This window comes from Ovis aries, chromosome 22, assembly GCF_016772045.2.
Source record: "Ovis aries strain OAR_USU_Benz2616 breed Rambouillet chromosome 22, ARS-UI_Ramb_v3.0, whole genome shotgun sequence".
In the NCBI taxonomy this organism is placed as follows: Eukaryota; Metazoa; Chordata; class Mammalia; order Artiodactyla; family Bovidae; genus Ovis; species Ovis aries.
Window position 1 is genome coordinate 18,647,578 of NC_056075.1, and position 139,914 is coordinate 18,787,491.

The following is a 139,914-nucleotide window of genomic DNA, read 5'->3' on the forward strand; positions in this document are numbered from 1 at the left end:
CTACACGTGGACATCACCAGATGGTCAACACTGAAATCAGATAATTTTCTTTGCAGCCAAAGATGGAGACGCTCTATACAGTCAGCAAAAACAAGACCAGGGGCTGACTGTGGCTCAGATCATGAACTCCTTATTGCCAAATTCAGACTTAAATTTAAGAAACTGGGGAAAACCACTAGACCATTCAGGTATGACCTAAATCAAATCCCTAAGGACTGTTCAGGTAGGATCCTTTATTTGTTCGCTGCCAATTAAGAGCCAGCAGTGGTAAGCTAAGGGCGCTGCTGGGCTGGAAGAGAAAGGGGGCGTGTCTGACCCGGGAGCTTGCTCCTGGAGCATGCGCAATCTTCAGAGAAGGTGACGGGCATAAAATGCGGAGGACGGGATTGCGTAGGCGTTGTTTCTGATTGGATACAGTCTGCGCGCAAGGGGTCGTGCCTACTCGTCGCCAAGTAAACAGGGAAGGTAGGGGCGGGGCCAAGGAAGCACCGGGACCTGGTTGGCCGAGAGAGAGTTGAGAGTTTCGCGGATTGGTCCCGGGCAGGAACTCAGCTGTGTGGAGCGCACCGGGTCCCGGAGCCCGCGGCCTGAGGGATGGACGAGACGAGCCCACTCGTGTCCCCCGAGCGGGCGCAACCTCCGGACTATACCTTCCCGTCCGGCTCGAGCGCTCACTTTCCGCAGGTGCCGGGGGGCGCGGTCCGCGTGGCGGCGGCGGCCGGCCCGGTCCCCTCTCCGCCGGGCTCGCCTGGCCACGACCGGGAGCGGCAGCCACTGCTGGATCGGGCCCGGGGCGCGGCGGCCCAGGGTCAGACGCAAACCGTGGCGGCGCAGGCCCAAGCCCTGGCGGCCCAGGCCGCGGTAGCGGCGCACGCCGCGCAGGCCCACCGCGAGCGGAACGAGTTTCCGGAGGACCCGGAGTTCGAGGCGGTGGTTCGGCAGGCCGAGTTGGCGATCGAGCGTGGCATCTTCCCCGAGCGCATCTATCAGGGCTCCAGCGGAAGCTACTTCGTCAAGGACCCTCAGGGGGTGAGATCGGGCTGGGGACTGCGGCCGCCTGCTTCGGGGAGGGTGAACCTGTCCGGGGGAGTTTGAGGCTTCGCACAATCAGAGGGAGAAAGGGGTTTTGAAAGGCTGCGAAAGGGGAAAACTACAGTGCGGAGCTTCGTGGGCAGGATTTTGGAATGCCCCTGAGAACTGGAGATGGAGAAGCTTGGCGGAATGAAGAAATAAATCAGAACTTATTTGGTAGGGGAGGAGTAAGCGGAAAATGAAAAGAGGAAATTGACCAGATAGAAGCGAGGAGCCCTGCGGTGTGGTGGGGCAGTTGGCCTCTGGACAGAGACGTGCAGGGAGATGCTGCTTTCTAGTAGGTTCCTTAGCTTTAAACTACAGACGTTTGTTCAGCTACTTACTTACTGATTTGAGCTTTGAGCCCGTCCTTTCTTTTTGGACCGAATCAGTGTCGTCACTGTTCATCCAGGAGGACCGGTGACCTATCAGGGGCTCTGATGGTTCCCTTCCAGCCTTCTCTGTTGTGGGGATGTCTTCTGCACCGACCCAGGTCTCCTATTGACAGACGTTGCTGATTGAGTGGACTCATCAGTTTCATCTGTCCTGGTTATTGCTCACTTCTGAGATATTGTTCAAATCCTTTTTTATTGTTCCTCAGTTTAGAGTGTAAAGTTTGAGAAACATGGGACTGTCAGTTACCTTTACTTTCACTTCTCATCCAGAACTAGTGTTTATCTCACCTTTATTTTGTCCCTTGTATGTGTTTAAAGGGGGATGAGGATGGGATGGGACATGGAGTGAGGAAGGCAGCTGAAAAGTGACATTTATTCGTTTGATTAGGGTTTCCGTGGTGGCTCAGTGGTAGAGAATCTGCCTGTCAATGCAGGGGACTCAGGTTCCATCCCTGACTTCCAGGAAGATTCCCTGGAGAAGGAAATGGCAAGCTACTTCAGTATTCTTGCCTGGAGAGTCCGGTGGACAGAGGAGCCTGATGGGCTACAGTCCATAGAGTTGCAAAAGAATCAGACACAACTTAGCGACTAAACAGCCCACCAACAGATCAAACTAGAGGTGTCTTTGAAATATCAGTGAGTCAAAAAAATTTTCAAGTCTTCTATGTTAATGTTCTCAGGTGGACCAGAATGACTTACTAGAAAAATATGCTTTTGTTATTAAAATGATGGAGATCAGAGTTCCCTCACATTTTCCCTGCGTCTGTCTTACGTGAACTCTTGAGATTGGTGGTGTGCTCTTTTGACAGGAGTGCTGAATGGCCAGGACGCACTGTGACTTGTAGCTCTTGGTTAGGTTCCTGTTGGATCCAGTTGTTCTCCTAGATGTTATCCTGGAATTAGCACCAAGAACCAGAGAGCATTCCCACCATCAACTCAGTTAACATAAACGAGATGGGAAAAAAGCTTGAGAGTAAAGTTTTTCCAAATCTCTCAGATAAGGGAGTAATGAGTTAAATCGAAAGCTCAAACAGGAACCATCACTTCTAGAAGAAAAAACAGATAAGGTGTCCTTGGGTTTAAATATTAGGGAGATGTTCATCATTTTTTATTTAGGAACCAGACTGAAATCTAAGATATGAATGGTTTTTACTTTGTTGCTAGCTTGTTGGCTGAAGGGGCTAAGATTATCTTTGTTAGGTACAACAGCAGGTGGAAGATTTTTGTTTTTCTTTCGTGACACTGTTACAGCTGCACTGTAACACTGGAAATGTGTTGGGTAAGCAGAGAAGTGATCTGATACTCTGACAGGTGGGAGTAATGTGATCTCTCAGTTCTACCTGGCAGGTAAAGTACTATCAGCTTAGTACATAGGCCGTGGAGAATAGCAGACTATTGATGTGTTTCTTGGTGATTTGCAGGATCTCAGTCTCCCAAATTTCCTGGCCACTGTCCTTTCTTAGAGGGGAAGTCAAAATACATACGACCAAGCAAAACTTATTAGTGTAACCATTCTGTTCCACTGAGGAAAATGTGGTTCAGAGCAGAGGATCGCTTCCTAAATGCTGTGGTGGGTTATACTAGACCACAAACTAACTATAGTTAGTTTTGTCATCTTTAGCCCTGCTCCAAATGTGTTTATTTATTTTATTTAGAAATACTTAGATAGTATTTACTGTATGCCAGATACTCTTAATGTGCTTTACAGGGCTTCCCGGATGGCTCAGCGGTAGAGAATCAGCCTGCAATGCAGGAGACTCGGGTTTGATCCCTGGGCCGGGAAGATCCCCTAGAGAAGGAAATGGCAACCCACTCCAGTATTCTTGCCTGCAGTGTCCCATGGACAGAGAAGCTTGACAGGCTGCCGTCCATGTTGTCGCAAAGAGTCAGACACTGCTGAGTGACTGAGCACACACACAGATAAAAATAATACATTAAAAGAATAAAGTGCTTTACAAATAATAATTCACTTAATACTCGTAACACCTTCTGAGGTAGGTACTATCATTGTCCCCACAGATGATGACACTGAGACACACAGTACAGCTAATTTGCCCAGAGTCTCAAAGCTATTAAATGGAAGGCAGGTTTCAGACCCAGGCAAACTGGCGCCAGAGTTCACACTTCTAACTACCATGTCCTGCTACCTCAGAGTTAGTCATCTGAATCTCTGGTTTCTCTTTTCAGCTACCGTATTGGTTAGGACTAAATTTGGCTGTGTGTGACAGAAATTTTTAAATAATAATAACTTGAATTAAAGTACATTTGACTCTCATGAAAGAAGTCTCGAGACTGCTTGGAGCTGGCATGGCATTTTCCTTTATCGGGGAGATGGTATGAACAGTATGCATCCATTCGTCCAGCTGGTCAGCCATCCCTAGCACGTGGCCTCCACTTCGTGAGCCGAGATGGATGCTCAGACTACAGACATCTTGTCTGCTTTTCAGCCAGTTGGAAGAAGGAGAGGAGGAGAAAGAGAATGTCCTCTTCCTGTAAGACATTTCCTAGAAGTTGGCACTAGACTGCTCTCCTTACATTCCGTTGTCCAGAACTGAGCTTCAGTAGTGACTGGGAACTGTAGTCTTTATTTTGTCCAGCTAAAAATTAGGGACCTGTGCCCAAGGAAGAAGAGGGAACAGAGATTGGGGGAACCAGCAGTTTCTGCCACAGGTACTTTTGGAGCTGGACAATCTGAAAGGTTCTTGAAGATAACAGCCCTGATTTCATTTCCCGGTTGAGAGTGGTTTCTTCTCAGAATGAGCAAGTACGGACCTGAAATAGTAAGATGGAAAATGCTGGATCAGAAGTCATGGCAGAATGCTCAGGTTACCCTCCTCACCTACATCCTTGTGTGCCAGGTCTCAGGCTGCTCACGGAAGTATTTTTTGAGCATTTTCTGTTTTGAGTGGCTAGTAATACTAAGCATTCGTATTGCCAAATCATAGAACAGCATAGGACTGACTAGTTTATTAGGGCAAATAAATGAGATTCCACATATGAAAGCTCCTGGCCTAATTCCTGGTGCTTAGCAGGAGTTCAGAGTGTTTTGCTGCTTTTTTAAGTTACATGCTGACTGACCCCTGGATTAGGCTTTCTTGGATACATGGCATTGAATAAAACAAAAAGTAGTGTAATTCTAAAAGGATCCATTCCTATTTAGGATAGTAATTCATTAGACAATTCTAAGTGGTATTTGCAAAACAGTTTCATAGATACTTCTCACATGTTCTAGGAGCTTGGCCTTATATCAGTAATTTTCAGCCTTTTAAAAATACTTTCTTCACCAAGAGTTAGTCTTGAAAATATTACAGTGTGATTTTCCATTTTTCAAGTATAAATTTATATTGTAATATTGAATGTGTTTCTTCCAACCACCTGTGTCTTCCAGGAAATTTTGATGTCCTTACATTTGGTTGAGAACGATACTAATAGCCAAATAAAGAATAAGGATCTCAGAGTAACTTGTTTTTTTAATGAGTTATTTATTTCTTTGGCTGTGCTAGGTCTTTGCTGCTGCACAGGCTTGTCTCTAGTTGTGGGGAGTGGGGGCTGCTCTTCACTGCAGTGCACAGGCTTCTCATCGTGATGGCTTCTCTTGGTGCAGAGCTCGGGTTCTAGGGCTAGGGTTCTGTAGTTGTAGCACGTGGGGTCCAGAGCACAGGCTTGGTGCTTGTAGAGCATGGGCTTAGTTGCTCTGAAGCATGTGGAATCTTCCCAGACCAGGGATCGAATCCATTGTTTCCTGCATTGGCAGGCAGGTTCTTTACCACTGAGCTACCAGGGAAGCCCCCAAGAGTAACTTTTTTATTACTAAAATGTTAAGATGCAGTCATGTTTATATATCATACATAGATGTAGTTTGGAGATTTTTAAGCATCATCAGCACACCATCTGTTTTAGGGAGCTGTCCCAAGCCACAAGTTATAATCGATGCAGCAGGTTGGGTTGATAGCAGTGAACAGGAAAATAAATACAGGCTGAATCTCCTTTATTACATTCCATTTGGATCCCATCTTCTTTCAGGGTGTCACATATTTGGAGTAGTCCATCCCTCTCTTTTGTAAGAGTTAACATGTAAATCAGGCTTCTCTACCTCAATAGTTAAGTCAAAAAGTACTGTTTCCATCCAGCCTCCAGAGAGTATAGACTTACCTTTTTCACTCTCATTTCCTTATGAGTGTATAGCAGAGATTTCAAGGGGTTGCATGATGTGTGATATTGAAACAGACTGAATATTAAAGATGTGAGAATACAGTTTTCTTCTACTGAGCTAAACATTAGAGATTTGCAAAAATGTAAAACAACCACCAGTCTTCTCACTAAAATTGTTTTTTAAAATATAGTTATTTTTCAAAAAAAACATGTCACATATGTTAACATGTAATTGGCCCGTTTTTATGATTGAGTGAGTGAAGTCGCTCAGTTGTGTCCAACTCTTTGCGACCCCATGGACTATAGCCTATCAGGCTTCTCTGTCCATGGGATTTTCCAGGCAAGAGTGCTGGAGTGGATTGCCATTTCCTTCTCCAGGGGATCTTCCCAACCGAGGGATCAAACCCAGGTCTCCCGCTTTGCAGGCAGACGCTTTACCGTCTGAGCCACCAGGGAAGCCTGTTTTTATGATTAGGTGAATTAAATAAATAGTTTTGACATTTTAGTTTTAAGTTCTGATAACAGCAAATATAGATTTTACCCATGTAAACAAAAGCTTTGGGGGTCTTTAATAGTTTTTAAAAGTTTAAAGGAATCCTGAAACCAGAAAGTTTGAGAACCATCCACTTTGTATTTACCAAACTTAAAAAAAAAAAACTTTTATGTTATTTCTGCATATTTCACTGTATAATATGAGTGATGTGCTTGAGTTGTCTTAGGTTTTAGTATAGCCTAGTATGCTGCTTCTTGGAGCTGCTGGATAGATACAGAAAACCCTTTGGGTTTCAGGTTTCAGTAATGGTGTGTGGGTCTGGCCCAAGCCAAGCCCCCTTGCCTCCTTGTGCATTGCTGTTTTTACCCTGAACTTCATGCATTACTGCTACTCAAGATACCTGCACGCTAACCCCTTCGTTAAAAGGAAGAGGTTAAGGGAGAGTGTTTTTTAAAATACTGACATCAAACTGAAGCTTTCTCCTACATGTAAAAAGAAATTGAAAGCTTATTAAAGAAGAGAGAGAATATGGGGAAATGAATTAGGCAGTATTTTTTTCTTTCTCAACCAAATAATAGTGGGTGGTTTTAGAGTTTGTTTTCTATGAATTAGGAGAATATTCTTGAGTCTTCAGTAACGTAGTTGATTATGTGAAGTTAACATTAGCTTTGGAAATTAGGCCAGACGCTGCTTTGTATGTCTCTCTAGGAAACCCACAGAGTGCCGATATGCTGTATTTCGCCAACTAGGTGAACTGAAGCAACGCTTAGTCCTCAAAGGGACTTGTCCCCCTTCTGTCTGAATGACCTTCTGTTCCTCCATCCTTCCCGCCCCCACTATCCCCCTATTTGTGCATGCCAGACATTATTATTTAATGAAACCCTTGTTACACTGAGAGAATCATGATGACTAATGCTTTTAGAGTCGGTGGAATGCTTTCTGATTGTCCTTATGCTGGAAGGAAATTGAGAAGTTTGAGAGGTTGGCCTATAAATGATGCTTGGCTGCAATCTTGGCCTTCAAGTTCTGCTCTTGTTTTGGCTGAGGGATCATGCGGCTTGAGGGATCTTAGGAACAGGAATCAAACCGGTGCTTCCTACAGTGGAAGTTTGGAGTCCTAACCACTGGACCATTAGGGAATTCCCAAGTTCTGCTTTCTTTAAGTGGAAGTATTTAAGCCTCAGTCCTGGTATTTTTCAGCCCCACTAATAGTCTTGGTTTCCCTTTCACTGGGGACCAGCTTGCTGAACTCCACATTGTACTTCAGTGAACCGACTGGTGGGTTCTGGGATGGGCCTCAAGTTGTCCTGTGGTTTCACTGCCCAGGTTCCAGAGAGTTCCAGTGGAGTCAAAGTCATTCTCTGCGAGCTGAGCCAGTCACTGCTGCTGCTGCTGTGTGTGATTCAGAGCCCAGGGTTCCAGGGGTGTGGAGACAGAAAGGGAGACTGCCAAAACAGGCCTCTTCCTAGCCACGTTGGATAATAATGTAATTCTGAATGAACATATGCATTTGACTTTTCCCGGTGAATAAGTTTACCTTTAAGAATCAATTGATTTCTTTTGTACTTCTTTTCTCTTGCCTTCTTGCAAGGCTTCTTGATGGGACTGGCCTCAAGATTGACCAGTTATTGTTTCAGACATATGCCTAGCCAGTTCCTAATATGAGTACTTACTTAATGCAGGCAGATGGATGTATGGTTTTTGCTGTGACTGGCCATTCAGGAAATGACACCCACAGGAGAATGTCTTATGACCCAGACTAGCTTGAGTTGGCTGTGGGCTGAGGGGAGAGGGAGAGTCATATGATATTAAGATGAATCACTTGAATAGCATATTTACTTTACTTTTCTTCCTTTGAAAGTACCAGTTTGGGGACTGGAGAGAATGAGATAAATATAAAACAACCTAAGGGGGCTGACTGGCTTGTGGAAGAAAGCCTTCAGGAGGGAAGGCCTTCGTTTCTAGATTGCAGCAGCATCCCATATGTCTGAGGATCTTTGAGAATTAAGTTATTGTCTGCTAGAGAAGGTGGATCTTAATCTTTGTGGCCTCGCATGTCCTGGTCTCTTGCCTATGAGAATTGCTTAGAAGAACCCATGCCAATCAGGTAGCAGACTCTTTTTCCTGCTGTGATCTTTCTCTTCCATTGCTACTTAATTTGTCATTCCTAAACTTGTTATTTTAAGATGGGTGGGGGTAGTAAGGCTGACAGAGGAAGTCAGCCATTGATAAAAGAATTTTCTTAACCTCATTCCATGATACCTTACTGATTTCCTTTCAGTTGATACTTTGCTTAACTAATGCGGAGCAACAGTGAGTACTAATGCACCTTAGAAGTTGGGGTTTGATGGTGTTAAAATCTGTTGTGCCATCGGTACCAGATTGGCATCTCCTCTGGCCACAGCCCTTTCTGGCAGCGTTATTCTCAGCTGCGCACGTGCAGTGGTGTCTTCCCTTCAAGGGAACTGTCTAACTGTACATAGGGATTGTCTGCCTGTGCCCTCTCATTTCCTTCTAGAGTCTTGCTGACCTGGTCTGTGAGCCACGGGCATGGACTTGCCTTTAACACCCTGTTCCTTTTGTCTCTGTAGAAGATCATCGCTGTTTTCAAACCCAAGAATGAAGAGCCGTATGGGCAACTTAATCCTAAGTGGACCAAGTGGCTGCAGAAGCTGTGCTGCCCCTGCTGCTTTGGCCGTGACTGCCTTGTCCTCAACCAGGGCTACCTCTCAGAGGCGGGGGCCAGCCTGGTGGACCAAAAACTGGAGCTCAACATTGTACCCCGCACAAAGGTCAGTGGCCTGTCTTCCGGATGCCTTTCTGCCTGGCCAGAGTTTTCCTGGGCCTAAGCCCATGTTAGTGGGACTGCTAGATCCAGTGAAGGGCTATTTGTACCCTGAGTCTAGGGTTCTTGGCCTTTTTTTTTTTGGTGGGGAGTGGTATGTGCAGGCTTATGGTTTGATCATCTGATGAAAGCTGTCCTGAGAAGGATACACATAAATTTTTTGCATACAATTTCAGGAGGTTCCCTTCTGATACACATGTATGGGCTCCCTGGGACTTTGGATCCCAGGTAACCCCAAGCTGGTTAGAAACCTACCTACTTTTGTAGCTCACTCTGAGATTTCTGAGCCAGGATTTAAACACAGTCTACAATGGACTAGCTGATTGTCAGCTAAGCACTAATGCAAGGTCTGGCAAGTAGGACTCTAGGGTTGGCTGAGGGTTAGTGTAAAGGTCTGGCCTGAACACCTACAGGAAACTGACAAGGAATTCTCCTCACCCATCTTTATGCTATGGAATTCTGGTGCTTGTCTGAACATTACAAAATTGGGTTCCCAGATCTAGGCAAATCCACACTTAGAATGGATTTGTACATACCTTGAATGTGTTACAGACTTAGCCAAAGTTCTAATGCAGGATCTGGACCATACCTCCCACCCCCTATCAAAAACGTGTTTAAATATAGAATTGATTGTAACAGTTTCAGAAAGTTTACTGATACTGGGTTAAGAACCACTCTGCTACAGGATGTCTCTTGAAACCTTCCACGGGTTCTGAGGTGGGGAAACCTTCTGGTTAGCATATGAACATCTAAGGACACGTCATCACCCATTTAGTATAGGACTCCCTGAGATGTAGTAACAGCTTAAGGCAGAACTCTGGTCTGATGCCCTATGGCTACAGGGCCATCTTTGTATCTCTCTCTGGGTCTTAATCTTCTTTGAAAATTGGATAAAAGCTATACGTTTTGTTCCCACAAAAAATATACATATTTGCAATTACTGTATATAATTTCAAGAGGATGGTTCCTGGACCAGTTGAAGTCTACCCTTTGACCCATAGGAACTAGATTAAAAACCCGTGTTTGAGGTTTTCTTTGCAGGTTTAGATAGCGGACTGTGGGCAAAGAGCCTTATCAGCAGACAGAAGCTTCCCTTCAAATCTTTTTTTTCCTGTTTTCCCAGGGTATGTTACAAGAAAATGTGATAGTTGTGGATGTTTAGCTATGTTTGCTCCTTTGCCAAAAAACTTCAAATAAGCCAACTAGTTTGTAAGGAAGTAGAAATCAGGGAAAACTTCTTGAAATTTCCTTCTCTCATTCTCGGCACCTAGCAAAATACTATACTTCTAGTAAGTGTTCCTTAAGTACCAGCTGAATCAGTGAATAGATATCAAACCGTGAAAAAAAACAGTAACAGAGACCCCCCAACCTCAGGCCAGTGGAGTGAATGTTTGATATATTTGATTGTAGTTCCCGGCTCGTAGCTCCCATCTGACATCTAAGTCACGGCCTGGCCTTGTGTAGTGCACTCCTTCCCTTCGAGCTTTCATTCTGTCTGTGTACATAGAGTGAAGCAGCACACTGAACATCTTATATGATGATGAATGCTCCTAAGATCTCCTGCCTAACCTGAAATCCTCCCACCAGGCCCCTCCTAGACTCTAGAAATCCTAAGTACTCGTTGCTCATCACTCTGTAATCTCCTTGCTTTGGTGGATAAGTAGCAGACCACCCAGGCCTCATGCCTGTCTATTCTGCCTATGCTTCTCAGTTGCAGTGCCTAAGAATCAGGGATCAAGTTCAAATTCTGGTGCTACAGCTCTTTATTGAGTAATCCTTGGGCAAGTGAGTCAAGACACTCCCGCAGTCTCTCCCTTTCAGCTTCCTCACTATAAAAATAGGGATATAAAGAGTTCCTCCTTGGACTTCCGTGGTGGCGCAGTGGATGGGAATCCACCTGCCAGTGCAGGGGACATGGGTTTAATCCTTGGTCTGGGAAGACTCCACATACTGCGGAGCAGTTAAGCCCGTGTGCCACGACTTCTGAGCCTGCATTCTAAAGCCTGTAAGCCACCGCTCCTGAACCTGTATGCCACAGCTGCTGAAGCCCATGCACCCTAGAGCCTGTGCTTTGCAACAGGAGAAGCCACTGCGATAAGAAGCCCCAGCACTGCGAGGAAGAGTCGTCCTTACTCACTACAACTGGCTACTTGATAGGGTGGCCATTAATATTACATAAGATAATCCGCGTGGCGTATGTAGCCCAGCACCTGGCACTGTGTAAGCACTCCATACATTTTAGCCTGTGGTATTTTTATGACTATTCTAATCATTAATGCCACGCCCCACAATCCTGTTCTTCCCCATCTCTAGTCTTCTTCTTTCCCTATTAGAGAACCTTAATGAGGCCTGAAGATCTTTTGCATCAAAAAGTCAGCAACAAAAAATCATGTTTTCCATGAGACTGAGATGAGATAGAACTTTGCAAGCTTAACATACATTTGCAAGCTTAACATAACAGCTGCTGGATAATAGTAAGAAGTGATCTCTCTCTTTCCTGCCTCCCCACCCTTGTGACAGGATTCTATCCAGTTGATCACAGTATCTGTCACTATGGAGACAGGGCTTACAGTTGTGCCAGAGCTTCAAATAATAAGGCTCTAATTCTCACTTGATCACTATCTCTGCTGTCTCTTCCTACAAGGTTTCAGGTTATTAGTCTTAGGGAAAGAATGGTTCGCTACAAAAATTGATCAAAAATAAATCTGATGAGGGAAAGTGTGGTATATATCTTGAGAACAGGGTTTTCATCATAGAAACTGGCAAGATAGTCTTAAGAAAGCCTTTTTTCCCATTTGTTCTCGTGCCGATGTTTCCAGATTTGTAACGTAGAAAGTGCTAACCTATAATACATCTTGGCACATCTGTTTTAGGTACCCTATTAAAACTGGATGGATGGATGGATGAGAGGAAGGGAATTACTTTATGCTATCTCTAAGGTTCAAGGGCAAAATTAGTTACTTGTAATGAATTTTACAAGGCTTAGGAAAAGAAAGAATTTTCTTACAAATTTTATTTTTGGTATTTATATACTAAAACTCAGTGCTATCTGAAAGAAACTTGTAACTCATTCATTCATTCACTTAATAAAGAGGCATATGCCAGGCACTGTTTTGTACTTGGGATGCTAATGTAAATAAGGTGGTTCTCATCCACCCCACATTTCATTAGTTTTAAAAAATAAGTTAGATATGGATAATCATGAGACAATGTGGTTAAGTGTTATAATGGATGTCCAAATGGATTATGGATTATACTGGTATCTCTGCAAGTGTAATATTGGTGGCCCATTAAAAAATTTTTTTTAAAGGTAATGCATGCATCTAGTGTAAAAATTAGAAGGCACAAGAGATTAAACAAACCCCCCACTCTCAGGGCTCAGCAGTTAGGCGTTTGCCTGCAGTGCAGGAGACGCAGGAGACTTGGTTTGATCGCTGGGTCAGGAAGGTCCCCTGGAGAAGGAAATGGCAACTCACTCCAGTAATCTTGCCTGGGAAATCCCGTAGACAGAAGAGCCTGGTGGGCTACAGTCCATGGAGTCACAAAGAGTTGGACACGGCTGAGCACACCCACATACCTAAACAAAGAAGAGTAATCCAGCTTCTCTCCCACCCCGTCTTCTAGCCCCTTGATTTCCTTCCTCAGAGGCAGATGTTATTACTAGTTTCTTGCTTAGTATTCCAGATATAGTCTATATAAATACATAGCAATGCACTAAAAATTAAAACAAATTTTAATGTTTGTTTAATTTTTAAATGTAAATTATTGTACACAGTATAAAATTCAACAGGAAATAAAAAGGTATGGAATAAAGTGCAATTAATTTTTATTTGGAGAGAAAATAGATCCTGGACCATCTTCTCCTAACCTAGGAGCTAGCTGTAGTGTCAGCGTAATTCATTCTAGATGCTATAACAACCCCTGAATTGCAGTGGTTAACACGATAGTTTATTTCTTGCTCGAATCAAGATCCATGCCAGTTAGGCAGCTCTCCTAGATCCACGTCACTTTATGTAGCCGCAAGAGATCTTGGCTCCTTCCGTGATGTGGTTTTACCATCTCTGAGCCCTTCATTTCTTCCAGCTGCACAGATTGGGAAATGTGAACTAAGGATCATGGGAAGTTTTAGGGGCCAGGCCTGAAAGTAATGTGCATACGTCACTTTGTCAGAATTGCATTGGCCTGAGCTAGTCACATACCGTCTGCTCCCAGTTAGAAGTGCATCCTTTCCATACACAGAAGAGGAGCAGTGCTGGTGAGCATCTAGCTGTTATTCTTCGCCATACTGGGATAGTTCCTTAAACTTCATTCTAACCTTGGTATCTCTTCTGTTTCCATTGTAGGTGGTGTACCTGGCCAGTGAGACCTTCAACTATAGTGCCATCGACCGAGTGAAGTCCAGGGGCAAGCGGCTTGCGTTGGAGAAAGTGCCAAAAGTTGGACAGCGGTTTAACCGCATTGGGCTACCACCGAAGGTATAGACTGCCCCCAGGTGGCTCATCAGAGGTGGTGATTATAATGGCATAACCATCCAAGTGGTGAAATAAGGTGTTTGCAGGCCCACCTTTGGACACTTGAATAGCCTACCCTGAGGCACCAGTCTTATTCATGTCTGTCAAGGGCCTAAGGTTTGAGGAGTAATTCTCCAGAGAATAGAGAATAACTTCCTTACTTTACTCCTCTGGACCATTTAACTGCGCCTTTTGAATTTGGATGAGCAATTACTGTCACAACCCTTTTCTAAGATAAACTCTATAGGGCCTTCGTGGGTACTTGGCTTACTCCTGGGATCTTTGGACTTGGGCTGTAGGGAAATACTTCCTCTAGTCTTCCTTTTTGGTTGCAGGTTGGTTCATTCCAGCTCTTTGTTGAAAGTTACAAAGATGCAGACTACTGGCTACGGCGTTTTGAAGCGGAACCCCTTCCTGAGAACACTAACAGGCAGCTGCTCCTGCAGTTTGAGCGGTTGGTGGTCCTGGACTACATCATCCGCAACACTGGTGAGCAGCTGTGGGTGGTCCTGTGCCCTGGTGCCTGGCTGTAAGGAGCCACCAGGCAGACATGGAGGCTTGCTTGCAGAGCTTGGTATCAGAGTACCTTGTCAGGATGAGTTTTTAATAAGACAGAAGGGTTATACACATTGGAGAGGGTGCTGAAAATACTTTTTCTAGACCAGCTTTGTCTAGGCACATCGTGTGTAATTATCAGAGGCGGTGAGTACTTATGTTTCACCTTCGCCTCTCTCCCAGTCTCCTGCAGAAGACACTTTGGCTCTTCCAAAGCAGCACAGAGCGCTCTCATCCTTGATCCCTAGTCATTCGTGGTAGCCTGGCCTAGTACAGGACAGTTTTGTCTTTAAACACCACATCTAAGTAGACTCATATCTTCCCAGGTGGCGCTAGTGGTAAAGAGCCTAAGAGGCCCTAGTTAGATCCCTGGGTCAGGAAGATCCCCTGGAGGAAAGCATGGCAACCTACTCCAGTGCCCTTGCCTGGAGAATCCCATGGACAGAGAAGCCTGTCAGGCTACAGTCCACGGGGTCTCAAAAAGTCGAACACGACTGAAGCAACCTAGCATGCATGCATTCAAGTGGACTCATATAGTATTTTCATTCTGCGACTGGCTTGGTCACTTAGCATAATATCCTCAGAGTTCTTTCATATTGTAGGATGTGTCAGAATTTCTTTCCTTTTTAAAGTTGAATAATAGTCTATTGTGTGTAGATGCCTCATTTCACTCATCCATTCATCTGTAGACAGACACTTGGGTTGCTTCCACGTTTTAGCTATTGTGAATAATTCTGCTGTGAACATGGGTGTACAAATATCTTTGAAACCCTGCTTTCAGTTCTTTTGAGTGTGTACCTGGAGGTAGAATTGCTATATCATATGGTAATTCTGTGTTTAGAATTTTTTGAGGAACCGCTATACTGTTTAAATGGCAACCCACTCCAGTAGTCTTGCCTGGAAAATTCCATGGATGGAGGAGCGTGGTAGGCTACAGTCCACGGCATAGCAAAGAGTCGGACACGACTGAGCGACTTCACTTTCACTATACTGTTTTCCATAGTATGGAGAACATTTTACAGCTGCATCGTTTTACATTCCCAAGAGCAGTGCACGAGAGTTCCTGTTTTTCCACATTTTCACCATCATTTATTATTTTCTGAGTCTATATATATAAACATATATATATATAGTAGCCATCCTAATACTAATAGGTATGAGGTAGTATCTCATTGTAGTTTTGATTTGCATTTCACTAATGACTAGTGCAAGATCCAGCCAGTCCATCCTAAAGGAGATCAGTCCTAGGTCTTCATTGGAAGGACTGATGTTGAAGCTGAAACTCTAATACTTTGGCCACCTGATGAGAAGAGCTGACTCATTGGAAAAGGCCCTGATGCTGGGAAGGACTGAGGGCAGGAGGAGAAGGGGATGACAGAGGATGAGATGGCTGGATGGCATCACCGACTCGATGGACATGGGTTTGAGTGGACTCTAGGAGTTGGTAATGGACAGGGAGGCCTAGCATGCTGCGGTTCATGGGGTCATAAAGAGTCGAACACGACTGAGCGACTGAACTGAACTGAATGACTAGTGATGTTGAACATCTTTCCGTGTGCTTTTCCCATTCGTGCTAAGTCGCTTCACTTGTGTCCAACTCTCTGAGACTGTATGGACTGTAGCCTGCTGATGGTGGTCCCATCCTTGTCAAACTGTGCTTGATTATATATGCAAGGGTTTATTTCTGAACTCTGTAGTCTAGTCCATTGGTCTGTCTCTGTGTCAGTACTACACTGTTTGATTACTATAGTTTTGTAGTAAGTTTTGTAATAAGTTTGTAAGTTTTGGAGGAAATGTGATTCCTCCAGCTTTACTCTTTTTTCTGGATTGTTTTGGCTCTTTGGCAGTCCCTTGAGATTTCATATGAATTTTAGGATAGGTTTTTCTGTTTCTGCAAAAAACATCATTGGGATTTTTATATAACTGCATTTAATCTCTAGATAAGTTCGCCTTCAGCAGTACTGCTGTCTTAACAGTATTAAATCTTCCAATCTGTGAACATGGGGCATCTTACCATTTATTTATGTCTCTATAATTTCTTTTAGCAATATTGTGTAGTGTTCTTTATACAAGTCTTTTACCTCCTTAGTAAACTAATTCCTAAGCGTTTTATTCTTTTTGATGATATTATAAATGGGTTTGTTTCTTAATTTCCATTTTGAATTGTTCATTGTTATTGAATAGAAATGCAGCTGATTTCTGTGGTTGACTTGGTATCCTGATCCTGACTTTTGCTGAGTTTATTTATTAGATCTAACAGTTTTTTGTAGAATCTTTAGGGTTTTCTGCATAAGAACATATCATCTATAGAGATAATTTTACCTTTTCATTTCTAAATGTGGATGCTTTTTATTTCTTTTCTTGCATAATTGCTCTGTTCTTTCAGTACTATGTTGAATAGAAGTGGTAATATTGGGCATTTTTCCTTTGCACTAGATCTTAGAGGAACAACTTTTAGTCTTTCACTATTGAGTATGATGTTTGGTCTGGATTTTTCTTATATGACTTATATTATTTTGAGGTACTAGTCTGGTGGTGACAAATTTTCTGTTTTGTTTGTCTGAAGTTGTCTTTACTTCAGCTTCATTTTTGAAGGATATTTTTACTGTACATAGAATTTGAGATTGGCAATTATTTTCTCTCATCAGTATTTAAAAAACATTTCATTAATCTTCTTGCTCCCATGGCTTCTGTGGAGAAGGAAGTTGTCCATATGGTAACTGTATTTTTCGTTTCCTGAATTTCTATTTGATTCTTTTTTGTAGATGATTGTTTTCTGCTGATACTCTTATTTCTTAAGCGTATTAAGGATTTTATCTTGAACACTTCAGAGCTTATATCTTTTTTGAGGCCCCTGTAGATTTACTTGAATTTTCTGTTGTTTTCGTGTCATCTCGTCTCTGTGTAGACCTTGTTATTTTTAAGTGTCAGATATTGTATATCAAAAACTGTAGAATTATTTGGAGGTCAAGGATGTTGATATCAATCCTGTCTGGAAGAAGATGTTTGCCTCTGGCAAGCTGCTGGGGTCATCAGAAGCCTAGGATCACATTAAGTTTAGGTATTGAGAAGAAATACCTTACCTTCTGCTTACTTCCAAGGTGTTAGCCCTTTAGGTTTCAATGCAGAGCATGGATGATCTACCAGGGTTTCCTCCTCCTTGCCAGTCACCAGGCCGTAGCTTTGTCTCCCTAGCTCCCTGGGGCTGTTAGCACACTGTTCTACCTCTCAGCATCGTAACCACCTCTTCCCAAATCAGCAGCAGGTGCTGTAAGAAAAAAGAAGCCACAACGGGTGGACTCCCCTCTCTGGAGTCTTCTTCTCCCAGATCATGACAGTCTAATTCTTAAGGGTCTTATAAAATCTCCAATCCCTTCAAGAAATTTTAAAACATTTTGTCCCTTTTTTATAGTTGTTCTTAATAGTATGAGTGGTTTCCATGTGTCAGAATGTCTAATTCACCACTACTGAATGTGAAAATCACCCCAGTTTTGTCTACTAACTTCATATTTCTGTTCACAGATCGAGGCAATGACAACTGGCTGATCAAATACGATTGTCCAATGGATAGTTCTAACTCTCGGGTAAGTGGTTAATCTGTATTTTTTTAAGGAGAGGATGAGGTGGGGTATACGCACAATACGGAAGCACATAATAGTGTGATATTTAGGTCACATAAGTTCAGAGGAATCAGGATAGCACACGCCTTTAAAATTGAGGTTAATATTTGGTAGTCGTTGTTCAGTTGCTAAGTCATGTCTGACTCTGCAACCCTGTGGACTGTAGCCAACCAGGCTTCCCTGCCCTTCACTGTCTCCTGTAGTTGGCTCAAACTCATGTCCATTGAGTCCATGATGGCATCCAACCATCTCATCCTCTGTCACCTCAATATGTTTTTATAAGGAATATCCTGCTGATTGATGTTAATAGAGATAGAATGAAGAAAAGTTCAAATAAATTTGGAATCTGTTGCATACTTTGTGCCTTCTTTGAAGATTCACATTGTATGGAAGCATAGTAAAGGTCTGAGAAATAATGCATCAGTGCACCTGTGTGATTTCATTTGGCCTGGTGATTTCTAAACCTTTGACCATGGAATACTTTTCTCACAAGACTACAGTTCCACAGAATGTGAGTTTAGAAAAAGCTGCTTCCTACAACTTTCTTTACGCTCTCATTGCTTTTCTATTCCACCACACTTCCCCTGTGCATTTTAAAAAATTAGCAGGAAGGCCACCTGGAGAAGGAGAGTAAGATTGGCTTTTTTCTTTTTAGTGTTTTCTCCCCCTTCCAGTTTTATTGAGATATAATTGATATATAACACTTTGCAAGTTTAAGATGCGCATTGTGATGACCTGAGGCACATATATACTGCAAAATGCTTCCCACAGTCAGGCCAGTGGTTCAGAAATTCTGTACATCAGAACCATCTTACGAGCTTATTAAAAACAGCATGGATTCTACAAGCCTCTCCTCCATTAGATCTCGGGTAACACTGAGGATCTCACACTTCTAGTAAGGTATCCCAGAGGATTCTGGTACAGGCATCCTGAGCCCACCTGCCCTGTTCTGTGGTGGCACTGGTTAACCTGAGCACGGAGCCAAATACACAGTCCTGGGAGGGTCTGACACGCGCTGTCCCAGGCAGCCTCTTCCACTGTCTCTGCACTCAGCTCTCGTCCTTTTCCTCTTAATGCCTCAGTGAAGCCGAGGAACAGATTCCGTTGTGCAAATGCAACCAGCTGTTTTCATCCACAGTTCTCGTATCTTGCTGGAAAATGTCACCACCAGTGAAGTGGCTGCTGATTCAAGATCCACATTAAAGGACCTTGACTGACTTATAACTGATTTTTCTTCCCTTTTTTTAATGGGCTTCCTAGGTAGCTCAGCTGGTAAAGAATCCACCTGCAATGCAGGAGACCCCACTTTAATTCCTGGGTTGGGAAGTTCCCTTGGAGAAGGGATGGGCTACCCACTCCAGTATTTTTGGTTTTCTCTGGAGGCTCAGACAGTAAAGAATCCACCTGCAATGTGGAAGACCTGGGTTCAATCCCTGGGTTGGGAAGATTCCCTGGAGGAGGGCATGGCAACCCACTCCAGTATTCTTGCCTAGAGGATCCCATGGACAGAGGAGCCTGGCGGACTACAGTCCATAGGGTCGCAAAGAGTCAGACGCAACTTTTTGTCCCTTTTTTAGACTCTTAGGGTTCTCATTGCCTTTCCCTGTGAGGAATGGCTCATAGTTCTCTTTTGTTACTGTCATTTCCTGTGTTACCAAGGACTGTGACAACTTTTGAGGAAGTGTACTTTTTCTAAGAAGAGAAAGGGACTCTGAGAACCTTGAATTAGCCAAATCAAAGTGCCATAAATATATTAAGTCCAGGTAACAATTTGGAAACCGGTTCAGAGATTGAGTAAGGACTGGTGCCTGAGCTGGTTGAGATGGGAGCCTTTGCTTCTGCTTTAAAGCGCTGGAGGAAGGTGGGGCTCCCTAAGTATTCAGTCTTCCTTGCTCTTCAGGACACAGACTGGGTGGTGGTGAAGGAGCCTGTTATCAAGGTGGCGGCCATAGATAATGGACTGGCTTTCCCTTTGAAGCATCCTGACTCCTGGAGGGCATGTAAGTCTCAAGACCACTATGGTCTGGCTCTTTTCGTGCTCTTTCTCAGTGTTCTTATCTGTGCAATGAAGAGAATAATACCTCTATCACAAGATTGTTCTAAGGACTAATGCAATCATGCAGCTCAGCACCTGAGCACAATGGCTGGCACATGGCAACCACTCCACAGTGTAAACTGTTAGTATCCTTTTTCCCATACATTATTCCCATCAGAAGCACAGAGCTGAGTTTTCACATCTCTGCGTTGCATTTTTCTTAGTCTTTCTGAAGACTCTTATCATAATTTATTCGATTCGTGTTTCTAAATATAAGCTGCTGTTCCTGTTCTGTCTTCCTTGTCGACATCCTGGAAACCAACCCCTGGCCCCGTTATAACTGAGAAACCTTTGAAAAGAGAGAGAGACAAGTAGGGGCTTACTAGTCCCTTTGCGGTACTTGTCTGTCTTTTGACAAGGAGGTCTCAGTGTTTCAGTGGCAAGTGCTGATGACTGCTTCTAGGTAGGCTTGCATCTTGAAAAGTCATGTAATGTCTGGGAATGAGCCCAGGCTCAGGGATTAGACAGACCTGGGTTTGAACCCTGGTTTCTCCACGGAACTGGTTAGCCTATAGGGTTAGTGACCCCTGTCGCTTTAATTTTCTGTTGTGTTTAAAATAAGGGGCATGCAACTTTACCTGTGCTCTGATAGGTGGGGGACATAGACGGACAGGGACTCTTTCAACACCAGCTTTGATCTTGACTTTTCCTCTTTTCAGATCCTTTTTATTGGGCCTGGTTGCCCCAGGCAAAAATCCCGTTCTCTCAGGAGATTAAAGATCTGATTCTTCCAAAGATATCAGACCCTAACTTCGTCAAGGACTTGGAGGAGGATCTGTATGAACTCTTCAAGGTTAGCTCTGGGACCCTTAGCCTTAAAACCATATGGAAGAAAAAATTCCAGCGGTTTTCCTAATTTGTCCTGATACAAGCCAAGATAGAATGGAAACATCCTCTGGCTTGTGTTAGCCAGTGGAGAGCAAGGTTTCCTCCCTGTGGACAGCAAGACCTAGTTTGGATTGGTGTGAAAACAGTTGGCAGCTGGGATGAGTCACGCTGGTTCGTGTCCTGTGTGTCACGTGGCTGCAGTGTGTCTACAGAGCTCTCATTCTCAAATGGAGCCCCAGAGCCTGGAGTTCTTCAGAGTTAATCATGAAACTGAGGACAAGATGGTTACTTGTTCTCTATTTTGCTGTCTGTGAAATGGAGTCATCGGGGTTGGGGTGAACATCACTAAGCCTCCTGAGGGTTTTCTAGTTGGAGGAGGAAAATGGGTTCTTCTGAGGCATTCATGCAGGTTGTATCTCCTTCTGCCCTTCTTTTTGCAGAAAGATCCTGGTTTCGATAGGGGCCAGTTCCATAAGCAGATTGCTGTCATGCGGGGGCAGGTAAGCCTGGGACATCCTCCTGGTATCATCCCCAGGGTCTCTCTGAGAGGGTCATATGCTCATGTTGAGTGAGTGTGTAAAGGTCGTATCTCACACCCATTTTAGTCTGTGCCATCCATGCTTGTGACTCTGTCTTAACACCTGAGAGGAAAGGTAGCCGGCCCAGATCTCCCACCTCTTCCATGGTATCAGGCATTTGGTGAAGCACCTACTATGTGCTTGGTTCTGTGCCACTTGCTTGGTAGTTCATTGGTGGATTTAGCTGGTGGTCTGGGTCCTCAGGTTGCTCAGGGCAGCGGTAACCCCTGGTGATTAAGAGCTAGGCTCTGGAGTCAGACTGGTGCTTCACCGCTCCCCAGCACCATGGCCTTGGGCAGGAGCTTCTGCTTCCTTTTTATAGAGCAGGACAGTTACCATACTTTGCAGAGCTGGTCAGAGAATCACATAAGATTATGTGTACCAAGTGTTTAGTAAAAACCATGCCTGGCACATGGTAAGCACTCAGATGCTGGTCATGGGTATAATTTTTGTTGTTACAGTTACAAGCCACATTATTTCTTCTTTCTCCCCTTCATCTTCAAAGAGAACCAAGGAAACCACCAAGGCATTGTTGATCTTCCATAGCAGAGCAAAGAACAGCTTGAAAATTGCCTAAAAGCTCAAGGACACTGACATTCTGCGTATCACTTTGAAGTCTTAAAGACAGCTGGAATAGCCTAGCAGTTAGGGCACAAACTGGTCAGGGTGTGTGATTTGAAGCCTGACTCTGCCATTTATTAGCTGTGAGGTCTCAGTCAAGTTGCTTAATCTCTCCTCCTTTTAGTTTCTCTCCCTGTAACATGGGATTAATAACAGCACTTATCTCATAAGGTTATTATGAGATCAGTGATTGAAAACAATTGGAGTAGTGCTGGTATATTGAAGTACTCAACATGGGTTAGCTATTTTACTAGGGTTTTGTATACAGCTTCTCACATCTTTGAAGGACAGGAAGCTTTTCTCAGTCATAATTATCTAGTTACCCTCTTTCCTCCATTTAGCAAAAGGCTTCTGATGAGGGCAACTCTTGAGCTTACCAAACCCGTTTTCTCTAGAAATGGGACAGACAGAGGATTTAATAGCTGTAGTTATTAGAGCTGCCTGAATACCATAAGATGGTCTTCCTACATTTCCCAAATAATGTAAAGGCCCAATTAGGCTGGCAGAATTGTTAGGAATCTTAAAAGCCACGTGGCGTACTCTGGCGTTGTGAACCTCAGCGTAAAGGAGCAAACTTCTCTAGTTTGTGTAGATTGCACCTCTGTCCCTGTTGCACTGTCTTCTCTAATCCCTTCCCAGTCTCTGGCAAACATAGCAACTTTCCTCTCATTCTATTTAGTTAAGGCCATTATCGAGAATGGCAAAAGGCAGAGGGGCAGGGCTTGAGAGCGAGCTATTTTAGCTTTCTTTCCATCGTGTGCTCTTAATGTCCTTTGAGAGCGAGTGGCATTTTACGACCTAGAGTGCCTACCGCTGAAACTGTCAGGATGAGTCATGGGTGAGTGTCCAGCTCCTCCTCCTAGCACGTGGGTGGAAGGAATGTACCACCTTCTGTCTCCCTGAGCCGCAGTCATGGAGTGGACTGTACAGTGTCCTGGAGCCCAAGGGGAAGAATGGGAACCCTGGAGAGATGGATTCGGGTGATAGAGTTGTTCCTCACCATAAAGGCTTCTAACCAGACATTAGATAAAGAACGCAGAGTCTGAGGGAAAGCTTTGATAACATCTTCAAAGACAGTATTTCTTTTTTGGCATTATGTACCTGCTATAAATTTTTCTTAAACTTTTAAATTAGGAACATTTCAAACCTCGGTAAAATTGAAAGAAGGGAGTCATCTAGACTCACCAGTCATTACATTTAATTAGCCACGTTTGCTTTATCTCATATCACTAAATGTTATCTATCTGAATATTATCTATACATCTGTATAATTTTATCTCTTTTATAATTTGTCTCTCTCCCTAGATAGATAGATTTTGTTTGTTTGCATTTGGCCAAATCTTTTGGAAGTAAGTTGTTGACAGTTTGACGTTTTACCCCAAAGACTTAAATGTACTTGAAAGGTGGCCCTAACCCGAAGACCCAGCCAGAGAGGTAGTAAAATCCTGTGTCATCAGCTGGATGGTGTCCTGCATGTCCACTCTGATTCCGTTTGAATCTCTTCTTAGTTCCCTGCCCTGATCTTGTACTCAAAGCTCTTTGAAGCAGTGTAGGGTGCTGACAAATACCCAGACAGTGAAGTTAAAAAGGAACTCATTACCGGTAGGATCCACTTGTGACCTCTGTTCCAGGTGAACCTCTGCCTCTTTGAGGGTAGCCTTTGTAGGCCAAGGATCGTTATGGCTCAAGGCATGTGTGTCTATGTGAATGGGGGCAGCCGCCCAGCCATCCTCTGACCTGGCTGTGAAAATCTTCAGCATCGGGTGGTTCAAAGGCTGTGGTAGGACCACTTCAGCTTTTGTTCTTTCCTACCAGAGAAGATACACGGTGGTGGCTGATTGTGACAGGGGAAAGAAATGTGTTCCTCTGTTCACGAGTCTGAAACGTCTGTAAAATACAGACACAGATTTGTGAGGAGCCACACATACTGTGGTATCCTGGAGCAGAAAAAGAACAGAACTGGAAAAGCTAGTGAAATCCGAGTCAAGTCTGGAGTGTGGTTAATACTAATGTTCCAGTGTTGATTTCTTAGTAAAGGTACCATGGTTATAGAAGGTGATCAGATTAGGAGAACTTGGGTAAAAGGTACATATCTTTATAACTTTTCTGTAGGTATAAAATTATTCTAAAGTAAAAACTTATTTAAAACAAAGATGTCAGCATGAGAGGTAGAGTTCAACTGAAATGGCTTTTATTTTTTCAATACATAGTCTTTGTAGGAGAATCAGAAACTAAGGATAAACTAAAATCACTCTATCTCTAGGTCACCTTTCTTGACCCAAAAATAATCACTGCCAACCTTTAAGACCTGTTTTCCTCCATAGATAAGAAAATAGGATTTTAGAAAATAAAGGTGGGGGTCACACTAATACTGGTTCCTTATCTCCTTTCTTTTCTGTCCAAGACATTGTGATCAGTTTTCCATGCCCGTAGAATGTTTTTTAATTGCTTGTTTCTAATCCCTTAGATTATTAACTGATCCTATACTCTCGGGCATTTATATAATTTTCAGTTATTAACAATACTGCACTGTATAGATTGAAACTTAAGTGTTCTGTGCATGTCAATGATTGTTCCCTTAATCCTTAAAAATGAAGTTGCTGAGTCAGAGGGCTTGTCCACTTTTAAGCCTTTATGGTCCACTTGCCTTTCTGAAAAACAGTCCCATGATCTGAACACTCCCCAACTCTGAGTCGATATCTTCTTCTGTATCTTTACTAACTAGACAGGCGAAAGAGGAGGTATTTGTTTTCCTTTGTATTTTTTTAAAAGGTAGAGAGGTTTCCATTTTCTGAGTATTGCCCTCTTACATTCTTATTGTGGTAAATAGCCTGTCGGTACAGTTTTCCATTGGTGTATGGTCTGTTTTTGTACTGATTTATAGGAGCACTCTGCCTGCGGGTCTCCCTTCGGAGGCAGACCAGGATGCCTTGGCACTGCTCTCACTGATCTCATTTCCCCCCTGCAGATCCTAAATCTGACCCAGGCCCTGAAAGACAACAAGTGTCCCCTGCACCTCGTCCAGATGCCACCTGTGATTGTTGAGACGGCCCGTTCCCACCAGCGATCTTCTAGCGAGTCCTACACACAGAGCTTTCAGAGTCGGAAGCCCTTCTTTTCCTGGTGGTAGCCCCAGAGGCAGACAAAGGCATATTGTCTGAGACTTGGGCTGGGAGGAAGCCTGGGGAGCGGGTTGCAAGAAAGCCAGAGAAACCGGTGGAGATCAGTGCTCTTAAGAGCCCTCCCTCTCTGCTCACCACTCCCTCCAAGCTTTCCCAGGCCCCGGGAGAAGCATGAGCAGAGGGACAGAGGTGCTGTGGGCCCTCCTGAGTGCTGGGGAGGGCTGGCGCTCCATGCAAGCCGTCCAGACAGGGGGAAAGGAGCATCTCCTGGGGGCAGGCTGGGAAAGTCCCTTCCCTCCTGGACACCCTGCTCTGTTGCTATTCCTTGTTATATTCTGCATCAGAAAAAATACAAATACAAATTTCAGTACTAGTAGCAAAACCCAGGTAGAATCCCAGACCCTCTCATGGCAAAACCTCTGATCCAGACCTAAATGTGCATGGACCCAAACACCCAGGTGTCTCACAGTTCCTTACTGTGCGGACCAAGGCAGCTGGGAGGCTCGCAGTGCCGGGACAGACAGGAGCCACACTTCCCTTTTGTGTCTTGCCGAGTGTTCTTTCCGTCTTCCTCCCACCAGTGCAGTAGGTTGACTCCAGACATGATTTTCACAGTGAGGGGACAACTGCTCTGGAACTCCCAGCAGTTTTACAGTGTCTAGATCACCTCTGCTCCCTTCCCCGCTGGGGACCCAGCCCCTCTAGGCCAGGACTGTAGGTTGCTTTCCCCTCAGGCAAAGACAGGAGGGAGGCAGTTACCTCCCCAGCATGGGAACATGATCCATACCACTAAGTATATGCTGGAAGCTGTGATGTTCTGTGGGTGGGCTTATCCCTGTCTTGCTCCCCTAGTCCTTGGCCCTGGCCAGAAACGACAGACTTTCCCAGTCTGCTGATTTGTTGCTGTTGTTTTTGATTTTTTTCTCAACTCTTTTGACTTAATAGGTTCGGTTCTGGGTTCTGGAGTGGCTCTCGGTGAGGGTTCTAGGGTGGGTCTAGTTCATGAGAGGACAGGATATTAAGTCCTTGGGTTTCTTTGTGTGGTACCACTGCTGCTGGATGGAGGCAATGAGACTTGTATTCTGCCTCCTAATTAGCAGCTTCCCTTTGCTCCCTGACTTCTTGTTCCAGGCCAATTTTTCTATGGCTTCTCGAGAAAGGTGGGGCCCTAAGGAGAGAGGTGTCCCCACTGTCCCCAGTGCCTGCCCAGCCCAGTGTGCATCTTCTTGCTTCCCTGTCTCTTTCCGCTCAGCTCTCCCCCTTACCAGCTGTCCGAGCCCTTTCTACACCAAAGCAAAGAATGGCCTCAGTGGGGAGTACAGAGGGTGTCACCCAGGGCTATGGGGCAGCCCTGGACGGTTCAAGTTTCTGGCACCCTGCAATTGGTCAATCAGCCTTGGAAAGAAACTATCTTGAAGGTTTGAAAACCAACCAAAGAAAAGGAGTGGGGACTGTTGCCGTGTGCCCTCTGCTTGCCTAGCTCCTGCTATTGCAGGAAGCGGAGCAGAGGTGTGCAGCCCTCTTGTCAGCTGGGCCAGGCTGGTCCCCTTCCAGTACAGCCCCCAGGAGCCAGCTTACCCTGGGCTTCCAACCCGCCAACAGAAGAGTCTCTGGAGCTGGGTGTGCATGCCCTGTGGACAGAGGCGCTGCTCCCCGCCTGCCCCAGCCCTGACAATCCCATTGAGCTGACCTGGACTTTGGCCTTGGGGACCATGTTTGTGAGAACTTGGGAGCAGCAGGGCTCCCAGAGGCCGGAGGGGACCAGGGTATATTTAGCTCTCCACAGACATCTGTTTATAAACGTGTTGTTGAATTGCCCCACCTGGGGTGGAGAGGGCCTGAGCGGTCTAAAGGGCTGGTTGCTTCCCCCACTGAGCAGATCTGCACGTTGCCCTCAGCCAGACCAGCTCTGGGATGCAAAGGAAATTGGGTCCAATGTAAGAGGGAGCTGGTCCCAGTCCTGGCAGGTGAAAGTACGGGGCATCCTTTCCTGGCCCACATCTGTTCTCCTTGAAGCCTGTACTCAGGTTGCCTTGAATGTGGACTTTGGGAGAGCCTGGGCCCTGAGTGCCAGGGCAGGCTTTTGGGTGGCCCTCACAGAGCTGCCCAGCCCAGCCCTCTGCCAGCCATCGGCCCATCTCCCAGTGTCAGGGAGTGGAGGCTGGGCTGTGAGAGTGCCGCTGCCTCTGTATTGTTCTAATGCACTGTAGAAAATTGTATATGTAATGTATTTAAATCAATGCAAATGTATGAATAACAAGTCCAATTCCGACCTTTTTTGTCTAGCTTTCTTTGGTGGAAAGAAGACCAGGTAGGATGCCTTTTTAAGGGCAGAGAACCCTGTGTTGCCATGGAGTTGCTGAGATATGGCTCTTGAATCTGTTTTCCTCTAGTAGAGTAGTACAGGTTCTCATTTCCCAAAATATTGTTTTAACCCACTTGACACGAACACCTGACCTGAACCTACATTGATTGATGCAAAGCTGTTTAGAATCATCATGTATCTTTCTTACCGTGAATATTTCTTGCAGAAATATTAGTGTTTTGTTTCGAGATGTTCCTCTGATAGGGATTTTACAGTTTTTGCAATGTCTGCTTTCTAAAAGCTGAAATAACTTTAAATTCTGGAATCATCTTTCCCCGAGGGCTTGGATTGAGGAGTGTGGACTGGCTTTTCTTCTTGGCCACAAGAGGGCAGCTCTGCTCTGTGTGCATCCCTGTCCACCTGGAGGGGTTTTAACCCTGGCTCCTCTAAGTGAGGATAATCAAGCAGATAGGAGGGTTGAGAGGGAAGCTAAGTGCTAATGGCTTCTTTTGAGCCAAAGCCAGAACAGCAGTCAGAAATCCTCACCTCAGGGGTTTTCAGGAAACTTCAGTAACGCAAAAGGCATGATTGGTGCAGCTGTTGAGCCGCCTCAGAATGGTTTGCCCACAGGGGTGAAGAGGGCAGCTGAGGAGCTGGTACCCACTGCATGGGTCATCCCACCCAGGGCCCGCTGCCCACTATGCAGTTCTGACTGTAATAGGAGCTGGTGAGGGGCCAAAGACCCTTCTCCTCTCCTTGGACCAGGAGGCCAGCTCTGTTTTCTCCTTCCTGGGAACTGCCCCATCCTTGCAGTGAGCCCGAGCCTCACCCCCGGCTCCAGAGTGTCCATTTCCAGATCTTCCCCTGGCGTGACAGACTCACATAGCTCTCGATGCACATGGTTTTATTTTGCCACTTGAACTACGTTTTTCCTGTGCTGGCCTGAAGGGGCAGGGGTGTGGGACGAGCTGCTGGACCATGGGCCACAGTTGTAGCGGGAGTAGTGGGATGCTGCGTCAGAGTGCCTGTCACTTGACTCCCAGGAAGGCTACCCTGCAGCCCAGGCATAGTGTTAAACTGAAAAGGGCTGAGGCAGAAACGGGCACTGCTTTTCCACAGTCTGGTGAGGAACAGGTCCCCTGGGACAGCTCAGCAGAAGCCTCTGGGCCTGTTCTGGCCCGCACAGGCCAGTGACAGCAGTGAGGCTGTCTCTTCTTTGCCTTCCCCAGCCCTTTGGCAAAAGTCTCTGTGACTCCTGGGGAGGATAGAGCCGGCCCCGGCCCCTTTCCCAGCTCAGTGTCTGATCTGATGGAGGTAGCTTGTGGGTCCTGGCTTCCTCCAGTTCCGGCGGATCCGGGCACTGGCCCTCCTAGAGTTCACATACTGCTCACTGGAAGCCATCTCCGTGGCGCTGCTCGGTGGCTCGGCCGGCGGAGCACAGGGCTCTGCGGTTCTGCAGGGAACAGTCACGTTAAACCAACATCAACAGGAAAGACAGCAGGGACTGAAGAGATTTTGGTCATGATGAACTATTAAAGCACACTGTTCAGAGCCAGATGAGACCAGGGCTCTGGTCTCATCTCTGCCCCCAGAGAGCTGCATGACAAGGCAGAGGTTTCAGACTGCTTTTCTGTAAGGGGAGTTGGACCAGATCAGGGGTGTGACACTCTGTGTTTCTCCACCCTCCTCATCCTGTCCTGATACAAGACCAGAGGGCAAGTAGCCTTCTTAAGATGATTCCAGCAGGGATTACTGATCAACTGAAATTCATAGGAGCAACAAAGCTGATCTGCTGCCCCGGCCCTGATGACCTCTGAAGGCCTTGGGCCCAGAGCGTAACCCAGAGTGACTGCTTAGGCCACCTATATGGTTCCGCTTGGTCTCTTGGGGGCTTGCTGTTCCTGAGTGGGCAGCGACCTAAGCAAAGAGGTGAAGGACTGGGGGAAATTCCTGGTGAAGTTTCTCAACAGTTTTTAACCCTTGATGTCTCTATGGTACTCTCCTGTGCTATTTTCTCAGCAGTCCCACAGCTCAGATGATCACCCAGCTTACTTTTGAATGTTACCTGTTCAACAACAGGTAAATAGGATTTTTTTTTTTCCCTTCCAAACCATAGTCCCTCCCTCACTTCTGGTTCAGAACCACTGTGAAATGAGGTGGCACTGAGTGGACCCAGGCACCCCTTCCCATGGGAGTTCACAGGGTCATAGGTGACCCCAGCAGTAACAGTCTAAGTGCCAACCACACGGTAGGCACTGTGTAGACCTGGCAACAACCCCAATGGCAGGTCCTTCTCAGGGAGGCCAGGCCAGCGGCTCCAGGCCACACCAGCCAGGAAATGGAGGAGCGGGCCTGTCGTGCTCCATGGCCTACCTGAGCCTGCTGCAGTGGTGTACCGAGGGGCCTAGCGGCTTCTGCCGAGGGGGCCTCTTCCTGCGCAGCCTCTTCAAGGCCTCGGCCACACGATGGTCCCCTGCACACTCCCAGACGATCTGTGCCCGTTCCTCGGCCAGCTGGTCCCCGCTGCGCTGAAACAGGCCCTGGATCTGCAGCAGCTCAGCGTCCTGGAAGATGTTGGCCGCGGCCTGCTTGCGGCCCCGGACCTCCGGGGGGGCCCGCCAGGGGGGTGGCTCGCTGACCACAGATGCAGGGGTGCCCATCCTGGGTGCTGAGGAAAGAGCAGGGAGGGACGCCAGCAGCTCAGTGGGCCCTTCCCAAGCCTGGGGGTCTTGACCAACGCAAGGGCTTCTGGTATTTCTGTTCTCCAGTAGCTGAAATAGAATAAGTCTTGACTTAAAATCACTGATTTCCCAGGGCACTTTGGGGAGATAATAACGATAGTCAGACTTTACAGTGTTTAGATGCCTGACCTATGTATTAAGGGTCACAGAGGGTAAGGATTGTGTATCTCCACTTTAGAGGTGAAGATGCACCCCTCAGATGTTAAATGACTTTCTCATGGACACAAAGCCATGTGTAAGTGCAGAGCCAGAGGCAGAGGCCAAGTCTCTCTGGCTTCAGTCCACACAGACCCCAGGTCCGAGTGATAACACCCGTAGCAGCAGCAGCCGAAATGTCTTAAGCACTCAGGTTGCAGGTACCCCCATAACAGCTGTATTCACATTAACATCGTTGAATCAAGAATGAGCACAACTGTCCTAGGAGGTAGATACTTTTTAACCTCCTCATGTCCCAGCTGAGGAAACTGAAGAACAATACTCTGATGCTGAGACCCAAGCTCTGTGGCACAGAGGCAAGAGAGGGGCTGTGGCCTTGGGCTCCACAGGCAGGAATCCGGCTTCTGGCCACCTCTGCCACTTACTGGCTAGGTGATCCTCCTCGCCTCCACTGCTTCCTGTGTAAACTTAATCAGCCATACAAGTACCTACTTCTTAGAGTTGCTGTGAGGGCTGAGTGAAGACACAAAGCATTAAGACCATGCAAGATGCCCCACCAGTCTGCTTTTCCATCTGTAACACTGAGAAGAGCATCCTGTCTTCTATTTTCAAGCTCCTGGGGGGAGGGGGGATGAGCCAAGTCCATATAATTTAGTTAAACAGCATGAAATAGACCAAGAAGATCTAACCACAGTCTGAAGAACCACAGAGAGAAAGGTAGGGGCAGAAGAAGGGGCTACGGGATTGAAATATCCTCTCAGCACAGAGGCTGAAATCTATGATAATCTCAGTAAAAGTTAGGGTTGGGCCAGTGCCACACCCCACTCATATGCCAGATGAAAACAATTAGCTCAGGTCTCCATAGTTTTCAGTGAATGGTAAAGGGATTCGGCTTACCCACCTTATCCTTGTCTTCACCACAGCCTGAGATGGCTATGGGATTGGAAAATAGACTGGAGACCAGGAAGACCAAAGACTTGGCGTTATACAGAACTGGCTTTGAGTCCCAGCTCTGCCGGGCTTCTCAGTTAGCTCAGATGGTAAAGAATCTTCCCTCAGTGCAGGAAACCAGGGTTCAATCCCTGGGTCAGGAAGATCCCCTGGAGAAGGTAATGGCAACCCACTCCAGTATTCTTGCCTGGAGAATTCCATGGACAGAGGGGCCTGGCAGGCTACAGTCCATGGGTTGCAAAGAGTAGGACACGACTGAGCAACTAACACACCCAAGCTCTTCCTGGCTGTGACCTTAGGCAAGTTACTCAATCTCTCTGGGCCTGTTTGCTCAACTAGAAAATGGGGCTAATAACACTTCTCAGGATTATTGTAAGGATTAAATGGGTCTAGTGTGTATCAGGTCCCCAGTGGGAGCTAAATAAATACAAATGCCCCTCTTCTTGGCCTTCTGGACTTTTTCACTTACGTCAGGGGTGTAATGTGGACCCTCCTTTTCCTCTTAGCAGTCTGGCCTGAGCCAGCTGAAGGCCTTGCCTGTGTTCCCTTCTCCCTGCACAGTCCTGAGCCTAATGGGGAAGGTTGGTTGCTAAGTCAGACCCCACTACACAGCTAATTATAGAGAGACCAGTCAACCAGCAGCCCAGCTTAAAAAAGACATCAAATTTGAAATAAATGTAAATAAAAAATGTACATACTCAACTGTAAAAAGTATAAAAGATCAGAATCATATAAATAAGAGCATTACCAGCTTCCTATCCTCAGCCTACCCACCTGCAGACATAACCCTTACTCTCACCTGCCTTTGATGCTCTTGAGAATTTGAGCGATCTCTCCCTCCCATTCAGACTCCTCAGATATGACTGTTCCCCACCCGCCCTTGCCCTGGCCCTCCCTCCTCCTCACCTCAGTAGCCACCCTCCTTCTAATAATTTCTACACTCACTCTGTTTCTATCATAACCTGCTCTCTTGAAAAGATTTAGTAGCTAAAATAAACCTGCAGAAGACTTTCAGATAAATTAATTTTTTAAAAATGTGCTTTTTATCTGGAAAATGGGGATTTTAAAATCTGCCTCTCTGTAGGCACAATTATGGGAATCCAGTTAAGACCTAATATGTGTGGTAATTAAACCTCCAGAGCTGATGATATAAATATACTGTGACCAGAAAACAACAGTCACCAAGTCACACTTTCAGGCTGATAAAGAGAAGCAAAAGCTAACTACTATGGGGTGTTTGCCTTGCCAGGTGGCGCTAGTGGTAAAGAAACCGCCTGCCAGTGCAGGAGACATAAGAGACGCAGGTTCTATCCTTGGGTCAGGGAGATCCCCTGGAGGAGAGCATGGAAACCCACGCCAGTATTCTTGCTGGGAGAATCCCATGGACAGAGGAGCCTGGTGGGCTACAAGTCCAAAGGGTGGCAAAGAGTCGGACATGACTGAAGTGACTAAGCATGTAAGCTGGGCGTGTTTATTCTGAATCAGCAACATGCATGGTATCATTTCATCCTCAAAACCATTGTTAGGAATCAAGCACTGTTAACCTCATTGCCATTCATAGGGTACTAAAGAGGACCTGAAATACAGGTCCAAGCTCACCCTAGCCTCAGGTGAGCCCTAGTCTAAGTGACTGCGGCCCAAGCTTTTGAATCACCAAGTTGCCCTCACAGCCTGGCAGCTCAAAGCACATTTCTTCCCATTATATCTGTGAAGACTATTTCACTATTCTTTTCTAATTCATGTAGGGGGAAACGCGCCAGTAGAAAGGGAAGAGGATGAATGTCCCACACCCCAGGCAAGAATCGGGGTGTGGAATTTGTTTTAATCTCCACTAGCGCCAAAGCTGTCTACAGGGTGACAGACTGCCCCCAGCCTTGAAGCCATGGCGCTCTGAAGGGGAAGAGCCCCAGCCTCTACAGAAGAAACCTGGAACTGCAACGCAGCCCAGTGCACAGAGATCTGGCTCGAGTCAGGGGACTAGCTTTGAGCCCGAGCTGCCACTCACTGGCTAAGAGACCTCAGGCACTTCACATGGCCTCTGTGGGCCTGTCTTCCTCTTACAGCTGAAAGGAAGGGTTTATTCTTATAGTCTCCAGGGCGTGTGCTGGTGTTGAGAGTCAGTGATTCCATGACAAGGCTAGGTCCACACGGAAGTGGAGATGAGTTAGCTTGTCTGCTAGAGCCCAGGAGCAACATGTGTGGACACGTCTGCATAGTTAGGTGCCAGAGAACTCCCCTTTTCTGCCCTCCTTAGTCTTCCCTGGAGGCCAGACACTGTTGTGCTGCTGTGGGGTTATGGTCTGGTAGAAGAACTCACTGCTCGAAAGCATTCTAGTGACCTAGGCTGGCTATGGCCTAGAGTAGACTCCTAGGCTGATCTGTGCAGTGGGAGAAGAGCTGATAGTCCTGCTCTGGGACTCAGGCAGTCTCACCTGCCCTTCAGAGAGACAGGTCATAGGATCAAACAGCAGCAGCTGCCTTAGGGAGGAAATGGCTGAGCCTGACTTTCCAGATGGTCCAGCCACCCACCTCTACCAGGGCTGCAAGGCCCTGCCTCCAGCAGTCAGTTACAGAGTTACAAACAAACCAACAAGGAACCATGTGGGCAAGTCTGAGCCCCCAAACCTCAACCATATCCTCATGAACCTCGGGGAGGCCTTGGCAACTCCAGATTTTGAGGTCCCTCACTCCTGGCTTGGCCTCCCATCCTGGAATTCAGACAGCAGAGTGAGGCTGGGAATAAAAATCAGTGATTCCAAGTAGGATTAGATGATAAACTTTGAGAAAGCTGAATCAGAAGATTCAGGAGAAAACTTACTATCAGGAGAAAATTTCCTGTCTCATTCAATGTGTTACTTTCCCACTGATTTCCTGGACAAGACCTGAATCCAGGGAAGTCAGTGTGTACTTGAACAATGGCACTTGTTTAAACTGGGAAATGAAACCATGGGGCTATTAAAAGATTATAAATGGATCTTTCATTTCAGAGCTGACATAAAAGATAGGCATGGATCTGTGAGCTGATGAGTAAAGACTAATTGCAGAATCCTTCAATTTGATCCAAACTAGCTTAAAAATGAACTCACAAAGTAAATATCAAATGTTGAAATTGAAGTTCAACTTGTTTTGAAACAGGCAATAAAGGAAATGCTAAGCTCTGACAAATATATTTAAAAAGTGACTCACCATGCACTGAATTTGCAGTATACAAATACGGTGTCCAACTGAGCATTTTTTGTAATGTATGAAGCTCAGTTCAGACAGCTTTTCACACTGTGGTCTCGGGGAGGTGCAGAGAACTATGACAGGCACAACACACTTGTGTGACCTGGGCGGCAACTGAGCCCTCACTCACTCAGCTCACCCCCTTCAGATAGGATTGGTGATGTTGACAATCTGTAACCAGAGGCCAAGGGCCTCTTAGAAAAAAGGAAAAAAAAACAACAACCTGGAGGCTCTGGCCCAAGGCCCATATCAACATTTCTGGCCTTGGCCTGTTTCCCTGCCCGCTGGAGAGCAGCCAAAATCAGTGGCTCCTACAAGCAGGAGGGTCAGTCCAAATGGCTATGTGGGTCCTGCCTCACACAGGGCCTAGTTCAGCCAGTAGAGAACTAGACACAGGTTGGTCTGCAATTCTGTGTCCCAGAAGGTAGAGAAAGGAAATGGATCCTTTCCCCAGGTCAATTCTCAGGTATGACTTGGAAATAAACTCCGGCTAGATCTAGGATTAACTCTTTCATAGAGTCCAAGAACCCTGAATTCTGGTTTTGCCATTGATAATTGAATGCATTGGCAGGCCTTGGTTTTCCCCTGCCTCAATTCGCTCAGCCTCAAAATGGTGAGAATAGATAACCCTTAGGGGATAGAAAGATTAGTACTGTAGTATGCCAAGGATCTATCCCAGCACATTACATCATGAATGAATGATGGAAGGGAGTAGTTATTGCTGTTGTTTAGTCGCTAAGTCGTGTCCAACTCTTTTGTGACCCCATGGACTGTAGCCTGCCAGGCTTGTCTGTCCATGGGATTTCCCAGGCAAGAATAGTGGAGTGGGTTGCCATTTCCTTCTCCAGGGGATCTCCCTAACCCAGGGACCGAACCTGTATCTCTTGCATTGGCAGGCAGATTCTTTTACCACTGACCTGCCAGGGAAGCTGATGGGAGGGAGACAGGCTATTTAGCCACCAGGGACTATAGAATCTCGGCCATTTTCATTCTCACTCATGAAACTCCCTCAGAAAGGGCCTTCACTCTTGGGAGAAGAGAGTAAAGGGAGATAGGTTCATCTGTGGACTTTTAAATCATACCTGCAGTAGAGGCTCCCTGTCAAGCTTGCTCCCTGTCAAATGCAGAACAGCACTTCCTGAGAAGTAATATCTTTAATCCTCACAACACCTCTATGAGGAGGCACTATCCTTGTTACACCCATTTTACAGATGAGAAACCTGAGCTCAGAAAGGTTTGGTAACTTCCCAAAGTCATACAGATGGGTAGGTGATGAGACTGGGATGGGAACCCTAGTCTGATCTCAGCGCCCACACTCTCAATCACTGCTATTTTTGTTCCTGCCAGATGGCTGAGGAAGTCTTCATGGGGAGGAAGGACCCAGGAGGCTTTGAAATATGCTATCTGCTTCTGCAGGTTTTGGAAGGTGCAGGGATCAAAGGCAGGTCTCCCAAGACTGTGTGTCTGTGCCCTCAGCACTCCATGGTCCCGTGGGGAGTTAGAGCGATTACTCACCACGCAGGAGCGCAGAGCCAATAGACCTCCAATCGGGATGGGGTCAGCTAAGATGCCCCCACTCCAACCCCTTTCAACGCTTTCGAAAGGGCAGGCGCAGTTCTGGGCTTCCTGCCGCGATGGTGCTCACAAGGACCAGACGGCGTTCATCAACAGGACAAGACCTTGGGAGGGGGTATCCTGGCCGAGGTCACACGACACCACCAGAACGGGTCTGCCCCTGAGTCTTAGACGTGGCCGCTTCGCACGACGGGCCCTAACTGGACCTGGGAGTTCGGGTCTCACCCACACCTCTGCTCTGACAGCCCTCCCACACGCCTCCACCGCAGCAAAAGCTTGGCTGTCGACCTACGTACCTGGCCTCCCGAGGCGAGCCACCTCGGTCGCAGCTGCGGCTCCCCGGAGAAAGCGCTCCCCAGCCCCGGAACAGCCAATCCTCAGCCGAGCCTAGGTGAGAGCTCCCTGAGAGCCTTCCAAAATCGAACGCGGAGACACAGGGAGCCAATCGGAGGCCGTAAAGAGGCGAGGGGCGTGTCCAGGCTCCGCCCCCTTCTCTCCACTGGCCTGGAAATCGGAGTGCGAAGGGGCCTCAGGTCCAATTAGCGGCGGAGCAGCAGCGAGGGGCGTGCCCTCCCAGCCCTTTCCCTCCGCCCACTGCCACCCTCGCACTGCGCCCGGAGGTGCCCCTTTCATTGACGTCAGTCCTCTAGGACAGCGCGGTTTTGCTGGCTCCGGAGTGGGGGCGGGGCCGCATTCCTGCCCCGGGGTGCGGCGACGGCTGGCTCTGCCGGGTACACGTGACGGATGCCCCCCTGCTCTGGACCCGAGGCCTGTGCGCGCGGCGCCGCCTTCCTTGCTGCTGCGTGTGGCCGTCTGCAAACGGACTTGCAGCTCCTTGAACTGTACTCCACTTGTCTTCTGGCTCCAGCTTTGAGAGAGGGGAAGGGACAGTCAGTGCGGTAGTCAGATCTTTGGTTTCAAAGCCAGAATGTCTTGGGTTCTAATCTTGAAATCGGGGAATTTACAGCTTAGCAAAATATTGAAAAACTAAAAACACTTAATTGTGAATTACAGTTGTGATAAACATTAGGAAGGAATCTAAGCTCCCTTGGGGAGGTCCTAGAAGGTAGAGTCATATTTTTCTGTGAAGGAGGCGTTGAGATTAAACAGATGAAGAGGCGTGGATCTGGGAAAAGAGGAGGGAACATGCTAAGGCTAAGGCCAGGAGGTAACTTGATTGAGGAAGTCTTGAATTGAGGCCTGGAGTAAGGTCAGCAAGAGAGAGAGAGGTGGGGAATAGCACTGTATGTGTTTGTTTAATAGACACTTTATAGCACTTACAATGTGCCAGTAATGCCAGTCAGACTTTACAAATATTAACTCATTTCATCCTCATGACAAATTTGTGTTTATAGAAATTCACTTTGAGTACAGCTTGAAACTTGGGTTGGAAGGGCAAGAGTGGATGTAGGGTGTCCAGTAGGCCCTTGATCAGTACTTGTTTGCTTCATTGGAAGACAAGTTATTTGTGCACTGGTTTAAAAATGGCACAAAGGGAGCCTGGGAATAGGCAGCTGGGTCTCCCTGACTTCTTTTTCACTGCAGAGCTGACCTTTGTAGTCATTTGAGTTCTCTTCTGTAAGAGTTGCAAGGGGGGAAGAATAAGAGCCAGCACGTGGGGCTGTGGGTCCCCTTTGGCTAGGTGGAGGGTATATTTGGGAGCTGTTCTTCCTCATCCCGTGGTCTCCAATTCCTGTGTCCTGCACAAAAACATTGACAATTGCTTTGTTGTAGTTTAAAGGGTTTTAACAGTGGTTTCTCTGTTGTTCCTGAAGCCCTGTGGAAATATTGAAAAGAACAAAGAAATCAGCAATGTTCATCTTCAATACAAAGTATTGCAAAACCTTTCAGTCAACTGCTTGGCTAAGGAGGGTACTATGCAGACATTTAAACCAAGATGCTGGGCTTCTGAACCAGGAGCTCCTTCTACCCCATTCTCAGCAATAGGAAGGCCAAATTCTTGGCATATTGGTGCTTGGAGAGCTTAGGAACTCTGATGCCAGGATAGGAATTAGGAGCTTGTGGTTTCTGGGTCAGATGTGACTAAGGCTGGGTGGAGAATATCTGGTGTCTCCAAACATCTTTGCAGGCATGTGACCATTGTGTGCTTACCGTACAATGGAACAGTTTCCATTATTGCAGCTTTATGATTCAGTATTTCTGATGAGAAGATGAGGCACTTCCATAATCATGTGGGCATGCAAGAGTGGGGCATCTGGGATCCACAGAATGCCTCTGGTATCCACTCCCCAACAGGGCTCTGTTTAAAGAAGGAAAGAAGGACTACTACTCTGGGGAATGGAGTCCTGGGTAATTCAGACCAACACCTGGTTTTACCAGGGATCAGATTAAAGTGAGACAATCTTAATTGGGTAGAATCTCCTTGGGAGAAATATTTGAGGGGCACCAAGAAACGCCATAATTGAGATAAATATTTTAATGCAATATCTTTTTAAATTAATGCAAAATATCTATGATGAATAAAATATCGACATTTGATGGTAACGCACACCGGTATTTTTGCCTGGAGAATCCCATGGACAGAGGAGCCTGGTGGGCCACAGTCCATGTGGTCACAAAGAGTCAGACACGACTGAAGCTACTTAGCACAGCACAACCTAAAGACAGGTTTCTGCTTGTTTTCTGACCCTGCCTCATTTTTCATCGAGAACAGTCATTTCCAATCAGCCCACGGTTCCCAGGCAGGTCACCACTGTGTCCCCTGCCAATTGGAGTTATGAGTGTTGACGATAGTGTAGGAATAGATTGGCAACACGGAGATTTACATATGCTTGTGTTTTTTTTAAATCATAGAGCTTTCATCCACTTTTTCATTTGGTTCAAAATATGGAAAGATGTTTTGACAATTGCATCTGGGGGTGCACATTTTTCCTCTAGTCCTGAGCTCCAGTATGGCTCAGCAAGGTGCTCATTTTTAGGGGAGTAGAGTCTAGGAAAGGGATTCTAGCTGCTCAACCTTAGGCAAATGACAACCTCTCTGCTTCTCTATTTTCTCATCTATAAAATGGGAATCATTATATTAATACACACCTCTGAGCATTGCTGTGAGGATGAGGTGAGTGCTATAGGCACCGTCCTTAATAGAAACCTTGCTACAGATACTAAAGCAGCATTCAGTGTCTACCCTGTCTGTCCTGCAGGAATTGTTCCAGCAGCTGTACAGTCACAAATGGTCCCCCAGTGGGGTTGAGGCTTATTCCCATGGGTTTGTTGTTGCTGAATGTTCTGTTCTGGGGAGAACAGAGAGAATTTCCACACTCAGCTGACAAGCAACAGTGACTCTTGAGTCAACTCCATTTTTCTTGATAAACAACCTGGACATTTTAAACTTTTTAAAAAATGCCCTTCTGCTTAGGGCATTACATGAAGCAACTTATTACAGCTTTCTTCTCTGAACTAACAGTCTGAAGAGACTGAAAATAACAAAATCCTATAGGCAAATGGTGCATTATAGAAACATCTTTTTAAAAATACATCATTCATGGTAATCTAACATTCAAGGTCAGTATTGTATTAGTCTGCTTGGGAGGCAAAAACAAAATACTACAGTGTCTGGGTGACTTAACAACAGAAGTTTATTTTCTCACAATTCTGGAGGCTGAGAAGTCCAGGATCGAGGTTCTGACTGACTGTTTCTGGTGAGATCTCTCTTCCTGACTTGCAGACAGTGCCTGCTCACTGCGTCCTCACATGGTGGTGAGAAAGAGAAAGATGGCTCTCTGACGTTTCTTCTTATAAGGACACTAATCTTATCAGATCAGGCTCCACTCTTATGGATGCTCCGAGTTAACCTTAATGAATTCATTACTCTAAACACACTCACAGGTTAGAGCTTCAGCATATGAATTTGGGACACAATTCAGTCCATCAGTTCAGTTCAGTCGCTCAGTTGTGTCCAGCTCTTTGTGACCCCCAAAACTGCAGAACATCAGGCCTCCCTGTCCATCACCAGCATCCAGAGCTTGCTCAAACTCATGTCATTCAGGACTTCCCTGGTAGTTCAGTGGCTGAGACTTCCCACTCCCATGTAGAGGGCCCAGGTTCAATCCCTGATCAGGGAACTAGATTCCGCATGCCACAACTAAAGATCAAAGATCCTAAGTGCCACAATTAAGACCCAGAACAGCCACCTAAAGAAACAATAATAAATGAATAAAAATATAGATAAGTAGATACAGAATAGATATAGCTATAAATGTGTTTATATGTGTACACGTATGCATGTGTATACGTGTACACATATATGACCACGAACATACACAAACATACGCATTTCCCATCTGTCTGCTGAAAGGGCCTAGAAGCAATGACGCTCGAAGAGGAATAAGCACCCTTAGCACCAGTTATTGATTTCTCAATATCATTCTCCACAAAGGGTTCCCTGGGTAAATGATTAATTCTACCTCTGGGATTGAGAAAGTTCAAGATGACCCTAGACCATCTTGTGCAAGAAAATAAGGAAGTACTCACAGAATGATGGGGATGTGTCAAAAGGACTAGGAGTCAGATTGTAAGGGCTCCCATTAGCCAAATGTGGAACATCAAAATAAAATAGGACAGTAACAGATTATAACCCAATGAGTAAAATAAGAGTATATGTTTATAGTAATGTAACTATTAAATAAGTAAACAGAGGAGAAGAGAAAGCTTATAGTATGATGCCAGCTGACAACCGCAGAGGGAGCAATGCAGTTGGGAAATCACTAATGCTTTCTAAAACAGCCATGTGGCCAATTACAAGAACAAGGACTGTAACAGTTTTGCATATTTTCCCTCTTAAATACACGGTATCTTTATATATACTGACATTTTTTCTTCCTCTTTATGTTTTCGTTTTATAAGTAAGTTGTTGGAAGTTAATGTTACAATTTAGTCCTTATGTAACACTATATTTTCCCAACTACTAGAAAATCTGAGAAGTATTTAGTTGAGACTGTATCTTCTGGTTTTGGAGAGAGATGAGAATTGCTCACGTGTAAGAAAGATAGCCTTTTCATACTGTTCATGGGGTTCTCAAGGCAAGAATACTGAAGTGGTTTGCCATTCCCTTCTCCAGTGGACCACATCCTGTCAGAAATATCAATAACCTCAGATATGCAGATGATACCACCCTTATGGCAGAAAGTGAAGAGGAGCTAAAAGCCTCTTGATGAAAGTGAAAGGGGAGAGTGAAAAAGCTGGCTTAAAGCTCAACATTCAGAAAATGAAGATCATGGAATCCAGTCCCATCACTTCATGGGAAATAGATGGGGGAACAGTGGAAACAGTGTCAGACTTTATTTTGGGGGGCTCCAAAATCACTGCAGATGGTGACTGCAGCCATGAAATTAAAAGACGCTTACTCCTTGGAAGAAGAGTTATGACCAACCTAGATAGCATATTGAAAAGCAGAGACATTACTTTGCCGACTAAGGTCCGTCTAGTCAAGGCTATGGTTTTCCCTGTGGTCATGTATGGATGTGAGAGTTGGACTGTGAAGAAGGCTGAGCGCCGAAGAATTGATGCTTTTGAACTGTGGTGTTGGAGAAGACTCTTAAGGGTCCCTTGGACTGCAAGGAGATACAACTAGTCCATCCTGAAGGAGATCAACCCTGGGATTTCTTTGGAAGGAATGATGCTGAAGCTGAAGCTCCAGTACTTTGGCCACCTCATGCGAAGAGTTGACTCATTGGAAAAGACTCTGATGCTGGGAGGGATTGGGGGCAGGAGAAGGGACGACAGAGGGTGAGATGGCTGGATGGCATCACGGACTCGATGGACGCGAGTCTGAGTGAACTCCGGGAGTTGGTGATGGACAGGAAGGCCTGGCGTGCTGCGATTCATGGGGGCGCAAAGAGTCGGACACGACTGAGCGACTGAACTGAACTGAACTGAAGAAAGATAGCTGTAATTCATTAGGTGGACATATGGAACTGTTTTATCATTGTATGGAAGTCCAGATGTAGACAGAAGGTTGCATATGGAAGTTGAGTCCCTAAATACATACGGAACTGCCTATGTATTGCGCCAGTTACCTCCGCGATAAGTGAGTCCATTGGATATGTCTCCTTTTCCAGCTGCTGCAGTGCTCAGCTTCGCCGGTAGAGGGAGCCGGCAAGACACTCCAGGTGAAAGGGCTTCTCTCTGCTTCTGGAGCGCTCTTCACAAGCGGCTCCTTCAGGTTGAGGCGTCTGCAGCGGCGCACAGGTGGAGCACACGTGGACTCTTCAGGGCCAGGTCCTGCTCAGGGGCTCCTGCAGCGTGGGGGGCTTCTTCATCACTTGTATCTCACAGCACATGGCAGCCAGCAGTGCACAGTGGCTAGCAGCTTCCCTTGGCCCCCAGTTGAGAAGCTCTGTAGTAAGTTTTGAGGTGCAGCAGCTCCTTGTGAAGAACTTCCCCCTGTGCCACAGATGGCAGATTTCCAGCAGGTTCTACCGGGATGGGTTGGTGTGCATATTAAAGAGACAAGATGCCTGCTATCTCTAGAAATTAGCTAACTCTGGGTGGTGTGTGTGAAGTGGGGAATCCCTCCCTAGGTTTGCAAGGTCCCACATGTCAAAACATCACAGAAACAAAACAACACAGCAAATAAAAAAACATGATAGATACACAGAAATTCAGAGTCCAGTGAGAGCAGCTTGTCTGTACTCCACAATGTCAGGACTTCATCTGGAAGTATTGAATGCAGAGGTTGACCAGAGAGCTGAGGGTTGGAAGTCTGCCTTCTTTCCTGATGGCTCAGGGCTACCTGAGCTTTGGTGAGCCAGGAAGAAGCTGCCTTGTTTTTGTTGACATAACTTGGTCGTGGTTTGGTGGCTTAGTCTCTCAGTCATGTCTGACTCTTGCGACCCCGTGGACTGTAGCCCACCAGGCTCCTCTGTCCAAGGGATTTCCCAGGCAAGAATACTGGAGTGGATTGCCATTTCCTTCTCCAGGGGATCTTCCTGACCCAGGAATCGAACCTGGGTCTCCTGCATTGCAGGTAGATTCTTTACTGACTAAGCTACAAGAGGTTTGACATAAGTCAGAAGACCCTGATGCAGGAAAAGATTGAACGCAGGAGGAGAAAGGGACGGCAGAGGATGAGATGGGTGGATGGCATCACCAACTCAATGGATATGAGTCTGAGTAAACTCCAGGAGTTGGTGATGGACAGGGCAGCCTGGCATGCTACAGTCCATGGGGTCGCAGAGTCAGACACGACTGAGCAACTGAACTGAACTGAAAAAGTCACAATGTCATTTATGCCATTCCCTTGTGCGTGCTAAGTTGCCTCAGTCATGTTTGACTCCCTGCGACCCCATGGACTGTAGTCTGCCAGCCTCCTCTGTCCATGGAGATTCTCCAGGCAGGAATACTGGAGTGGGTTGCCATTCCCTCCTCTAGGGGATCTTCCCAAACCCACGTCTCTTGCATCTCCCACAACCTTGAGAGACAGGTCAAGGTTATCTCCACTTGACAACTGAGGAAAATGACAGACTAAGCTAGGAACCAAATTTAGATTTCCAGGCCACTAGAAATGCTACTACTAATATATCTACTACTGCGGGCAGGAATCCCTCAGAAGAAATGGAGTAGCCATCATGGTCAACAAAAGAGTCCGAAATGCAGTACTTGGATGCAATCTCAAAAATGACAGAATGATCTCTGTTCGTCTCCAAGGCAAACCATTCAATATCACAGTTATCCAAGTCTATGCGTAACCAGTAACGCTGAAGAAACTGAAGTTCAATGGTTTTATGAAGACCTACAAGACCTTTTAGAACTAACACCCAAAAAAGATGTCCTTTTCATTATAGGGGACTGGAATGCAAAAGTAGGAAGTCAAGAAACACCTGGAGTTACAGGCAAATTTGGCCTTGGAATGCGGAATGAAGCAGGGCAAAGACTAATAGAGTTTTGCCAAGAAAATGCACTGGTCATAGCCAACACCCTCTTCCAACAACACAAGAGAAGACTCTACACATGGACATCACCAGAGGGTCAACACCAAAATCAGATTGATTATATTCTTTGCAGCCAAAGATGGAGAAGCTCTATACAGTGAACAAAAACAAGACCAGAAGCTGACTGTGGCTCAGATCATGAACTCCTTATTACCAAATTCAGATTCAAATTGAAGAAAGTAGGGAAAATCGCTAGACCATTCAGGTATGACCTCAATCAAATCCCTTATGATTATACAGTGGAAGTGAGAAATAGATTTAAGGGCCTAGATCTGATAGATAGAGTGCCTGATGAACTATGGACTGAGGTTCATGACATTGTAGAGGAGACAGGGATCAAGACCATCCCCATGGAAAAGAAATGCAAAAAAGCAAAATGGCTGTCTGGGTAAGCCTTACAAATACCTGTGAAAAGAAGAGAGGTGAAAAGCAAAGGAGAAAAAAAAAGATATAAGCATCTGAATGCAGAGTTCCAAAGAATAGCAAGAAGAGATAAGAAAGCCTTCCTCAGCAATCAATGCAAAGAAATAGAGGAAAACAACAGAATGGGAAAGACTAGAGATCTCTTCAAGAAAATTAGAGATACCAAGGGAACATTTCATGCAAAGATGGGCTCGATAAAGGACAGAAATGGTATGGACCTAACAGAAGCAGAAGATATTAAGAAGAGGTGGCAAGAATACACAGAAGAACTGTACAGAAAAGATCTTCATGACCCAGATAGTCATGATGATGTGATCACTAATCTAGAGCCAGACATCCTGGAATGTGAAGTCAAGTGAGCCTTAGAAAGCATCACTACGAACAAAGCTAGTGGAGGTGATGGAATTCCAGTTGAGCTGTTTCAAATCCTGAAAGATGATGCTGTGAAAGTGCTGCACTCAATATGCTAGCAAATTTGGAAAACTCAGCAGTGGCCACAGGACTGGAAAAGGTCAGTTTTCATTCCAATTCCAAAGAAAGACAATGCCAAAGAATGCTCAAAGTACCACACAATTGCACTCATCTCACACGCTAGTAAAGTAATGCTCAAAATTCTCCAAGCCAGGCTTCAGCAATACGTGAACTGTGAACTCCCTGACGTTCAAGCTGGTTTTAGAAAAGGCAGAGGAACCAGAGATCAAATTGCCAACGTCCACTGGATCATGGAAAAGCAAGAGAGTTCCAGAAAAACATCTATTTCTGTTTTATTGACTATGACAAAGCCTTTGACTGTGTGGATCACAATAAACTGTGGAAAATTCTTCAAGAGATGGGAATACCAGACCACCTAACCTGCCTCTTGAGAAATCTGTATGCAGGTCAGAATGCAACAGTTAGAACTGGACATGGAACAACAGACTGGTTCCAAATAGGAAAAGGAGTACGTCAAGGCTGTATATTGTCACCCTGCTTATTTAACTTATATGCAGAGTACATCATGAGAAACGCTGGGCTGGAAGAAGCACAAGCTGGAATCAAGATTGCCGGGAGAAAAATCAATAACCTCAGATATGCAGATGATACCACCCTTATGGCAGAAAGTGAAGAGGAGCTAAAAAGCCTCTTGATGAAAGTGAAAGAGGAGAGTGAAAAAGTTGGCTTAAAGCTCAACATTCAGAAAACAAAGATCATGGAATCCAGTCCCATCACTTCATGGGAAATAGATGGGGAAACAGTGGAAACAGTGTCAGACTTTATTTTGGGGGGCTCCAAAATCACTGCAGATGGTGACTGCAGCCATGAAATTAAAAGATGCTTACTCCTTGGAAGAAAAGTTATGACCAACCTAGATAGTATATTCAAAAGCAGAGACATTACTTTGCCAACTAAAGTCCGTCTAGTCAAGGCTATGGTTTTCCCTGTGGTCATGTATGGATGTGAGAGTTGGACTGTGAAGAAGGCTGAGCGCCGAAGAATTGATGCTTTTGAACTGTGGTGTTGGAGAAGACTCTTGAGAGTCCCTTGGACTGCAAGGAGATCCAACCAGTCCATTCTGAAGGAGCTCAACCCTGGGATTTCTTTGGAAGGAATGATGCTGAAGCTGAAGCTCCAGTACTTTGGCCACCTCATGCGAAGAGTTGACTCACTGGAAAAGACTGTGATGCTGGGAGGGATTGGGGGCAGGAGAAGGGGACGGCTGAGGATGAGATGGCTGGATGGCATCACGGACTCGATGGACATGAGTCTGAGTGAACTCCGGGAGATGGTGATGGACAGGGAGGCCTGGCGTGCTGCGATTCATGGGGTCGCAATGAGTCGGACACGACTGAGGGACTGAACTGAACTGAGAAATGCTACAGCTATCTTAAAGTCCCTGAATCTACCTTAACTGTGAACTTTCCCCAGTCTTACAAAAGACTCTTTATAAGACATGACCCCCTCACACCACACAGCCAAAAAAAAAAAAAAAAAGCAAATCTGATCTCTCCTCCACTACTGTTTGGGTCTCCAACCTCCCATTACCACTGGGGCCTCTTAAGGTTATGGTGAATCATGGAGATTTCCCCTGATGCTGGTTCTTTCAAAGCTGCATGATAGTCAATAAGTCACATAACCTCCCTGGACCTCCATTTCCTCATTTTCAAGCAGAAGTGGCTTAACAGCCCTGCCTCGCAGGGTTGTTGGGGGAAGTATTGAGACAAGTGGTACGTGACTGCCAGACAGCACTCTGCCGCTGTTGATTCCTGTTGGGCCATTTCCAATTTTATCCAAGACTGAAGGACAGTGGTGGGATTGACTTGGGCCATCCTGGCTCAGGGGTCCATCCTCACAGGTGAGGCCTCTCCTTTCCCCCAGAATCAGGGTTCCCTGGGGTCTGCACATTGCATCACAGATCCCTGCAGGAGGGGGCAGCCCCTTAAGGGTGTGGTCTCAGGGCCACCCACCTTGGCAGCCCACAGTCACTTAGCCCTGGGGAAGCAGCCTTTTGAGCCAGTGTCTTGGGTGGCTTCACACAAAGACGGGCCTCAGGGGGTACCTCTGGTTCCAGGTCTGGTCCTGGCCAGCCTCCCCTGGGGAGGAGGGCTGAGCTTTGCCAGAGTCAAACGCCTTCACTGCTGGCCCAGACCTAGTCCGTGGCCCCTTGCTTCTGCTCAAAGATACCTCACATCTCCTGCAAAGGCCTAGGCACTCCTTGAAAGCTAGATTAACAAGTTCAAGTGAAGTGAAGTCGCTCAGTCGTGTCCGACTCTTTGTGACCCCATGGACTGTAGCCCACCAGGCTCCTCCATCCATGGGATTCTCCAGGCAAGAATACTGGAGTGGGTTGCCATTTCCTTCTCCAGGGAATCTTCCCGACCCAGGGATCGAACCCAGGTCTCCTGCAATGCAGGCAGATGCTTTAACCTCTGAGCCACCAAGGAAGCCCAACAAGTTCAAGAACCTCCAGAATCCCACCTAGCTCCATTCAAAGAAGACCCCCCCACCCATCACCCCCACAGCCCTTGTTCCTGCAGGCTGGTGGGAGCCATGTGGAGAACAAGCCTCGAGACCCACAGGTGAGAATGTGGGTTCCGGCCTGGCTCACAGAGCTCCAGTAGAGCCCCCTGTCCTGCAGCTGTAGGGGACTTCCTGTTTAGGTACCATCCCAGTGGTGTGACGGGCTGGATTGTGAACCAGGAGACCTAAGCTCTAAATTTGGTACTCCTTCCATCAACCAGTTGTGTGACCTAAGGCAAGTCACTCTCTCTGAGTCTCAATTACCCCCTCCAAAAAAAATGAGAAGCCTGGAGCAAATATTCTTTAAGATCTCTTCCAGCTCAGGCATGCTCTTGTAGCATAATGCCAGTACCCAGTACATGTTTAGGAAATGTTTATCTAGTAATTTAACTTGATTTAAGGCGGGGTTCTCTAGGTCCCTGCACCCATTTACTTTCTTTTTTTTTTAATGTTTATTTTAATTTTATTTTATTTTACAATACTGTATTGGTTTTGCCATATATTGACATGAATCCACCATGGGTGTACATGAGTTCCCAAACATGAACCCCCCTCCCACCACCCATTTACTTTCTTACTATGCTTTTTGCCTCTGCTGTCAGCTGATTTGGGTCAAGTGCCAGCTTAGGGCTTGGGACACAATAGGTGTGAGTTGCATCTATATATGCGGTATGTTTACAGTAGCCCAGAGACTGAAGACAAAACAGAATCTGACTGTGAGCAGTGGGAGCTAGTCCTAGGATGTCAGGGCGGGCTATGTGGTCCTTCTTGTTACAGGTCGCCTCCTTGCATCGGGGCTCAGAGCAGCTGTCAAGAGTCAACACTTGTTCCTAAACAGTCTAGCCTTGCTTTGGCTCACAGTGCTCCTTCTGCCTGGAACACCTGTCAGGACTTATATACCCAATTGACAAGCTAATAAGCTGATCTGCTGTTGTTTCATATATACCGGCAGAAGACACAGGGTTCCTGGGTCGGAGACAAAGGATTGACCACTGTTGGCACAGCAAGCAACACCAGCACTGTTGCTGCACGTCTTTCTCTGGTTTTCAAGTTTCACGGGGGCACCACGGAGAGGCCCAGGTGGATGTTACACATGCAGCAGGTTTGTGTCATGGCTGGGGAGCACTGAGCTTGGCGGACCCACCGCTGTCCCCTCCTACCTCACCACTTTCACCATAAGCAACAGGCAAATCTGCTGTGTCTGGGAGAAGATGTCCCTTCACCCCTCGAAATCCCTGACTGCAAACACAACCCCGAGAAATGGTGGGGGAAAGAGCGGTCATGGCCTTGCATTCTCAGCACACACGCCTGGTGATAACACTCAAGGAGGCTCAGGACCTGCCTGATGGGGAACTGCCTCGTCCAAGACACCTACCCTCCACCTCTGCTTGTCAAAATCCCATCCATCCTCAAATGACACTTTGCTTTTGAATCTTTCTCCAGCCCTCGCATCACCAACACTTTCCCTTTTGTATTTTCCTTATACTTGTCTACGCCTCTTTTTTGTGTCCACAACTGTCCCTCTCTTACCAACAGAGTGCAAACACTTGGAGGGCAGGCATTGGTCCTCTTCATTCCTGTATTCCACACCCAGCTTGTTTGCATCCATTGGGTGCTTAGACCGTATTTGTTGAGTTGGAGGTATCTAGATCTTTGGGCATGGTTATGCTTCTGCAAAGTCTGATGGACTGCCTTTTGGAATATTTTCAACATTCCAGAGGCTAAAAATACCTCCTCAAATCTGTCAAGGATATTTCCTTGTAAGGAGTAGGATTTGCCTTGTGAAGCCCAAAGTTTATGTCCACCAGGTGGCGCCCCCATCCCCAACTCTCCAGATGCCTTTTTTAGAGGGAAGGGATTCTCTTGTCTGCCTCTAAATGTTGGCTTAGGTCCCCCACTTACAGAGATAGTTTGTGTGGCGTAATTTCCTGTCATTGGTCCAGCACAAAGATTCAGCGTTCAGCTGCACATTCTAGTCCCAGCCCCACTCAAGACTGGCACCCTGAAGACACTGAAGGATGTCTCTCCAAGGGTTGCTCAGGGATGTTGAGGGAACAGATCCGAAATTGGGACTAGAAGACCTAGGTTTGAGTCCCCACACTGAATAGCTGTGTTTCTTTGGGCAAGTCCTGTAACCTTTCTGGGTCCCTGTGAGAGGAGCTGAGAATTAAATATGAGAAACTATATAAAAGCATACTGAATGTGGACCTGGGGTCAGCCACACCTGGGCTGCTGTTTAAACTGTCACTCAGTTCTGTGACCATGGTCCTCTTCCTTCTCTCTCTAAGCTTTGGTTGCCCCATCAGTGAATCACAGTTAATACCAGTTATTTTACTTATTTTATAAAATAGGTTTATTTGGCTGCATTGGGTCTTAGATGTGGCACGTGGGGTCTTCGATCTTTGTTGCAGAAGGTAGGAGGTGTGGTTGAAGCATGCTAACTCCTAGTTGCGATGTGAAGGATCTAATTCTCTGACTGGCAATTGAACCTGGGCCCCCTTGCATTGGTTGCTAGGAGTTTTAGCCCCTGGACCACCAGGGAAATCCCAATACCAGTTATTTAAAGAGTTGGTATAAGGATTAGGTAGCACAATAAATATGAAGTGCTCACAGTAATGCTTAATGTATAGTAAGCATTCAGTTCATAACAATCACATATATATTATGTATCCCTAACCCCCCAAATAGTGCCGAGCATTACTAAGTGCTAACATCCATCTGCTGAATAAAAGGATCTCACAGATGAGGAAACCGAGGCACAAAGAGGTTACATCACACACACCACGTCCCAGCACCAGGGAGTGGTGAGGCAGTGAGAAGTAGCCAGGCAGTCTGCCTCTCAGCTTGCACCCTGAGGGTCTATGCCATGCTGTCTTACAAAAATGTGAGTGGTATACACCACCATTTTTTTATTTAAAATTTACATTCGGAGTCTTCTCAGGTACCTGTAGGTGGGGCTGAGTTGGCAGTAGGAGGCATTAGCTCCCTGAAAACCATGCAGCTTTTCTCCCTCAAGGGGAGCCAGGGACCAGCAATCTCATCCCATGACTGAGATGAGGAACAAGCTCTGCAGGGTAGGATAAGCTGGAGGTCTTTTCCAGGCACATTTCCCAGGACAACAGGCGTCTTCTCACTTCCACTGCCGTGTCTGCAGCCACCTAGTCATCCACTCCATGGATATTTACTGAATCTCCTATGTGCCAGGCACAGGCAAAGATGATGTAGCTGACTTAGAACTATGCAGAGGGACCCTCCAATGAGGTGCCTAGAAGAGCCAACAAACCAAAGGAGGAACATTTAAACGGGGCATTGAAGGTTAAGTAGGAGTTTGCCAGCCAAACGCGGTCTGGGATTGCAGGGCTGCTGCTTAGTCGCTCATCCATGTCCCACTCTTTGTGACTCCATGGACTGCAGCCCGCCAGGCTCCTCTGTCCATGGGGATTCTCCAGGCAAGAATACTAGAGTGGGTTGCTATGCCCTCCTCCAGGGTATCTTCCCAACCCAGGCCTCCTGCATTGCAGGTGGATTCTTTACCGCCTGAGCCACCAGGGAAGCCCAAGAATACTGGAGTGGGTAGCTTGTCCCTTCTCCAGGAATTGAACTGGGGTCTCCTGCATTGCACATGGACTCTATACCAGCTGAGCTACCAGGGAAGCTCGGGAAGCTCGGGATTGAAGAGCCTATTTGGGAACCTTAAGAGGTTTGGTGGGGTTGGCATACTGGATGTGAGCATGGGTAAGAAAAGAAGAGGGAAACCAGGAAGTTGGGAGTCCGTTGGGGCCAGATTGTGAAACATGCCCATAGAAGAGATAGAAACCTATATCGTGTGGTCAGCAGGAAGCAGTGTATATACACAACCAGGTCTCTTTTAGAAAGATGCCACAGTGCGTGAAGGTTAGTTCATAAAAGGAGGGAAGAAAGACCAGCAGTAATTACCAGCTTTGTAGTCTTAACCCCTTTAGGCTTCCTTTTTCTCCTCAGCAAGATGATAAAGATAATTGTATGTATCTTATGTGCATAAGTTATCTAAGTTGCTTCAGTCGTGTGACTCTTTGTGACTCTATGGACTGTAACCCATCAGGCTCCTCTGTCCCTGGGATTCTCCAGGCAAGCGTACTGGAGTGGGTTGCCATGCCCTCTTCCAAGGGAGCTTCCTGACCTAGGGATGGAACCCATGTCTCTTATGTCTCCTAATTTGGAAAGTGGGTTCTTTACCATCAGCGCCACCTGGGAAACTCCTGTATGTATCTTGGGGGCTGTCAAATGAGACTTCATAAATGAGAATTCCTGCAAAGCACCGTAATAGCAATAATGTAAAGCATTGTTGGGCTTTGCTATCTCTTAGAGCCGGGTTTGTGTCTTGGTCGTGCTGGGAAATCTACTTTTAATACACTTGATGGCAAAGAAGGCTGGAAAATAGACTGGACTAACTTGGACTTTGCTTTGTGCAGTGGGAAGCAAAGTGGAGGCCTGGAGTGGGTGATGGTCCCTTTCAGTGACAGAAGGACTCGGATGGCTGAGTCCAAGTCTGAGCCCAGATTTAGAAAGAATAAGTTTGAGGTGAGCACTGGCAGGGTCTGATACTCCGATGTCCAGGTGAGAATAGGTGGCAGCTTAAGCCCAGCACTGCTCTGCTCCCTCGCCAAGGAAGGGCTGGGAGGCCCCAGCGGGCTGCAGACAGGAGAGAGGAGAAAGAAAAGGGCCCAGCCTAAGGGTGGGGGTGGGGGCGAGGGCGGGGGACGCTCCAGCTCCAGAAGACAGCTCTCTGCTCCGAGACTGGACCAGAGCCAGGGAGGCAGAGAGGCAGGGCGGGCAGATGTGGTATAAACTTTTGCCAGTCGGACGGAAAGGAAGACTTGCGTCCTGCTGGGGCTGCGGGTGCGCTCCGCCCTGCCCCGAGGAGAAAGGAATCCGAGTTGGGAGTTTGGCAACTGGTGGACGAGGCCCCAAAAGAGAGAAGGCAGGAAGCCGGGAGGAGCGCGTGGGGGTGGAGACGAAGGGGGAGAAGAGAGAGGGCGGGCAGGAGGGGTGGAGAGAGAGAGAGAGAGAGAGAGAAAGGGAGAAAGAGGGCTGCGGGGAGGAGAGCGGGGAGGAAGGGAGGGGAGAGGGGGAGAGGAAGAGAGGAGGACTCGGAGAGGAGCGACGAGGCCGCAGCGAGCTCAGGGGCACATCCGCCGGGCCATCCCCGCGAGCCAGACGCCGCCATTCCGCTGCTCGGGGCCCCGCCGCCGCCGCCGCCGCCGCCGCCGCGCCCGGGGGCCATGCTCCCGCCGCCCCCGCGCCAGCCACCGCCCCAGGCGCGCGCGGCCCGCGGCGCGGTGAGCCTGCAGCGGGCCTTTCTGCGCGGCCCGCTGGGCGTGCTGCGGCTGCTGCAGCTGCTGGCGGGCGCCGCCTTCTGGATCACCATCGCCACCAGCCGGTACCAAGGCCCCGTGCACTTCGCGCTCTTCGTGTCCGTGCTCTTCTGGCTCCTGACCCTGGCCCTCTACTTCCTCGCGCTGCTGGGCAAGCAGGAGCTGGTGCCGGGGCTGGGCCCGCGCTGGCTGGCGGTCAACGTGGCGCACGACCTGCTGGCGGCCGCGCTCTACGGGGCAGCGATGGGCGTCATGATCGGGCAGACGCGGAGCCACAGCTACTGCAACCTCAAGGATTACCAGATGTCCTGCGCCTACCACGCCTTCCTGGCGGCCGCGGTCTGCGGCGGCCTCTGCCTCGGCCTCTACCTGCTCTCGGCGCTCTACGGAGGCTGCCGCCACTGCCAAGGCGAGCGGGAGGTGGCGTGAGGCCGCCGCGCCGCGGGGCTGGGCCACCCGTCCTTCCAGCTGCCGCCGCCCCGCTCTCGGGCGCCCCGGCACCCTCCCTTCGCCCCGCGTTCCCGCCGCCTCCCGTACCCCGGAACCCCGATCGCAGTTCCCGCCCCCAAGGCATCGCCGCGGCCCGGAGCCGGGACAGCTGCGCGGTCTCCTGGGACCCCGTGGGCTACATCCGAGGGGGCGGACGCACACTCGCAGATGGGCCGCCCAGCGGCGGAGCCTCGCGGTTCCTCTTCCCCTTCCCGGCCGCGAGCAAGACGTGGACAGGCGCCGCGTAGATCCGGGCGAGGCTCCCAAAGCGGAATCCGTGTACTGGCGGCGGCGCTGCCCCCTCCCTCCCGCCCCGCTTTGGGCAGAGCGCCCCCTCGCCCTGGCCCTCCTTACAGCCCCGAGTGCTGAAAAAAGCAGGCATGCCCTCGCGGGCGGAGCCGGGGACCGGCCTCCGCCGGTCTCAACTTGAGCGACGGGTGGTTTTAGTCTGGGATTGCGCGGGTACCCGGCGCAGCCCTTTGGGGCCATCCCTCGGTGCTTTGATGTCTTGCGGTGGGGCCTGTCTGCAACGGGGAAGACGGATAGGAAGTGCCCGTGGGTTGTGACCTTCTCCTCTGCCTGTTCCTCCTTTGTCGTCGGGGTTCAAGGAGGTCAGGCCCTACCGCCCACTAGCTTTCCTGGCCTCACCTTCCCAGCCTTCCTCTCACCGGCTTCCGTTCCATCCCCACCTCCCTGTGTCTTTTTGCGTTAGGGGTCGCACGTCACCGTCAAGGAATGTTAGGCGAGCCGCACCCTTTTTTGCAGATGGAGACTAAGATCGTGCCCTTGGGAACAGCCAGAAAAAGATTAGAACCCCATCTTCCCACCCCAAGTCAAGAGTTGTCTAGCAGCGTTTACTTTAAAGCTTTGGATGTTCCCTGGAATCCCGGCTCTGGAGCTATTTAATGGATGGTTTCAAGGCCAAGGGGGTTTGTCAAAGGTGCTTTCTCCCTTTTTTTGAAGGTTCACAATGCTCATTAGCATATCAAAGGCTCTGAGAAGTCCTGCACTGAAAGAGGCCCCTGAGTAATGGAATTTACAGTGTTAAGTGCCTCTGGACTGGGACCAGTTTTTCCCACCTTATGTTCCAAGTAGTCCTGATTCTCCTTTATCAGCAAGGGCGCCGGCCTGTTGGCTGTGGTCTGTTTGAAGAGGTGGGACACTCCCTCTCTTTCCCAGGGTATTTCTATAGCAGAGAGAACCCTCGACTCCCTGTGTAAAAGATAAGATAGCCACCCCTGCCCGGCCAACGGTAGCCTGGGGGACAGTGGATTTGAACATTCCTTTACGAAGGGAAACGCTACCCACTCCAGTATTCTGGCCTGGAGAATTCCATAGTCTGTGGGATCACAGAGTTGGACACTACTGAGTGACTTTCACTTTACGTTTTTTTGGGGAGATGAAGCCAAGGTTATCCAGATGGTTTCCCAGTCAAAAGAAATACCACCCATAAGAGATGCTGGCATTGACCAGGAGCAACTGACAGCAGTGGGTCACACCAAACAGAACGCTCGGGATCTGGGATGAACAGCTGGCCAGCTGTAAGGTAAGATGCTTCATGGCTTTCTGGAGAGATCATAGACCTTTGAATAAAAAAGCTCAGAGACCCTTCCTTTTCTAAAAGCTAAAGGGTTTTTATTCAGAGAGCAAGTTGAAGGGGTGTCAGTAATAACCACAATGTCCAGAGTTGTGACAATTCACTTTTTTGCTAAATCCTCAGAAGTCTGCTCTTTGGAAAAGTTTTGACCCCCTCTGGATTAGAAACTAGAATAGAGGAGGTCAGAATATGTTTTTGTGAGCATGTTTGTAAAGCTTAGGTGGAGCTGTCTTAGGTTTCTCTGTCAGTGATGAGGATCTAAGAGGGGATGTGGAGTGCTTTTATAAGTTTTACAGTCACCACTTTGCATCTATCCAGCCCTACTGTGTGCCTGGCACTACTCAAAGGACTCAGTGTATTTATTTCATTCTCTCAATAACCCTTATTTCCATGTTCTGTATGAGGAATATGAGTCTCAGAGAGGTTAAGTAACTTACCTAGAGTCTCCCAGCTGGCGAGTGGTGAAGCTCAGATTTGAAACCTGGCAGCCTGACCTTTTCAGAACCAGGGAGTATTGTATTGTATTACAATAGGGTGTCAATACATGTTAGATACCATTAACATGGTTATCTTGATTTTAAATTAACTTATTTTTAAAATTTTTGACCAAACCACGTGGTTTTCAGGGTCTTTGTTCCCTGAACAGGGGTCGAACCTGTGCTGTGCCCTTGGCAGTGAAAGTGCTGAGTCCTAGCCATGAACTGCCAGGGAATTCCCCGTGGTTATCTTGAGAAAAAAAGTTTTTGTAATTGTGGTGGACTATTTCTAACATGCAACTGATTGTTGAAACCATCTTTGAAGCAAACAGTTCAGTGGCGTTAAATACATCCACTTTGTTGTACGACCATCAGCACCATCCTTCTCGAGAACTTTTTCATCTTGCAGAACTAAAGTCTATATCCATTACGATTGTGATTGTTCATGTTATTGTTGTTGCCGTTGTTTTCTGTCCTCTGGGAAATCCTGAGCCCTTTAGCATCTCAGTTAGGCTGAGTCCTGCTGCCAGGCCTGCCCCGCTGCCCCCTCGCCACCGCTGGTGCCAGCCAGGGCCTGGGGGTGGGGTCTGCTGGAGTGCAGGGGGTGTCTGGAAGCCGAGCGACTTTGTTTCTTCTGTTGCGAGTTTCCATGTTGCTGAGGCCGTGGAGACTCCCGGAGCGGGTCATGCCGATGTCTCCGAGGACCCGCTTCCCTGGACCAGCAGAAGGTTTCAGTGTCCATGGAGGGCCATGGAGGGAGGAGGAAAGAGGGAACAGTCTTCGCTCAGCAGCTCCCTTTCCTGGGGTATGACGTATTCAGTGGAAGAGCCAAGATGGTGAAGGTTCATTTTGCCTTGACATAGAGAAATCCCCCTTCTGCTTGTGTCTGTGACTTGGGCATAAGCTTCCAGACACCTGGAACTGAGCCATGCACCCCTGAACCCTAAACAATGGGTTTTAAGCTCCAGCACGTGCTCCTTTTCTCTGTTTTAGATCATCACAGAAGCTGCATCTGCAGCTCAGATCCGGCCCGCTGAGGACCTCTTCCTAGCCCCAAGCCCGTGGTGCTGTGTCTGTGACCAGGTGACCTTACTCAGGAGCAGACGTCTCCCTGGCCTTCATGGTACCTTATCCAGCCACATGTGCCTGAAACATTCCAGAGCTCACTGGCTCTGCTAACTGTGCCTTCCTGCTTGGCCTCCCACTGCTTCTCCAGATGTGGGAAGGACCTGAAGACGGCTCCACACCATCTTCTGCTCCCTTCCAGGACCCGGGCCGTGGGCAAGGCCGTCTGAAGTTGGCCTGGAACTTTGAGTTCTGGAGGCAGCCTCCTTGGCCTCCTTCTCTGGACTCCAGGACTCTATCCAACCTGAGACTGCTGTGGGCTGCCCCCAGCCCAAAAGTCTGGGACCACTTGCAGGCCCAGGAGAGGATTTCTCTGGTGTTCAGCAAAGGCCAAAAGAGAGGGTGGGTGAGGAAGGGTAGGGAGGGGGGACCGAAGTGCCTCATTCAGTAGTGTAGTGGTGATGATGGATACGCTTTTCTGAATAAACTTTGGTTTGTCTGATCTGAGTGTATGTGTCTTCTCTCCTGCCCACTCTGTGCCAGGTCCCCCAGCCTCCCTCCATCAGCACACTTTGCCACACTTGTCTGCCTCCTTTCTGCTTTGCTGGCTTCCCCTTCTTTCTGGGAGGGAAAGAAAAATGAGGTCATAGGTTTCCAGTTAAGGCAGGACACAGAAATCAGAGGAATAGAACTATGTCTGTCCCTAATTGGGGCTGGAGGGAATTCCAGAAGCTCCTGCCCTGGCTCTCAATGGGCCTTCTGTTTGGGAAGCTCTGCTGCCTGATGGACAGGAACGGAATGACTATAGTGACAGAGCCAGAGGACCCTGTTCTGGTGCAAACCCATCATTTTACAGAAGGGGAAATGCACTCTGGGTGGAGTGGGAACTTGCCCCACATCACAGAGCTGACTGGGGCCACAGTGGGGTCTCCTGGAGCCCAGGCTCTGGGTATTTCCTGCAGGCCCCTGTGCCTGGTCTGGTGTTGCCTCCTGGACACACCCAGTCTGGTCCCCTGTCTCTGCCTTCCAGCCACAGCCCGCAGACTGAGGTGCCCTGGAAAGGGCTGGAGGGTAGTTAACAGACTTCCTTGTTGGCGCCTTCCTCCTGTGACCTGGGCTTGAATTCTGTAGCCTGGACAGAGAGTTCTATTGGCAGAACCATCTAGAACAGCTCCAGGCAGAGACTGGATACTGTGTGTGCTCCACACCCACTCTCTTCCGAAGCACCCACCTCAGTATACAGCACAGTCTGACTCTCTCTGATTCTCTCTCTCTTTCCCCCTCCTCTCTATGGTTTGGATTTCCAGGTGGAGGAAAATGCTACCAGTTGCCCAGGACCTTCCTTTTCTCCCCTCTTCCCTCTGTGTCAATTCATGAATATCATGAAAATAAAAAGCGGCCTTTATGCAAAGGCAGGTAAGCCCCTGCTCTACTTCAGCTTGGTGGAGCATTTGCAATTGAAAATGTGCTTTTACTTGCATTACCTTATTTGATCTTGTCACCAGTCTAGAGGTTGGCACTGCCTTTTCAATAGAAGCAATAGAGTCCCAGAGAGAAGGGCCTTATCTATGGGCACTGCTGCTCCTGCTGCTCAGTCCCTTCACTCGTGTCCGACTCCGTGCAACCCCATAGACAGCAGCCCACTAGGCTCCTCTGTCCATGGGATTTTCCAGGCAAGAGAACTGGAGTGGGTTGCCATTGCCTTCTTCGATCTATGGCCACACAGCTTGAAATGGCAAGAGTGGGCCTGGAAGGTAGGCGTTGTTTCACTACCCTCTGCAGGCAGCCAGTTGCTAAGCCCCATGGGCCTCTGGCAGGCTCTGAGCTTGAGGGGGAGTCTGGTTTTTGATTGTGGAGATCAGGTGTGCAGGAATGGCCTAATCTGATATTTCCTGTTTAATGCCAGGGGCACTTTTAAATAAGACATTGCCCCTAGGGGACTTAATTGAGACTATTTGGGTCTGGGGAATCTGAGGGATTTGTTCATTTCTATTATTTTTCCTGCTTTTCTAGGGATAGGGAGTGGGATGGCCAGTGGTGAGGAAGAATTAAGAATTTCTTTCTAAAAAAAAAAAAAAAGAATTTCTTTCCAGACATAAAAGGAAAGAGCAGGGATATGATAGAAAAGTCCTGCTAGCAGTATTTGTATTTTTATTGTTTTTGTTTGTTACAATTGCTATTTGTAGAATAAAATAGCAATATATACCTATTAATTTTTTTTATGTATACAAAGTAAATGTCATTCGATCATCCTAATCTCATATCTGAGAGATAAGCTATTGTTCACTATTAAGCCTTCTTCCTTAATTTTTATAACTAGTTAAACATATGGATGCTTACTCATACACGCATACACATACGTTTAGACTCTTCTGCAGCTTGCTTTAAAAATTAAACAATAATAAAGTTCTAACCCTTTCTACATGTTCTATAAATATAATAATATAGCTCTGTGCATGTGCTAAGTCGCTTCAGTCATGTCTGACTCTTTCTGACCCCATGGACTGTATCCCTCCAGGCTCCTCTGTCCATGAGATTCTCCAGGCAAGAATACAGGAGTGGGTTGCTCTGCCCTCCTTTAGGGGATCTTCCTGACCCAGGGATTGAACCCGCGTCTCTTACAACTCCATTGGCAGGTGGGTTCTTTACCACTAGTGCTGCCTGAGAAACCCTCAGTTCAGTTCAGTTCATTTCAGTCGCTCAGTTGTGTCCGACTCTTTGCGACCCCATGAATCGCAGCACGCCAGGCCTCCCTGTCCATCACCAACTCCCGGAGTTCACTCAGACTGGCATCCATTGAGTCAGTGATGCCATCCAGCCATCTCATCCTCGGTCGTCCCCTTCTCCTCCTGCCCCCAATCCCTCCCAGCATCAGAGTCTTTTCCAATGAGTCAACTCTTCCCTTTTTAAATGTCTGTATAAATAGTCAGAAACTGCAAGAATCTGGGGGGCTTTCAGGATCCTTTGTGACATTCTAATATTGGCTATTGCTTCTCAGCCTTTGTCTAAGATCAAGTGTAGTATCTAATATTGGCTAACTCTGTTACTGCCTAGGCTGCTTTCCATGGATATCATAGTAAAAACGGGTCCTTTTGTGTTTTTCAAACTGATGAAAAATTAAAAACTTGGGAGGGACGTGACTTGCCCAGCTCTGTGTTCCTTGTGCTCAGAGTGCCAAGAGTAGCAAGGAGGGGAGGGAGCAGAGGGGTGGCCGTATTCCACTTCACGGCCAGACGTGGGGAGAGGAGCACCAGGGACTGGGGTGAGTAGGCGCAGCTGAAGAGAGGCGAGCAGGGCCTGGCCCTCTCTGGACCCTACATGGCAAAGGGGAGGTATGCTGGGGAGGTGGCCAGAACCTCAGGGGAGCACTCTGGGAACAGCCCGCAGGACGGTGCAGGCCTCCATACCAACTTCATCCGCCTGTGGAAATTCCAGTAAGCCCTTTGCCCTCCCTGTTCCATGACCCCAATTCTTTTTGAACTGGGGGGCTATTTGGGATCTTGTAGGCACCAAGGCTGTGATGTTCCTTCCCCAGCACTGCGGTGAGAGCCAGCTCCCAGGGCAGTTCCTCTGCCCCTTGATGCCAGCATGGTGGGGCAGAGGGGAGGGATGGGTGTGCAGGCTGTTCTTGCTGCTATCTCCAGGAGTCCAGAAGGGGGCTCTCTAATGCCCCAGGTAAAGCACTTCTGAGATAAAGATGAGAAGGGGGAAGAAAGTGAGCTAACTTTACCAAGTGTTCGCAATGAGCCGAGAACATGCTGGAGAAGGGATAGGCTGCCCACTCCAGTATTCTTGGGCAGCCCTTGTGGCTCAGCTGGTAAAGAATCTGCATGCAATGTGGGTGTCCTGGGTTCGATCCCTGGGTTGGGAAGATCCCCTGGAGAAAGGAAAGGCTACCCACTCCAGTATTCTGACCTGGAGAATTTCATGGAATAGTCCATGGGGTCACAAAGAGTCTGACAGGACTGAGTCCCTTTCACTATCACTTTTCAGGAACATGTTGGATGCCTCATGTAACATCCTTACCATTCTCACCAGCCTGTGTGGTATTAAAAGCTCCTATTTAACAGACATGGAGACACGCTCAGAAGGGTAAACTGATTTCCCCAGGGCACTTGACTAAGTAACAGAAACAAGAGGCAAACTCAGATCTAAGCTACCACGCTTTGCTGTTTCAGAGATTTCCCAGCAGACTGTTTCTCCTGGCCATCCAAAGACTTCCCCAGAGCGGCACTAGCTTTTGTAATAGTTCTGTCTTAAGCTAAGGCAGGAAGGAAAGCTATATTATTATAGACCTGAATTATCTCATCTTCTCTCTTCCTGCTTTAAAATGAAGTTGGATGCTGGCCTTCAGGTTTGATCAGCTCACTGGGCTGAGGTCACTCTCCTAAGGCCCTGGAGACAGTCCCTCTGTCTGCCAGACAGATGTCAGAAGCATTTATAAAACTACTCCTCCACCCAGCCCTTCTCCCTCTCAAAACTTTGTGCCATAGGTTTGATCATCTGACCCGACCCTGAACTTTTGGATACTGAACTCCATCTTTTACAATCTTGTCCTGTATTCTGGGTTGGAATTCACAATCTCACCAGCCGTAGATTGAATCCTCTACCTGTTTTTTCTTGTGTGCAGATTTAAGTTTTCTTGAAAAGATGGCACTGAAGTGTTAAAAAATTATTGCTACTTTCCTGAAGTTTAATACTGCCCTCTTTCCTATGGAATCTGAGATCCTTCTTGCTCTCCTTTTAATTCCTTTTGGCAGTCTCCTGGCTGAGCCCCCAAGCTGCAAGCAGTGCTGACTCCTCAGCTTGAAAGGACTCACTGTTTTCATCTTGTTTTCTGGGATTCCAGTCCATCTGGAGAGACAAACTGACCATGAGTTTTCAGGTGTCAGTAATAGGACATTCACAAACTCTTCTCATTACGTGTCTGCAGGCTCCTCGATGATTGCGTTCAAGTCAAAATTAGCCCAGGAACATGGGATATTTCCAGTAACAGTTACTTGCTTGACTTCCCTAGCTGTTGCGTATCTGGGCATTTCACAACCTTTTCTCACATCCTGGTAAACTCTATTGTATTTTCCAGCTTGTTTCTATCTCCTCCCAGCCATCCCTAGGAACTAGTGAACTTGCTGAGTTTGTGTTTCCTTTTAAGTTAAACTGATGAACTCCGTCATTGATCTTAAGATAGTGGGCCAGAAGACTGAGGTGATGGGGTCTTTTTCGTAGTGACTGTGATCGTGACAATAAAAATGATGATATGGCTACTGACAATGGCATTTATAAAGATGGCACATGTCCCAATCTCTTGTATTCACAGTTTGCAAAGATGTCTTACATTATTTATATCTCATCTTCATATAAAAAGATAGTATAGATAATAACCACATTTTGTAGATAAGGCTCAGAGAGGTAAAGTGGTTGCCTATATGTATATATATATGGCTTCCCAGGTGGTGCTAGTGGTAAAGAACCTGCTTGCCAGCGTGGGAGACATAAGAGATGCCAGTTTGATTCCTGGGTGGAAAAGATCCCCTGGAGAAGGGCATAGCAATCCACTCCAGTATTCTTACCTGGAGAATTCCATGGACAGAGGAGTCTGGCAGGCTACAATCCATGTAGTCACAAAGGAGTGGGACATGACTGAAGTGATTTAGTGCACACGTCTTCACCTGTGCACGCGCGCACACACACATGTGTATATATATATATATACACACATATGCACACAGATTTATTAGGGTATACTTGTACATTAAACTGTTTATGGTTCAAATGTACATTTTGGTGAGTTTTGACATGGGTATTCTTGTGAAGCCTTCACAATTAAGGCTATAAACATATCCATAGCGCCCAAAAGCTTTTTTGTGTCCCTTTGTAATATCTTTTTCCCTTTCCCATCTCCCCACCCCACGCACCTACTCATCTGTGTCCTGTGATGGTAGACTGGTTTATATAAATGGAATGTACAATATGCGATTTTTCTTTTCCGGTGGAGAGGGCAGTCTGACCTCTTATACTCCATCATTTTGAGATTCATTCATGTTACTGTTGTAATACTAGTTCATTTATTTTTAGCTACCACTGAGTATTCTTCCTTTGTATGGATATACTACAATTTGCTTATCCATTCACCTGTTGATGCACATTTACGTTGTTTCAAGTTTTTGGTTATTGCAGATAAAGCTACTGTGAACATTCATGCACAAATATTTGTGTGGACATATGCTTTGTCTTTGGTAGATACCTGCAGTGGAATGGCTCAGCTATGTGGTAGGTGTATTTTTGTCATCGTTGTTATTTTTACTGGCCTTGTTCCAGGCGTAATTTGTCTATTTGTGTGTATGTGCTCTTGCCTGACATTTGTATCAGGGATGGTTATTCTACACTCAGAATAAATCGGAAAGTTTTCTGTCTTGTTCTGTTTTCCAGAATAGTTTGTATAATTTTACTGATGGGTTTAATAAAATTGTCTACAAATTAACTTGAACCTGATGCCTTTTAGAAAGCTTTGGGGTTTTTTTGTTGTTTAATTTTGACTGAGCTGCATGGCTTGCAGGATCTCAGTTCCCCAACTTGGGGATTGAAAGCCTGGAATTCTAATCACTAGGAAACCAGAGAAATCCCTTTGAGGAAGTTCTTGGTTAATTTTCTTGATGTCTTAATGGTAGCTGGTCTTTGCAGGTTTTTCTGTGGGTTATCTGTTGCTCTTCCATTGGTGGCGTTTTAATTTACGTTGTCTCTCCCACTAATGCTCTCATCTAATTCTCCAATTTACTGATAAAATGAGAACTTTTTGAGGGAAGAACTCTAGGCTATTCTTCTCTATATTCCCATGAAAGACACATGATAAGTGGTTATTTGGTGGAATGAATGAATATTGGTTTTAAGTTGCTGTAACAACTTAAACATTTCACACCACAACATTTCAGTGTCTGAACTATAATAAAAGCCTATTTATTGTTCACATATAATTCTATTTCTTCCTCACCTAGCTGTCCATTATGGCTATTCCAGGCCAGTGGGAGGTTTCCACCATGCGATGATTCAGGGACTAAGGCCCCTCCCACTTTGTGGCCCAGCCATCACTTCTGCATTGAGCTGGCATTTGGGAGATTTCTGAATTTACTAGAAGTGTCATTTATCACTACACTCTTCTTTTGGGGAGTCACACGACCTAATCTATATGTCAGGGGGTGGGAAATGTAGTCCCTCGTGGGGCATCAGCTGCTCAGCTCCAACTCTATACCCTGGAAGAGGGAAAGGAACTTTTGGGTGGACAGTCCACAGGTTTTATTGCTGAGGGTTTCACTGCCTTGCTCTGTGAGACTTTTTTTGTGCCCATGTTTGATGAATGGCTGTTTTCATGGCTGCCAAGAGCTGTTGAGTAAGAGTGTATCAGCAGACATTCATTTCCTTGCTGTGTTTGTCCGACAACTCACTGTGTCACAGCTGGAAAACTCATTACTCATGAGGACTTCTTTCCCAGGTACAAGAACATGAAGATATATTTATTGAACACTTTTCAGAGTAATGGCAGTGAGCTATTAATCCAAAGATATACCCAAATAATAAATTTAAATACTAGAGAAAATCCAAATAGTAAAGAGAATCTAAAAATACATACCAGTCAAATATTTCTTTCCTTTCTTTGTTTATTTAAAAAATTGAAACAGTTCCTTTAAGACAAAATTTCACAAAGAAATTGTCGATAGTAGAGTGTACAATTCAGTGGTTCGAGGATACCTACTAAGTTGCGCAACTGTTACCACTATCCAGTTGCAAAACATTTCCACCACCATCACCCCAAAAAGAAACACTGTACCAGTTCCTTTCCCTCACCACTTCCTTCCACCCAGTCCCTTCTTCTACCCAGTCACTGGCAACCTCTAATCAATCCACTTCCTGTCTCCATGGATTCTCCTATTCTAGACATTTCATATAAACGGAATTAAAGAGTATGTGATATTCTGTGTGTACATAGCATAATGTTTCCAAGGCTCATCTATGTTGTAGCACATATCAATATTTTGTTACTTTTTATGATAAATATAAATAATAGTCCACTGAAGGGTACGTCACACTTAATTATTCTTCCATTTAATTTTTTTTAAAATTGTGGCGAAATACATAATATCATCTTAATCACTTTTTAAATGTACAATTCACTGGTTTTAAATACATTCATACTAGTGGGCAACCATCTCCAGAGCTCTTCTTATCTTTCAAAATTGAAAGTCCATGCTCATTAAATAATAAATCCTTATTCCTCCTTCCTTCAGCCTCTGAAAACCACTATTCAATACCTTCTGTCTTTATAAATTTGACTGCTCTAGGTACCTCGTGTAAGTGTAATCATATAGTATTTGTCCTTTTGTGACTGGCTTATTTCACTCAGCATTAATATCTTCAAGGTCTATTCATTGTAGTATGTGTCAGAATTTCCTAACTTTTTAAAGAAAAATAGTCCATTGTATACATATATACTGCATTTTGTTTATCTGTTTATCCCTTAATGGACACTTGGGTTGCTTCCACATTTTAGCTTTTGTGAATAAAACTGTTATGAACATGGGTGTACACATACCTCTTTGAGACCCTGCTTCCTCCTCTCCTGCATATATACACAAAGTGGCATTGTTGGATCATATGGTGATTCTATGCTTAATTTTTTATGAACTTCCATAAATTGTTTTCCATACAGTCTGCACCATTTACATTCCCACCAACAGCGCACAAGAGTTCTGCTTTCTCCACATCCTCATGAACACTTGTTTTCTGTTTTACTCATTTATTTTTAAAACAAGCATTTGTTGAGTACCTATTATGCCAAGGCTCTGCTCTATACTTGGCAGAAAGCAGGACTGGCAAGATAAGTCACAGTCTCCCTTGCTCTCAGGATCTCAGGGCACAGTGAGGGAGATAATCATGTTCAAGAGAAATATTGAAATGCAAGCTGAAGGACTTCCCACAGGCTGTCCTGTGGTAAGACTCTGCCTTTCCACTGCAGGGGCTTGGGTTTGACCCCTGGTCGGGGAAAGAAGTTCCCACAAGCCATGTGGCCAAAAAATAAAAAAAGAAGGAAAGAAAAAAGAAATGTAAGGTGATAGGGCTCTATAGAGATGAAAGAGTCTGTGCAAACACAGAGAAGGAAGTGAGAAATGATACAGACAAATCTCAGAACCTGATATTCAAGCTGGATGTTAAAAGGTGAGCCTGAGGAGCTGAGGTGGAAGGGAGTGTAACTGAAGCCGACGGAGCAGCACACAGTAGCCAGCCTCCAAGACGGCAGCGAGGATGGCCCCAATTATTCTCCCTTCCTGGTGGTTATGCTTTCGTGTACTCCTCCCATTAGGCACTGGACATAGACTAGCTCTGACCGGTAGAGCCAGTGGGATGCTGTGAAAGTGACGGTGTGTGACTTCTGAGGATATGGCATAGGAGACCTTGTGGCTTCCTGCTCTGGGGGAAGTCAGCTGTTATGTCATGAGGATGCTCAAGACGCCTTCTGCAGAGTCCCAGGTGAAGAGGAACGGAAGCCCCTGCCAGCCTGTCAGCACCACGTGTGAAGGGAAATCCGGCAGCGCCATCAGATGGCAGCAGCCCTGGCCAACATCTGACTACATCCTCACAAAGCCCCCCAGCCAAAACTACTCATCGACATGCTAGTAATTTCCAGACCGAAACCACCCCAAAGCCAAATAATAAATATTTATTATCATTTTAGGGGCTTCCCAGGTGGCTCAGAGGTTAAAGCATCTGCCTGCAATGCGGGAGACCTGGGTTCGATCCCTGGGTCAGAAAGATCCCCTGGAGAAGGAAATGGCAACCCACTCCAGTATTCTTGCCTGGAGAATCCCATGAATAGAGAAGCCTGGTGGGCTCTACAGTCCACGGGGTCGCAAAGAGTCGGACACGACTGAGCGACTTCACTGTCACTGTATTGTTTTAAGCCACTAAGTTTTGAAATAATCTGTGACACAACGGGAGAGAACGAATGCAGCTAAGAGCATGAGAAGATCTGGTATATGTGGAAACGGTGGCATGAGAGACCACCGCCAGAAACCCCAGTTTTAGAAAGGCTTCTGAAACGTCTGTGAAAGAGTGGGTGAGAGCGCCACCTGGTGAAGAAAGCTGTGCTTAGCCATTCCTTTCTCTTGGCTTCTATTTTTCTAGCTATTAATAGTTCTACCTAACATTTCTCCAAGGGCCATGGGCGTGCGTGTGCTTAGTCGCTCAGCTGTGTCCCACTCTTTGCGATCCCATGGACTGCAGCCCCCCAAGCTCCTCTGTCCATGAGGATTCTCCAGGCAAGAATACTGGAGTGGGTTGCCATGCCCTCCTCCAAGGGATCTTCCCAACCCAGGGGTTGAATCCAGGTCTCCTGCATTGCAGGTGGATTCTTTATCATCTGAGCCACCAGGGAAGCCCAAGAATACTGGAGTGGGTAGCCTACCCCTTCTCCAGGGGATCTTCCCTACCTAGGAATCAAACTAGGGCCTCCTGCATTGCAGGCGAATTCTTTACCAGCTGAGCTATCAGGGAAGCCCGAGAGCCACAGTGAAGTTCAATTATGTGGATCACATACACCTTTGCTTATAGATGCAAAGACTAACCTTTGAAAAATGTCATGTTAAGTATTAATTGGGCTTCCCAGGTGGTGTTACTGGGAAAGAACCCACCTGCCAATGTAGGAGATGTAAGAGACAGTTCCTGGGTTCAATCCCTGGGTCAGGAAGATTCCCTGGAGGAGGACATGGCAACCCACTCCACTCTGCTTGCCTGGGAAATCCCATGGACAGAGGAGCCTAGCAGGCTATGGTCCATGGGGTTGCAAAGAGTCGGACATGACTGAGGCAACTTAGCACACACACACACACAAGGTATTAATTAACCTCTTTTTCTATTTTATTTTCTCCTTTAGCCTCTTCCACCTATCAGCTATCCAGGGGAAAACACCAATGGCACCAGGATTTGAGGCAAAAAGTGAAGACTCAGAATGCTGGTGAAGGCAAAGAAGGAACCTGGAGAACTTGATTATGAAAAATGAGAATCAGGCTCCCAAAGCAGAATCCAGTTGACCAAGGGAAGTCTTTGATTGCTGATGTTGGCTGTGGCTGTTTTCCCTTTTTGATCTCTAGAGCCTTTTTTTATCCTCCAATGTTTTCCTCAAATAATGTCTGGGAGTTCTGGAATGATACCCCTCAATTTCACAGCCGCCAAGAGAGAAAACCAATAAAACTACTAGCTACAGTCAGCTTCAGGCCAGTGGTCCAGACAGACCCAAGGAAGAGGGATTGTAAAGAATCTGAAATCTACCTTTGGAGTAAATTACTGATGGTGGAATTTCAGGTAAAGTTACTGTATAAACAATATTCTTTTCTCTGCTTTTCCTAGCCTCATTCTAAAGAAGGACAAGCAGAGTCCAGCAGAAAAGCCTGGCCCAGCCATAAAGCCTGGCCCATTCCTCTAAGAAGCAGGAGCAGAGAGATTGCTAAATACAGCTTAGTGGTCAGTGGGGCATTTAGATCCGTCTACCTTCTGGCTGTTTGGAGGGGGAAGTGATTACTTCCGATTGGGGCAATCAGGGAAGGAGTGCAGCATCTGACTCCTGCTTAGATGAATGGGCTTCTCTGATGGCTTAGATGGTAAAGAATCCATCTGCCAATGCAGGAGACGAAGGTTCTGTCCATTGGTCTGGAAGATCTCCCTAGAGAAGTGAATGGCTACCCACTCCGGTATTCTTGCCTGGTGAATTCCATGGACAGAGGAGCCTGGCGGGCTACCATGCACAGGATGAGGAAGAGTCTCACACTGACTGAGTGATGAACACTTTCACTTTTCACTTAGATGAATGGGTTGGATTGGGACCCAAGCACAAGTGGGAGAAAGGCATTCCTCCCTGAGTGCACAGCACAAGCAATGTAAGATCAGAGGGCAAGGGGTACTTGAAGGTAACAGTGGAGGAGTTCAGTCTGATGAAGTGAAGAGGCCTGGGAAGGGAGTAGCAGGGGATGAGGCCAGTGAATACAGACTAAGGAGGTGATGGTATAGTTGGGGGATGGGCAGGATCAGATGACCTGTGAGGTTAAAATTCCAGCTCACAGTTGCATACTCGCTGAGAGACACTGAAGTTCCTTGACAAATCTCAGATTCCTCATCTATGAAATGGCAATAACCCTAATAATTGGGTTGTTGGAAGATAACTAGATAAGACTGGGCCTTCCCTAATGCCTCAGCGGTAAAGAATCTGCCTGTAATGCAGGATTGGAGAAGGAAATGGCAACCCACTCCAGTGTTCTTTTTTTTTTTGGGGGTGAAAAATCCCAGGGTTTATTGTGACCTAGACAATCAAAAGCAGACGGGTGACCTCTGATTAAGCCCATTTACTTGTGAAGTGAGCTATAAGTGGCTCCAAGAGAGTTTGGTTTCCAACAGTGTCCATAGCCACAGGGCAAATTCAGAATGTCTCCTCCTCTCGCAGAAACTGGAACACGGATGAGAAGTCTTTTTTTGAGTAGCCTTTTGCACACATCATCCTGTAGATCTGATGGGCTTGACTGCCCAGAAGGATTGGGCTCTTCGTGCTGGTGGCAGAGTCTTGTGCTAATCCCAGATCCTTCGCCATGAGTGTTGTTCCAAATCCGCCCAGATAGTTATTAGCCGAGGGAACTCCATCCATCACCCCAGGCACAGGATTATAAGTGTCACTTGACCAACATCGTCCTGAGCTCATATTTAGGATTTTAGCCAAGAGTTTTGGGTCAAGCCCTAACCTGATTCCCAGATTCATAGCTTCAGCAGTTCCAATCATACTAATAGCTAACAGCAAGTTGTTGCAGATCTTCGCAGCCTGCCCTGTCCCAACAGCTCCACAATACACCACATTGGAGCCCATGCACCCCAGCAACTCTTGGGCAGCAGCAAATTCTTCTTCGACTCCTCCTACCATAAACGTGAGGTTCCCCGACTGAGCGGCTCCCACACCACCAGAAACAGGGGCATCCATGAAAACTGCTCCCATTTTTTCAACTTCTTTGGCCAGTTCTTTTGAAACCATAGGATCAATAGTACTGGAATCTATTAATAGTGAGCCTTTCTTCACTTTTTTTAGAATTCCATTTGCTCCAGAATAAGCTTCTATCGCATTGATGCTGGTGGGCAACATGGTGATAATTCTGTCAGCTTTTTCAGCTACATCTGCTGGGGAAGACACTACCTGTTCACCTGCGTCTAGAAACTCTTTGCATGCATCAGGGAACACATCATAAATAATAAGTGGATAGCCATGTTTCATGAGATTTTTTGCCATTGGATTCCCCATGTTGCCGACTCCAATGAATCCAACTGGAGTCTTAGAAGCCATTGACCTAGAACACACCGCTGCAACGCTGGCCATTGCCAGAGGCTGCCGGCGGCTCCAATACCGGAGGCCGGAGGCGGCTCCACGGAGCCATAAGGAGGCTGCCATGCTGCCCCCGCCCCGCCTCCCCACGGTGACCTCCGCAGCTCCCGGCTCACCCACTGACTGCCCCACTCCAGTGTTCTTGCCTAGAGAATTCTGTGGACCAAGAAGCCTGGTGGGCTGCTGTCCATAGGGTCTCACAGTGACTTAGCATGCATGCATGCATTGGAGAAGGAAATGGCAACCCACTCCAGTGTTCTTGCCTGGAGAATCCCAGGGACAGTGGAGCCCGGTGGGCTGCTGTCTATGGGGTCTCACAGAGTCGGACACGACTGAAGCAACTTAGCAGCAGTAGCAGCAGCAGCAGCAGTAATGCAGGAGATGCGTGTTCAGTCCCTGGGTTGGGAAAATCCCCTGCAGAAGGAAACAGCAAGGTACTTTAGTATTCTTGCCTGGAGAATCCCTTAAACAGAGGAGCCTAGCGTGCTAAAGACCATAGGGTCGCATAGAGTCCGATACGACTGAAGTGACTTAGCAAGCACGCACATAAAGAGCTTAGTCCAGTACCCGGCGCCTGGTTAGTCCTCCGTAAATAAAGGCTAATGTTATTATTGATGCAAAGGCAGCTTTAAGGGCGATTAACTGGGCAACACAGTGAGAAGTGGGTTGAATTGGGAAGGGCTTACCCAGGACCTTGTACACAGTAGCTACTCAGGAAACACTGAACAGAATTGCATTCTCTGCTAGGCATCGGGCAAGCAGGAGTATGGTTTCTGCCGTTTGTAAGCTCATGGTCAACAGGGAGTCCAAAGTTGGTGGGGAGAGGATGCAGATATAAATTCTTCAGATTATCTTCACTCCAACTGTTCCCTGCCAGAATCTAAAGTGACGCGGGGGACACGACGGGTAGAATCCCCTCGCTCAAGCTCCCAGGGTTTAGCGAACCGCGGGGAAGACGAGTTAAGCCAGGACCCAGTGCGGGGAAGAAAAAGTACGCAGGCGCAGTGCGGATGCCGGAGCTCACCTGTCCCAGAGTGGGCGGAGCTAAACCCGTAGCGGAGCCGGAGGCGGGGCGGACGCGATGACGTCAGGGCTCGGCGTCGCAGAGCAATCGCGTCCCGGAAGTGGTGGCGGCGGCGGGGGAGGCGGAGGAGGTTCTCAGTCCTACGACTTCAGAGCGGCCTTGGGAAGAGGTTCGTCGTCGGGGTGGGGCGGGCCTGAGGAAACGCTCCGGGGTCCAGTGGCCCTATCAAGTGCCTCCTGGCCGTCCCCGCCCCCTTCCCCACCAACTCAGTGACCGGGTAAGTGAGGTGCCACCCCCTCCCCACCCTGGTGCGTCCGCCAGCTGTGCGGAGTTGGGCGCCAGAACGCCACGGGGGCCACCACCTGCTGGCCCAGGGACCTTAGGTGTGGCCTTCCCTGGTTTGGTCCTCTGGCCTGCAGAGATGATGGCCCGGCCCCTGCCGGGGCAGACGTGCTTCGCCTCCTCCTGTGCTCCTACCTCGCGCCCGCCCCGGGTCCTTTCGTCCTAGCTCCGCCTGCAGGGACTTCAGGTTCCTGATGGCCCCTTTGTCACCCTCCCCTTCAAACACCTGCTTCCCCCCGCCGTCCCAGATCGAAGCCCCTACCCTTGGACTCCCTATTGTTGCTGTGCGCCAAGGTTCTGCCTCCTTGCTTACTACTTAGCGTTTGGGTAGGGCTTGAAATTAGGAAAGAGAATGAGAGCGCCTGTGGCTCTCCGCATCCGAGAAGGGAGAAGGGAATGGAGTGTTGTGGAAGGTGATGATGGCCGCGTGGGGTTCAAGAGGGGAAAAGGGGAGGAGGGTAACCGGCAGGGTTGGTTCAGGAAGTTGTTGGTAACTAAAGGGAGCGGGGGAAAGGTTAGAGGTTGAAGCTGGGCGGAAGAAAGCTCTGGGTTCCTGGAGGATAAACAGTTGATTCCTTCATTCCGCGAGCATTTATTGTATGCCCACTGTGTGCATAAACAGTGATGAATGGAAGACAGTCTCTGACCTTGTGGAACTCAAGGTTAAGAGGGATGACTGGCAAGAAAGCACGGAGTTTTGCTTTGGTGTGATAAGTGCTGTTAGGGGTGAGTATATGATCTGTTGTGAGCATGGTAGGGTCTCCCAGTCCAGACTGGGGATGTTGGCAAAGACTTCTCAGAGCCAGAGAGTGATGCTTAAGCTGATACCTGAAGGATGAATAGGAATTAATTTGGTAAAAAGTGGAAGAAAATTATTTCAGGACATCGTTTCTCTTGAGACCCCAGGCTGCCTCCGACCGGTAGCCACGTGTGTTTGGTCTTTATGGCTTATACTTTTGATTGATCTGTGGAGGAAAAGCACTGTAGATGGAGAGTCAGAGGAGCAGGATTTTATACAGTTGACCCTTGAACACGGAGAAGGCAATGGCACCCCTCTCCAGTACTCTTGCCTGGAAAATCCCATGGACGGAGGAGCCTGGAAGGCTGCAGTCCATGGCGTTGCTAAGAATCCCACACGACTGAGCGACTTCACTTTCACTTTTCACTTTCACACATTGGAGAAGGAAATGGCAACCCACTCCAGTGTTCTTGCCTGGAGAATCCCAGGGCCGGGGGAACCTGGTGGGCTGCCGTCTATGGGGTTGCACAGAGTTGGACACGACTGAAGTGACTTAGTAGCAGCAGCAGCAGCAGCAGCAGCAGACCCTTGAACAACGCAGGGGTTGGGTGCTGACTTCGAAGTCAAAAACCACAGTATGACTTACAGTAGGCCCTCCTGCCATTCCTCAGTATCCACCATTCAACCAACTGCAGATCATTTAGAACTGTAGTATTTACTATTAAAAAAAAAATCTGTATATAAGTGGATCCGTGCAGTTCAAACCCATGTTTTCAGGGGTCAGCTCTATCTGGGTAATTCACTTTGCCTTGCTGAATGTCTTTCTCTGTGAAATGGGCTTTCCGTCTGTAGCCCTGCCTACCTTATAGGTTTTTTATGGCACCACATGAAATAATGCAGGTAGAAATGTGTTGGGCGTTGGAAATGCAGTGCAAATGTCAGGAATTCTTATGATTACAGGATGCAGACCTCAGAGCGAGAGGGCTGTGGACCGGAGGTGAGCCCCAGCACCGTCCCTGAGGCTACTCTGGAGTCTCTACCTGTTGCTACCAAGTCGCCAGCATTTGATCTGTTCAACTTGGTTCTGTCCTACAAGAGGCTGGAGGTCTACCTGGAACCCCTGAAGGACGCCGGCGATGGGGTCCGGTATTTGCTCAGGTACAGATTTTATTCAGAGGTACTCTAGCCTGCTGGGCCTTTTGCCTTCCTACTTTTAGGAAGGCAAAACTTCCTAAGTTGCACTGGCCACTTAGGCAGTGGCTGGGCTGTCCTTTCTGCCCTGGTGAGGAGTAGTTCTGGGGGTCCATTGGCCCTCTGGGCTTATTCTTGGTCCACCCCCTATCTCAGACCCAACCCAGGAGAGGCAGGCACTGGCAACCATCTGGTCTTTCACCAGAGTTTCTTCTTTGTGGCTGAATAAGCTCGTATCCCAGGACTGCTACCTAGCCTTGACCATTGGGCCTTCTATCTGAAGCATGCTTTCTTCTTTTTCCTTCTCTCCCAATATTAGCATAATTTATATTAAAATTAGGATACAAACAAGTATCTATGAATAAACAGGTACTATTTTCACTAATCCTTTAGGATTACGGCTCTCAAATTTTTTTGTTCCTATTCTGCTTTGATTTTCATCTTCAGTAAGTTTTTTCTCCTTTCAGCTCTCTTTATTTCTTCTGTTAAAGTATTTAAAATTACAGATACATACAATTCTGCTCCCAAAACACTTCGGTTTGTCTCTAAATAATAATGACTTTAAAAAAATAACATAAAAAAAAAAACACATCATACTAAACAAAGTTAACAGTGTGATTCCTTGATATCACCCTATACCCAGTTCATATTCAGATTTCCTCAGTTGCCCCAAGAATGTCATCTACCATTGTTTTGGCCCAGTCAGGCTCCAATCCAGGGCCATGCATTCTGTGCGGTTATTATGTCCCTTCGATCTTTCTTGTTGAAATGGTCTTCTTCATGACACTGATGTGCTGGAGGCTCAGCTGAGTGTGCTGGAGAATTTCCTACCTAGATCTGTCTGGTTGATGTTTCTTCCTGGTGCAGACTGGAGGTTAAATTTAAAAGTTGGATTAGATTCAAGTTAAAAAAAGAAAGTTATTATTTTTTTTCAAAGGTCATATGTTCTTAATATTGCATGGTAATGGGAGTCACATAAAACCAGCTTGTCCTAAAGAGCAGTCATTCTTCATCTAGAGCCAGTGCGTGGCGTTGTAGGGGTCATTGACTCTCTTGAACCTGCCTGTAAAGCTGTGCAGGCACATGTGTGTATTTCTAGGGAGAAGTTCATCAGATTCTAATAAAGACCTTCAACCAGCTCAGATGCCTGAGAGAGACAGGTTGGAGACAGGGTGAGTAGAGTTGGGTTAATTTCTCGAGGTGCTACAGGGTATTCATTTTTAACCTCAGTCTGGAAATAATTGGAGCTTTATTTTTAACTCTGTCCAAGGCCCCCAGTTTTTCTTGTTTGCCCCAGAACTCCTTTAATTTATGGCATTATCCCTAGAGATGAGCTGTCAGGGTTCCAGAGCAACGTTCTCTGCTTTTAGATGACTGTGCTGTCAACATGAGGGGTAGGGAGTTGGTGTCAGAAGGGGCTGGCTTTGTAATTCCATCATGACCAGCTAGCTGAGGTGAACCGTGGTCTTCCTCAGGGGAGTGTGTGGGCTTCACAGGGCTGTGCTGTCCCCTGGTTTCTACTGTGTGTACGTGTGTGCACCTGTGCACGCAAGCATGTGTATGTATGTGTGTTTTGCCTTTTTGTGGCAAAGTGCAAAAGTTAAATATATCCTTAAAAAATATATATATATATATATATATATATATATATATATATATATATCCTGCCCTTTTCCTTTTCCAGCACAGGTCTATTAGCACTTCTTGGCACTAATGTGTTAGGATTTTTCCATTTTATGAAATTAGAAATCTGAGAATGTGGTGGGATTGATAAAGTTGGATGGGGGAGGAGCACTGGGCCTAAAAAGCCCCCAAGAGCTTGTGGTCTCTGAGCCGCTAGGAGATGAAGCGCTGGTCTGTGAAAGTGGCTGTCAGGTTCGTTTGTGTGTTTGGTTGTTCTTTCTCAGTAAAGAGGATTTGACTTTGAAGAAGGACCTAATCTTGAGATTCTTTGAGGTCTGAAGCCTGGAGCCACAGTTGATTTTTAAGACTTCTCTCTTCTGGGATCGGCTACTCCAGTAAGTGGGTCTCCATGAATAGAGTGTCAATAAAGACATTAGATAGAATGGAAGAAGTGGGGAATTCCCTGGTGGTTAAGACTGTGCACTTCTACTGCAGAAGGCGTGGGTTCAGTCCCTGGGGGTGGAGGAATTAAGATCCCACATGTTGCTCGGTGTGGCCAAAAGAAAAACAAACATCTTTTTGTATTTTAATTTAAAAAGAAAAAAAAAAGGCTTTCAATGAAAGTGACCTCAGTGGCTGTGTAATGTTTTTATTTCTGAGATGGGATTGGCCTTAGACCTGACGTTTAATTTGCTTTGGCTCTGATAGAGGCAGTAGATGGGTCTGAGGTCTAATTAGGGTGGTGTAAGTTGGAGTGTTTGCAATTTTAGACAAAGGCAGAGAGAGGTTATTTCACTCCCTTACCCATAACTCTCATTAAAAAATAAAAGCAGCTCGTGAATTAGTCAACCTCATTTTGTCACTGTGAAATACCCCAATTAGAGCAAAAGAGCATGCATTGAAGTTCAGGATGCATTGCAACTTAGCTGTTGATTCTTATATTTGACTTTCTCCTCTGAGGGCTCACCTTATATACACTGACGCTGCTCTTTAGAATGTAGGTGTCAGTGGCTTTGTTATTACATCTGTGCTCCCTTTATCCTATTAAATGTTCTTTATCAAGGCTAACCGGCATTTGCTTGAACTCAGTACCCTGACTCTGGTTTTCTTTCCTCTGTCTTTGGGGGCTTCTGCGTTGCCATTTGGTGGTGGTGGAAGCCAGGTCTGTATTTGGTTCTGAGAGTTCCAGTTCACTTCGGGCATGTTTGCTGAGAGAATGCCAACCCTGGTTTGTCTTCATTTTTTATATATTGAAATCTTTATAATTTTCATTCCTTTGGAATTAATGTATGTTTAAAACTCACAGAAAGAAAAGAAAATCGCAGATATGGTCAAAGAAATCCTTCACATTTGTTCACTCAATTTTCATGATAGATCAGTCTTGTGCAGTAGGTATATGTTCCTTTAAAATTAAAAAATATATATATGGCATACCAACTCTGTCTCAGTAAATACAAAGAATAAAGGAAACCTTTAAAGAAGAATGTCATTGACACCTCTTAAAGAGAATAAAACCTTACACAACACAGGTTAAATGAAGTTATAACATTAGGAGATAATTTTATAAATTCTTTCTCCTCCTGTGGTTTCCAGAGGCTGCCTTTTCTCACCCTGGGGCCTGGGGTGTGACCTCAGGTCTCTCTCCCGGTCGCCTGTCCAAGTGAGAGGCCCACTTCTCATTTCTTGCTGACTGTCTGAGTTACCTCTGAGCTCAGGGGCCTGCTCTTGCTCCTGGTTTGGGAGACCTGGCTGGAGGGCCAGCTGCCTTCAGTGACCAGGATGCTCTGTATCGCAGGCTCAGTTCAGTTCAGTCGCTCAGTCGTGTCCGACTCTTTGCAACCCCATGGACTGCAGCATGTCAGGCTTCCCTGTCCATCGCCAACTCCCAGAGCTTGCTCATGTCCATAGAGTTGGTGATGCCATCCAACCATCTCATTTTCTATCATCCCCTTCTCCTCCTGCCTTCAGTCTTTCCCAGCATCAGGGTCTTTTCTAAGGAGTCAGTTCTTTGCATTAGGTGATCAAAGGATTGGAGCTTCAGCATCAGTCCTTCCAATGAATATTCAGGACTGATTTCCTTTAGGATGGACTGATTTGATCTTCTTGCAGTCCAAGGAACTCTCAAGAGTCTTCTCCAGCACCATGGTTCAGAAGCATCAATTCTTCAGCGCTCAGCCTTCTTTATGGTCCAACTCTCACATCCATATGTGACTATTGGAAAAAACCATAGGTTTGAGTAGACCATCCTTTGTCAGCAAAGTAATGTCTCTGCTTTTTAATATGCTGTCTAGGTTGGTCATAGCTCTTCTTCCAAGGAGCAAGTGTCTTTTAATTTCATGACTGCAGTCACCATCTGCAACTTAGCTGTTTGGAGCCCAAGAAAATAAAGTCTGTCACTGTTTTCATTGTTTCCCCATCTATTTGCCATGAAGTGATGGGACCGGATGCCTTGATCTTAGTTTTTTGAATGTTGAGTTTTAAAGCCAGCTTTTTCATTCTCTTCTTTCACTTTCTTCAAGAGGCTCTTTAGTTCTTCTCCACTTTTTGCCATAAGGGTAGCGTCATCTGCGTATCTGAGGTTATTGATACTTCTCCCAGCAATCTTGATTCCAGCTTGTGCTTCATCCAGCCTGGCATTTTGCGTGATATGCTCTGCACATAAGTTAGATAAACAGGGTGACAATATACAGCCTTGTGTTGCAGGTGGGAGACGCCATTGTGTTCCTTGCTGACCTGCCTGGGCCTCAACATCTTGTTCCTCACCTTGAACGAGGGTAAGAACTGCTTCCAGGGCTTTTTGTGAATGAAGGTGGAGAGGAATTCTGAGAATCGGCCCTGTATGAGGGAGCCGCCTGTCCCGCTGTGGGGTCAGCCTCCCTCCGTGTCTGCTCAATGTCAGGACACAGGCTCCTGAGAGATCCACCTGGGGCTAGGATCCCGACTGGGCCACTGGTGTGACATCAGAAGTTCTTTAGCCTGTCTCTTAAGGCCTAATCATACTCATCTCTGAATGGGGCTTCCCTGTGGCTCAAATAGTAAAGAGTCTGCCTGCAATGCAGGAGACCTGGGTTCAGTCCCTGGGTTGGGAAGATTCCCTGGAGAAGGAAATGGCAGCCCACTCCAGTATTATTCTTGCCTGATGAATTTCGTGAACAGAGGAGCCTGGCAGGCTACAGTCCATGGGGTCACAAAGAGTTGGACATGACTGAGTGGCTAAATTTCATTTTCTCTGAAGGGGGATAATAGAAGTGCTTTCCTCAGAGAATAGTTGTGAAGTACGAGATAATCTATGTGTAACACTTAACACAGTTAAAATAAGCAGCCAGTACATCATAGCTATTATTATTGTTTCCTCTGGACTAAATTCATTGAACTTTTCCCAGTTTGCTTTCTGAGGACACGACCTGGGGTGAAGGTACTAGGAAGGTGAACTGATGAGGCATTTTTGCCTGTTGACTTTCTCTGGCTCAGCAAGTGAGCCTGGTGGGGTCTGCCAGGCAGTCAGCAGCAGTGAGGGGTTTGTAGCGTGCAGCCTTTGAGGTCGGTGTGTGGACAGGTGGGTAGCTGGAGGGGTCCTGGGTAGTGAGGTCTCCTGGGGACCTTTTATGAAAAGGCATGCTGTGACCCAGCCCTTTTGGTCAGAACTGGCAGATGGCTGCAGAAAAAGCCAAGCCTGTCAAGGGAAATGAGTGAAGGGCCTGGGATAGAATGTTCTGAGGAGCTGGGTCCTATCTTCATACCTTTGTTCTATTGAATTCCCATTTCTCAAGTGTCTCCTTTGCTGCCTGTGGTTTCAGTGAGTTGAAAAATAAACCCATTTCACATAAGACCCCATCTTCTGTGTCTTAGTAGGATGCTGTTCCGCCTCACTGAAACTCAGATATCCTTCTCAAGCTGTTAGATTTTTCTGAATCTGTTTCCACAGTAAATTAGTTCAGGTGACAGATGCTTCATTACTTTGTACCCAGTGCTCGGGTAGCTTGCTTCCATGTTAACACGGAAGAAGTTCCTTCCTTGGATTTTATTTTAGCCTCACCATTTCTCGATTCAGAGTGGTCAGTGGTGTCCTAAATGCCAGCGGAAGGCTTCCAGTCAGCCCCTGTGACCCAAAGGTCAGAATGTCAGACGTCGGGAGCTCCCCATGGCCAGGCCCCGGGCGCGAGCTGCCTGCGGTGTGCTGTGTGCTATTAGAGGGGTTTCAATATTTTCGAAAGGGCTGGGGCTGCGGCAGTGACCAGGGGCTAGGGGAAAGTCCTAGCCCTCGGGGCCTACCTTCACGGAGAGGCCAGCAGCCATGCCTGTAGTCTGCCTCGTGGTGGTGGGTTCTGTGAGGAAAACGAGGCTGGAGGGTGAGTGGGGAGATGCTGTTTCATACCAGGTGGTCTGGGGCGGGCTCTTTTGGGCAGAGGCCTGGCGGCGGCGAGGAGCGCCATCTGGGTGGGTGGCGGCTCCTGGCCCCGCTGCCCGCTGAGCTGCAGTGTTGTTGCTCCCACAGGGGCCTGGTACTCAGTGGGTGCCCTGATGATCTCAGTGCCCGCCCTGCTGGGCTACCTTCAGGAGGTTTGCCGGGCACGGCTGCCCGAGTCTGAGCTGGTGAGGAGGAAGTACCACAGCGTGAGGCAGGAGGACCTGCAGAGAGTTCGCCTGTCTCGCCCTGAGGCCGTGGCTGAGGTGAAGAGCTTGTGAGTATGGAAGGGGCCAGGGGGGTAAGGGATGGTGACGGTACCAGCTGCCACCACACTGGGTGCTTGCTGGGCACCAGACATCGTGTAAGGCAAAACGTGGATGGTATTCCCTTTGGTCTTTGTTAGAGTTCTGGGCGATGGCTCCTATGATTGACCTCCACTGATGAAGGAGGAAAAAGACAATTGACCAGGCTGGGATGGGAGGCCAGATCTAGCTGATTCCGCAGTTTAGGGTCTTGGCTGAGCACATGCTCGCATGAGCCACTGCCGGGGTTCAGATCCCAGCTCCTCCAGTGTGACTCTGGGCAAGTTACTCAGGTTTGTCATCTGTTGAATGGGAGAAGTATAGGCCTACCTCCTAGGTGGTTGTGAAGACTAACTGGGCGTCTGGTGCCCAGCAAGTGTTCAGTTAAGTATTAGTCATTGTCGCTCCACTGTGGAGGAACTTCCTAAATGTGGCAGAGCTGGAGCTCCTGAGGAAGCACCTTCAGACTGTTGGCAAGCAACAACTGCAGCAGCTTCAGTGGCTCTCGTGACACACAGCAGGGGTTCTCATCTCTTCCTGGGCAGCAGAGACATCTGTGGAGCTCAAAAAAAAAAATTATAAACAAGTGGAGGGCTAGGCTCCTCTGAAAAAATTCTGAGTCAAGTGTCTGCGGGGGCAGGGGTGCTGCATATCTGCAGTTTTTCAAAAAACCTTTTTCCTTAGAAATGATTTTAAACTTATGGAAGAGTTCTAGGAATGGTGCAAAGAACTCTCATCTGCCCTTCACCCAAACAGAACAGTTATTACCGTTTTGCCACAGCGGCTTCATCCATCTCCCTACACTAGGACATAATTTTTTTCTTCTTGAACCATTTGAAAGTAAATTACAGACATCCTGTCTATTTACCCCAAACACTTCAGTATATATTTTCTAAGAACAAGGACATTCTCTTCTATATTCACAGTCCTGTCATCAGATTTTGGGAATTTAACATTGATAACATTAGCATTAGTGCCATTATCTAATAATTGTTCATGATCAAATTTTGTCAGTTGTACTAATAAGGTCTTTTATATAAATTTCTCCTGATCTGGGCTCCAGTCCAGACTCTTACGTGACATTTAGTCTCCTGTGACCTGGAACAGTTCCTTAGTCTTTCTTATGACCTTAACATTTTAAAATAGGACAAGTTTATTATTTTGTAGAACTTCCCTTTTCTTTCGGTAATTTGGTTCTTCATGATTGGATTCAGCTTTTGCATCTTTGGCAGAAACTTGACGTCATTGTATCATATCAAGAGGTACATGATGTCACTGTCTGTTATGGGAGATAGTAACTTCGATTACCTTGGTGAAAGTTTCTCCACTGTAAAGTGACTATTTATTTTACCCTCTAGAGTTAGTAATCTGAGTGGGGTTGCTTTGAGACTTCGTTAAGTATCTTGTTCCTCATCAAACATTCACCCGCTACACTGAAATCCACTGTTGGGTCTTGCTTTCGTCAGTTTATTACTGTGATAGTTGCATAGGTGATTTCCTAAGTGTCATCATTGCCTGACATTCTGTAAGAAAGAGCTTTTCCTTCTTATTATCTATATGAATGCAGGATTTTAAAATTTTATTCAGTGGGTTATAATCCATTACTATGATTATTAATTTTGATCTTATTTTGTCCTCAGTTTGGGCTTTCCTGATAACTCAATTGATAAAGAATCCACCTGCAATGCAGGAGACCCTGGTTCGATTCCTGGGTCAAGAAGATCTGTTGGCGAAGGCCCACTCCAGTATTCCTGGGCTTCCCTTGTGGCTCAGCTAGTAAAGAATCTACCGCAATGAGGGAGACCTGGGTTCAATCCCTGGGTTAGGAAGATAGCCTGGAGAAGGGAAAGGCTACCCATTACAGTATTCTAGCCAGGAGAATGCCATGGACTGTATAGTCTATGGGGTTGAAAAGAGTCGGACATGACAGCAACTTTCACTTTTTTAATTTTATGATATGGTGGTGGTGGTGGTGGTTTAGTTGCTAAGTCATGTCCAACTCTTGCGACCCTATGAACTGTAGCCTGCCAGGCTTCTCTGTCCATGAGATTCTCCAGGTAAGAGTACTGGAGTGGGTTGCCATTTCCTTCTACAGGGGATCTTCCCGAACCAGGGATCGAACCTGGGTTTCCTGTGTTGCAGGCAGATTCTTTACCAACTGAGCTATGAGGGAAGCCCTATGATACAGTAGAATGTTCAAATTCATCTTCCGCATTCCCTGCCTTGCTCTAGAATCAGCGATTTTTCCAAGGAGCCCTTCAGAAACCAAGGTCTGGGTGCTTGTTGCACAGGTGTGCTCTCTTTGCTTTTGATGGGGGTGGGGGATCCATTTAAAAAAACTGTCCAGGTCAGTCTACCTGAAGCCCTAGGTGGAGACACATTGCTGTACATCCTGCCATCCATCTTCACAGCTCCAGTGCATCTGGGAGGTGGCACCCTGCTCCTCATGGTATAGTGGAAAATTGCATCCTTGAAAAAGTTAAGTAACTGGCCTAATACCAACAGCTAGGAAGAGACCAAAGCAGGAACCTCAGCAAGTTTTCCAAGAAGGGGCCTGAAATGTATGAAGTTTCCCTGAACTCCCTGACCCCTGCAAGGGGTGTGAAGGGACTGGCTGAACCTAGGTGGCTGTGCCTGCGAAGCCCTGGGCTCTGCTGCCCTGGAGCTCTGTTAGGCCGCCTGGGTGGGTAAGGCAGGGTACACAGCTTGCGTGAGCCCCCTGTGTTGTGTCTGCAGCTTGATCCAGCTGGAGGCCCTCCTGAGCCGCCTGTGCTGCACCTGCGAAGCCGCCTACCGCGTGCTGCACTGGGAGAACCCCACTGTGTCCTCACAGTGAGTGCCCCTCTGTCCCCACCGCCCCTGCCCCAAGGACCCCAGGCAAAGACCGCTGCCTTAAGAGGCGCCCTGTCGCCGTAGCTCAGGGGAAAAGAGCCCTCTAGGCTCTTGTGTGCAGATCAGCATGTAGGCTTGTGGGCTTTAATGCCCTGCTTTGGTTTAACACCTTCTTTGCGCAGTATGCTCAAAATATTTTAATAATAGAAAAATAACTCGCCATGTAATCTCCCAGCCTGGTATAGCAGCCGATCTCACGTTTGGATTGCCTGCTAGAGTTTGTCATAGGCACGTGCTGTGTATAGCTCAGAGTGTAGGTGAGACTCTTTTTTTTTTTTTCCCACTTATTGTACTATATAATTGGTTTTCCATGGTGCTACATAGCTTTTGGAATTACTTGTAATACCACACCGATATAGATAGTGATTATACTGTAATTTATGAAATTATATATTATACATCCTGTTGTGTATTTAGTCAAGTTTCTACTTTTAATTACTAACCCTGTAGTGCACATTTTATGGGTTTAACTTTAGTCTTTTGAAACTTTTTTCCGTAAAATAAATTCTAGGATGGAACTGTTGGATCAAGTGAAATGAATGTTTTGAGGCCCTTCGTGTGTGATACTCACGACGACTAGTGCTTGTTTAGCTTCTCCTGGTGCCAGACACTGTGCTCAGTGCTCTCCATGGTACTGGCTCCAAATCTGTCTTATTCCAGACTTCGGAGTCTAGATCCTGAAGAGTGACGTGTGTTAAACCTACTTACGTGGCCCTATCCTCAGCCACCACTGCAGCCTCTACGTGTCAGTTGTGGTCTGTTGGTGGCTGTTAATCCTTTCTCCTCACTTTATGTTCCCCCTGTTTGGTTAGCAGATCTTGTCCGCATATTAACTGTTCCCAGAGCTACTTCTTTCCCAGACTCCCCTGTGGGTATGCCCTAAACCAGTTTCCTTCTGACCTTATGAATTTCTGATCCTGTGGTTCCTCTCTGTTGGTCCAGGTTCTATGGGGCTCTTCTGGGCATGGTTTGCATGCTGTACCTGCTGCCTCTGTGCTGGGTCCTTGCCCTTTTAAACAGCACACTCTTTCTGGGGAATGTGGAGTTCTTCCGAGGTAAGCCCAGGAGAACCCGGCAGAGATGGGGGCTGGGCTGATCATGTGTTTGCTGTGCCTGCCACCAGGGGGCAGCACCACACCAGGGTCCTGCCTTGGAGAGGGAGGTGGGATCCAGGGGAGGCTGCTGCTAGGGGTCCCTTTCCCTTCCCTAGGCAGATGAATCGCTGCCCATGTGATATGGTGGCTTTTGGGAGACGAGGGAGGGATGTTTTCCCAGTGCTGCCACCCACCTCCAGGGTGCAGTCCCCCAGGAATCACTGCCTCGTCTCTGTGTGATCCCAGAGTACCTGTCTGCCGTCTGGTTTCTGAAGCAGTAAGGCAGTCTGGAGAGGCCTTGAGTCGCAGATGCCTGGGCCTGTACATATGTTTGGGTGATTGCTATGCTTGTTCTCTTCCCTGTGGTTGGAAATTAATTATAGAAGCCATGATTTATCGGGCACTTACTGCATTTAATCTCTCTAACAATCTCCTGGGGTAGCTATTGGTACATCTGTCTTGTTTATGAGGCTTAGGTTAGGTAACTCGTTCAGACTTAGGAGGGTGACTGTTTCCTGTACCAGAGAGTGGATGCCAGAGGAGGCAGCCGGGTGCAGTGGTGGGTATCCCCAGAACACCACTCATTCCATCCTGTTTCTGCCTCCCGCCCCATTCTCCTCACCCTGGGCAGTGGTGTCTGAGTATAGGGCATCTCTGCAGCGGCGGATGAACCCCAAGCAGGAAGAGAGTGCCTTTGAGAGCCCGCCACCGTCAGATGCTGGGGGGAAGGGCGCTCTGGCGGACTGTACTCCTGCACTCACGCCCACAGAGGTGAGCACCCCTAACCGCCTGGGCAGAGTCTGGTGTGGGCAGGCTGCCTGGGCTCCCTGTTACCAGCCTGTTCATACTATATAGCTCCTGGGCTGGCCTTCTCCTTCCCAGGCCCGCCTCCTCTGAAGTGCTTAATAGTAATAACTGTGGTAACAAGGGCTGTGCTATGCTATATTGAGTGTTTACTCTGCTGTTCAAGTACTTTATAGACCCAGGAGGTGCAGGATGTTTCTGAGAATGAGGTTACTCTCCTTGCAGCAGAGAAGGCCGAGGCACAGAGTGGCTGTCCGCAGTCGGCGGGGTTGGGAGTCAGACCCCGCCCCGTGGCTCCAGAGCTCCTGCTCTGAAGCACCATGCTCTGCAGCCAGCGTCGGTCCTTTCGTGGCCGTGGTCCCTCTCTGTCCTGCTCAGTTGGAGACCGCTCTCTTTCCCCTGACTTCCTTCTTGCCGCAGGTGTGCCGTTTCCTCTGAGGCATGAACTGCTGTTTTGAGAAACCTGGGTGCTGGCTCTGGGGAGGTGGCCTCTCCCCTGGGGGCAGGGCGGTCATTGCTCTGACCGTTGAAGGATCTCTCTTCCCAGGACCTCACGCCAGGCAGTGTGGAGGAGGCGGAGGAGGCCGAGCCCGACGAGGAGTTTAAAGATGCGATTGAGGTGGGTGGCCTTCCCCAGCACCCCCAGCTGACCAGGTCAGAAGTTGGGTGGTCCTGGAGCCATGTGGCCTCTCTCATTCCAAGTCTGGGTTTTTAGAGTTCTCTTGTATCCAAGTGAGAGGGTGAAATGTACCCTGCGCTCAGACTCACTGGTTGAAAGGATGCCACTGAACCTCTGCCCGTCCTCTTGCTGACCTTGGCGTCTGTCCTGGGTGCCCAGGGAGGGGGTGGCTCTGGAGGCCTCTGGGAAACGCCCTGCTAGGGAGGTGGGTCGTTTACTGCCTTGACTGGAGACTGTGGGCCTGGCACCTTTGATGTGGGGAAGGCAGAGTTGGAGGAGGGCATCGTCCCGGACTCTGCCTGCTCTTCTAAACGATGAGGTCCGTCAGATGTCCCTTTGAGGGGTGAGAATGGGAGGCTGGAGAAAGCAGTTGCATGGCCAAGTGCTGGGTTGGAGAAAGTTCAACAGTCTGCCTGGTTTTAGGACAATGGTTCACACTGGTAGTTTGCAGAAGTGTTTTATTTGGCATGCAAAGCTTTAATTTTTTAGCCGATATTTAAAAATTGGAGAGACTATAGTAAAAACTCTGGATTTTTCAGTTTTTCTAAAAACTCAGCAGCTCTGGGAGCCCTGAGTCTGCAGCGGTCAGTGTAGCTGAGGAGAGACTGTCTGCTTCAGAGAAGTCACACTACCCCACCAGTTCCTGTCATCCCCGGCCACTGAGTCCTGGCGGCGTTTGCCATTTAGTGTCATGTTTGCTCTATGGCTTTTCTTAAACAGTAGGAGTTCACTTCTTTTTATGACTCTTGTAAAGTGGGGGATACAGGAAATGGAGGTCTCGGGAGTTTGCTCCAGGCCTACGGTTTTCACCCAGCTGTCTGCTGTTACTGTAGCCACATCTGCGTGGACGTTTCCATTTTCTACTGCTGAGGTTTCTCCAAAACCTGAATGTGCGACTGTGGACTCCTAAGTCATGACTCTTGAGTACGCAGCTTCTCCCCAGCTGACTGATGTTGGGATCCTTGACGGGGTCTCTGTTAACATCGCCCTTCAGTACGTGCCCAGAGTCAGTGTAGTAGCATTCCTGTGCTTCCTCTCGCTTGGGGATCCCCTCCCGGCAGCTTCCTTCTTGCTATCTTCTCTCTGTTTTCTTTTCTTCTCCCCCGGCACCTTGGGAGGCAGGAGACCCACTTGGTGGTGCTGGTAAGTAGGAGCCTTGGTGAGGTAGGCAGGGGCCGAGGGGGTTGAGGATGGGTGGCTGAGCCAAGGTCGCTATGCCTCGCGGGGTTCGCCACACATGCAGGTCCCAGAGCCCTGTCACGAGGGGACAGGACTGGAAGGAGCTGTTCCCGCAGGAGGATGACGAGGGGGCCCCGTGCCCGGCAGAGGACGAGCTGGTCCTGCAGGACAACGGCTTCCTGAGCAAGAACGAGGTGCTGCGCAGCAAGGTGTCGCGGCTCACTGAGCGGCTCCGCAAGCGGTACCCGACCAACAACTTTGGTATGGCTGGGGGCTGGCGGGTTGGAGGTATCCTGGCCACGGGGCAGAGGTGCTGTGTTCTGAGGAGCAGAGCTGTGTCCATGGCACCCTAGGGAGGTGGCACAGGCACAGCGGGGCTGCGAGGGAGGGAGTGTGGGCTCCTTCTTGTGTCTCTGTCCTCATTACTTCTTGTGGGAAGATGAGTTCAGTTCTGGAAGCGCTCCTCTGGGACCACAGGGCAGTGTGGTCTTGAGGCAGGCAGAGCCACGGCGGGCTGTGGAGCGTGCTGGTTGAGTGAGGAGTCTGAGTGTCTAGGTGAACCCCAGTGCTGCCAGGTGGCCTTAAGCAAATTATTTAACTTCCCCCTGCCTCAGCTTTCCTGCTGTAAAAGGGGACTGACGCTGAAGCTCCAATACTTTGGCCACCTGATGCAAAGAGCCGACTTATTAGAAAAGACCCTGATGCTGGAAAAGGTTGAAGGCAAAAGAAGGGGGTGGCAGGGAATGAGATGGTTGGATGGCATCACCAACTTAGTGGACGTGAATGTTAGCAAACTCTGGGAAATGGTGAAGGACGGGGAAGTCTGGTATGCTGTAGTCCATGGGGTTGCAGAGAGTCAGATGCGACTGAGCGAATAAACAATGACTGAAAAGAATAGTACAAGTTCCTGTCTCACAGGGTTGCTGTAGGTCTCAAAAGAGAGAATGCTTATGAAGTGCTGGCACATTGCTGGCTGGTTCATAGTAAGGGCTTCATAAGGGGCGCTGTTATCACGGGAGGCCCTGGTCTTCCCCTCAGGTGCCTAGGCACTTGTCTGGATCTTCCCAGTCCGATTGGAAGCAAATGGAAGGAAACACTGTCTTCTGGGGATGATAGAGCCCCGGCTCCCCTTCTCCCCAGCCAAGTCCGTAGATTGGCCAGTCCTCATTATACTGACCTTATACACACCAAGAGTGTGACCTTGGAGAAGCGTGGACTTGATTGTCCTCACAGTTTGGAGGGACTTCCCTGGTGGCACAGATGGTGAAGAATCTGTCTGCAATGCAGGAGACCCAGGTTTGAGAGTCCCCTGGAGATGGAAGTGGCAACCCACTCCAAGATTCTTGCCTGGGAAATCCTGTGGACAGAGGAGCCAGGAGGGCTCTGGTCCATGAAGTTGCAAAGAATCAGACATAACTGAGCTGATTAACCAGCTTGGAAGCCTGGCTCTGATCAGGAGAGCGGGAGCCAAGCCGGATGAAGCTATAGCTGGAGCCTGGAGAACCGGAGGCTCAGGGCTCTCCCTGGTCCTGGAGCAGAGCCTGGCTTCTGCCTGTTGTCAGCAGACAGGGACTGGAGCCTGGAGAACTGGAGGCTCAGGGCTCTCCCTGGTCCTGGAGCAGAGCCTGGCTTCTGCCTGCTGTCAGCAGACAGGGAGGAGGGTGGGCTGGCTGTGCCATGAGATCTGGTGGGAGAGAGTCCTGAGGAAGCCCGTGGGGTTTATCGTGAGGTATTTAACCTGGGCGCTCCAGGGCCTGCCTTCCTGCTCCCGCAGCGACCAGGGCAGTTGTTTCCTGAGCGGTAGACATCCTGGGACACCCTGTTTCTTTCTGCTCTGCAAATGCCTCCAGGCCTTCAGGATCCCTTCCTTTTACTTGTGATGGTTGCCGACTGCTGCCGATTGCTCTGCGTCCAGTGCGCTTTCACGTACGCCGTCTCACTTAGTCCTTAGAAGCAGCCAGGTTTCAGAAGCCCCAGGTGACATTGCCCCAGACTTAATACTCTTGTTCTGGCAAACTATACTTTTATATTTGTGAGTTTTAAATAAAGCCCCTTAGATGTTTCCATTTTATAGGTGAGGTACCTGAGGTTGAAAAGAGTGGCTTGGCCAGTCTTCAGCCAGTACACGGTTGAGCTGTAACTCAGACCCACCTTATCTGATCTCACTCCCGCATTCTTTCTAGCTCACCATCTTCCCTTTGCCCTGGTGTCTGAAGTGCCCCAGTTTTATGCCTATCCCATTTCTGTATTTGGCTTTTGGTTCAGATAATCCCTACCGAGATGGGTGAAGCCTTGTCAGGTTCCCACAAGGGTGGCGAAGCCAGAAGACAGTTATTCTCCTAGGCCCCCTTAGCCCCCAACTCTTAGGGCTGCTTGCTGGCCCTCCCTTGAGACGTCGTCGGGCTCTTGGCTGTGAGGGCAGGTATGGCAGCCCTGCCCTGGGGTCTGCGTCCTGAAGGGCTGAGTGAGTGAGCCGCTCTGGGGGCCGTTCTCTTGCGGCTGCTGGTGGATGGAGGGGGTCCACGGGAGGAGTGAGGAGGGCAGGCTGCTCGTGAGCCGCTCCGTGGCCTCCAAGTGGGGCAGTCCTACCGGGAAGAGCCCCCTCTGTCCTGGAGGCTCTGTGACCGTCGCCCTGGCAGTGGTCTCAGGCTCCTCTGCTCTCTCTGCCCCTGCAGCATCCTCACATGATGAGTCAGGGCCTCTGCTGAAAACAGGCAGGAAGAGCTGGTAGGTCTTGGCAAGGAATAGGGGTGCTCTCCTCTACACGCCTGCCTGAGCCGGTGTCAGCACGCAGAACCGGCCCTGGCCCCAGCCCTGCGTGGTGCGTGGCTGCTTCGTTAGCCCACGTGACTGCCTCGGGGTGCTTGGCCCTGGTACTCCTCACAGTTGAGAGGGGCCAGAGTGTCAGTCTGTGACCCAGCGCTTTCCTCCCGGCCCATGCTGCTTGCTGAGGAGAGGCGGAGGTGGGCTGCCTTGCCCTGGTTTTTCGTGTTGGGAGCAGAGTCCCAGAGCAGCCTGTTTCCTGGGGTGGCGCCACCCGCTGGCGGTGTGCCGCGTTCTTCTGTGTCCTTTGCTCTGCCTCGGTCGTGAGCTGACTGACAGCAACAGCATCTGCTTGACACCCACTGGTGTCAGCTTGCTCTCTGCTCTGGCTGGGTCCCCTGTCCTCCAGTGTAGGCAGTGTGTCCCCGTTTAGTGGAGCCATGGGGGACTCTGGCTGGACAGCCCACATCTCTTTGGGCCTTTGTGTGAAGGTGAGGCCTGGTGCTCTGTACCTGGCCAGACAGTCCTGGAGGCCCGGCCGTGTGCCCTGAACCTAGTAATTGCTCTAATTGGCTCATCGGGGGCCTTCCCTCCCACAGCCTTTGGCTGGGCTCTCTGGTGCCCTGTTGTGAGCGCCCTCCCACCTCGTGTGGGCCCCAGCCTTTTCTCCCCTGGCTCAGTGACCCCCATCTGCATGGAGATTTCTGTGCTGAATCGTGGTCAGTATTTCTGGCGGCGCCCTTGGGACTTCCTTGTTCTCATCAGTTTCTGCTCCAGGAGCTTGTTGGAAGTCACAAGGGCCCAGCATGGCCTTTCCTCTCCTCCGTGCTTCTGGGTTTTTTCTTTTGGCTGCGTGTACGCCCTCATCAGACTGTGTCATTTCGCAGCCTACCTTTCCCTTTAATTTTTCTGCAAGCATGGGTGGGTAGCAAGCACAGCTTCTGTTAAGTCCCTTTGCCTTGATGTAGTATCTGAAGGAATGATTGGGGGAGTTCCCTGATGGTCCAGTGGTTAGGGCCCACACTTCCACTGCAGGGACACGGGTTCAGTTCCTGAACAGGGAACTAGGATCCTGCATGCCGTGTGATGTGGCCAAGAAAGGGGAAAAGAAAAAAGAACAATCAGTCCTCTCTTCCCCATCTGCATCTCTTCTTGCAGCCCCTTTGCCTCCTCCCAGCTGTTTTCTAAGCTGCTGTTGCTTCTTTTGCTTGAAACCTGGTCTGAAACCTCGTGGTCCTGTTGTATCTGGTAGCTTCGGCAGGATCTCTTCCCCTGGCGGTATCCACCCGGGCCTGCCCACCGCACAAGTGCCGGCACCTCTTGCCCTGCAAGGCTTCTTGGTTGGCACTTGGTTCTGAACTTCTGTCCTGGAATCTTCAGATGACAGGAAGCAGGAGTCTGGTGTTCAGGAGGCGTTTCTCCCTCTAGCTGTGGGCAGAGTGTTTGTAAGAAGATACTTTGGGAGGGGTCGTGTCAGGCGGGTTTCATCTGAGATCATCGGAGTGATGCCTGTTGTCAAGTCCCTCCCACCTTGGTGTCATTTCAGGGGGAGGTTCTGCTGGCTGCTCTTCTATTTGGGCTGGACCGGCAGGTGGGGGTGGAGGTCTCTAAACCCTGGGTGGGAGCAGGGACGGCAGCTCTGGGTAGTCTGGGACATTGGTTTTTCTTTCCTGGTTTGAACCTCTCCTTCTGGCTGTGGACTTTGCTCTCTGCTGCCAGCCAAGGAGCTGGGCTGGGCTGGTGCCCTTGGTGTCCCCATGTAGAGGACCCAGGAGCAGGTGAGAGTTGAGACTTCTGGGCTGGGTCAGAGCTGAGCTGCTGCCTCTGTTTCTCAGGGAGCTGTACGGGCTGCTCGGCCACCTTCTCAGTGCTGAAGAAGAGGGTAAGTCTCCTCGAGGGTGCATTTGCTGGGGACTTGGGACAAGATGAAGGGGCGTAGTGCCACGTCACAGATGAAGTTTGACTCCCTGGGCCATGTTAGGCCTGGGGTCTGGTCGGACGGACTTGAAGGAGCAGGTCTCCCCTCCCTTGTGTCCCCACCTTCGCCAGCCTTCCTGTGGGATGTCCCTTCTGGTCTCAGTCCTGCCCTGCTCAGGCACTGCCCCACTCGTGTGGTTGTCCCCAGTGTCTGGGGGTGGGGGTCGGAGACTGACCTTGGTTCTCATCCGCAGCGGAACTGCAGTAACTGTGGGAACAGCTTCTGCTCTCGGTGCTGCTCCTTCAAGGTGCCCAGGTCCTCCATGGGGGCCACAGGTGAGTGGTGCAGGCTGGGGGTCGGGGTCCGCCTCCCTCTTCTAAGAGGAGTGCTGCATGTGGGAAGGAGCCAGGGTCAGTGAGAGGTCCAGGGAACTCGGGGTTTCCTCCATCTCCCATTAAAGAAGGAAAAATGGAAATATTTGCTGCATGGACAAGAGCATATGTATATAATGTATCTGAATTATGAAGTCCAGTAGTGAATGCCCGTGACCACTTCACTGCAGTTAATAGACAGAGTATGAGCAGCCTCCCCTGGCCCCCCAGCTCCACGCCTGCCTTCCCCAGGGAGACCACAGTCCTCAGTCCCAGTCTCTTTCCCATTGCCTTGGCAGTGTTTTTAATAAAACAAAAAGCATAGTTTCTTTTCCTTCTATAAAACCCGTACATACTCATTGTAAACAAAACAAAAAAACCAAAGAAAGGAAGGCATTCCTAATCTCTCTCAGAAAGAATTGTTAGGCGTGGACCCGTCTGGGTCATTAATGCCGTCACACGTGGGATAAATTCATATGCATGTGCTTAAAAACAAGGGAGCATGTATTACAGACTGCTTTGTACTGTGTTACAATGTTAAATTGAACGTCTTTATTTTTTCATTCTTCTGGTCATGCTAGTAACATATGCTTATTCTAGAAGATTTGGAAATTACTATACAGAAGAAGAAGGAAGAGAAAAATAATCTTGTAATCTTACCACCCAGAGATAATAACCACTGTTAAAACATTTTGGAAAATTTTCTCCTGGTATTTTATTTTAAAAAGCATTTTAAAAGTTATTCTTTTGGTGCCAAAATAATGTCTTAACGCATAGAACATCTGGGAGAGGCTTGCTCTTGGCATGGTCACTCCCGGAACCCCCAGGTCCCGTGGAAAGAGAAGTCTCTGAGGGCAAGTGCGTGAGCTGGGACAGTGAGCTTGTAGGCTGGGGAAGGGTGGTCTGTGTGCAGCTTGGGGTGGGGTGGGGTGGGGTGGGGAGGTGGTTCCAGTTGGAGGGGCAATGAGCCAGAGGGCATGAGGAAGCATCTCACCAAGTTCTTCCTCCTTTTCAGCCCCTGAAGCCCAGAGAGAGACTGTGTTTGTGTGTGCCTCGTGTAACCAGACCTTGAGCAAGTGAGAAGAGGGGCCAGGGTCCAAGAGGCCGCCTGTCCCCGGGGCCACCAGTGGACCCCGCTCTCCCCACCCTTAGCCTTGGGCAGATGTGGTCTGAATGCTAGGTAGGCTTCCCCTCCCTGCCCCCACCGTCTGCATCCAGGTTCTGGAGCGGTCCTCCACTCCTGCGGATGGCCAGTAGTGGTTGCTTCCCGACCAGGACTGGCGTGTTTGCCCTGCTCTGATCTGGGTGTTAGGGAACTCAGGGCTGGGCGGGAAATAGAAGTTAGAGGGCAGCAGTGAGCCAGGCCTGATCTGGACTGGTCTTCTGGGCATCTCTGCATGCCTGGGAGTTCTCTGAGGCCAGAGGTCAGAGATCGGGAAAAGCACTTCTTCCCCCGCTGGGTACTGGGCCAGGCCCTTGTCCTCTCAGAGCCTGCAGAAGGGCTTGCACCATGTCCCAGTTCTGCTGTTTGAGTGTTCCTGCAGGCGCCAGGAGCTCATCATTTCCCTGCCAGAGGGCACGGCCAGGACTATCAAGATCAAAAGTACTTCTAGAAACAAGGTCAGAGTTCCCCGATTCTCTCAGAGGAGGGCCTGGCAGAACCCTTCAGTATTAAGCAGAGCAAAACACGGGGAGCCGCAGCAGCTCAGAGGGCCTCAGCCCCAGCCCGCAGGACCCTGGCTTACAGACTCTCAGCGCCACCCTGCAGGACCCTGGCTTACAGACTCTCAGCCCACATGTTAGCCTAGTGTTTTCAGCTCTGCCAGGAAGATGCTGGGCACTCAGTCACTCCTGCTCCCCGTGTTCAGAGCCTTGGCCACCCTCCTCTGGCGTAGAGCTACAGCTTCCCTCACTGGCCCCTCGTCCCATGGAGTGAGTGTGAGGCCAGGTAAGCTCAGCAGAGGTCCTGAAGCCCTTGACCTCTGGGCGCCTGGGAAGTGTGGGGTCTTGCTAGGCTGGTCTCAGATTCCAGGGCTGATCTATAGTAGGACAGCCTTAGTTACGGGATAAGGCCACCTGGGGTGCCCATCCTGTCGGCAACAGTTTTGTGTTCACCCTGGACTCTCAAGGGCTCAGTGTCTCTTCCTAAGCCATGAGCGGGCTCAGGCACCCCTTCCTTCCCCAGGAGCTTCCCTGCCTTTCTGAAGTATTTATTTATTTATTGCATGATTCCCAGGAACATGGGGCACAGGGAATGGGATCAGGAAGATGGGGCCCCTCCCCTGCCCTAGGGAGCTCCCCTGGACTCATGGGCTGCCTGGAGCTCAGAGCCTGGGAGGTGGAGACATTTCTGTACTCTCAGCTGGGACGTGAGGAGGAAGGCTGGGAGTCAGGGCTCATCCTAGGCCAGCTTTCTTTCCTGGCCAGCCAGTCTAGGAGCCAGGGGCCTGCCCCAGGCCCAGAGGGGCAAGTCCCTGGGGAGCCAGGCTGGCCTTGGTAGACCCCCTTCCTCAAGTTCCTTGGTCCTGTTGAGATATGAGTTAAGTGCTCATGCTTTATTTACACTGGAGAGGAACTACAAGGATGTCTGTATATGGAGAATTGTCAATAAAAAGGCCTCAAGCTTCCTATGTTTTTGTTCTGGTCCTTGCCTGCCCCCTCTCCCTGAGTCTAGAGAGCCAGGTGCCCCGCAGTGCTGGCCAGATTTGCAGGCCTGGGCTGTGTCTTCAGGACTGGGCGGAGGGGCCATGGAGGCTGAGGTCGTGTGTGAGCTGGGGTTGGAGGAAAGCTGTGCCTTGCGCAGGAGGCGCTCAGCAAGATGCCTGTCGGATTGACATGAGGCGCCGTCTTGTGACCACATTGTGAGGGCCAGGGCTTGGGGTTAGGACCAGGACTCAGTAAATGCTAAGCCACGCAGGGTTTAGAATGGAAAGATTTTAGCTAATCCCTCTGAGAAAGCAGGAAAGGATCAGCTCCAGGGGAAGCTGAGAACCAGCCAGAAAGAGGACTGGCTGTGAGGTGGGAAGTGGGAGCAGTGCTCTGGGGGTAGGGGGTTGTGGGGGGTGTTTGTTTGCTGGGCACCAGGCACCTTGAGTGGCACTTCATACGCATTATTTCATTTAATCCTCAAGATGGCCCTATGAGGTAGGTTCTGTTTTTCTTCCCATTTTACAGGGGAAGAAACTGAGGCTCAGGGATAGTGGCTGCAAAAGGTTTGGCATGGAATCTTGCAGAGTGGTGTCTGCCAGACCGTAGGCCTGAGGCAGTAAAGAGGGGGACAGAGGGACTCTGCCTTGGGGTCAAGGTCAGGTTGCAGCCACATCTTCATGACCCCATGCATGTGCACCTTGGACTGTGATGCTTGGGGAGTCCTTGCACTGAGGCCTTGGTCTGGGCCCTCCCCCTAGTATGGGAGAGCCCCAGCAGCTCCCGAGGAGCCCCAGGAGGCAGGGAAGCAGCCAGAACCTTGCTCCGGCAGTTTTTACAGAAGAGCATGTTCACAGTGCTCAGTACCAGAGTGGCTTCAGCAGCTTGGTAGTCCAGAGGAAATGCTGGAGGAGTGGAAAATAGAGTCCTGGAGCAAAAGAGCAGAGTGGTAGCACAGGCCCAGGAAGGAAGTTCTTCTCGTGGAGGGCATGTGGCCTGGTTGGTCACTTTGAGGGATGCTCAGAGTTAATCCAGTCCAGCCCCTCACTGCGGGAGCCACGCTGCATCCACGTGAGCATCCGGTCCCCACCACGTTGGAGGATGAAGCCAGAGGGCTTGGCTCAGAGCCGGAGCGGTGTGCCCTAGCCAGGGAGCGTCCCAGCGGCAGTAAAGGCCGGTGCTGGATGGGCCAGCCCCATACTTGGCCCTGTTCTACAGTGACTGCACCCAAGCTGGAGTGAGTTGCTACAGGGAGAGGCTTGCCCCCAAGCCTGTCTGTGCTGCTTTCCTCATCTGTAACGTGAGTGGAGAGTGGCCTCTTATCCCATATGGTTGCTGTGAGGATTAAATGCGACAGTCCACTTTAGGTGGGAAGTTAGGTGCCTGGCACATAGTGAATGCTCAATAAACGCTAACTTATTTCTCTCTTCCTGGCAATCTTCAGGAACAGCAAAACAACTCTGCCCCGCATGGCTTAGAACAGCGATTTTTTTAAAACCAGAGAATAATTATAGATTATTATTCAGGAAACAACGAGGCCAGACTGTAGTTTGAAAAAGCAGAGTCAATATTTTATGTTGGGAAAATGAAAACAATGTCTAATGTTGGTGGAATCCAGACTATAGCTTGAGGAGCTTTCAGGACGTAGGATTCAGGGGCATGAGAAACAAGGTTTTCATCTGGGGTCAGTGAAGAAGGAAGGGTACCTTCTTGTCCCCTTGAGGTGCATGTGAGGGCCTCAGAGCAGGCCAGCAGTGGACAGCTTTAGAGTGCAGGTGCCACTGGGAAATGGGGAATGGAGCCGTGGAGGGCTTTACGAGGAGTGGATGGCGCCTTCCAGCTCTCTGGGGTCTGCAGCGTAGACGGCACCGAAGGTGGCATAGCCTAGAAGGCAGGTTGTCTGTTGTAGAACTGGACGCCTGGCTTTAAAGATGCCTTCCGGTTTGTTCTCGGGGACCCAGTGAGGGGACGGGAGCCAGGTCTAGGACGGCCCTGGGGCCTGCTGGGCAGACCTGGATGGATAGCCAGCTCCCACAGCCTGACTTGGGTTGAGGGTTCTGTCCATCATTTTTTGTGGGCTGCTCATGGAGGGGAACGGTCTCCAGTGATCCTTGGCAGACCTTGAACTGGCCCTGGTTTCTGGGGTCTTCCGGATTTGTGGTCATTGGTCACTTGGCCCTCGGAGCTGAAGCCAAGAGAAGCACCAGTATCATCCCTTTGTCTCCGTGGAAACTTCGAGGCATCAAGGGGCTCTAGCTCCAGCATCTCTCCTGCAGCTGTTGGCTCTAAGATCATACTACCTACGTTTACTGAGCACTTGTAGTGAGCAGTGTGCGGAGTGTGTTATCTGATTTAAACCTCATGAGAGTCCTCAAAGCTAGGTTCTGTTATTAACTTAACCAATGAGTAAGTGGAGTTAAGTAACCTGCCCAAGGTCACATAGCTAGTAAACCGTGGAGCCGTGGTGAGAACTGTGTCACAGGTGCTTCTGGGCACCGGAGAAGAACTGGGTCACCATAGCAATCCTGGCTGTCACCTACCCTCTCTTCTGCCTTGTCCCCACAAACTCCAGGAGTTTCTGAGACGCTGAGCTAATGGAAGGGGCCTGCCCACCACCAGCCCTAGCGAAGTGGGCTCAGCCTCCAGGGGAACAGAGGCAGTCTTGTGGCAGGAGCTCCTCCCCCAGCTCCCAGCACTGCCCTACCTCCCTGGCTGAGTCTTTTTCAACACCCAGAGCAGCACATTCCATTCTCGGGCACAGCTGGGGGCTGGGGATTCCGGGTCCCCCTGGCCCCAGCAGAGCCTGCTGTCTGGGCTGGGACACTGGGTCCCAGCCACACACATTCCAGCAACAATCACCCCCCACATTGGATTTCCCAAGGAGTGAACTTTAGCCAGGATTACAGCCAACTGAACACTTGTGGGATGTGAGCTTCCTTTGTGGGACCCAAGAGGCTGGATGCTGACAGGGCTGAGACGGGAGGAGGAATGAGGGGGGGTGCTCGCAGGGCCCTTGGGGTGGGATCTGAGCAGGGCCCCCTGAAATCTTCCTGTGAGGCAGGGTAGCAGAAGCCCTGCTGCCTCCACAGCGATCATGCCCGCCTGTCTTCGGCTTTGCCCCCTGTAGGCAGTAGACCCCAGGGTTAAGAGCGTGGGGGTCAAATCCTCACCCCACTGCTAAGTGCAGCTGTGTGTCCTTCAGTAAGTGCATTAACTTCTCTGAACCTCAGCCTCCTCATCATTAAAATTGTTGTTTAGTTGCTAAGTCGCGTCTGACTCTTCTGTGACGCCGTGGACTGTAGCCCACCAGGCTCCTCTGTCCATGGGATTTCCCAGACAAGAATACTGGAGTGGGTTGCCGTTTCTTCCTCCAGGGGATCTTTCCGACCCAGGGATCGAACCCAGGTCTCCTGTGTTGCAAGTGGGTCCTACCACTGAGCCACCTCATCGTTAATGTGGGGACGGGGAATTCCCTAGGAGTCCAGTGGTTAGGATCTGCACTTTCCCACCACAGGGGGCACAAGGTCAGTGCCTCGTCAAGGAACTAAAGATTCTGCATGCTGCTCGGTGTAGCCAAATTCAACAATTAATTAAAAACAAATGGGGATAATAATAGTACCTTCACTGGGATGTTTAAGTAAGAATGCCAAAGTACTTGGTTGTTTATATATTAATGGGCTTGATATATTGAGTGCTACTGTAGTAGTTACTATATGTTTTCTCCGCTCTACCGCCCTACATTCCCGGGTATGTATTTTCTGATACAAAACCCCGAATGTAGACTCTCTCACCTTTCTAGAAGTAACAGTTACGGCCTTTAGATGTTCCTGCCTTCCTGCCAGAAGCATTTCTTAGTTGGTTAACAAATCAATTAGACATTTAATAAGCACTGTTTTGCACAAGCACTGTGCTAGGTCAAGGCCTTTGGTTAATAAAAGTACTAATGACTATTTAATGAACATTTTCTAAATGCTGGGCCTTGTTTCCAGGTACTTTTTCATGCATTTCTCCACTTAACGCTCAGCCACCCTGTGAAGCAGACACAGTTACTCCATTTTCCGGCTGGGCGGTGGTCCCAGAGTCACATGGTCGTTAGGTCACAGCATTGGAACCCGAGCTGGGCTCTGCCGCCTCTGTCTCCGGATCCTGAGTGTTGGAGGCCTTCCCCGAATCCCTTCTGTTCACTGTCAGAACGCTCCTCTTGTCCTCAACTGAAACACTTGACTTCCTTGCTCCCTTGCAACTGGGGCTGGCCATGTGACTTGAGTGTTGGCTGGTGAGCGAGAAGTGGAAATCTACCAGGTGGGACTTGTTGGGAAATTACTGTTTTCCTGATCAAAAGGGCCAGAGGCAGCTGACGGGCAGCTTTTGCTCTTAGCCCTTCCCTGCCTTGCTCCCTGGAATGTGGCTGAGGAGTTGGGAGGAGGAGGCAGCCCCTCCCCCGCCCCCCCAGGCAGAGCAGGAACACAGAACGAGCCTGGGACGTGGACCTCCCAGCTCCAGACCCCCTTGCATGGGGAAGCCCCGCTGTCTCTGGGGGTTTCTGCTCCTCACAGTCACCGACACGCAGTGCAGATGGTCGCGGGGCGGCCCCCACCCCGTCTCAGGCTGGCCAGGAGGGAGTGTTCTGTGGCTGGACAGAATGGGCAAGGGCTCAGGCCTTGCTGGGCCTCTTGGGTGTCCAGTCCCAGGGGAGAGGGTCCTGGGGGCTCTGACAGCAGGTGCTGGGGACAGAGGTGAGGTGCAGCGCGGAGCCTGCTGCCTGTGTAGGGGTGAGTGGGGAGCGCTTTGCCGGGGCCTCCCAGGATGGGCTCAGGGAGCTCCTCCTTGGCCGCTTCCTCTCACGGGCTGCCAGCACCTGACAGAGGTCAGTATTGTACTCCGGCCAGAGGCAGCCCAAGCCCTGTGTGTTCAGTGGAAAAATAATTCCTGGGCCTGGTTGACCATAGAAGTGTCCATAAATATTTGGTCGGGGTAGGAGGCTGGGAGACAAGGGGTGGATTCAGGGAGCCAGGTGGGCTGGGCAGGCTTTGGGCGAGGGTGGGTGGCAGCGGTGTCCTCAGAGGAAGGAGAAACAAGCGGGCCTCTGCTGCTCCTGACCTGTGGTGGGGCCACCTGACTGCCAGGGAGGTGATTTATGGCTGGCTGTCAGACCACCTGTTAGCTGGCACTGTCCTCTTCGTTTCTCGCTTCTCTGAGAGCTGCGGGAGCAAGCCAGGGTTTTTCCTCATCTCGAGAGAGAACGTGGCTCCATTGTTTCAGAGGAGCAGCAGGTCTTGATTGGACTTGGCATCCCAGCTGAACCCCAGTTGGTGAGGAAAGCAGTCTAGGGATGTCTGCAGCCCCCCTGCTCAGTGCATCTGCCCTGTCCCTCAGCATCTGCTGATGGTACCCCAGGATGCTTTCCTGGCATCATCCCTCCCGTATTCTGGACATTTGAGTGACAGTAACCTGTCACCTCCGTTTCAAGGCTTCTCCCCTTGCTGCCTCATCCAGCTCAAGGTAGCAGCCTCCCTTTTCTCTGAGCTCACCAAAGAAGCCCCTGGAAGCATTAGAGCTGGTCCCCTCCCTGCAGGACTGCTCCAGCCTGAAGAAGCTCAGCCTCCCTCGCCCTCCTCCGGCCTCAGCCGTTGGCTTATCTGAATGGAAGTTCTCAGCCCTGGCTGCACACCACCCAGGGGGCACCTGGAAATGCTGATTTCGGAGCACCCTCCAGAGGTTCAGGTTTAATTGCTTTAGCGTAAGGCCTAGTATTTTGTAAAAGCTCCCCAAGTGCTTCAAAGTGTTAAAGGTCTGAGCTGCTGCGGTTCTCACCAGCTCAGGCGATACTGATGCTCCAGGGACCAGCTTGGAGTAGCACCTGTTCACACCACCATCTCCTACACGTCCAGCGTCCAGGGGTGTCTGAGCTCTGAAGGGGTAGGAGTGACAAGTTAGGCCTCTGGCCCTTCAGAGTAGTTCCCTGTGGCCCAGCCTCTTGGGGGCTCCTTGGAGCGGGCACTGCCCATGTCAGGGAGATGCTGCAGGACCACGGGAACCTTCTGAGTGTGGGAGAAGGCTGGGGAACTTGGCATCTCTGTCCTTCCTCTGAGACAAAAGGATAGTCTTCCCCATTGCTCACTTAGTCTCATTGTGGGGATAAGAAGGGTGACCCTTGCTGTGTGTTCTCAGTGGATCCTGCAAAAACATGGGAATTGCTCTTTTTAGGCATTCCAAGTATGTCTGTGTGGACAGACTGTGGGTTACAAAAAGGTCTCTTTCTCAAAGTCCCTTCTGAATGGCCCCTGGCCCTCCCTCCTGGAACTAGCTGACAAAGAAGTCACCTGGTCAAAATCAACTGTTTGTTTTCTTTGATTTAATTAAAAACTTAAAAAAAAAAAAAATAGAGAACGAAATCCTACCTGCATCAGTCTAGTACCTATGGCCTCTCAGCAGAAGCAATAATTTATGGTCATCAGGATATAGGGACACGCGGAGGCTGAGGAGCGAGCTTCTGGGAGGGGACTGGGCTGGGCTGGGCTTCTCCCCAGTCCAGTGGGGAAGGAGACAGGCAGAGATGGGGGAGGTGGGAAAGTGTGGCTGGAGGGCACCATGACCCTTTCCTCTGGGGGTATGATGACACATGAAGGGGCATGGGGGCCGGGAACTGTCCCCCAAGTAGCTCAGCCCAATGCCAAGACTTCCCTCTCCCGGGCGAGGCCCCATCGCCAACAGAGGGGCTGACACCACCGGCTCCCCTGGAAGCCACCTCCTCAGGCTGCTCCGAGCCCCTGCACCGTTCCCTCGCTCTCTCCTCTCGGCTTACTTTCTGAGACCCTGGGGCTTCCCCCGAACTGAGAAAGGCCTGGTTCTCTGGGAGCAAACCTCCAAGGACCCAGAACCCCTCGGTCAAGGACAGCCTGGCTCCGTGTCCATCCCTTAGTGCCTGTGTTTGCCCAGCTCTGTGTGAACCACCCTGTGGCAGGGGCTGGGTCAGCTTGGGGGAGGGGGAGGCCAGGTGGGCAGAGGAGAGAGTGCCCCAGGGATGGGGACCGAGGACAGGGCATGGCTGGGTGGGGCAGGGAGGAGAGCCCTTCAGTGGGGCTCTGCCGCCCCATAGAAGAAGGGGTAGTAAAGGGAGCAGGGGTAGGAGAACATGAACTTGACTGCGAACTTCATCTCCTTGTTCTTCTTGTCCCAGCGGTAGACGGCCATGAGCAGCAGCTGTCCGTCTACTTTGCGGCCCATGACCAGGAAGCTGCCAGCCAGGCTGTCCAGCTGTGGGCAGGGGCAGCCAGCACCATTCTTCATGTGCAGCACGAGCCTCTTGGTGTCCTTGCGCTTCAGGGGGCCTGGCTTGAGCAGCTTCTTCTTTTTCTGGGCTCCAATCAGCTTCCGGTCCCCATTCTCTATCTTGATCTCCTTGATGCGCATTTTGACCACTGTGTGTGGGGGGTGGACAGGGGGCCAGCCATGAGAACCGTCAGGCTTGCTTAGGGTGCTGGTGACCCCATGCTTGGTGCTCTGCCTGAAGCTCCAGGCCTGGGGCTCGGAGAGATGGGGCTTCCACATGTATACTTAAAAAGCTCCCACCAGGTGCTGGACTTGTACAGACATTATCGGCTTTCATCCTGACATGAATGGGTGTGGTGGGGAAATGAGGTTTGGAAAGGTGGTGATGGGCGTAAATTCTAGAGCCTGGCTCGAACTGAGATCCAGGCTGTGCCTTTCCAGGAAAGCAGGTGCAGGGTGGAGAGCTCTCCCTGGGGAGTGAAGTTGGGCGTGGGCTCCCCAGGGAAGGGAAAATATTGGGGGTGGAGATAACTCTTGGAGGGAGCGTTTGGTGGAGGGGGTCCTTGTAATGCAGGAAGGCTGGACTTCGTGGTCTCGGGATGGATGCTTCCAAATAGGATTTCTGGCTGTGTGTGTGCATATGTGTGGAGGGTGTTTGGAGCAGTGGTGGGCTGGTAAATGCTAGACTGCCAGCTCTGGGGAGGGGCTGCTCTGTAGCATGTGCTGATTTCCCCACTGTGATGCGCAGGGTTGGGAAGCGCTGCAGTCACCTCTGTAACATGTGTGTGACTGTGTAGTGTGGTGCTGCCTGTTTTTGTGTATAAGAGGATGTCTGTGGTATGTGTAGGAGTTTGTAGGATGTTTGTGGAGTGTGTGGCTAATGGGCGAGGTGATTAAAGAGCCTAATAGAGCAGGGCGTGGTCACTTAGGGTAGCATCCTCCTTCTTCGGGCCTCTGGGTCCCCATCTCTGGGAGAAGCCAGAGGGTAACTTTGGCCATCCAGAGAGAGACATTGTTATAAAAATCTTCTTTCTCTCCCACCCCCTTTTTTTCTCTCTTGGACATACACACACCTTGCAGTAATAATGTTCTCTTCCCAAACAGACTAACAACATAAAAGACCTGCTACGGGAAGGGTTTCGTTGCTTTCTCTTTTTTAGAGACAACGAGGCTAAGGCACAAAACAGGAACCAACCGGGCAAAGACCACAGGCTCGGCCGTGTGGTCTGCACAGGAGCCAGGTCCTGACTGTCCCAGGAATGAGGAGGCTCCAGGATGAAGCTGTGGGGCTGGGGACCACAGCACCCCCAGCCAGAGATGCATCAGGTACTAGGCAGAGGTGCCCGGAGACCAGGGGGCTACGCTTCCGTCCTGGAACCCATCTCTCCCCTCTGCTGCCCCCATCCATCTCTGGACCAAGGCTGCCTCCCACAAAGAGAATCCAGCCCTGGAGGCCCTTCTGTAGGCAGTGTCAAGGAAAGGGTGCAAGAGCCCTGGCCAGGGATGGACCATGGCCTTGAGGGGCTTCTGAAGTCCCTGGGATGCCAAAAAAAGAAAAAGTGCATTTCTCTGGGGAGAGGGCAGTGGCCATGTAGGCTCTACACTCACCGAAGTCGCTGGAACACATCTGCTCCATGAGTCCGTCAGCGCTGTGCTCCATCTCACACTGGGCACAGATCTTGGTCACTGAAGAGAGAAGCAGGGGTGGGGTGAGGGGATCAGAGGCCAAAGAGCCAAACTTAGGGTTCAGGCTCCCCCACTGACCAGCCACCTCCACCGCCCAAGCCTCCACTTCCCCATCAGGAGTCGGGATGATGGTAATGATCATGCTCACTGAGTGGTTGTGAGATTCCAGAGACGAGGTTGTGAAGGGACGAAACTGACCAGGTGGGCACGGCTGCCCCGTGACCCTGGCAGCTGCGCCCATCATGTGCGCTGCCTTCTTCTATAGCACCTGGCCTGTCCCTGTGTCTCTGCCTCCTGGCGGGCCGCCCCATCATGGCAGGGCGAGGGGCTCAAAGAGGGTGGGAGTGGGAGGGCAGAGCCAGGTGGGATTCCAAGAATGGGATTTTCCTGCCTTCCAAGTTTGAGCTCCAAGAAAACCAGAATGAAAGAGCTCTGCCAGGATCCGTGCTGGGGCCATGCTGTTCCTGCTTGAGCAGGTGTCTCTCCCTTCCTGGTCCCATTTCGAACCCAAGAATAGGGAGTTTCCCTTCTCTCAACACCCTCTGCAAGACCCCCAGCCAGCCTTGACTCTCAGGTCCCATGTGGTTGCGTGGGACTGGGGATAGCATGGGTGAGGCTAGCTCTGAGGGGTGGGTGGGCTGTGGTGGGGTTCAGTTGCTTTTGAGGGGCCGGGTTGGATAGAAAACAGGGGCAGTGCTGCCCCTTGGGAGAGTCCCAGAGCCAGGGGCGTCCTAGATTCTCATATCAGCCACCCAGGCGAAGCTTCCTTGCCTGGTGCCACTGTTTCTTCTCCTGTCTGGTGTCCAACAGGGGCTTACTCTGTCTGAAAGGAGGTTGGCAGACAGTGGGGAGAAGAATGAAGGGGGTGCACAGTGAAGGGGGGGGGCTGAGAGCAGAGAGGAATGAGGGGTAACGGGATGGGGGTGGGGAGGAAGGTGCCACTTAAGAGTCTAGAAGTTTGGGGAACCTGAGATTGCTTCCTATTTTACAATGAGGAGACAGAGGCTCAACTCGCCCAAGGGCTCCTTGTTGGGGGCAGAGCCTGGCACCCTGCTCACCATTCTGCTCTGCGGTCTCCCTGCCTGGGGCACTGGGGAAAGAGTGGGAGAATTTAGGGTTCCCAGGCTCAGAAAGTAGGGTCAGGGTGGAAACCATAGGCCAGAATTGCATTTAGCCCCTAGTCTTTGGCTACATCTTTTCCCCTAGCCTCTGCCCCTCCCCAAATCCCAGCTCAGGTGGGGGTCCAGGGCTGCTGAGGCCAAAGGCATCTTTAGCAACCCTGGGCATCTGTGGGCTGAGAGAGTGATATAAGGCATTTATCGGAAGCCTCAGGATGGGGTGACAGGACTCCCCACTCCCCACCCCCTGGGATTCCAGAAGTTTAGGAAGGTGGAAGCTGCGAGGGAAAGCCAGGAGAGGTTTCAGAACAGTTTTAATGGGAGAGAACCAGTTTGAACGTCCAGAGCCGCAAGGAGGCACTACTCTGGCAGGCCGTGGGGGATGGGAAGGCTGGAAGGCTCCGGGGTGACATGCAGGGCTGAGCAAAGACTGTGTGTGTGTGTGTGTGTGTGTGTGTGTGTGTGTGTGTGTGTGTGTGTGTGTGTGTGTGTGTGTGTCTAGAGGAGGGCACCTCTAGAGGGCTGTGGCACCCATTGGGGTCCGGCTCACGGGTACCCAGGGGCAGTCGGAGCGCAGGGGGCGGGGGCGGGGGCGCTACCTGGAGGCGCGGTGGCGGGCAGGTGCCCGAACTGCACAGCGATGCAGAGGTCGTTGTCCAGGGGGAACTTGTGACAGTGCAGCATCTCGGGCCAGGGGAAGCCATAGGCCTCCATGAGCGGCGCGCAGCCGGCGCGCACAGCCTCGCACAGCGAGCGGCACGGGTAGATGGGCCGGTCGAGGCAGACGGGCGCGAAGAGCGAGCAGAGGAAGACCTGCGTGTCCGAGTGGCAGCGCTTGGCCAGCAGCGGCAGCCAGCTGCTCGCCTGCTGCTTCACCTCGGCCAGGCTCTCGTGCTCCAGCAGGTTGGGCAGCCGCATGCGCTTGTAGCCCACCGTGTGGCAGAGCGGCAGGTCGGCGGGGATGTCGAGGCACTGGGGCGGCTTGGAGTACGAGCGCCCGTGCAGCGGCTCGGTCTGCCAGCCGTAGTAGTCGTACTCCTCGCCCCGCGCCGGCGCCCCGTGCAGCGCCCCCAGCAGCAGCGCCAGCGCGGCCGCCCGCGCGCCCCCCGCCGCCGCCCGCATGGCTGCGCAGGCCCCCGACACTCCGTTGCCGCTGAGGTCGCCCGAGTGGATGGCAGCCTCGCTCCGCTCCCGGGCGCACCGAGTGATCCTGGCGCCTCCCACCTTGGGGTCCAGCCCCGGCCTCGCCGCGCGCCGCAGCCAATCTCCGGCCGCCGGGCGCCCGCCCCAAGGCGGGGAGGCAGGGTGGCGCCCCCTCCGCCCCTCCTGCCCTGGGGCCCGCGCGGCCCGCCCAGAGTCCCGCCCGCTCGTGCGCCCCTCTCCCGCTCGCCTGCTCCCCCGCCAGTGCTCCAGCCTCGCCTTGCGCCTCTCGCCAGGACTCCTTCACCTCCCTAGGCTTTTTCCTCGTCTCTAGCCGGCTCCTTATCTCTCTTCGACATAGCCTCTCCTGTTCCTTTTCTCACTCACTTCACTTGGTTATCTCTCCGTCTCGGCCTTTACCCCTCTGCTCTGTTTTCTCTTTCCTGACACCTGGGTTCTCCCCTTTCCCGGCAGGAGGCTTCTGGCTTCTCGCACCCTCCTGGTGCAGCCGGGCAAGTGCTTCACCCCCAGTGCTCACGCATTTATGGAGTTCTTGCCTGGTTCCGGGCAGCTGTGCTGACTGCTGGGGAATGAGAGATGGATGTGATCCAGAGCCCACCTCCCGGACATCCCAGCTTAGCGGGGGCCAAGATAATCATACCTGCTGTTTAGTGAGCACTTATTTAGTGCCTCAGACACTGCACAGCACTTCATAACCTTATCAGCTACTTCCGATGATGGCTAGTACTTACTGGGTGCTTCCCATGTGGCAAGTCTTTCTGACCACATCACATAAACGACCTCACTTAATTCTCACAATAAGGGTATAAGATGGGTACGTACTACGACCATCTGTGCTCTACAGATAAAGGCACTGACCTAAAAAGATTAAGTAGGGATTGGAGCCAGGACCTGAATCCAGATCTGATTCCGAGAGTCAGAGCCCGGTCATGACCAGGGGTTCTGGATCCTGAGTCTGTAGGCTTAGTGACTGCGTGTCTGGGGAGTGGGGTGGGGAGGGAGACTCAGAGAAGGGAAGTAACTGGCCCTTGGTCACGTTGCAAACAAACGAAGGAGCCATGATTTGAACCCAGATGTTTGGTTCCAAAGACCCAGGGAACTATTCAGCCCTGAGATAAATTTCAGCCTAGAGTAGGAGATACTGAGGGAGGAGAGTGTATCTCCTCTGGGAGCCTAGAGAAGGAAGGAATTGAAGAGGATATCCAGGGAGGCATCAGAGAAGGGGCAGGGTTTCAGGGACCCCGTGTTTGGGGTCCATCTGGATCCTGCCTTCCACTGGCTTTCCTGTGGGAGGAGCTTTGGCTAAGAAGCTTAGAAGTGGGGTGGGATGGGGGGGCTTCTTCCTGAGAACCTAACTGGAGACCTGACTCCCCAGCCTTTGTTGGGGAGGGTACCCTGGGGAGGAGTCTTGTAGCAGGGTTTGGGGTGCTCTGAGCTAGGGGAAGAAGTTCTGGGGCACTTGCCCCCTACCCTCGTGCCCTCAAATCCTCCCCACCCCATTCTCCTGAATGTCTCCAAGGCTCCCATCTTCCCACAGATCTATCCTTGCAGTGCTAGTGGGGGGCAGTGGAGGACCACTTCTCTTAACAGTCGAATGACACACACACAACACTTACTGTGTGCAAGGCTTGAGATGCGTATCCCACAGACGGGGATACAGAAATACAAAAGACATCGGGCCTGCCTCGTCTGATCTAGCTTTGAGAAAAAGACACAAGACATGGCTGAGGAGGCAAAGGAAAATTAGGCAGAGCCCTCGGGTGGAACAGCCCTCTGTTGTTTTGATGTCCAGGAACACACTGTCCTCCCATTTCTCCCTCTCCCAGCTCCAGCATGAGAGGTTCTGGGATGGCCACTCAGAAGGCGAAGGGCCGTTCCCTGCGGCGGCAGAGAGTGTAGTGTAGCAGTGGTGCAAGATCTTGGACTCTGCAGACAGAAAGAGCCAGGTTCACATCTGAGTGTATACTCCATGAGTGATGACCTTGGGCACACACTTAGCTATTCTGACCCTTCATTTCCTTGTTTGTGAAATAGAACCTCTTCAGCAGATGTTGTGAGGGGCAGACAAAGTGGTGCATGGAAAGAAAGCCTCCTGCACAATGCCAGCACATAATGGGCATCCGGGAATGTTAGCTCGCCAAGGGATGTGTGACTTTAGGATATAAATGTGGTGTGTGCTCTGAAAGCTCCCTCGGACACCTTGGCCCTGGCTCCTGCTTGGGACTCTGAGCAGCAATTCTGCTCCCTGCACTCCAGCTTACCCCTCACCCCCTGCTCTGGGCTTGGCAGAGCTTCTCTACTCCAGGGGAAGTGTGGTTTTGGGCACTGGCAAGAGTGTTGGAGCTCCCAGGTGGTTGAACAGGGTGCTGGCTCCCTGGGCAGCTGTGCTGTTTTTTGGCGTCCCAGTGCCTGGCCTGGACAGAGTGAAGCATTGTTTCTGGGCTGCTTATGTAAGAACTGCACATGGTCTGAGAGCCGGGGGCGTCTGTACCTGGCAGCTCCAGGGCCTCTGAAGGGCAGAGGGGCGAGGCTGGAAACCTCCTGGAAGAGGAGGATGGGTAGCCTTTACCTGACAATTCTGCCTGGAGGGCCCCTGAGGCTCCTGGATATGGGGCCTGTGATGAAACTGAGGTGGGAAGCCCTTCATAAGAACCAAACCCGGGTGGGGGCTGACCCTGGGTCAGCCATTCAGGGAGGCTCTCCCTCTGTGGCCAGGCCGGCTGATTACTTTGGCCCTGGTGCCAGAGCAAGGAGGGGGCTGTGCTCTGACGTGGTCTCCCTTCTTGATGAGCCTGCTCCAGGGCCAGGGCAGCTGGGCGAAGCGCTTGGCATCCTGACATCTGTCCATCCGGGAGCATCTGCTGTCTGTCCAGGCACACGTTTCCCCCAGCTGATGGAGGAACCTGCTTGTTCAAAACAATGTGTACTCATGGTTTGTTGTGAGCAAAGTTCTACACAGATAACTCTTTGATTGGACTTGCTAATTATGAGGTATTCTCTGGTGGTCCAGTGGTTAGCACTCCTTGCTAAGATCCCGTAAGCTGTGCAGTGGGGCCAACAAACAGCTGGCTAGTTAATGTTATCAAAACCTACATTTTTTCTTTGCAGCATGTGGGAGCTTGTTCGAGAGCTTATTCCCTGGATCCAGGATTCCTGTGATCAGGATCATAGACCAGGGAAGTCCCTATTTTCCTGCTTTTTCAGTGCCTACTTCAGTGGTTCTCCTTGTGGTCAGGGTTCCCTTGAGGGTCCCCAAGTGCCTTTTAGGGAGTCTACAAGGTTAAAATTGTACGTAAGTTGAAGATCTACTCAAAGTGCAAGAAAGACCAGTGAATTTTAAGGATTTTATTTTGTTGAGGAAGAAAAGTTTATTGATGTGGATTCAGATTCTATATTACAACCAACATTGAAGGAATTGCCACATGTCAATATTTTGGTGGTATCAATTTGATAGCCATAATATCTGAAAAGGCTATTAAAATACTCTCTTTTTTACATTTCTATGTAAAGCCAAATTTTCTCCATATATGTCAACCAAAATAACATGTAACAACAAATTGAATACAGCTGATATCTGACTGTCTTCTGTTAACCTAGACATAAACGAGACAGTGAAAGTATAAAACGGTACCACTCTTTTCACTATTTTTTTTGTTTTGTAAAATATAACTCTTTTTCACATGATTTGCTATTTCTGTTAACATAATGGGTGTATTATGGTTGTTTGAAATGAATTAATATTTTTTTTCCAGTTTTCATTTTAACCATGGTAGATACTAATAGGTATACATCTATATAAACAAAAGTTCTTTAATTTAAAATTTCAATTTTTAAGGGTGTAGAGAGGTCTTGAGATCAAAAAGTTTAAGAACCATGGGCTTATTTCCTCTGTTCATTTCTGACAGAGGTGTATGAAATCTACCTTGTGGGTTTGCTAATTTTTCTTTTTTTTTTCTCTTTTGATTCAGTTTTGCTTTTTACACTTTGAAGCTGCATTGTTAGCAGCATAAAGTTTTGTGATTATTATGTGTTCTGGTTGGATTGTAATTTTTATCTGTTTGAAATAGCCTCCTTTGTTCCTTTTAATCTTTAGTCATGGGAAAAGTGATTTCATGAACTAACATTTAGCTAGCACCTGCTGTGGGCCAGGCGTACATGAGAAAGAGTGTCTATACTGGCCCATGTGGAGAGTGTGGGCTCATAAAAGCAGTGAAGCGTAGTGGGAGAAGTCAGGGCTTTGAGTCAGACTGACTGGTGGTGAATTCCAGCCGCATCCTAGTTGTGTCTCTTTGGACATATGTCTGTTGGACTTTGAACCTGAATTTGTTTATTTGCAAAATGCGGTTAGTAACATTTACTTACTGGGTGGTGGTGAAGATGTACTGGATACAGGATGGCAGAAGCATGTGGCAGAGCGCCCGGCGTATGGTGGCTCTGTGATGAGTGCTAGAACAGAGCCATAGCAGGAGATCTGCCGGGTTCGTGCCCCTCCAAGGCCTCTGGGGGCAGCAGCGTGTCCCGGGGGGGAATGCGCCATGCGTGGAGCTGGAGGATCTCAGTTGTGTGTTTTCAGCTTAATAGCGAGTCCCTCCCACACCCTGAGTGTCAGTTTCCTCATCTGTGCTGTGAGCAACGCGGTCTCTGTCCTGCGTTCTCCACGGGGCCATCCTGAGAATAATGAAAAGGAAGGGCTTTGGGATGATGATGGAGATGAGGCTGACTTTGTCCTTGGCCCAAGGTGGGACCTCTTCTGTCCCCAGCTTTTTTTTTTTTTTTTATTTGGCTGCTTAGGTCTTAGTTGGGGCATATGGGATCTAGTTCCCTGACCTAGGACAAAACCCGGACCCCTGTATTGGGAGTGCAGCGTCTTAGCTGCTAGACCACCAGGGAAGTCCCTGTCCCTGGCTGTGTGGAGGTCTTGCCAGCACAAGCTTGCCTGCCTCCTGGCGGAATGTGATGTCTAAGGATGTGAGACTGAATCTTGTCTTTATTCCAGAGCCTCCTGGAATCACCTGCCTTTTGCAGTCTCAGCATTCCCCTGCTAGGACACCTGTCTTCACAGCAACTGCTGCTGTGTGCTCAGCAAAAGGCCCAGGGTGAGTGGCCTGTGAAATGAAGAGAACTATTAGTGCCAGTGGGGACCCATGACTATTGTCCCCCAGCATCCTCCCATCCCCCCCGCCCCACTTTCTATAAGAGGAAACTAGAACTTGACCTTCTTGACTCCCAGGCCAGTGTTCTTCCTATCATACTGACAGCACTGTTTTCCTTTCCAGCATTTTAGTTTTGTCAACTTCAAAGTCAACATGTATCCCACAGGCCCATAGCTGTCCCCCGCTTCCTGCTGCACAACCTGTCTCCGGGCAGCAGTTCAGGAAGCCCTGCTCAGGATCTCGGGGCAGTGGTAGCCTTGTCCTGGAGGGCCTGGGCTTATTGCCACTGAGTCGAGTGGCCAGGGAGGTGACCTAGTCTTCCCTTCCAGGAGCTTGGACACCGGCAGGTTTTCCATTTGTCCTGGATCTCATGTGGTTCTGCAAAAAAAGGAGAGGCCAGACTTGTCCTGGGCCTGGGTCGTGGTCTAACTCTAAGAATGCCTGTCTGAGGTACAGGAGGAAGTAAGGTGGAGGGTGGGCATGGCTGGTATTCTTTGGACAGGACTGGGATGGAGAGAAGGACAAGTAACAGTCCCCTATTCACCCTGGGTCCCCAGCACACCTGGGAGGCTGTGGCTAGTGGGCAACCCAGCTAGAAGCATCTCAGAGAGGCACCTACATGTTTGGGTTAAGACCACGAACTTTGGAGACGTCCCTGGTGGTCCAGTGGTTAAGACTCCACACTTCCACTGCAAGGAGCACAGGTTAGGTCCCTGATCAGGGAACTAAGATCCTGCTTGCTGGGAGGCACAGCCAAATATTAAATAATAATAATTTTAAAAAAGACCATGAACTCTGGAACAGGACTGGATTCTAATTTCAGCAATGCTCCTTGACCTTGGGCAAGTTATCTAACCTGTCTGTGCTTCAGTTTCCTCATCTATAAAATGAGAATAATAACTCTAGTGCCTTATAGGATTCCTTCCAAGGCTCTAGGTGGTCCAGGCCTCTTGGCTGGGAGAACTCATAGAACCCCAGACCTCCTTATGCGATCCTCCTCTCCTGGCCATCATCTCTCTAGGTTGGTTTTTTTGTAGTTGCTGGCTTCCCAGCAGGCTGAGGGTTCCACAAGGGCAAGACTTGTCTTGTCCATCTCGGTTTCTCTGGCTCCTAGCACGTAGGAGATGCTCAATACATGTTGCATGAATGAATGACTGATTGGATGGATGAATACTTGGTGGAAGGAAGTAGAAGAAAGGAGTTGTTGGAGCCAAGTGGGTTCAGGTGGGAGCCACCTTCCTTTAACCTTTCTTGGGCTCTTTTGGAATTCTTGGGAGACCCAGGGAAGATCAGGAGGGCTGTAGGGTGACTGTGGGGAGAGCCATTGAGGACTGAGTGAGTAAGCTGAGAGGTATCAGACGCTTGCTGCGGGGCTGCGGGTGATGCACAAGCCCTCTAAGCTCGTGCGGACCTCCTCCTTCCCCCTACTCTCTTGAACACTTGTTTAGTGCACCCTAGGTCCCTGGCATTATGTTCTGTGCTTTCCCACCCATTTCTTCATTTAATTATTCCACCCGCACTGTGAGGGAGACCTTATCTTCCCCATATAATACGAGAAATTTGAGACCTAGAGAAGTTCAGCAACTTGCCCAGAGTCACACAGCCAAAGAGGAGAGCCAGGACGTGAACCCAGGATTTCCTGCTGTGGCTTGTGACTTGCATTTGAGAAGGGCTGGGAGGAGGTCTACCTTGTCCAGCCCTGACCCAAACAGCTTTACAAGGGAGGGGGTCCCTGGAGCTGGAGCAGATACTTCGGTGGACTCAAGCAATGAGGCTGCAGTGGTTTGGCCCCCGTTGGCTGGGCCACTGCTCTCAGGGAGTGTGAGGTCTAGAGGGACAGCCAGCTGATAGCCTCTAATCAGCTAGGGTGGGTTCCTGGTGCAGGGTGGAGAGGTGCCCCAAAGCTGCTCTGTGGAGGAGAAAATGAGCAGTGAACACAGAGTCAAAGGCACCTACAATTAGGCTTTTGTCCCTACTGCTTATGTGGGAACTTGAGTAAAGACACAACTCCTCAGGCCTCAGTTTCCCCATCTGCAAAATGGGGACTTTCCTTTTGCAGATTGGCTGGTAAGATTAAACGAGAAGTACCTGAAGATCCTTAAAAGTGCTCTAGTGTAAGTGCTGAAAGAGTTTTGTGCAATCACAGGAGGCAGTCAGTGCAGGGTCCCTAATCTCTCAGCCCCGGCTGTGGCTGCAGGGGGCCCTGGGAACCCTAGATTTACAAAATGTTTCAGCTGATAGCTATTCTCTATTTCGCTGGCTCCTGACCACCCAGGGTCTGGGAAGGCGCTATTAAAGCTCCATAAGTTGTTCTCCATGTTTCCACAAATCAACATAGGATGGCTCATTTGCCCGTGAATATAAGAGCAGATTTCTTTGCTTTTGGCTGGAATCACACGCTCACAGGATGGAACTCCCTCTCTCACGCCAAACAGAAGAATTGGCAGTTCATGCATCTTTGATTATTTAAAAAACAGAGGCTGGGAGAGGGAAGTGCGTGGCCCTGTAAAGGGAACTATAGGTCAGAGAGGCCCCAGGGACCTTTGTGCTCCTGGTGCAGGGAAGGAAGTCAGGAAGCCCCTAGGAGGTCCTGGAGGGCAGGCCGTGGAGGGGAAACCCAGGGCAGGAGTGGTAGGAGTGGGGGCCAGCTGTTGGGGGAACCCTGGGCAGACAATGGCCTCATTAAGGAGAGGGTGCGGGTGGGGAGAAGCTGGGCAGGGCCAGTGAATCTCCTCTCCCCCACCCTAGCCAATGGAGTGATTGTCCTTGGCTGGGAGGGAGCTGGGGCCCTGGCCTGGGAACTGCTGGGCACTTGCCCTGAGGGCCACCGAGGTGGTCGAAGCTTCTTTGCCTGGTCCCAGAATGGGTCTTCTGTGCTCGGACGCTGAGGGTTCAGGCCACAGTGGGGCTACCTGGTGCTTGTTTTTCCAGCTCTCGGGGGTTCAAGGCATGGGTGCCCCACACAAGGCTCTCTGAAAAGGGCCCCTACTTCCCTCCTGCCCACTGCTGGGAAATTGAGGCCCTGATGAGGTTTGTCTGAGATTTGTGCTTGGCCTCACCGGCTGTGCTGTGGCTTTAGGCTGGTTGCTCCACGTCTTGACTCAGTTATTGGAGAAATGCTTCTCAGTTGGGTGGATAGGCTGCCCACTGCCCCCCACCCCCTGCATCTCATTTGGTCATCAGGACCACTGGGGGCTGCTGCTAGCATTTACTGGGCAGGGACCAAGCGTGCTAAATCGCTGTCTCATCCAGTCCAGCCCTGCGGGACCAGGACTTGTTCTGCCCCAAAGGCCGACAGGGCCCCTGTGAAGAAGCACTCAGATCAGTGCTTTTTGCCAGTGGTGTTTTTAAAATAAGGCGATCCTATTTTCAAATGATGTGGCTTGTGGGAACTCAGCAGATAAGACAGGTGAGAAGGGGGGCGAGTGTGGTGAGGGCTGTGGTGGGGCCCAGAGCCCTGCCCCCAGGCATTCCTGTCCCCCACAGTGGCCCCTGACCAGTGTGGACTCTCTCCAGGGCCATGTGCAGCCAACTGGGCCCTGTTTGGCTGTTCTGAATGTTCTGATTGCTCAGACTTCTGTTCCGATTGGCCGGTGGTTACCCTGAATCATTGGTCAAAAACGAATCTCTGCTGGCTCCGATGGTAAAGAATCTGCCTGCAACGCAGGAGACTGAGGTTCGATCCCTGGGTCAGGAAGATCCCCTGGAGAAGGAGATGGCAATGCATTCCAGTACTCTGGCCTGGAGAATTTCATGGGCAGAGGAGCCTGGTGGGCTACCGTCCATGGGGTCACAAAGAGTCGGATACGACTGAGTGACTAACACTCTCGCTACCCTGATCCACTGGTCATCTCCTGACGTCAGTCAGTGTCTGCACTGTGCCACCCGTTACCCCTCACCCCTACATCTGTCCCACGGTTTTTGTTTCTGGTTAGTTGTTAGAAGTATTATGATGGGCAGATGAGGTCTGGGGTTAACTTCCCGTGCCTGTGAATTGTCGCTGCCCCCTGGATCTACCTTGACTAGGCTGGCTGACGTGGGCTGTCACAGGGCACACCCCACAGCCAGGAGGGGAGAGAGGTTCCCAAATTTGCAGTGTGAAGCTGGTTAAAATACCTGTTCAGATTGCTGGGCCACCTGCAGACTCTGGCTCAGCACGTGTCACTCCCACGCGGTTCTGATGCAGTGATGTGGGGACCCAGATGGGAAATATTGGCCGTGGAGGGGGTCATGCCGGCTCATCACGTCCACTCCTTCATGGACTAGCCACTTTCCAAGGCTCACGTGGCTCCTTGAGGCTAAAATGAGAACTCTTCCCTTCTGGAAGCTCCACACAACCTGCCTCCTCTGCCTGGGGATGTAATTAGTTGGGTTCATGTCCTTCTTGGGCTTCCCTGGTGGCTCAGTGGTAAATAATTCGCCTGCAATGAAGGAGACGCAGGAGACATGGGTTTGATCCCTGGGTCAGGAAGATCCTCTTCAGGAGGGCATGGCAATCCCATGGACAAAGGAGCCTGGTGGGCTGCAGTCCATAGAGTCACAAAGAGTCAGATACGACAGAGAACGCCAAGTACGCACACCTTTTTACCTTCTGCAGCACCCAGCTCTGATTAATAAATGGTGTTTGCAGACTTTTGTATGTGCAGGAATGTTGCTAAGTGTCTTCTCATCTCATTTAAACCTCTCAATAAGGCTGAGAGGTAGATGTTATTATCATTCAGGTTTACAGATGAGAAGTCAGAGATGACTGAGGAACTTGCCCAGGGTCGCACAGCGGGGAGGATTCCAGATGATCTGACTCTAACACATATTTTGAGTACAGGCAGGGCAGCCAGCCCATCCCTCTGTCTGCGATTTCATAATCACCCTTCAGTGAGTCTGGCTCATGCCAGCACCACTGCTATTATTAGTAATATTACTGATGAGGATTTTAATCTTAAGACTTCCCTGAGCTTCATACTTCAGGTGAGATCCTTAAAAGGATAGTGGCTGAGAACTGCTTGGGTCCTGGTGAAGATAATTCATCTAGAGGGTGTTTGGGAGTCACATCTGTCATCTTGAGATAATAGATCACATCTTCAGAACAGTCAGTCATTTTGCAGATAAAGAAACTGAGGCTCTGAGAGGTTAAGCATTTTACTCAAGGTCATCCAGGCAGTAAGTGATAGAGCTAGAATTGAACAAAGTTCTGACTCCCCAGCCTTCCATGCTTTTCCACTGCCCCAATCTGGATGAAGGAAATGGCAACCCATTCCAGTATTCTTGCCTGGAGAATCTCATTGACAAAGGAGCCTGGCGGGCTACAGTGCATGGGGTCACAAAGAGTTGGACACGACTGAGCGACTAACACACACAATCTGGGTTATGCCAGATTAAGGCAGGAGAACTTTCAGGCCTTTTCAGCCCACCCTGAAGGGATCTGAAGACAGCTGAAGGTCCACTAGAGAAAAGTGGTCAGTGCCCTCTGGACCTAGTTACGTGGCCAGGCAACTTGGGGTCATCAGAAGGTGCATTCTTTCCCCTCCACTCATCCAGCCTCTAGCTTCCTGGAATTTTTGCTAGAATTCCAAATCACTTGGCAATAAGTCCTCTTCCCCACAGTTTTTGCAAGCAGGAACCAGACACCCTTCAGCTTCCAGACTATATACTTTCACACCCTTGCCTGCTTTAAACAGGTGCCAAGGCTCTTCAGCACAAAGCAGGAAGGTTAGCAGGACAGCCAGATGGCCAGGGAGTCTGGTCGTTACTTCCTGAGGCTGACTCTGGGGGGCGGGAAGGACCTCAGAGGCTAACAGACCCCAGCACAGGTCCTCAGCCCGCCTCTCCCTGGGCAAGTTCCCTCTTTTCTGGGTCTCAGCTTCCCCATGTTGTGAAAGAAAATGCCATCCTGGTGAGAGTCAGATGAGAGAATGTATGTAAGAGGTTTTACCACTAGTATTATTTGATTACCTGAAGGTCAAGCTTGTCGTAAAAACTCTCTGCGGTTATGGACACGTTCTGTATCTGGGTCCTCTAATTTGGGAGCCGCGGCATCACTGACTCAGTGGACGTGAGTTTGAGCAAACTCTGGGAGATGGTGAAGAACAGGCCTGGTGCACTGCAGTCCAAGGAGTTGGACATGACTTAGCGGCTGGACAACAATCCACATATGGTTACTGGGCACTTAAAATGTGGCTCCTGCTACCAAGGGACTGAATTCTAAATCATTATTATTATTTTTAGTGAGATGAAATTCACGTAACATGAAATTAATCATTTGAAAGTGAATCCTTCAGTGGCATTGAGTACATTCATGATGTTAGACACCACTGTTTCTACCTAGTTCTAAAAATTTTTGTCACCCCAAAAGGCAACTCCTAGGTCCACATTAAGCAGTTTCTCCCCATTCTCCCACCTGCCCACAGATCCTGGAAACTATCAAGCTGCTCATATCTCCATGGATTTGCCTGTTCTGGACATCTCATAGGGGTCTGGTCATGCAGTATATGAACTTTCTTGCCTGGCTTCTTTCACTTAGCAGAATGTTTTTGAGGTTTATCCATGTTGTAGCATGACTCAGTACTGTAGTCCTTTCTATTGTAGTTTAGTTGCTCGGTTGCATCTGACTCTCTTGAGACCCCATGGATTGTAGCCTGCCAGGTTCCTCTGTCCATGGGATTCTCCAGGCAAGAATATTGGAGTGGGTTGCCATTTCCTTCTCCAGGGGATCCTCCCAACTCAGGGATCAAACGCACGTCTCCTGCACTGGCAAATGGATTCTTTACTACCGAGCCACCATTGGCTGAATAATATTAATTTCAGTTAATTTAAATGTAAATAACCCTGTGTGGCTGGTGGCTACTGTACTGGACATCCAGGAACCTCTGGACCCTCTCTGGGCCAGTGAAGAAACAGAACCTCCTATTGTCTGCTGGTACCTAAGGGGACCCTAGGGGAGAGGGGAAGGGGCCTGGAGGATGAAGAGGCTGAGAAGGGTGCCTCAAGTTCCCTAAAGGAGCCCAAAGCTGTGGCTGATGCCTGAGATGCTTGGTGTGTTTTGTAAGTCAACTTGTTCCATCCTCACAGCATCATTTGACGTGGGTCTGACTTGCCATCATCCCTATTTTATAGAGGGCAAGACTGGGACTCAGAGGGATTAAATCACTTGCACAAGGTCACACAGCTGGTAAGTGGGAAGAGGTGGGTCTATAAACTTGGGTCTGGTCCCTTCCCAGCGCCCATGATCTTCACCCCTAGACCACACGGCGTTTTGGCCCTGATCCTGGGGGCTGCTGCCCAGGTGAAGGCAGATCCAGGACCCCAGCTGCCCCTGCATACCTTGAGGCAGAGCTTTCAGTGCCATCATCCCACATCAGCTTTCCTGAGCTGAGAGCTGCCTGGGACCTAGGTGTGGGAGTCAGGGCAGGGTGGCCGATGGGACAGCTCGGAAGAGGATTAAGGAGGAGCAGCTGCCCTCAGCTCCCCATCGGTTATCAATGGGTAACCAGACCTGTCGGGGCTCCCAGTGCCTTTTCAAGCCCCCCACTATTAATTGATCTGGGAAGGCGACTCTGTTAACTGCAGACCCAGAGTAAACAGGGTTGGGGTGAATGGGGCTGATAGCAGATAGCTTTCTGGCTGTGCTGCCCTTTGCCCTTTGTGGCAGGGGCAGTGAGCAGAGGCAAGGAGTGAACTGGAAGGAATTGTCCTAGGAATGTCTTTGGAGTCAGGGAGGGAAGACTGTCTTCTTGGGACCCCTAAAGATCAGTCTTATGTCCTTCCGGAAAGAAAACCTTCTGCTGGGCTCCCTGTTTGCTATACTCTGCCAAAGGGCTGGGGGCCATCAAAGGGCTCTGGTGTTCATCTCTTTCCATCTCTCCCCTTGTCCGTCCATCCGTTTTTTTATCCCTCTTTCAGTATCTTTCATCCTCCCTTTCTTCCGTTCAGCCATTCTCCCCGTATATCCATCCGTCCGTTTTCCTTTCCTTTCTCTCATTTCATTCATCCACTCTTCCCTTATTCTGTCTGTTCATCTGAAAGTCCCTTCTTCCCACCCCCCATCCCTCACTCATCCTCATGTACTTCCTTCTCCCCAGGAAGCGATCGTGTGTTTCTTGAGAAATCTAGGGAGGCGGTTGGGGGTAGTCCTTTGAACCCCTGGACTTCTGAGTCTGCCCCTGCGTGGCCCTGGTGGAGTTAGATGCCCGACTTCAGCATAACCAGTGGAGTTATGCTGGCCACAGCTGAGTGTTAGATGGGGTCTCTCTTTCCTTGAGGGAGGATAGAATCTCCTCCCTTCAGGCTGGGGACCGCATGACTGATTCTGCAAGGGGGGACACTTGGAGAGTGATGGGGGCTGCTGCTAACAGTCGCACTCGGGCAATGGAGTAAGTAACCTGAAAGGGAGCTGGGCTAGCACAACATCTGGCCCACCTCGCTTAGTCCCAGCTGGACGGCCTGTGACTCAAACAACCTTTCTCTCCCAAAGCTGAGCCTGGATTTGGGGTTGAGTCTGTCAGTAGCAACTTGTATCCGCATGAACCCCTTGGTCAGAGTTTGGTGTCTGACTGCCTCTGGGAACCCGCACTCATTGTGACATGGAACAGTCCTGGCAGGGTTTTCCAGGAGTTGGTAAATGCTAACAACACCGCGTGGTGGGCAGTGCAGATATTATCATACCCCTTTTACAAATGAGAAAATTGAGGCTGAGTTTTAAGGGGTTTTCTGAAGCCTCACAGATGGATAAATAAACCCCTCAACCCACTGCCAGTCACTCTAAATAATGTCGGACCTACAGCCTAGTTTCAAAGCCCAAACCTGTTCCCGTTTTATAGATGAGACACCTGAGGCTGGAGTGGGGAGGTGAGTTTCTCATTAGTCCATAGGCTGTGCGTTGGTGGAGGCTTTGGCAGCTCAACCCCAGGGCAGGCATGGCCCCCAAGAGTTTACATCAGCAGGATGTAACAGGGGCTACCACTGATTAAGTCCCAATTGATTGCCAGGCCCTGTCCTGGGTACTTTGCACATTTCCCAGGGACCCAGCCAGTTTGGGTGGGTGAGCAAGATGGCGGTCCCCTTTCCTTCCGTTCCCCGCCCTCCTGCAGAACTCTTGGGTTGATCTGGGGGCAGGATGTGTCCTCTCAGGGCCCTGCCACCACCCATTAATCCCTAACTGCTGCAGCTGGGAGATAAGATAGCACCAGCCCATTAATCAAGGCTGCCTGGCAGGGAGGATGGGGGTGGGGTGAACAACACCACCTCACAGGTGGAGATAAGCCCCCTCCTAGTGGAGGCTGGGGCTGGGGCTAGTGGAGGATGCTGGGAAGTTTGGCATCGAGTTTCAATCCCCAGTATCTGGGTGGGTGGGTGGAGCCTCCACTGGGTACCTGGGTAGGGGGTGGGGGGCGGTGGCCCTGAAAGCCAGCCTGAGGGTGCACCTGGGTTGAGAGGAGCCAGGAGATTGGGCTCTGGCCTTGTGCTCCCTCGGCTGCATCTGTCTGGATAAGCCATCGCCTCTCTCTGGGACTGTCTCTGCATCTGTGAATGTGAGGGGGCTGGACTGGATGACCTGGAGGGAGGGACCTTTCACCATGAATGTGCTGGGTGACCTGCGCTCGGGCAGCTGAAGGATGGGAGTGGGAAGAGGCACTGCCTTGGCGAAGGGACAGCAGGCTGGGTGGGGGTTTGTCCCAGAACCCTGGCGGGATTTGGGTGGGATTTGTCCAGAAGCCATGTTAGTCATGCTCACAGGAAAGCACGTGGGCAGTGGCGGTGGTGGGGGCTGGGGGTGAGATGGGCGAGGGAAATGGGCCTTAGAGCCACCTCGACCTTCAGGTGGCCAACCACTACTTCTGGGGGCTGGAATCGTGGCACTGGGTTCGCACCCCAGCTCTGCTACTGTCTGTAATCTTGGGTGGGTACTCAACCTTTTGGCACCTCGGTTTTCCCATCTGTAAGACAAGGGTGATGGTGTTTCCCTCTTGGGACTTTTGTTAGGAAGATAAATGTGAAGTGCTTATTAGCTCAATGCCTGGCAGATGGTATATGCTCAGTAAATATTAGTTATTATTCTTTCTTCCATGGCCAGTTCCACAGGGTCTGGACCCTCCTCAACGCAGATTGTCTGTGACTACAGTGATGGGGAGGAGACTGGGGCAACTCAACCCCAAAGCAAATGCTGGTCCAAGGATGCTGATTACAAAGTGTCTTAGTTGTGGTTTTATTCTAATAAACATCAAACTTAAAACAGCAAACATTATCTCCACAGTTTCTGTGGGTGGGAAGTGTAGCCGCTTAGTTGGGTAGCTCTGACTCAGGATGAGGTTGCAGTCAAGACGTTGACCAGGCCTGCCTGCCATTATCTGAAGGCTTGACTGGGGCTGGAGGACTTGCTCCCATGTTCACTCATGTGCCTGCTGGCTGGAGGCCACGTGGGCAGCTTGAGTGTCCTTACAACCTGGCATCTGGCTTCTCTGGATTGAGAGATCCAGAAGCAAACATGGAGGAAACGGAGTGCTTTTCATCACCTGCTCTCTGCAGTTGCATCATCATTCCCCCTTTATTCCATTTGTTAGAGGCAAGTCACGAAGGCCAACCCACGCTCAAGGGAAGGGAGGAATATCGGAGAGAGACATAAGCAATTAACAGCTCCTTTATTCTTGGGTGCTTTGTGCTGGGAACTTGACACACACGGTCTCTAATCCCCACAACCATAGGAATTCTGCATCTTTCATGGATGAGAATACAGTGGTTCTGAGAGGTTCAGTGATTTGTCTAAGGTCACCCAGCCAGGAGGTGTCCATGGTGCTATCTCATCCTGGGAGGATATTTCCCATCCCAGACACCTCCCGGCTTCAGCCACACCCAAGCCAGCTTTGGCTTTGAAGCCACATGTGACCCATCTTGGTAAGAAGGCCTCCTTGGATATAGAATTGATGCTTTCGAACTGTGGTGTTGGAGAAGACTCTTGAGAGTCCCTTGGACTGCAAGGAGATCAAACCAGTCAATCCTAAAGGAAATCAGCCCTGAATATTCATTGGAAGGACTTGATACTGAAGCTGAAGCTCTGATACTTTGGCCACCTGATGTGAAGAGCTGACTCATCGGAAAAGACCCTGATGCTGGGAATTGAAGGCAGGGGGAGAAGCGGATGGCAGAGGACGAGATGGTTGGGTGGCATCCAACCATCAATGGATTGATTCAATGGACAAGAGTTTGAGCAAGTTCCTGGAGTTGGTGATGGACAGGGAAGCCTGGTGTCCTGCAGTCCATGGGGTCACAAAGAGTGGGATGAAATGACATGAGGCACCTAGACAGGGCATGTAGAAAGCAGGGCCTTTTAGAGTCACGCTGACCTGGGTTCGGATTTTGACTGCACCACCTTCACTGTGCCTCTAGTCTATAGGGTGAGTGCCCACCCAGCAAGGACAGATGAGGTGTGGGATGTGGTAGGTGTGCCTTGCTAGCTGTTACTGTCATGGGCTAGGACTGGGTAGCTCTAGGGGCTGGTCTGCTAGACGGCTGCCTTCCCTCTGAATACTGTGCTTTCCTGGCAGAAGCCTTGTCCTGCTTCCTGGTCTGGGGTCCCTATCCAGGCCTTGCTTGGCAGAGACAGAGCATCTGAGGCTTTTGATGCTTTGCCAGCCCTGTGGGTAAGGCTGAGGCCACAGTGTGCTCCAGAGCTGCAAGCCTCAGGGCAGTGCCCTCTCACTGTGGCAAGACTCAGGCCAGGCTACTGATTCCCCTCAACTCCCCGACCCCTTCTGGCTGGGAGCCCACCTGAGCCTCTTACTCCTGCCTTCCAGCATCTCTGGTGTGGAGGGACCGCCATGCACTTGCCCACTTTAGCCAGCAGAGGGAGCAAGTGCTGTGTCTGGGAAACTGGGAGGCTCCAGGCTGCCTAGCAGGGGGTGTTCGTCCCAGAAGCTCCACATGGGGTGGAGTGGGTGACTTGGAGTGGAACTGGCAAGGGTGGGGGCTTCATCCCTTCTGAAGGGAGCTGTCTGTGAAGACCTAGGGCCCTGGATGGGGCCATGTGAAAGGAAGAGAAAGGGATCCCGAGGAGGAACAGAAGCCATCATTTCTCGCTCCATAATCTGTTTGGTGAGTGTCACTCAGCGCCTACTCTGTGCACTGGGAACCCCTGCCACGTGGGGATCCTCACTGGGCTGGCGTCGAGGAGGGAGGCTGGGACAGGCAGATGTGCTAGTGGAGAAACTGAAACGTGATATAAAGGACATAAACAGAGGGCTGGGGACTCAGATGGTAAAGAATCCGCCCGCAATGCAGGAGAACCCGGGTTGATCCCTGGACCAAGAAGATCCCCTGGAGAAGGGAATGGCTACCTACTCCAGTAACCTCGCCTGGAGAATTCCATGGGTGGAGGAGCCTGGCAGGCTATAGTCATGGAGTCACAGAGTCGGACACGACTGAGAAATAGCACGGGAGAGGCCATGCCTGAGGCCTGGCTCCATGACTTAGCAAGGTGACCAGGTGGGGTTGAGGTACAGCCAGTCTGGGGGTGGGAACTGCTTCTTTTACAGGCGCTTTCTAGCTTTGGGGTCCCCTCGTCACCAGAAAGCACCACATGTCACCATGGGAGCTGGCTACCTGCAGGCTTATCCACGGAGCCCTTAGAGGCACTGGGGTCTGTCAGGCCTGGCTTCCAGCCTGACTTGGTCACTTGCCGACTATGTGACCTTGACTGAGACACCTAACTTCTCTGTTTTGGCGTCCCCAAGGACTGATGGGGATTCCTGCAGAGCACATGGACCGGGCTGTGTTCATCCAGCTCTGTCTCTGAGGGGGCCTTAAACCGGGGGCCTTAAACACGTGTGTAAGTTTCCTGTTGCTGTGGTGATAAGTGTCCACAAACTTAGCTGCTAAAGCAAACTTACACCCATTCGTCATCTCAGTTTCTATGGGTCAGGAGCCTGGGCATGGATTAGCGGGGTCCTCTGCACAGGGTCTCACAAAGCTGCAGTCACAGTGTCTGCTGGGAGTGGGGTCATCTGACGCTTGGGATCCTCTTCCAAACACATGTGGCTTTAGGCAGAACTAGTTTTCTTGTAGCTGTGGAATTCATCGAGGCCACGTCTTCAAGGCCAGTAGGAGAGACCTTTCTGCTGTATCACCTTCTTTAAAGGGACTCACCTGATCAGGTCACACTCACGCAAGATAATATCACTTTTGATTAAGTCAAAGTCAACTGACTATAATATTCTGTTATATTCACTGGTTCCACCCACATTCAAGGTGAGGGTACTCTTCAGGCCATGTGAACTAGGTGGTGGGAATCTTAGACTTCTAAGGCCATCTTTATTTAGAATTATTAATATGATGAAATTATTTTGATTAGTAATCATGCAATGATCAGTAATGATTATTTCTTAATTTGTTCTTTAGTTTTGAAACAAGCAAACAGAGAAGAAATTTCAGTTTTGAGGATATTCAAATTCAGTAAAATATTTCACATATAAACAAAAATTGCTCACCAAACAAAAGCTTTCTACTTGTTACTTCGCACTGCAACTCAAGTTTTGATTTTAAACACAAAACCAGCCTCCAAGTGGTCCCATAGAATGACAGAACTGAAGGAACTCAAGTCCTGCATTTGTTTTTTGGTTTGTTTTCACACCCAGTGGGCTATCATTTTTTATTTTGAATTTACTGTTTAAATGTAGCAATGTGTCGTGTCTTGGGGTTTGGGCACACAAATTGCACCTGAAGCATGCTTGAATGAATTGGAACAGTTGGGAACTTACCCCAGAAACACACAAGCAGGAAGCAATAAGGTTAATGGATAAATAATGGTATATCCATGCAATGGAATATTTGTTGTAGTTCATTTGCTCAGTTGTGTCCAACTGTATATAACCCCGTGGACTGCAGCACGCCAGGCTTCTCTGTCCTCCACTATCCTCTGCAGTTAGCTCAAATTCATGTGCACTGAGTTATTGAACCATCTCATACTCTGCCACCCCCTTCTCCTTTTGCCTTCAATCTTTTCTAGCATCAAAGTCTTTTCCAATGAGACAGCCCTTCAGGTGGCCAGAGTATTAGAGTTTCAGCTTCAGCATCAGTCTTGCCAATGAGTATTCAGGGTTGATTTCCTTTAGGATTGACTGGTTTGATCTCCTTGCAATCCAAGGAACTCTCAAGAGTCTTCTTTAGCACCACAGTTCAAAAGCATCAATTCTTCGACTCTCAGCCATCTTTATGGTCCAACTCTCACATTCCATACATGACTACTGGAAAAGCTATAGTTTTGATTATACAGACCTTTGCTGGCAAAGTGATGTCTCAATGGAATGTTATTCAATAAGAAAAAGAAATGAGCTATCAAGCCATGAAAAGACATGGAGGAACTTTAAATGCATTTTAACAAGGGAAAGGAGCCGATTTGAGAAGGCTACCTACTATATGATTCCAACATTATGACATTCTGGAAAAGGAAACCTATGGAGACAGAGAAAAGATCAGGAGTTTTCAGGGCTTTAGTGGATTTTTTAGGACAGTGACTCCATTTTATATAATGTGGAATGGTGGATGCATTGTATTTTTGTCAAAATCCATAGAGAGTACAATGCAAAGAGTGAACCCTACGGTAAATGGTGGATTTTAGTTACTAATAGTCTATCAATACTGGTTTGTCAGTTATAACAAATGTACCACACTTATGCAAGATGTTAATACTAGGGGTAACTCTGCACTCAATTTTTCTGTAAGCCTAAAATCACCCTGAAAAATAAAGTCTATTAATTAAAAAAAATACCACATATGTAGATAAGTCTGTGTGTATCAAAGGCTGCCCAGATAATTGGATCTTTTAATTAACTGCCACATGGAATACGATGTTTATTAAAGGATAAGGAATGAAAATGTGCTAATTGGAAGTTAACATGTATTAAAGACCAATAGTAACCATAACGCTAGTTTAGAAATTCGATCAACATGTGATTTTTTGAGGGAAGGATAGTTCATCACTGATACAGTTTAAGACTGCTGCTTAATGATAACAAAGTGGAGACTGACTTTTGGTCTGCCATTGCACTCACATTTTGCCTGCACTGGGGTGGACCACGCCTGCCCCACCCTTGGTCCACCACTGCAACAAGCCAAGTGTTTTCCATCTCTGCACAGCATATCACTGCATGCTGCTTCACATCTCACAAGGTCTTGTTGAGAAGAGAAAGGAACTCTTTCTTCTCGTGTATCTTTTTAAAGCATTTAATTTTTGATGGGGTTTATTTTTTAGAGCAGTTTTAGGTTTACAGCAAATTTGAGTAGAGTAGAAAGTTCCTGTATACCCCTGCCCCATGCATGCACAGTCTCCTCAACTATGGACAACCCGCAGCACAGTGGTACTTTTTCATATGAACCTGCATTGACACCTCATGGTTACTCAAAAGTCCATAGTTTAGAGTTCACCCTTGGAGTTGTGGTTCTCTGGGTTTGGACAAATGTATAACAACATGTATCCACCATTCAGGTGAAGAGTTTGACCTAAAATCCTTTTCCTGTTTATCCTTCCCTCCCTTGTAATCCCTGGCTACCACCGATCTTTTTATTCATAGTTTTGCTTTTCCAGAAAGTCGTGGAGTTATACAGCATTTTCAGATCGATTTCTTTCACTTACTGATAATGCATTTGTTTCCACTGTGTCTTTTTGTGGTTTGATAACTCGTTTCTTCTTCTCACTTAACACTATTCCGTTGTGTGAATATGCACCACGGTTTATTTATCCTCTCGTGTCACATGCTCCTTTCTAAGGCAGCCCCTGGCAATCGAATAACCGCAAGTGACTGACAGGTGTCACCTGGGACACGGAGGAGTCCAGCCTTCTCTGAAACAGACCAACTAATACATGAAAACATCCTTGAAGGGTTTGTTTCGGCTGCCTATTGTTTCCTCGGTGTTTTCGTGGATGTTTGAATACTATCTAGACACCTTGGATTCAAAATGCAGAAAGTATTTTTGTTTGCTTTGCATGAATGCTTGGGGGTGCTACTACACTGGGATCACCATAATTCAATTTCAAGGATTGATATCTTTGGTAAGGAACCAGGGTGCAAGTCTGTGCGAGGGCTGGTTTACGTCTTCTCTGCACCCCGCCCAGGGTGTGTAGTTGCACTGCTGTGAGGGTGTGGGTGTCAGCGTTCCCACCTGGGACAAGCTCGGGGTTTGCTCTTCTTTTTCTCCAGCCCTGTGTGGACACTCAGACCCCAGCTCCCACTCCAGGACCCGTTTCTCCCGAGTAAGCAAATGTTCTCTGGACATTTGAGTGGCTTTGTGGGCTGGGCTGCTCTCTGGATTCTTGTCTTCTCCCGGATCTTAGCCCAGCAATTCCTCAGTACTTTGTCATCTTTGTTGTTTTCAAGATGTTTTTCCAGTTTTTTTTGGCTCACCTCTTTTTCACTATCCTCAGTAGAGAACTGGCCTGAATTACCTTGTCCACCCTGACCAGGAGTTCACGTGAAGAATGAGTGACTGTGACCTTGCTCTGTGAGAAAGAGCGACACCTGCCTTAGTCACAGCCTTCCTGGGCTTATTTCCGTCACAAAGAGCCCCACGCTGGCCAGGCATACAGCGGTCCTAGTCGCGAAGGATGAGTGATGCCGTTGCCATGAAGCTGCCCTCTTGGCCCCAGTCTTCCTTTCACCACAAGCAGAAGGTGCAATAGCTGAGGAGTCAGGAGATTTGGCTTCAGTCCTGGCTTTGCCACTCGCTCATTCCTTGCCATGGATAAGGAAGTTACTTCCTCTTTTAGGTCTTTGGTTTTTTTTTTTTTTTTTTTTTAATGCTTATCTGCAACCTGGGATTAAGACTCAGATCCCCTAAGAGTATTTTGGAAGATAATAACTGTGAAGATGCCCAGCTTGCTGCTTGACACATGTAGATGCTTGAAAAATGTTTGATGAATGTTAATCTGAACCAGTTACATGACTGTATTGATTTAGTGGCAACTACTAGAAAAATCACCCAAATAACAATAGCTTTAAAAAGAATTTCTCTCTCTCTCTCTCATGTATAAGATATCTGCAGGCAGGTGGTTCAGGGCCAGGGTGGCGACTCCACATTTGTCCAGGGCTCAGACACGGTTCATCCTACTGCTCCTTGATCCTTACTGCCTCCTTGGGGCAAGGATGCTGCTGAGGCTCCATCTGCATCTCAGGCGGCAGGAGAAGGAAGGGCAGGAAAGGGCACACATTCAAAGGGACTTCTTGGGGGTCCTGCACAACATACCTTCTTAATCCTTTGGACCAAACCTTGCATATGGCTCACACAGAGCTGCTGGGGAAGTGGGGACACGGAATCTCTGAGCTGGGTGGCACTTGGCTACTTGTGAGTTTCTTTTTCTAAGGAAATAAGGAAAAGCAAATTTGGCACGCAACTGGCAGTTTCTCCCACAGTGACCGTGAATGAATCACTTTTCCTTGTTGAACTTTGTGTCCTCTTCTATAGAAATTGGTGGCAATGGTCTGGGCACTATTGGCTTTTTGGATGGCGCAAATCTTCACTGTGCAAAACTGTTTTAATGCGATGCAGGACACTGAACCTCTCTGGGCCATGCCTGTTAAGTGCCAGTAGTAGCCCCAGGCATTGTGATGACCAAAACAACCCCACTCTTTCTAACTGCCCGTTAGGATCAATGCTACTCCCTGTTGAAAACCCTTGGACAAGTCGATTCTAAGAGAGCGACATCTGTGAGAGCCGGTGATTCTATGATGCTGGGGCCTCAGTAACTTCATGTGTCACATGAGCAAATGGAAAGGAGAGGATGGGGATGAAGACAGCTGCTCTTTTCATTCTCCCAGTGTTGGGAGGAGAAGGAATCCTTACGCAGCGAGAGCCAAGGTCCCTGGCCTCCAGGTGGGCAGAGGAGGAGAAAGGACAGAGGAAGGAAGGCGCCAGGACAGAACCTTCCAAGGCATGGCAGGAACCCAGAGCACCTGGCCCCAGCGGGGGCCCACTGCCCCTCCCAAGGCCCTTTACCGCGCCTCTGCAGGGAGGGCCATCTCTGGAGAAGCTGGCATGCTGGCCTCCGTCTGTCACGATGGCCTCATCAGTGGCCCCCGTGTCCGTTGGCGGGACCTCATAAGGGGGGCCTGTCTGACCTTTGGGGCAGCAGATGCTGCGTCTGGCAGGCCCGATCAAGCCAGAGGTGCTGCCTCTTCTCCCTCGGGCTCTGTCCTTGCCTGCCTGGGGTCCCTCCGGGGGTGGCAGTCGGGTGGGTCATGGGGTACTCAGCCCAGTGGGTTCTGATGGAGCCAGGGGGAGGAACTATGGGCCTGGAGGTCACACTGCCTGGATTCAAACCAGATTCTCACACTTACTTAACTGTGTGACTATGCCTGAGATCTCCTTGCCTTGTTTGGTCCTCATCTGCGAAATGGAAATAATAATAGTTCATGCCTCACAAGGTTGCCATCAGGCTTAAATGAGACAGTGTGGCTAGAACATGGAGAAGCGTGCCTGGCGAACTTTGAGCACTCAGTAAGTGGTGGCCCTTGTTCTTCTGGGTGGAGCCCCGCCTCTCTCTTTGCTCCTCGCAGGAGATTCTGGTGCACACAATACGGCTTCTGGATTTTAAGCAGCTTGTCTGAGGTTCCAGAGTCAGCCAAACCTCACGTGCTCCATCACCCCATGGTGAAGAGAGACGCTCCCTGGAGGGAGTGGGGAGTGGAGCAGCTGAGGCCACGCAGCAGGCAGAGCCCCCAGCTGCCCCCAGCTGTGCCCTGTGCAGGCCTGGAGCTCAGAGAGCCACCTGCCCCTGGGCAGATAGAGACGCAGACGCAGGCCGGTATGCACCTGCAGCCTCATCTCAGAATCTGTGCTGGGATTCGGAGCCGCCCAGGCCACTGGCAGGGAAGGGCTCATGAAGGGCTCCTATGGGCCCCAGTTGCTTGTTGCAGGGGAAGGTGTGGGGTTGAAGGGAGCGGGCAGGCCGGGCTGGGTTCTGAAGGCACATGGGGGAGGCCAACAGCCATGGCTTGGACACCTCTCACCCCTCCAAAGCTCCTGCTCCTGGGGTGTGGAGAGGGGGTGAGGACTGTGCTGGGGGCCGCGGGGGCTTGAGACCAGTGAGCGGGGTATGAGGTCAGGACTCGAGCCAGCGTGGTCCTGGTTGTGGCGTTCAGTATCCGTGAGCTAACATAATAATTCCGGCACTATCGTTATAGATGGCCATGAATAATGAATATGAACCAGCAGGGAGTATAACTATTTTTAGTGCTTTCGTGTTTTTAGTGCTTCCTGTGTGCCAGGCATCGGGCCAGGCGCTATCTCTGAACTGTCTCCTTTAATGCTCTGCTCTTAGGAGGGAAGTGCTGTCAGTTTTGTTTTCAAAGAGGAAACGGCACGGCGAGGGCCTCAGTGGTTAGTTCAAGGTCACACAGCAGGCGAAGCAGAGGCTGGGACTTGATCCCACGGTGTCCACTCCGTGGGTTACACACTGGATGTACATGCTGCTTATTAGCTGGGAACCACTTTGCCTCTTGGGATTTCCTTTTGCTCGCCAGCAAGATGGATTTTTTTTTTTTTTTTAGATACTTTTATCCTGATTATGTCATAGAGTAGTGAGTGGTCAGAACTAATTGAATAAGGCATGTGACCAGTATTTGTATGTTCATCCATTATTCAATCAGCAATGATTTATCAAGCCCCTATCTGGAGCTGGTCACTTTTCTAGGGACCAGAGATCTAGGAACCAGTAAGAACAGTTGAGGCCCTTCCTCGGTCCCACTCATGGAATTAAATAGGGTAGGGGGGTGGGTAAGGAAATACCCAATAAACCTGTCACTGAATGAACAAGTATGGTGATTTCTCATAGTGTGCGGTGCCGTGAATAAGACAGGTGATGGGACTCACTCGACCTCAGATGGGTTGGTGGAGAGGGACCGTCTGAGCAGCTGGAGCCTGTTGATGTAAAGAGCCAACCATATAAAGAACATTTCCCATGAGGGGCCACCAGGGAGGTCTGCCTGGTGGCTGGAGCACCACAAGCAGAGGGGAGAGAGGTATGAGATGGAGCTGGGGGTCAGGCAGGAGCCACTAGGGGAGGGCCGCTGCGGGCACTGGCAGGGAGCTTGAGTTTTACTCTCAAGGTAATGGGAGCCCAGTTGGCTGTTAACACTAGTTCAGTGATTGCCTGATGGTGTTGGGCTGATGTTCTGCCACTCTTGAAACTGCCCCCACTGGGTGTAGGTGTCTGCAGCCACTCCAGGCAAACACATCTATACAAGGCAGATTCTGCTCCCTCTGATGAATCAGAATGGTGCTAGCTGCAAGGGAGGCTAAACGAGGGAGTCAGGCAGAGGAAGGAGTTTCTCTGGCTGGAGAGAGGGGGCGGGAAGGAGAGCTGGGGCTTGAGGGGGGGCATGGTTGGCTGCCCCAGTGTTTCTGTATCGTGCGCCATCACACGCCGGCATAGGATGGCCTGGGCTGGGCCTGAGATTCTGTGTCTCACACGAGCACCCCAGAGATGCTGACGTGGCTTGTCTGTTCCCCACACTTCCAGCAGCATCGGTAGACATCACTGAAGTTTTACGTTAAGAGTGGTGACCTGATTTCTGTGGTTCTGTGGAGAAGGCAGTGTAGGGGACAAGAGGGGACATTGGGAGGCTAGTCAAGAAGCCAAAAGTCGTGTCATTTGGGTTAAGGTGGTGGCAGAGGCTATGACGCTGGTGGGTGTTTATTTATTTTTTTTTAATTTAGAAAATTGTGGTAAAATATTCTTAACAAATTTTTATTATTTTAATCATTTCAAGTACAATTCAGTGGCATTATATTCATTCCCAATGTTGTGCAACCATCATCACCATCCATTTCCATAACTTCCTCATCATCCCAAATAGAAACTCTGTACCCATTAAATAATAACTCCTCATCCCTCCTTCCCCCGGTCTCTGGCAATCTCCGTTCCACTTCCTGTCTCTGTGCATGTGACTATTCTGGGATAATTCACAGAAGTAGAAGCATACAATATTTGTCATATTGCTTCTGGCTTATTTCAGCTTGAATGCCTTCAAGGTTCATCCACATTGTAGCTTGTATTAGAACCTCCTTCCTTTTTGCAGTTAAATAATGCTCCATTCTATGGATATTATGTGTTTTGTTCGTTCATTCATCTGTTGATAGGTATTTAGGTTATTTACACATTTTGTCCATTGAGAAGGATGCTTCTATGAACATGGTGTGTAAGCATCTGTTGGAGTTCAGTGGTTGGTTTTGAGATATGTCTTGGAATCATCAGAACTTTCTGATCATAGGAAGGAAAGGCAGGGATAGATTTAAGAATGATTCCTGGTGATGGTGGCATTTACATGGATGGGAAAGACATTGTAAAGTGCTCTGCAAACATCAGGTAGTATCATTATTTTATTTAGAATTGTTCTAAGGAGTTAGCTATGAAATTGTCACTAAAGGCACCAAAAGTCATACATCTAGGGCCTGGGAATTCCAGTTACCACACTTCAGTAACTGCCTGATTTAAATTGGGACTTGGCAGACGGTGGCCCACAGACCAAATCTAGCCCACCACCTGGTCTTATACAATCCGAGAGCTAAGAATAGACTTCACAGTTTTAAATGTAAATGTGAAAAAAGACCATGTAGCCCTTTAGCTGACAGTTGTTCAGTTTTGCTTTCTGGCTCGCACAGCCTAAAATATTTACTGTCTGGCCCTTTCCAGAAAAAGTTTGCTGACCCCTGGCCTAAATTAACTGGTTTGGTTCAGACTGAAGAGATGTGCTCAGTGGAAATAAAACAAAACAAAACAAAATCAAATCCCCCCTTACCCCTGCCGACCTACTTCTGCATTTTCTTTTCCCCCAGAAGTTTGTGCCAGTTGTACCCCCAGCAAGTCACCCCGCCACCCTGAGTTCTGCCCTCTGCAGGTCACTGGAGTAACCAGCCCCCATCAGATGTGGCCCTGAAGCTGATTAATGTCTGCACGGTGCTGTTTATCAGGAACAAGTGATTTATTTTAGCATCTAAATTTTAAATGGTGTCTATGCTTCCCAGGAAGCTGTCTGGTTTAGAAAATTGCCTCTAATAAATGCATGTAATAAATCCATTGTTTTGAACCTAAAGAAAGGTATTCAAGTTTTATAAGAGAGAGTCAGTTTCTTCTCATTTTAACTAAATACATGTTGTGTACCTAAATAATTCAAAATAATGGTTTGAATGGGTCCTAAATTATCAGCTTCACAAAATGCAATCACAGCTCTTGTTTTTTCAATTAATCATGGGAAAAAATCCATTTTCTGGCATGTCCTTAGTGAGGCCTTCTAAAGTATCCAAGATTCCATGGTGCTGCTCTGTCCAGTGGGCTCCATAGAGCCTTGAAGTGCTTCACGGAAGAGGGCTAGAGAGGGTGAGCCATCCACTCGCAGGCCCCAGCTTTAAGGGTTTTAACTGCTGGCTCCAGTTCCAGATGGTCCTGTGAGTCCTCACCTGACTGCTCAGGGATGCTGTGACCTGCTTCTCGGGCAGACTGGGGCGGCTCATTCTTGACCTCCCAAAGTTCTTTTTCTTTTTTTAAAAAGTTATTTATTTGTCTTCATTGCAGCATGCGGGATCCTTAGTTGTGGCATGTGAATCCTTAGTTGCAGTATGTGGGGTTTAGTTCCCTGACCAGCAGTTGAACCTGGGCGCTGTGCACTGGGAGCTCAGAGTCTTAGCCACTGGACCACCAGGGGGGTCCTGAGCTCCTGAAGTTCTGATTCTTTCAGATCATGCTCTCTCAGTGCCTGAGGGGCGGGGTGCTAAGAGGGGGTCAGCTTGAGCCCCAGGCTATGTCCCCCTTTTTTGACTTCAGGGGCCAGGATTAGGACCAGATACAGGGCTTGGACAGGCCCCCACCCTTTGGAGACTGTGGTGTGATTTCCAATAAGTTGCTCTCAGCTACCAGCAAACCTTTTCATTGGAGAATTTCTCAAACAGCCACCTTTGAGGGTGCAGGGCTTGGGCAGGGGGCTTTTGGGGCTCTTTGCAAATGTGGCCTCCTGCTCCTCGTACTCGCTCTGCATTCCAAGGGAGACTGGGGACAGTGGTCTTTGGCTGTGGGAAGTTCTGGGCAATGCATGTCTGTGTGCCTCGCCTTTGCATAACCCAGAGGGGCTCCTGGGACTCTGTGTCCTCCACTGAGAACACTGGTGCAGGGGCCATTGGCTGGCTCACATGGTGCAAGTGGTTGGCAGCTTCTGTCTTGCAAATTTCATTCATTCATTCAACAAATATTTACACTGCATCTCGTACCTGCCCACCACTGTCCTAGGCATTTGGGAAGCACCACAAGCAAAACAGACAGAGCCCCTGCCCTCGTGAGGCTACATGGGCATGTATTCAGTTCTGCTGTAGAATACAGTGTGTGCAGGGGGGCCCAAATGTGAGAGGGGAGACTGGGGAGCTGGGAAAGGTCTCACATGAGAAAAGATACTGGTTGGCGTCTTGAATGCTGAGTGGGATTTGCCAGAGCACACAGGGGCAGGACTAGGGGACAGAATTCCCAGGTTTTTTGTTTTGTTTTTTGTTTTTGTTTTTTTACAGATAGAGCAATTCCAGAAGAATCACTCAGAGGAAAAGGCACCTGTAGGTTGGGTTGGGGCGACTGAAGGACTTTGAACACTGCGCCAAAGGGTTTGGACTGTGCATTTGTAGCCTTGTTTTCAGGCCCCCCGCCACCCCCAGCGAACAACTCTAGGGGAGCCATTCACAAAGACTTGAAGATGAGTAGTGCCCCTAAAGTTGGGTCCTGCCACCCTTCATTGGTCATGGAGCACATGTGCGTGCTCAGCCGTGTCTGACTCTGGCGACCCCATGGACTGTAGCCCACCAGCCTCCTCTGTCCATGGGTTTTCCAGCCAAGAATACTAGAGCAGGTTGCCATTTCCTCCTCCAGGGGGTCTTCCCCAACCCAGGGATCAGACCTGTGTCTCCTGCGTTGGCAGGCGGATTCTTTACTGCTGAGACACCTAAGAAGCTGCTCCTTGGCCATTGTCTCCCTCAAATCTCCAGCCAAGGGCTGGCTGGCTGGGTGCCTTTTGGAGAGCGTCCTGACACACCATCTCATCCCCTACCTTTCTAGTGATCACATTGAATAACTTCTCTCCTCTGAGGTGCCTGTGTGCCACACCTCCTGAATTAGGACCAGAATTCATTAGCACCTGTTTTGTTTTCTCTCTGAGCACCATCAAGGTGCCAGATTCCCTGTGCCCATCTTTCTCAGCACAGAGTGGTTCTTTATGTACAGTGATTTTACCTGCAGGCTCAGCCCCAACCTTGGGACTCTGAGACAGCAGCAGTGGGAGTTTAGAGCAGGTGTCCTCAAGTCTGGTCCTTGGTGCTCTCATCATTTTGCCAAAAATGTGAAATCTCCTCAGATCTACTAAATTTAAATTTGTATCTCCGGGTGGAGCCTGGGGTCAGTTTTTTTTGACATGCTTCCCCAAATGATTCTTTGGGGTTTTTTTGGACCATGCTATGCTTTTGACTAAGACCATGTAGGATCTTAGTTCCTGGACCAGGGATTAAACCTGCATCCCCTGCGGTAGAAGCTCAGAATCTTGACCACTGGACGGCCAGGTTCTTAAGCTTGTAAAATTTGAGGACTACTGTGTTGGAGGAAAGCTCCGTAACATTTTGGGGAGCTGGGGCTAGATTTCCTTGATTTGATCTCATGCATTTAGCACCCAGAGATATTGGGACCTTGGCTCAGCTGGCCTCTGCCTGGTGCTGCCAGGCTCAAGTCACTACCCTCAAGGTTGCTGTTCCTGGTGGAGAGGGTGAAGTTTTCTCCCTTGAAGCTTTGTCTCCTTCCCTGGGATTTCCACCCTCTGGATCACACCAATCAAGCTGGACGCTTCTCCCAGACACATCTTTTCAGACATATGAGGGCGGCCATCACATCTAGATCCTTGGAGTCTGGGGCCAGTCTTTACTGTGATCTCTACATGCTCTGTTTTCCTGCATGCTCTCTTGAATGATGGCTCTATGCTCTGAATTTTATCTGCATTTTTTTCTTCCTGATATCCTGATAAGGCTGCCTTTTTATTCCATTTCACAGAAGGGGAAGTATAGGTCCAGAGAGGTTAAGAAATTTTCTCAGGTTACATGACTAGTCTGTGGCAAAAGCTGGACTTGAATCCAAGAGCAATGAGAACACCAAAGCCAGAGCTCTATTACGATCCCCCTTTTACAGAAGGGGAAACCGAGGGATCTCCCTAACTTATACAACAGCAAGTGGTAGAGCCAGGCTGGGACCCTAGAGCCTGCATTCTTCATTATGCTGAGGACTGTCTTGCCAGGTATTCATCATGCCTGTGTTAGAACCTCTGGTGTTGAACACACAGGATACCAGGCACCTAGGAAGCAGCCCAGAGAAATGTTGGTTAGTATATTAACGGTAGCGTAAAGTTCGTTCGGATTTTCCTGTACCATCTTATGAAAAACCTGAATGAACATTTTGGCCAACCCAATAAATTATTAATGCTAGTGATTGTCTTAGGTGTGGGTGTGGGATACAATTCTGGCCAATAAGACATCAGGAGAAGTGTATGTGTGTCCTTGCTGAGTCATTTCAGTTGTGACTTTGCAACCCCATGGGCTGTAGCCTGCCAGGCTCCTCTGTCCATGGGATTCTCCAGGCAAGAATACTGGAGTGGGTTGCCATGCCCTCCTCCAGGAAATCTTCCCGACCCAGGGATCGAACCCACATCCCTTACATCTCCTGTGTTGGCAGGAAGATTCTTTACCACTGTGCCGCGTGGGAAGCCTAAAGCGTGTGTGGGGGAATGTAAAGGGAGAAACTCTCTTAACGCTTCTGATGCTTCTGGTCGCTCAACAAGCAAAGGCTTCTCCTACAACAAGCAAAGCTGTGACACCAGCTGGGTGTTGTCCAGTTCAGTCCAGTTCTGATACTGTCTACCTGAGTGAGCTGCAGATTCCACAGGTTAGGGCTCAGTCCCATGAGACCGTCCCTCTCCCCTGATACCCCAACTTCAGACACCAACTTCTTGTCCACTTGTTACCTGTACTTCTGAAACCATTTACCTCAGGTTGAGACTTGAACCCACCTGTTGGGACTCAAAACCAGCCAAAACCCTGCTTGGGGCTTGACCCACGTGGCTGAGACTCAAACCCAGCCAAAACCCACATTACCTGGCTTCAGGACCAAATGAAATGCAGGTTCTTGATGTCTCATTGCAGAAGGGATTCAGTGAGAGACAAAGTGATAGGTAAGAAGTGGATTTATTCAGATGCAGAGAGAAGCACATTCCACAGAGTGCAGGCCATCGCAGAGGACAAATGCCGCCCTGAAATTTGGCATGGTTAGATTTTACAGGCTGGGTAATTTCATATGCTTATGAGGGGGAAGACTATTCCAACTAGTTTGGGGAAGAGGTGGAGATTTCCAAGATTTGGGCCACTGCCCACTCCTTGGTCTTTTAACAGTGCCTTGGAACTGTCATAAGGGTGGTGTCATCTGCATATCTGAGGTCATTGATATTTCTCCTGGCAATCTTGATTCTAGCTTGTGCTTCTTCCAGTCCAGCGTTTCTCATGATGTACTCTGCATAGAAATTAAATAAGCAGGGTGACAATATACAGCCTTGACGTACTCCTTTTCCTATTTGGAACCAGTCTGTTGTTCCATGTCCACTTCTAACTGTTGCTTCCTGACCTGCATACACGTTTCTCAAGAGGCAGGTCAGGTGGTCTGGTATTCCCATCTCTTTCAGAATTTTCCAGTTTCTTGTGATCCACACAGTCAAAGGCTTTGGCATAGTCAATAAAACAGAAATAGATGTTTTTCTGGAATTCTCTTGCTTTTTTGACGATCCAGTGAATGTTGGCAATTTGATCTCTGGTTCCTCTGCCTTTTCTAAAACCAGCTTGAACATCTGGAAGTTCATGGTTCATGTATTGCTGAAGCCTGGCTTGGAGAATTTTGAGCATTACTTTACTAGCGTGTGAGATGAGTGCAATTGTGTGGCTGTTTGAGTATTCTTTGAGATTGCCTTTCTTTGGGATTGGAATGAAAACTGACCTTTTCCAGTCCTGTGGCCACTGCTGAGTTTTCCAAATTTGCTGGCATGTTGAGTGCAGCACTTTCACAGCATCAACTTTCAGGATTTGAAATAGCTCAACTGGAATTCCATCACCTCCACTAGCTTTGTTTGTAGTGATGCTTCCCTAAGGCCCACTTGACTTCACATTCCAGGATGTCTGGCTCTAGGTGAGTGTGAGTGATCACACCATCATGATTATCTGGGTTGTGAAAATCTTTTTTGTACAGTTCTTCTGTGTATTCTTGCCACCTCTTCTTAATATCTTCTGCTTCGTTAGGTTCCTACCATTTCTGTCCTTTATTGAGCCCATCTTTGCGTGATATGTTCCCTTGGTATCTCTAATTTTCTTGAAGAGATCTCTAGTCTTTCCCATTCTGTTGTTTTCCTCTATTTCTTTGCATTGATCACTGAGGAAGACTTTCTTATCTCTTCTTGCTATTCTTTGGAACTCTGCATTCTGGAGGAAGCACAAGCTGGAATCAAGATTGCTGGGAGAAATATCAATAACCTCAGATATGCAGATGACACCACCCTTATGGTAGAAAGTGAAGAAGAACTAAAAGCCTCTTGATGAAAGTGAAAGAGGAGAGTGAAAAAGTTGGCTTAAAGCTCAACATTCAGAAAACTAAGATTATGGCATCTGGTCCTATCACTTCATGGCAAATAGATGGGGAAAGAATGGAAACAGTGGCTGACTTTATTTTGGGGGCTCCAAAATGACTGCAGATGGTGATTGCATCCATGAAATTAAAAGACGCTTACTCCTTGGAAGGAAAGTTATGACCAAACTAGACAGCATATTAGAAAGCAAAGACATTGCTTTGTCAACAAAGTTCCGTCTAGTCAAGGCTATGGGTTTTCCAGTGGTCATGTATGGATGTGAGAGTTGGACTGTGAAGAAAGCTGAGCGCCAAAGAATTGATGCTTTTGAACTGTGGTGTTGGAGAAGACTCTTGAGAGTCCCTTGGACTGCAAGGAGATCCAACTAGTCTATCCTAAAGGAGATCAGTCCTGGGTGTTCATTTGAAGGACTGACGATGAAGCTGAAACTCCAATACTTTGGCCACCTGATGCGAAGAGCTGACTCATTTGAAAAGACCCTGATGCTGGGAAAGATTGAGGGCAGGAGGAGACGGGGACAACAGAGGATAAGATGGTTGGATGGCATCACTGACTCAATGGACATGGGTTTGGGTAGACTCTGGGAGTCGGTGATGGACAGAGAGGCCTGGCCTGCTGCGGTTCGTGGGGTCGCAGAGTCAGACACGACTGAGTGACTGAACTGAACTGGAACTGTCGTGGCACCTCTGGCTGTGTCATTTCACTTGCTGATTCAGGATCAAGGTCCTGTCTTGTCTGCCATCTTGGGCCCATTTGATTCTAATCAGTTTATGTTGTGTCCTTGGGCTATGTCATTCTTTCAAAAGTGGCGCCCTGCCCCTTTCCCTCCTGTTACACTTGTAAGCTACTGGCTATAAACTGGAGGTCCCCATGATCTCTCCTTGCCTTCAATTAATCACCTAGAATGGCTCACGGAACTCAGGAAAAGTTTACTTATGATATAGCCAGTTTATTATGAAAAGGACACAACTGAGGAACAGTCAGCTGGAAGAGAAAGAGAGAGTGAGGTGCGGGGGAAGGGACCCCTCTGGCTGTGCCACCCAGCACCACTACGTGTTCACTGAGCCCCTAGGAGTTCTCTGAGCCTCTTGAATTATGGTCTTCTTCTTCTTTTTCTTTTTTTTTATGGAGGCTTCATCACCTAGACATGATTGATTACATCATCAGCCACTGCTTGAACTCAATCCCCAGCCCTTCCCCTCCTAGGAAGCTAAGTTGAGGGGCTGAAAGTTCCACCTCTCTAATCACATGATTGCTTCCCCTTGGCGACCAGCCCCATCCTGTGGCTGGTTATCCAGGGATTTTCCACATTTTAACATAAATTCAGGTGTGGTTGAAAGGGCCTTGTTATGAATAACAGAAGAATCTCCTTTCATCTTTATGGCTCTTATCACTTAGGAAATTCCAAGGGTATCATGAGCTCTGTGCTGGGGACAGGGGTGAAGAACAAATATCTCTTTCTTGCTGTAAGTCACAGTATCACAGGGGAGCACCAGGGGACATTTTAATGGTTCTCCAGAGAAGGGTACAAGGATCCCTTCCTGTCTTTGGTTGGTATGGTGTGAGCCCAGGCTGTTTTTCACTGTCACAGGCCTCTTATGACCATGTGGGTAAAGTCAAGAGAATACCAGGGTATCTGACGCAAAGCCCTGATTTTGTTGAGCTACTAAATTAACATGATCTGGAAGACACTTGCCTCTAGGCTAACTCTTTTTTTTTCTAATATAAATTTATTTATTTTAATTGGAGGCTAATTACTTTACAATATTGTATTGGTTTTGCCATACATTGACATGAATCCGCCACAGGTGTACATGTGTTCCCCATCCTGAACCCCCCCTCCCATCTCCCTCCCTATCCCATCCCATCCCTCTGGGTCATCCCAGTGCACCAACCCCGAGCATCCTATATCATGCATCGAACCTGGACCGGCGATTCGTTTCACATATGATAATATACATGTTTCAAAATATTTTTTAAAGTTGATATGGTGTTGTCAGGAGAGTGTATTCTCCTCGGTTCTGTCTCATCACAACAAAGATTTGGAGTGACGGACATTGAAGCCCTCGGCACGTCACAGCTCTCGGGTCTTGGACAGACTGTGTTATAGCTCTTAGACAAATCAGTGTCACAGCTCCATGTTACAGCTCTATTTTATTTAGAAAATAGCAGGAGAATCCATCCTTGAGGCGTGATGGCATGCCAACCCAAAGACACGCAGAGAAGAGAGTGTGGGAGCACGCCAGCATGTGGGGGCGGGGCGGGGGGCGCGTAGAGAGGGCTTTGG

The 139,914-nt window shown here is 49.0% G+C and overlaps 6 protein-coding genes across 17 annotated transcripts; 3 read left to right on the top strand and 3 right to left on the bottom strand.

Moving 5' to 3' along the window:
• The first annotated feature begins 575 nt into the window (after positions 1-575).
• PI4K2A (phosphatidylinositol 4-kinase type 2 alpha) lies at positions 576-27,158 on the top strand. Its single transcript, XM_004020086.5, has 9 exons — positions 576-1,029; positions 8,703-8,903; positions 13,300-13,431; positions 13,803-13,956; positions 17,545-17,606; positions 19,543-19,642; positions 20,397-20,530; positions 21,006-21,065; positions 24,733-27,158. The coding sequence occupies exons 1-9, from the start codon at positions 595-597 to the stop codon at positions 24,892-24,894; spliced, it is 1,440 nt and encodes a 479-aa protein (XP_004020135.1). The 5' UTR covers positions 576-594; the 3' UTR covers positions 24,895-27,158.
• A 920-nt stretch (positions 27,159-28,078) lies between these two features.
• AVPI1 (arginine vasopressin induced 1) lies at positions 28,079-36,218 on the bottom strand. Of its 2 annotated transcripts, none has more exons than XM_004020087.5 (3): positions 36,136-36,218; positions 29,565-29,962; positions 28,079-28,644 (listed from the first exon to the last, which is right to left on the bottom strand). In XM_004020087.5, exons 2-3 carry the CDS (start codon positions 29,849-29,851, stop codon positions 28,485-28,487), a joined length of 447 nt encoding a protein of 148 aa, XP_004020136.2. In that variant the 5' UTR covers positions 29,852-29,962; positions 36,136-36,218; the 3' UTR covers positions 28,079-28,484. The 2 variants fall into 2 exon arrangements, with proteins under 2 accessions (XP_004020136.2, XP_004020137.2); XM_004020088.5 differs by having other exon boundaries at positions 35,780-36,218.
• Positions 36,219-52,328: 16,110 nt separating this feature from the next.
• On the top strand, positions 52,329-56,691 carry MARVELD1 (MARVEL domain containing 1). The gene is made up of 2 exons (XM_027960208.2): positions 52,329-54,597; positions 56,118-56,691. The coding sequence occupies exon 1, from the start codon at positions 52,470-52,472 to the stop codon at positions 52,989-52,991; it is 522 nt and encodes a 173-aa protein (XP_027816009.1). The 5' UTR covers positions 52,329-52,469; the 3' UTR covers positions 52,992-54,597; positions 56,118-56,691.
• A 10,381-nt stretch (positions 56,692-67,072) lies between these two features.
• LOC101109578 (3-hydroxyisobutyrate dehydrogenase, mitochondrial-like) lies at positions 67,073-69,716 on the bottom strand. The gene has a single exon (XM_042238518.1). It carries the CDS (start codon positions 69,655-69,657, stop codon positions 68,647-68,649), a length of 1,011 nt encoding a protein of 336 aa, XP_042094452.1. The 5' UTR covers positions 69,658-69,716; the 3' UTR covers positions 67,073-68,646.
• A 977-nt stretch (positions 69,717-70,693) lies between these two features.
• On the top strand, positions 70,694-93,550 carry ZFYVE27 (zinc finger FYVE-type containing 27). Of its 11 annotated transcripts, none has more exons than XM_012102721.5 (13): positions 70,694-70,892; positions 72,657-72,854; positions 77,214-77,284; positions 79,006-79,192; positions 81,957-82,052; positions 83,055-83,167; positions 83,838-83,977; positions 84,558-84,629; positions 85,812-85,832; positions 85,985-86,129; positions 90,467-90,513; positions 90,803-90,884; positions 91,502-93,550. In XM_012102721.5, the coding sequence occupies exons 2-13, from the start codon at positions 72,658-72,660 to the stop codon at positions 91,564-91,566; spliced, it is 1,236 nt and encodes a 411-aa protein (XP_011958111.3). In that variant the 5' UTR covers positions 70,694-70,892; position 72,657; the 3' UTR covers positions 91,567-93,550. The 11 variants fall into 11 exon arrangements, with proteins under 11 accessions (XP_011958111.3, XP_014958845.3, XP_060260672.1 ...); XM_015103359.3 differs by having other exon boundaries at positions 91,936-93,550; XM_060404689.1 differs by having other exon boundaries at positions 90,803-93,550.
• Positions 93,551-99,724: 6,174 nt separating this feature from the next.
• Positions 99,725-104,807, bottom strand: SFRP5 (secreted frizzled related protein 5). The gene is made up of 3 exons (XM_027960330.3): positions 104,242-104,807; positions 102,447-102,524; positions 99,725-100,987 (listed from the first exon to the last, which is right to left on the bottom strand). Exons 1-3 carry the CDS (start codon positions 104,762-104,764, stop codon positions 100,641-100,643), a joined length of 948 nt encoding a protein of 315 aa, XP_027816131.1. The 5' UTR covers positions 104,765-104,807; the 3' UTR covers positions 99,725-100,640.
• Between the last annotated feature and the right edge of the window lie 35,107 nt (positions 104,808-139,914).

Excerpts from the sequence above, each read along its gene's own strand:
- PI4K2A (XM_004020086.5), top strand. The coding sequence starts at position 595 with ATGGACGAGACGAGCCCACTCGTGTCCCCCGAGCGGGCGCAACCTCCG. Across the intron at positions 17,607-19,542 it reads TGGATAGTTCTAACTCTCGG|GACACAGACTGGGTGGTGGT; the intron begins GTAAGTGGTTAA and ends CTTGCTCTTCAG. Across the intron at positions 21,066-24,732 it reads TTGCTGTCATGCGGGGGCAG|ATCCTAAATCTGACCCAGGC; the intron begins GTAAGCCTGGGA and ends TCCCCCCTGCAG.
- AVPI1 (XM_004020087.5), bottom strand. The coding sequence starts at position 29,851 with ATGGGCACCCCTGCATCTGTGGTCAGCGAGCCACCCCCCTGGCGGGCC. Across the intron at positions 28,645-29,564 it reads CACCACTGCAGCAGGCTCAG|AACCGCAGAGCCCTGTGCTC; the intron begins GTAGGCCATGGA and ends TGTTCCCTGCAG.
- MARVELD1 (XM_027960208.2), top strand. The coding sequence starts at position 52,470 with ATGCTCCCGCCGCCCCCGCGCCAGCCACCGCCCCAGGCGCGCGCGGCC.
- LOC101109578 (XM_042238518.1), bottom strand. The coding sequence starts at position 69,657 with ATGGCAGCCTCCTTATGGCTCCGTGGAGCCGCCTCCGGCCTCCGGTAT.
- ZFYVE27 (XM_060404689.1), top strand. The coding sequence starts at position 72,658 with ATGCAGACCTCAGAGCGAGAGGGCTGTGGACCGGAGGTGAGCCCCAGC. Across the intron at positions 86,130-90,466 it reads GTACCCGACCAACAACTTTG|GGAGCTGTACGGGCTGCTCG; the intron begins GTATGGCTGGGG and ends TCTGTTTCTCAG. Across the intron at positions 90,514-90,802 it reads TCTCAGTGCTGAAGAAGAGG|CGGAACTGCAGTAACTGTGG; the intron begins GTAAGTCTCCTC and ends TCTCATCCGCAG.
- SFRP5 (XM_027960330.3), bottom strand. The coding sequence starts at position 104,764 with ATGCGGGCGGCGGCGGGGGGCGCGCGGGCGGCCGCGCTGGCGCTGCTG. Across the intron at positions 102,525-104,241 it reads GCCCGCCACCGCGCCTCCAG|TGACCAAGATCTGTGCCCAG; the intron begins GTAGCGCCCCCG and ends TTCTCTCTTCAG. Across the intron at positions 100,988-102,446 it reads GATGTGTTCCAGCGACTTCG|TGGTCAAAATGCGCATCAAG; the intron begins GTGAGTGTAGAG and ends CCCCACACACAG.